The sequence below is a fragment of the Pecten maximus genome, chromosome 3 (genome assembly GCF_902652985.1).
Source record: "Pecten maximus chromosome 3, xPecMax1.1, whole genome shotgun sequence".
Taxonomy (NCBI): Eukaryota; Metazoa; Mollusca; class Bivalvia; order Pectinida; family Pectinidae; genus Pecten; species Pecten maximus.
Window position 1 is genome coordinate 43487444 of NC_047017.1, and position 135209 is coordinate 43622652.

The following is a 135209-nucleotide window of genomic DNA, read 5'->3' on the forward strand; positions in this document are numbered from 1 at the left end:
CAATTTCTATGGAATGACTCATGTCATACAGTACAGACGTGTGTTCTATGGAATGACCCATGTCATACAGTACAGACGTGTGTTCTATGGAATGACCCATGTCATACAGTACAGTCATGTGTTCTATGGAATGACCCATGTCATACAGTACAGACGTGTGTTCTATAGAATGACCCATGTCATACAGTAGAGACGTGTGTTCTATGGAATGACCCATGTCATACAGTACAGACGTGTGTTCAATGGAATGACCCATGTCATACAGTACAGACGTGTGTTATATGGAATGACCCATGTCATACAGTACAGACCTGTGTTCCATGGAATGACCCATGCCATATAATACAGACGTGTGTCCTATGGAATGACCCATGTCATACAGTACAGACGTGTGTCCTATGGAATGACCCATGTCATACAGTACAGACGTGTGTTCCATGGAATGACCCATGTCATACAGTACAGACGTGTGTTCCATGGAATGACCCATGTCATATAATACAGACGGGTATGGAATGACCCATGTCATATAATACAGACGTGTGTTCTATGGAATGACCCATGTCATATAGTACAGACGTGTGTTCTATAGAATGACCCATGTCATACAGTACAGACGTGTGTTCTATGGAAGGACCCATGTCATATAATACAGACGTGTGTTCTATAGAATGACCCATGTCATATAGTACAGACAAGTGTTCTATGGAAGGACCCATGTCATATAATACAGACGTGTGTTCTATGGAATGACCCATGTCATACAGTACAGACGTGTGTTCTATGGAATGACCAATGTCATACAGTACAGACGTGTGTTCTATGGAATGACCCATGTCAAATAGTTCAGACATGTGTCCTATGGAATGACCCATGTCATATAGTCGAGACGTGTGTTCTATGGAATGACCCATGTCATACAGTACAGACGTGTGTTCTATGGAATGACCCATGTCATACAGTGCAGAAATATCGATTTCTCCTTTGTGACAAATACACCCATTTACACGCATGTTTGTATTCGAATGCATTCTTAGGTTCGTAGTTATATTTTAGACTTTTGGTACGATATTAAGATATGCTTAGTAATCAACATCACAATGCAATGTATGTGATTACGTGTTAATGGTGATTTTGAACATATAAAAGGGAAATATGTCTATAACACAATGCTCTAGACACTCATTAAATATTGATATAAATTTAAATGATCACGGCCATACAGTGAACTAGCTAGGGGACATGATTCTACAGAACACCGGTCCGTTTTAATCACTTAAATACTTTTTAAAAGGGAAAATTTATCAAATTAAACAGACAAAAAAATGACAATAAAACAAACATCATTTTAATATAACTGTCATAGCATTCTCAACTTTTTGTGTTTCTGCCAATGTTGAGAGTAGTCCTTATAAATCACTCCCTTTATCATACCTGTTTATAAAATTAGGGCTTAGAACCTTTCAAAAGTGAACAACTTGTTACTTGTCAACGTGCATTAGTCAAGCGTCGTACGGCTCGGCCAGTTTGTATACAGAAGTCCCTTTTCTCTCCGTGTGTAACTTTCCTTTCACTCCTAGTCGTCATATCGCCTCAGTGATATACCGTTAAAGGTAGTGAATGTTATCTTATAAAACCTCGCTCACAAAACTAATATACAGTCTGATAAATTAACGGGAAATGACAACATACGGGCCAGGAGTTTGAATAATCTACTGTATACAATTGAATTTACATTCAGACTCTAATCAGCTATATACTAACCACGTGCGTTTGATACAGGTATGATACAGGTACCGTATATGGTACAGGTACAGTCTACGCTTGGTACCTGTCAATCTAGCAATCGTCAAACCGCTACCGTACACCATTTAACTTTGAGATCGTTTTATGTTAGTTGTAAGTGTTGTAAGCGTATCGATAGTTCCTTACCTGTGAGACCCTGATATCACGAGCACTATAGACTAAAGTATTACAATCGGGACACAGATAACATTATAACGACGGAATGGTCATTACGAGATGTCGCTCGCTTTGATGTATGCTAACATGCAGATTTATTGCTGCTCAGTATCAACAGAAAAAGACATGCGCGGTTTAAGGACCTAATAACAAGTTTCAATCAATGTACAATGGGACACATAAGATGTTTAATTCACATCTTCCCTAAAGGACAACCCAAAGTGAACAGAACATTTTATTTAAGGACACAATTTTGGAGATTATATTTAACCATGGTATGGGATGTACAAAAGAGCACTTAAAGCTGGTGCCAGGTACTGTGTTGCTGGTGATAGGGTTCGTACTAACTATTGTCGGACTGGCGTCTGTTCACTGGTGTCATTCGGAGGATAACACTGTTAATATTGGACTGTGGGAAATATGTTTCCTCGTGAAAGTAGCGGAAGTACAATGTTTCGAGTTCCGTGAGCGGGATTACACGCCAAGTAAGTACAACATCTAATAAAATAGATGCTTATGTAAGTATATTAGTTATATCGTAATGTATTTAGTCAGGTACGGATAGAGTGATATATTGTGATACATTGACATACTGTTATACATTGACATACTGTGATACATTGACATACTGTTATACATTGACATACTGTGATACACTGACATACAGTTATACACTAACATACTGTTATTTATAAATATACTCTGACACATTGACATACTGTGATACATTGACATATTGTGATCCATTGACATACTGTGGTACATTGACATACTGTTATACATTGACATACTGTTATACATTGACATACTGTGATACATTGACATACTGTTATACAATGACATACTATTATACATTGACATGCTGTGATACAATCACATACTGTTATACATTCACATACTGTGATAAATTGACATACTGTGATACATTCACATACTGTGATACATTGCCATACTGCTATACAATGACATACTGTGATACATTGACATACTGTGATACACTGACATACTGTTATACAATGACATACTGTGATACATTGACATACTGTGATACATTGACATACTGTTATACAATGACATACTGTGATACATTGACATACTGTGATATATTGACATACTGTTATACATTGACATACTGTGATACATTGACATACTGTGATACATTGACAAACTGTTATACATTGACATACTGAAATGCATTGACATACTGTGATATATTGACATACTGTTATACATTGACATACTGTGATACATTGACATACTGTGATACATTGACAAACTGTTATACATTGACATACTGTGATACATTGACATACTGTGATACATTGACATACTGTGATACATTGACATACTGTTATACATTGACATACTGTGGTACATTGACATACTGTTATACATTGACATACTGTGATACATTGACATACTGTGATACATTGACATACTGTGATACACTGACATACTGTGATACATTGACATACTGTGATACACTGACATACTGTGATACATTGACATACTGTGATACATTGACATACTGTTATACAATGACATACTGTTATACATTGACATACTGTTATACAATGACATACTGTGATACATTGACATACTGTGATACATTGACATACTGTGATCCATTGACATACTGTGATACATTGACATACTGTTATACATTGACATACTGTTATACATTGACATACTGTGATACATTGACATACTGTTATACATTGACATACATGGTGGTACAATTGACATACTTTACATGTGACATACTGTGATACATTGACATACTGTTATACAATGACATACTTTTATACATTGACATACTGTGATACATTCACATACTGTTATACATTGACATACTGTGATAAATTGACATACTGTGATACATTGACATACTGTGATACACTGACATACTGTGATACATTGACATACTGTGATACATTGACATACTGTTATACAATGACATACTGTTATACATTGACATACTGTTATACAATGACATACTGTGATACATTGACATACTGTGATACATTGACATACTGTGATACATTGACATACTGTTATACAATGACATACTGTGATACATTGACATACTGTGATATATTGACATACTGTTATACATTGACATACTGTGATACATTGACATACTGTGATACATTGACAAACTGTTATACATTGACATACTGTAATACATTGACATACTGTGATATATTGACATACTGTTATACATTGAATTACTCTTATACATTAACATAGCTGTTAACAAAAAATAAATAGTTTGTTAGAACTGTATTGAAAAATAAAATGTTCGTTACAACTGTAAACAAAAGTAAATAAATCGTTCGAACAATGAACACAAATAAATAGTTCGTAAGAAGAACAAAAAAACAGGTCGTTAGAACTGTAGACAAGCTACATTTATAAACAAAAATAAAAATTAGTAGTTCGTTGATACGATCAACACAGATGAAGTCCAATAGAACTTAAAATGAAAATATAAACAGTTTAAAATGTCTATCTGTTCCCTCTGTCCCGTTGGTACCCTACACACTTATTGATATTTCACTTTTTGTTTTATATTACTCATTACTGTCCATATGCTATACTTTACGGCTAGTGCACGTGTAACAACGGTGCAGTTACTAATTAAATTAGATACATGTCTACCAAGACTTAATTTCCTCTGTACGTTAGTGGGGTATAATAGTGAGATATGCCAGTACCTTTGAGTCCAGTGGTATACTTTGTTGTGATTTATATTTTGAGTCATTGATGCATTTTAGATGCCAGTTCTCGAACCATATATTTATATTATGCATATCTGTTTTGGGTGTAATATAAAGTTATTCGCTGATGACACTTCACTGTACATAATAATAGATGATAACCAACAACAAGCAGCTGCTAGACTGAACGATGATTTACATACATGTAAAATATCCAAATGGGCAAATGATTGGGGTATACTTTTTAACCCGGATAAAACTGAATCCTTAATAGTAACTAAGAGAGTTAATGCAAATAACTTGCATCCAAACCTGATATTTAATAATACTCGGGTAAACAACATAACAAATCATAAACATCTAGGTGTCTTTTTAAATGAACAAGGTAACTGGACACATCATATAAACTCTATCTATGAGAAGACTTGTACAAGAGTGAATATACTTAGAATGTTAAAATATAAACTATGTAGAAAGGCACTTAAACCCTGTATGTCACACTTATTAGACCTATACTTGAGTATGCTTGTGTTATATGGGACAGCTGTACAAAACAAGAAAAAGATCTCTTGGAATCAATCCAGCTGGATGTAATAAGAATAATTACTGGACTAAGAAAAGGTACTAGTCATGACATATTATACAAAGAAATAGGGTGGGAAAGCTTACAGACTAGAAGGGACAAACATAAACACATCTTCTTTAAAATAGTAAACAAAATGACCCCAAGTTACCGACATGAAATTATTCAACCTTATGTAATACACCCAGTAGAAAATATACACAATCTTAGACACTCCAGAATTTTCAATGTGCCCCGTCCCAGAACCATGCTATATGCTAATAGTTTCTTTCCCAGTATGATGAACATATGGAATAGTCCCAATAATAGTTTTAACAATATTAATAGCATAAGTAGCTTTAAAAGGGGAATTAAAAAGACAATAGTAGGAAACACAGCTCAAACAGTATGCACACCTGTATTTAAGTATTTAGGACCAAGAAAAGTCAATATAATAATATGTCAATTAAGAAATGGAGTGAGTCAGCTAAATTATGATCTGTTTAAAGATCATTTGAAAAATACCTCAAATTGTTCCTGTGGTTACAGAATTGAAAACTCCTACCATTTCTTCTTTGAATGTCCTAGCTTTACTGATGCTAGACAAACTCTATTTCAAGATTTTACATTAATTGATATAGACTTTATTGATACAATGTCTTTAGATATAATTCTAAATGGCAATCAAGAAATTAATCATGTACAGAACCAGGATTTGTTTGAGTGTGTGCATAGATACATTATTGCTACACAACGGTTCAAATAGCTGATATAGACATATAATTAGAAGTATATTTATTATAAATTGTTGATGGTGTTATAGTAATTCTATGATGCTGAAATAATAGTATTAACCGGTAATGGCTGGTAAAATTATGTCATTATGATAGTATTATATACAAAATAATTACCTGTGTTGATTGACTACTGGGCATCACTTGCCAGTGGACTTTATGTGGTCATGATTCATAAGGTATATACGTATACATTTAGTATGAAATAACTAATTTAAAAGTTATGACATAATATATTTAATTATTACATTTTTACCAGTGAAATATCAAAAATGATTCATTCTGTAAGTGATATTTTTCACTAGTGAAAAATATCACTTTTGCTGATTTGACCAATCAAATTAATGATTACAAAATACCAAAATTATTGACCAATCAGAAAGCCCGACATATATGTCAGCACCTGGACAGGGGGAACTACTGTTTTTGTTTACAAATTATTGCTGTAGGCCTAGTTAGCATACGGGGTAGGTTGTTTGTTGATAAAAAATGTAATAAACAGAATATCTTACAGTGTATTCAGTAATACCAAATATATTTCACTCGTGTAGCTAATATTTTGATATTTTTCACTCGTGCTGCGCACTCGTGAAAAATATCAAAATATTAGCCCCACTCGTGAAATATATTTGGTATTACTGAAAACACTGTTAGATATCCTCTATGCATTGTATTTATTGCGTAACACCAAAATAACACCAGTACTCTTATTATCTGTTGTTTTTGAACCACAGTGTAAGTATATGGTATATGTTAATGCCCACCAGCTCATAGTATCTTCTAAATATCTAAAATTAGTCTTCATAACAATTATATAATTACATGCATGCAATGTCTGTGAATGTATAATGTGTGTATGAGAAAGTATGTGTTCTAATAGTCTAGTTTCTTTTTTTTCTTTTTCATTTCCCCCCATTCATTTACAATATCTTTTAATTTTCATTTATTATATACTGAAAGCTAGAGAGAGAGCTTATATAGGCTATGCCTGTTGCTTAATCCCCATTGATTTATCAATAAAATATGTTTGAAATGAAAAAAAAAATATCTGTTTTAATTATTTCGGTTCCTTCCTCCACATTATTTTTGTGTCATCTGTAAATAGTTGAGATGTTAGTCGTATATCTAATATATCTGTATAGGGTCGGGACTTAAACACTGTATTGGGGAATTTCTATTTCGGAAATGGAAATTTACTTACTACTGAGCTTCAAAGAAGTCACAAATAAAATTCTGGATTTTTAAAGAGGTATTTTATCTATTTATTTAAAAAGAAGTGAAATGAAATTATGTGCGTAAGTGTTAAACCTATAAACCAAAATATATTATTATCTGCCGGATAGCAGTAAACTACCATTTGGAATATTATTTCCAATACAAGTAGTTGAGTTTTTCCAAACTTTGTTCTAAAATAGCGACATTCCTTCCTAACTCTTCAGATGTTCCTTAAAGTTTTCTCTTATAGTTCTCCATACGTTTATCAATCACGTTACATACAGTTGATACTTCGGACGATCTGTTTTACAGAGATTCCACAGCTTTTCCATATCTTTCTTTATACTTTTCTTCAAATGATAGCATAAAGATGATTTTTAGCCTTGTTATTTCTAAAATGTTATATCTATTTTGTGTAATTCTTTTTATCTAAACACAATATGTTGTTAACAATAATTCTTGCAGATTGCCCTAAAAAATAATACCATGTATACCGTATTTTGTTCACACTTAACTAAAATTGGTCAACAGTAAAGATGTATAGCACCTAACACAAAATCTACAGGCATCATCACGTATCGTAGTTATCATTTATATTAGATGGAATCGAACCTCGGCCGCCTAGATAGAAGGCAAGTGTGTTGTCACTGTGCCACCCGACCACCCATGGCATATGATACGGATGCAGTGTTATTCTATTACCATTTTGTTTTTAAATGGCCGACATTTTCCGCAGGCGCTGCCTAATTTATACTGCAAACATGTTATATTTATTCAATTACATATATTCAAAAGGAAAACCATTATAGAGAGGACAAGAATTTTTTTTTCGGTTATCGTAACACAAATGACTAGTTCATCCTCTTCTGTCTGGATATATAGAAAAAAAGTTACTACTTGTTTAAATATATAACCAAGTAATACATTCACATGCACCGTGTGTTTTGTTCTGGTAATAGTTCAGAATCACAATACAGGCGTGTAGTAGACCCACGATATTGGTTATCTATCTATCTTAAATCTAGAACCCTATATATAAGGAGGCTGATAGTTAATCAGCAGATTTAAATACAACAAAGGTATCCATATCACATTGTGTACAACAGGTACATTGATACGGGTAGTGATCAGTTACACTTGTTATGGTACTGTTCTTTACAGGTCTATCATAAACAAATACAATATTCTCATTCCATAAACAATAGGTGCTTTGTCCGATTATCACATTTAAAATATCTGTAATTGTGTTATTTCCTTTAGCAGGCTGTGTATAGATGTTCTGATGGGGTACCCGTAATTAATACAATTCCAACAAACTAATTGTTTACAAACTTCACATTTAAAGATATACGTTAGGTACATGTATTCTAAATCAATAAATAATATCATGTGAAAGAAAGAGAAGAGAAGAAATATGCTCTAGTTGTTACATTTCGTAATACCTAGCACATTTACCATTATGCGTATTTTATAAAAATATCAGAATATCATATTTGGCATGATTTGTAAAAATGTACTCATTACATTGTACCGGGTATTTCCTCTACATATTTTCACAGCCTTGTTCTTTTTTTTCCAGTTATTATATTCATCACCAGTGCACTGTGTGTCATCGCCGCCATATTTGAATTTGTTGCTGTATTATGGGGTGTAGCAGCTGTATTCCAGAAGAAAAGGCGTGCATTCAAATGGACACAGAAAGCGGGCATCATGGCTGCTCTAGCAGGTATAACGAGATGATGATAGCTGACTAACTGGTTCTCTAAAACGCTGAACCAGAGGTTCTGATTAGAAAGAAGACATTTCTGATTTTACAATCCAGAAAATAAAAAAAATCTGACTAATGTTTATAACACAAATCAAACAATACCATAAAACTACATCCATGTGATTTTACAAAAAGAAAAGTCTCGATCTGTCTGTCTCTGTCTTGAAGATAAAATGAAAATTAGTCGTGCAAATACTTATGGCATTTGATGTATGCACTAGTTTCATCAATATCGTCTACGAAGATGAGCAGCATTGCAATATTGATAATAGACTTTGTGACATAACCCAGAAAACATGCGTATTTATTATTATTTTTATTATTTAACAGATTTGTAACGAAACTAACATTGTTCTTTCAGATGTGTTGGTGGTTATTGCTGTGTGTCTGTATGCTGCTTCATACAAAACAATAAAGTACCAAAAGATCCCACGATGGACATCGGGAACCGAAGTTAACCTTACATGGTCATTTTATGTCACGTGTGGGGCAGCGGTGATCATTCTTCTGGGAGCAACATTGTCCATTGCAATGGCGCTGCAATCTTCATCTATTTCAACTGTCCACGTGACATCGATGCCAACACACAGCCCATCACCGTTGATGCATCCGCCACCAAGCACCCGAATCCCATCCCCGTTCAGACTTCGTCCGCGCGCACCATCACCACTGCCATTTTCACGGGCTGCCTTTCAGACCCCTCGGATGAATCACTCCCCCGTGTTGCCTTCTTGATGTGTTGGTATATTGTCAGTGCCCGATTGTCTTGCCAGATACTGTGATTTTCCATCGAGTGATGACCAGACCTAACCGAATATTCCATGATTAAAAATGACATGTTTGTGTTCCTAACTACGCCTAGCTGCGATAACGTAGCTCTGGACGACGGACGGACAATTTCTGACAGATGGTCGTCGTCGGAGAGCATTGTAGGCAGGGTATGAATATTCGTTCTAGACTACGTCCAAGCTATCTAATTATAAACGCTTTAGTAAAACTGTTATAATATGTATATTTTAGATGATACTGTGTCGATATGAGTGCCCGTGTGTATTGGCATTACCTACATTGCAAATACGAAACTGCTGAAACTATGAACTTGTCTATAAGCTTTTACATAGTATGACGTGTCCATGGTTATGTTTGTCAGTTACCGGGGGTGCAATGTTATCTGCCACACCTCATCAGATCATTTACATATTTTTACATATTTCAGGGGAAAACCGTGTTTATACTTTATATAAGTGATCTAGGTAATCGACATTTTGGCAAATATAACATCCATTAAAATGACTCAAGCATGTACGAATAATTATTGGAAATTGTTTTTATGAAGTAAAATTGTCAAATGTGACTAGAACAACAAGCTTTCTTCACAAGTAAACAAAGGGAAATACATAATTCTTACCGAAATAAATTCAGTGAAATATCTTCTCACACCAACAGCCCTTATATAAAAATGTGTACGAAGTTTTGTAAATGTCGGAGATGAGGAAGAATTTATCAGCAGAGATCAGGACATAATGTCTACCGGAACAGAAAATCACCAGCTCACAACTACATTTTTAACTAGTGTTATTCTGATTATAATAAAGTCCCACACAAAATGCATATATACAATTGTATGAACTATGATCGGTATATGTGGCACTGAGAATGTGTTTTAAAGGTGGAAAAAACAAAGAAATATATTTACAATGAAACCATATTAGGATATTAGAAATGGTTAATAGTTTAGAACAAAGTACACGTTTGACAGACAGAAGGACGATTGGATGAACACCTAGATATCTACATACATGTACATGTGTACCATTATGACTTTGTTACGTTAATCTCAATCGGACTTAAATCAATGAGAAAGTTGTTAGAACGACAAACAGAAAATGACGGAACAAACACTTCAACACGATAATTAAAAGGACGACTAAAATAAAGATTTCGAATTTTATTGTCTGATTATCATTCTATTGTGGTAAATTCAACAAGGTACATTCAACTCGATATACATTTAATATCTTATCACAGCAGTACATTGAAGTATTTTCCCTCCAGTTTCTCGGTCTCCGACCTGAGTTAGAGTATTTTGATTACAGGAAAATACTAAAAAAAACTTGACATAATGTTCAATATATTAAAGGAATTATTTACAAAATTTGATAAGATTTCAATTGTCTGGTAAATTATCTACATGTGTATTTGTATGTCATAACGATGTACGTATAATATCAGACAAACAAGCAGATGGTGGTATGAGTTCTATATACTGCACTGTACAACTATATACGCACAGTAAAATGGTTCATCCCAAAACTTTGGTTTCTGAAACTAATGTCGTTATTGATACCAATCAAATGGACTTATTATAAATGAAGCAGTTTGGTGAAGGAAGTGCCATTTTATGGAATTGTACTCTGTAACAAGTGTTGCCCCCATACACAGAACCATATTTTTGTCTACTCTGTAACAAGTGATGCCCCCATACACAGAACCATATGTTGTCTACTCTGTAACAAGTGATGCCCCCATACACAGAACCATATGTTGTCTTAAGTTTAACAAGTGATGCCCCCATACACAGAACCATATGTTGTCTACTCTGTAACAAGTGATGCCCCCATACACAGAACCATATGTTGTCTACTCTGTAACAAGTGATGCCCCCATACACAGAACCATATTTTTGTCTACTCTGTAACAAGTGATGCCCCCATACACAGAACCATATGTTGTCTACTCTGTAACAAGTGATGCCCCCATACACAGAACCATATGTTGTCTACTCTGTAACAAGTGATGCCCCCATACACAGAACCATATGTTGTCTACTCTGTAACAAGTGATGCCCCCATACACAGAACCATATTTTTGTCTACTCTGTAACAAGTGATGCCCCCATACACAGAACCATATGTTGTCTACTCTGTAACAAGTGATGCCCCCATACACAGAACCATATTTTTGTCTACTCTGTAACAAGTGATGCCCCCATACACAGAACCATATGTTGTCTACTCTGTAACAAGTGATGCCCCCATACACAGAACCATATTTTTGTCTACTCTGTAACAAGTGATGCCCCCATACACAGAACCATATGTTGTCTACTCTGTAACAAGTGATGCTCCCATACACAGAACCATATTTGTGTCTACTCTGTAACAAGTGATGCACCTATACACAGAAACATCTGTTGTCTACTCTGTAACAAGTGATGCCCCCATACACAGAACCATGCTGTCTCAAGTTTAACAAGTGATATCCCCATACACAAAACCACATGCTGTCTTACATTTGATAAAATATCACATAAAAAATTGAAATTTAAAAGTTAAAATTAAAATGTATATAGAAATTGCCAACAATCTATTGCATGTACTATATAATGTAAGACACTGGTACAATATTATAAACAATATCTATATAACCAAATTATTGATCAAAGATAACAATTACAACAAAATGACCACGATTATTAAAACTTTACATGTAACATGATCTTATAAATCTGCATTCAAATCAATAAATACAGCTCACAGTCACTGCTTAACAATTTACCGGTAGGTACAATTTTCTTGTAGAAAGCTAAACTTTCTATGTAATGAATTAGCATATATGCTTATAATCATTCACATAAAATTTAACAATCTGCAGATATTTTACAAAGTTTGCTTTATCACATGATGAATAATCAAATTCATAAAAACCAACCAATCTGCAACAATTCGTATTTAATACAAACTGTGTTATTATCATGTCTTTCTCTAAAACATGATTCCGCGCTACCTGATTTAGGTGATTACCAGCTACAGCATAGCGTAGTTATCACTGATCACCCTGTTAATGCTTGAATGACAAAAACTGTAGATTAAAGCTCTGGGACTGTTAAAAATGGAAGTGTTTTGATTGCACAAGATAGGACATGTTTAAACGCCCCCCAAAAAGGGATGCAAAATAACATCGGAATCGCCTTAACAAATCAGATACTGAGATCAAAATTGAACAGTTCATCATTATGGTATACACATACGTACATATATAATTATACAAACTACATTACAATTTTGTTATATGTATATATATATATATATATATATATCAATCAGCTGAGACAGGGACTTTATACTACAGCACCAGCATATGTATGTATATAGAATGTATCTGACGGTATACACATCTTAGTGCCGTGCATAACATAAAATCTAAGTTCAGTGCACGTGGTGACTAGACCTATATCATTGTACCCTGGGACTTCAACATATGCTGGGTATATGACACCAATGAACTGCTTATATACAGCTGTCCGTAATCATTCTGCAATGCTCTAAACTGTAAATATTGGTCGTTATCACGCTCCAAAGCGGCATACAATAAGACATTCATTTCCCAATACCACACGTCCTAATCCATGGCTGCATCAACTACAACACGCACCCTGCTTGTTGGTTCTTTTATTATAGCTCTCCTCTGTCTCAAATGAATCATCATAATGGGAGGTGTTGTTTTCTGGTGCCAAACTGATGTGTTCGGTAGGCTGCTGGCTCTCGCTTGGAAGCTCCAAGATATGCTGTATAAGGTACTTAATCGCCTCACCTAGGGTTAAATATACCTTATATAATATGATATCACCCACAGACAGATACACATAAAAATACCAGATATATACATTATACAATACCGCCTCACCTATAGGGAGATACACATTTTATATCATAACGCCTCATCTAGGGTTAAATATACCTTATAGAATACGATCTCACCGAGAGACAGATACACATAAAAATACCAGATATATACATTATACAATACCGCCTCACCTAGGGTTAAATATACCTTATATAATATGATCTCACCTAGAGAGATACGCATAAAAATACCACAGATATATACATTATACAATACTAGGTAACATACATATTGTATGTAATATTACCTAATCTAGGGGTATATACATTTGATTTAATACCACCTCACCTATAGAGACATACACATATTATATAAGACAACCTCACCTATAGAGACATACACATATTATATAAGACCACGTCACCTATAGAGATATACACATATTATATAACACCATTTCACCTATAGAGACATACACATATTATATAAGACCACCTCACCTATAGAGACATACACATATTATATAACACCATTTAACCTATAGAGACATACACATATTATATAAGACCACCTCACCTATAGAGATATACACATATTATATAACACCATTTCACCTATAGAGACATACACATATTATATAAGACCACCTCACCTATAGAGACATACACATATTATATAAGACCACCTCACCTATAGAGACATACACATATTATATAAGACCACCTCACCTATAGAGACATACACATTTTATATAAGACCACCTCACATATAAGACCACCTCACCTATAGAGACATACACATTTTATATAAGACCACCTCACCTATAGAGACATACACATATTATATAAGACCACCTCACCTATAGAGACATACACATATTATATAAGACCACCTCACCTATAGAGACATAAACATATTATATAAGACCACCTCACCTATAGAGACATACACATTTTATATAAGACCACCTCACCTATAGAGACATACACATTTTATATAAGACCACGTCACCTATAGAGACATACACATATTATATAAGACCACCTCACCTATAGAGACATACACATATTATATAACACCATTTCACCTATAGAGACATACACATTTTATATAAGACCACGTCACCTATAGAGACATACACATATTATATAAGACCACCTCACCTATAGAGACATAAACATATTATATAAGACCACCTCACCTATAGAGACATACACATTTTATATAAGACCACCTCACCTATAGAGACATACACATTTTATATAAGACCACGTCACCTATAGAGACATACACATATTATATAAGACCACCTCACCTATAGAGACATACACATATTATATAACACCATTTCACCTATAGAGACATACACATATTATATAAGACCACCTCACCTATAGAGACATACACATATTATATAAGACCACCTCACCTATAGAGACATACACATATTATATAAGACCACCTCACCTATAGAGACATACACATTTTATATCATAATGCATCATCTAGGGAACATTCTTACTGATGTTGGTATAAACTACTTACTGACGTTGGTATATCTATCTATTGACGTTGGTATATCTACTTACTGACGTTGGTATATACTACGTACTGATGTTGGTATATACTACTTACTGATGTTGGTATATCTACTTACTGATGTTGGTATATCTATCTACTGATGTTGGTATATCTACTTACTGACGTTGGTATATACTACGTACTGATGTTGGTATATACTACTTACTGATGTTGGTATATGTACGTACTGATGTTGGTATATACATGTACTACTTACTGATGTTGGTATATCTACTTACTGATGTTGGTATATACTACTTACTGATGTTGGTATATCTACTTACTGATGTTGGTATATCTACTTACTGATGTTGGTATATACTACTTACTGATGTTGGTATATCTACTTACTGATGTTGGTATATACTACTTACTGATGTTGGTATATCTACTTACTGATGTTGGTATATACTACTTACTGACGTTGGTATATCTACTTACTGATGTTGGTATATACTACGTACTGATGCTGGTATATCTACTTACTGATGTTGGTATATCTACTTACTGATGTTGGTATATCTACGTACTGATGTTGGTATATCTACTTACTGATGTTGGTATATCTACTTACTGATGTTGGTATATACCACGTACTGATGTTGGTATATACTACTTTCTGATGTTGGTATATCTATTTACTGATGTTGGTATATCTACTTACTGATGTTGGTATATCTACTTACTGAAGTTGGTATATACTTCTTACTGATTTTGGTAAATCTACTTACTGACGTTGGTATATCTATCTACTTACTGATGTTGGTATATACTACCTACTGATGTTGGTATATACTACTTACTGATGTTGGTATATCTACTTACTGATGTTGGTATATTTACTTACTGATGTTGGTATATCTATCTACTTACTGATGTTGGTATATCTACTTACTGATGTTGGTAAATCTACTTACTGATGTTAGTACAAATGTATATACTACTTACTGATGTTGGTATATACTACGTACTGATGTTGGTATATACTACTTACTGATGTTGGTATATACTACTTACTGATGTTGGTATATCTACTTACTGATGTTGGTATATCTACTTACAGATGTTGGTATATACTACTTACTGATGTTGGTATATACTACTTACTGATGTTGGTATATCTACTTACTGATGTTGGTATATACCACGTACTGATGTTGGTATATACTACTTACTGATGTTGGTATATCTACTTACTGATGTTGGTATATCCACTTACTGATGTTGGTATATACTACTTACTGATGTTGGTATATCTACTTACTGATGTTGGTATATACTACTTACTGATGTTGGTATATACTACTTACTGATGTTGGTATATCTACTTACTGATGTTGGTATATACCACGTACTGATGTTGGTATATACTACTTTCTGATGTTGGTATATACTACTTACTGATGTTGGTACAAATGTATATACTACTTACTGATGTTGGTATATACTACTTACTGATGTTGGTATATACTTACTGGCGTTGGTATATACTACTTACTGATGTTGGTATATCTACTTACTGATGTTGGTATATACTACTTACTGATGTTGGTATATCTACTTACTGATGTTGGTATATACTACTTACTGATGTTGGTATATACTACCTACTGATGTTGGTATATCTACTTACTGATGTTGGTATATCTACTTACTGATGTTGGTATATCTTCTTACTGATGTTGGTATCGGTACTTACTGATGTTGGTATATACTACTTACTGACGTTGGTATATACTACTTACTGATGTTGGTATATCTACTTACTGATGTTTGTATATACTACTTACTGACGTTGGTATCGCTACTTACTGACGTTGGTATATCTATCTACTGACGTTGGTATATCTGCTTACTGATGTTGGTATATACTACTTACTGATGTTGGTATATCTACTTACTGACGTTGGTATATACTACTTACTGATGTTGGTATATCTACTTACTGATGTTGGTATATCTATTTACTGATGTTGGTATATACTACTTACTGATGTTGGTATTGCTACTTACTGATGTTGGTATATACTATTTACTGATGTTGGTATATACTATTTACTGATGTTGGTATATACTACGTACTGACGTTGGTATATACTACTTACTGATGTTGGTATATACTATGTACTGATGTTGGTATATCTACTTACTGATGTTGGTATATCTTCTTACTGATGTTGGTATCGGTACTTACTGATGTTGGTATATACTGTACGTACTGATGTTGGTATACACTACTTACTGATGTTGGTATATACTACTTACTGATGTTGGTATATACTACGTACTGATGTTGGTATATCTACTTACTGATGTTGGTATATCTACTTACTGATGTTGGTATCGCTACTTACTGATGTTGGTATATACTACTTACTGATGTTAGTATATACTACTTACTGACGTTGGTATATACTACTTACTGATGTTGGTATATACTACTTACTGACGTTGGTATATACTACTTACTGACGTTGGTATATCTACTTACTGATGTTGGTATATACTACTTACTGATGTTGGAATATACTACCTACTGACGTTGGTATAACTACTTACTGATGTTGGTATATCTACTGACTGATGTTGGTATATACTACTTACTGATGTTGGTATATCTACTTACTGATGTTGGTATATACTACTTACTGATGTTGGTATATACTACTTACTGATGTTGGTATATACTACTTACTGATGTTGGTATATACTACTTACTGATGTTGGTAAATCTACTTACTGATGTTGGTATATACTACTTACTAATGTTGGTATATACTTCTTACTGACGTTGGTATATACTACTTACTGATGTTGGTAAATCTACTTACTGACGTTGGTATATACTACTTACTGATGTTGGTATATCTACTTACTGATGTTGGTATATACTACTTACTGATGTTGGTATATACTACTTACTGATGTTGGTATATACTACTTACTGATGTTGGTATATCTACTTACTGATGTTGGTATATACTACTTACTGATGTTGGTATATACTACTTACTGATGTTGGTATATACTACTTACTGATGTTGGTATATCTACTTACTGATGTTGGTATATACTACTTACTGATGTTGGTAAATCTACTTACTGATGTTGGTATATACTACTTACTGATGTTGGTATATACTACGTACTGACATTGGTAAATCTACTTACTGATGTTGGTATATACTACTTACTGATGTTGGTATATACTACTTACTGACGTTGGTATCGCTACTTACTGACGTTGGTGTCACTCTTGGCGGAGGTAGGAAACCAGCCTATGAACTGGTGTTCTTTACAGAACTTATCAATTTTGCTTGTGTCCGGATCCACACCTTCTAGGTCACACTGAAATACAAAACACGCATCTGTCGATCTACTGTCCCTCAAAAGATTTGACTTGTTATGATCAGTAATAAATACTTTAAGAACATGTATCAAACTGATTTGATTTACACGGAATACATAGGGCAGTTACATGTCTTTATGCTGTCCAGATAAGACAACATGCCAAACTAACATAACATCAAGGCAGCCAAATTCAACAAATTCGCCATGCCACATGTACATTTCAAATGAAAGACATGTTTAAGAATGAAAACCTATCTTCAATTTAAAAGGCACTCATATCATATTTGTGGGTCACCGAGTGTCACACAAAATTGTAGAAATAGCATCCATTGCGTGGTATGTTACGATCGAATGACAACACGAGTGACAAACGTTACAGAGGTTTTATCAACTTAATTATTTATAATGGTTAGCATGTCTGTCCTCTGACTATAAAGGCCCAATTACTGGTTAACAGTACATGCTCAATAGCGTTATTTGGTCCTGAGAGCAATTTTTCAATAAATTGTCCTGAAAAATAATAACACTTGCTTAGGTAGCACACCACAGTAAGACAGCCTGGCCATGGGCAATTTTTTTGTTAAGCAAATAACTCCTGTATTATGATATGTATAAAAAATGAAAAAATAAATGTACACTATAATTGGTATATCCAGTATGAAGTAGTACATACAGGCTTCACATTTATTAAAACAAAAATCAATAAATTGGTTCCGGATTTTAAATATCCGGATTTTCCGAACGTGTGTTTACACAGGAAATTTAGTTTGGCCTACAGCGCAAAATGGAAGCCCACAGAAAAGGTAAGATAGCGGAAAAACTTAATTTACAACATATGTCCAAACAAGATTAATTCTGTCTTTGGGATAGAGATATTTAATTTTAAATAGGTTTCAGAAAAAAAATTGTGTAGAGAATTGTGCCATTTTGGGTCAAATATCATAATATTTTGCAATTTTTGAGAATTTTTTAAGCTGTTACCATGGTATTCACAGCTCTAAAAATCACAGAAAATATCAGTTTACTTATCCTTCAGAGCTCTATTAAAATTGCAAATGTTGTACAGATTTCAAATATATATACTTTATTAGAGGTTATATGTAAGGTTAACTGGCAATGTTTACATATCTAAAGCATGTGCCATATTTTTCAGAATTTGGCATTTTTACTGTATACTGCTACCTTATAAGGGCTGAAAAATGTTATTTTTTGGAAATTGTGCTTAATTATGCTTGATTAAGCTTCATTTTAGTTCATTATTGCTCAAAAATGCATAAAAACAATTTAAAACTTGTTTATTATCAGGCTTGTCATATTAGAGGAATCAAGGGAGGTAACTCGCATATTTACCCATTTTAAGGGTGGGTTAATTAAGCATAATGTTAATGAGTCAGTGTAAATTGAAAAGATATTCTATGTTTTATAACAAACCCAAAATAACTTATTGGGTATCTAACAAACCATATAGACTGAATTCTGGTTTGTTTTACCTGATTTATTACCCCGTATCCATGGAAACTATTACAGTAAGTGTTATTTTTTGAAATATTTGGTGAAACCATTATTTTCAATTTATTTATACATTGGTAAGCATGTAATTTCAATTGATGGAGTGTACGGTTGATACAATATTGTCAATTATTGTCACTTCCTTCGGTAAAGCAGAAAAAATAGCATTTTCCGCATAAAATGGGATCAGCGGACACTTTCATATGATCATTGGTACATATCTGAATTACCGGGGTGGAAACAGATGACTGTGATGTCATAGGCATGACATTTTGAAATCTTGGATGTCATGTCATGATTTATCAGTTAGAATATTGCATGTGTTGCTAAGCTGAGGTTTGGAAAGGAATTTGGTTATTTATTATGACACCATTGAGTATTTATGACGTCATAGATACCATCTGATGACGTCATAGTTACTGATGACGTCATGGTAACTATGACGCCATATTACAAGGCTAAATTTGATAGTTGTATAGTATTTTTTGCTTGATTACATGCACAGAGACTCAAAGTACCACATTCAACTCAAAACACAACTTTATTCAAGAGATATACAGAATTATGGGAGTTTTCATCTTTAAAATTACCTCCCCTTATTACTGGATTGGGAGAAAAAGTTGTCAAAATACACCTCTCAGGGAAATCAGCAATACTCGGTGACTATTAAAGATACACAGTAACCCGATATGTCATTTTGTTCGTCGGAACATATTCTAGACATTCATGGGGTTTTTAGTAAAATTAGAATTAACAAAAGTGATGTATAAGGTAGCACACCACAGTAAGACAGCCTGGCCATGGGCAATTTTTTTGTTAAGCAAATAACTCCTGTATTATGATATGTATAAAAAATGAAAAAATAAATGTACACTATAATTGGTATATCCAGTATGAAGTAGTACATACAGGCTTCACATTTATTAAAACAAAAATCAATAAATTGGTTCCGGATTTTAAATATCCGGATTTTCCGAACGTGTGTTTACACAGGAAATTTAGTTTGGCCTACAGAGCAAAATGGAAGCCCACAGAAAAGGTAAGATAGCGGAAAAACTTAATTTACAACATATGTCCAAACAAGATTAATTCTGTCTTTGGGATAGAGATATTTAATTTTAAATAGGTTTCAGAAAAAAAATTGTGCAGAGAATTGTGCCATTTTGGGTCAAATATCAAAATATTTTGCAATTTTTGAGAATTTTTTAAGCTGTTACCATGGTATTCACAGCTCTAAAAATCACAGAAAATATCAGTTTACTTATCCTTCAGAGCTCTATTAAAATTGCAAATGTTGTACAGATTTCAAATATATATACTTTATTAGAGGTTATATGTAAGGTTAACTGGCAATGTTTACATATCTAAAGCATGTGCCATATTTTTCAGAATTTGGCATTTTTACTGTATACTGCTACCTTATGATAATCTCAGAATCTTTCCAGGTAGGAACCAAATCTCACTGAAGAAGATATTTGGTATGTGTGAATTTTTTATGAAAACCATTATACATCCATTGTTACACAGTGACCAATCGAAGTCAGCCATATTGGACTTCGGACATGGTAAAAAATATGGACCATTCAAAGGGTCATCTATACAGAGGAATGGTTAGACACTTTTTAAGCTTAATATTACTTCTCGGGCCATATTTCAAAGAAATCAGTTAATCAACTCTTTGTATGCACCATGTCTGATCGCAGGGCTTGTTTGTTTCATGTAATTTTCTAAAGTGCCCGGCAATTATGGTAAAATATGCGAAATATTTCATGAGAACCTACACAGCTCATGCAGATTATATGTTTTGCAAAAAACAACCAGTCGTTATGCATAATAGAGACACAACCACCATTAACATTCAAGGTCAAAACATAATCAATGTTTACATTTTTATATAATCATATCTCATCAAATCAATATCCCTATTGCATCTTATAGATACTAGCAAGTATAATCGAATGGTTGTTTTGTACAAAATATGTTATCCACATAAACTGCACAGATTTTTATTTTGCATGCTTCGCCAAAATTGAAAAACAGCTTAGCAAATAACATGCCAAGAAAGCTCCATGGTTAACCATGATGCACACTTACAATTGATTTTCACAAAAGTAGTGATTAATAGGCTACTAAAACGTCACTGGATATGCTATTTTATGCTAATTAATAGATCCTCCTAAAGTCCATGTCGAACATTAAATCGAACCGAAAGATACCAACACTTTGTAGACTCAAGTTTCCTGAACATTTCCGCCACGTTATGGCCCAATTAGGCTGGTAGAACTTGTGATTTAAAGGTGTGTTTTTTTCATGGCGACAACCTTGAATTTCAAACCAACAGAAGAAAGGGTTATCCAATTGTCTAACAATTAAACAATTACGTTTTGTTGTTGTACCTACCTTATTGGCCAACAGAAGTACGGGTACTGGTTGTTCGTTCGCTAACATCACTTTAGAATTAACGTCGTTTAACCACTGCAATACAAATATTTAATACTATTCTGAACACGATAAAACTAAACCTTTTTTTCATAAGGATATAAGGATGATACAATGTAAATGATTTGCATAAGATATCTAGATTATTTTTTGTGTCAAAAACGGAGTCAACTCGTGTGAAAAATAGTTTATCTAATGTGTGGTAGTTTTACATCGTATTAGAAAGATAAAAACAATCATAGAAGTCCAGCAACATCAACAGGGGCACACACAGGTCATGCTCTGACATCTAGGAGTGATAAACAGTTAGATAAATTAAAATATATTAATAAGTATGGAGCTATGATGTTTAATCTTGAGATTCTACCAATACCATATACTGAATTTGATATTGTGAGTAAACATTGGATCTAAATGATCTTATGACAGAATCAAGTGTTCTTGGTGCTGGATGGAATAATGCAACTTTTGTCTTAATTAACTTCTCCAGAGCCTTCTTATATATGCATTAGCTTGCGTGTGAAACTCTGGGAAAGAATGTCTTACCTTCAGCACCGAATCAAACGTGGCAGGCCTGTGAAATACAAAACCAGACAGGAAAATGTGTATCCGCAGCAAACATGGTAATATCACGTAATTAAAGTCCATAAAATGGGTCTCATTCAGAGTTAGAAGTCTTGACAGGAAATTATTGCATTATTGCTGTACGAAGTGCACGAAGAGCATGATCCTTTTCATCAACTTTACTATCCTTACAAAAGAGTTTATTTCAAAAGCATCTCTCCGCTTACTGACAGCCATATCTGATATCCCACAAAAACGAAAACTTAATTGTTTCGGACTTCATACGTGTCATCATCTAAAACGTTAAAAACTTAACTTTATATATTTCATCTTTCCTAATACACTGAGGAAGATAGAAAACAACCTACCTGGACAAATCAAAAACGATTATTGCACCAATTCTGTAACGATTAGAACAACTTCATGTATAATATGAATTCATAATTAACAAGCACAAACAGGTTAACTATAGATCATATGGATTGTTATCTTCATTAAACAAACACTAACAAGTTAACCATTCACGATATGGATTCATCTCTTTATAAATAAGCAAAAACAGATTCACTATTGAATTACTGAATGATAATGTGACTTGTAATTGAAGAGTGTGTGTATTCAAAGCTACAAGAAAATTCAACCTGATTAAAATCGTCTACTTTTTGCTTTATTTGTTACATGTTAAACCTGAAATGGCATTGTACATGTAATTAGTCCTACAACAACCATTATTATTGGAATATATTATACATACGCATATTTGTAATAAACTCTTGTCATGTGTCCAAATCGTTCATGTCCTGCAATATCCCTGAAAAACATAAGTAAAGCGATGCTATAATTCTAAAAACAAAAGGCCAAATGGGCCTGTATTGCTAATCTGTTACTTAGGCGACTTAAAAGATATGTCTCTTTTATGTGACTGTTAATTAGCTGAATACATCTTTGTTTTGATATGAGAGTAGGCCTATAGTGCATTAATTTTGATGAATATTGTAGTGCCACATCCCGGCATATTCCTGGCACACATTTGATAATTAAGACCTTGAACTTTGAACCTTTCATACCACACTGCTACTTGCCCAATACCATGATCATGGACCACTTGGTTATTGAGAAGAAAATGACACCTATCATTGACCTTGAAATTAGTTGAAAGTCATTCATTTTTACCAAGCTGGTACATTCTGTAGCTTTTCATCCCAGGATGCAAAAAGTCTCTTGACATTTTAGTTAATGAGAAGAAGTTGTTCAAAGCAAAAATTAAATGTTGGACACCAGAGTATGAATGCAGCATCATCATAAAAACATAAGCTTACTGGTTAGGAGACTTATAATGGTAATTTACACGCTTTCCTATTGTTTTAGCATAGGTTCGTGTTTTCTCATAAAATTAATAAACCTACCAATTCTACTCTCCCCTTAAATAACTATAATCGATGATCACTTGTTCAGATGAAGCAATTTTACCATTTCATTTTCTTGTTGTTAATGTTTTCTCTTAATTCTCAAATCATGTGTCAAACATAAGTAATCTTTTGTCTGAAATTCGTTCACAAAATAGAAACTGTTTTCCACAAAACAAATCTTCTTCACATTAGATTCTATAAAGCACGGAACAGTGTAAAAGGATAAAATGCCCATTATAAGTATGGGAAAAGACTCCAACATGTATCTTTACAAATCAATCTTATTTTGTATGTGTTTTGGTCTAGCTGAAGAAAATAATTAACTAAGGGCATTGACCCTAAATTGATCATGCAATATTGTATTATCATATTTGCTAATATCACACAAATTGTATACAACATGCCAGGCACAGAAGTTTTATATTCATGAAGTTTTACATACACATGAAAGTAGTTGTAATAGTTCAGACAACTAAATGGTATAAAGTTTGGAATTAATTTTTGAAAACCTCAATTAAAAGGATATAGGCATTATATGGCCAAAATGAAATTAATAAGAATAACTTTCCAAGTAAGAAGCTGTAAACCTGGAATTTAGAATACAACCATCTACCATCTACCATGCCAACATGTGAGATAGGAGAAGAAAAACACAATACATGTGACTAGACTAAACCCTGGTATTTATGGGGATGAAAATTGCAATATAGAACACTGTGACCTCCAGATCAGAGATGTGTATGACAAGTTATACAACTTCTAAAGATGTGGCAGAATGAATTCCATAGGCTAGGAACTTGAGACCATACGAAAACACTGTATCCATGTCAGTCAAGCATATAGATATTCAAAATGTAGCGAATAGTTTTCCTAAAAAAATGGTATCAATGCCATCATCAAACATTTTCAATAACAGACAAGATAACCACTGGACCAATCAAGAATTTTTGTTTTATTTATGAGCTATAGTGTTAACACTTAATGGATAATGTAATGTCACATTTCATTTTGTGTTTTACGTGTACTTGTTTAAAAATGGAAATAATGTTTTCAACTTTCGGATAACCAGTTCATATTTTACATGATAGGTTTAATTTGGGACCAACATTTTACTTCGGGATAACCGAGGTTTTTTTTTGAATTATCCGAGTTCGAATTATCAGAGATTTTATTACTAAGAAAGAGAAGGATTTTGGCCAGGACCAGAGTGATATTTCGAATTAAACAGGGTCTTCGAGTATCCGAGTTCGAGTTAACGAAGTTTGACTGTATGTTTATATACCTGGTACTGTTATACATTGTCTTAGAGTTCATTGAAGAAGATCATATTTAGATCCTATACTGGAACACTGAACTGAACTAAACTGATGTACACACCACCTAATGAAGGTACATTAAGAAGCCACCAGCAGTCAGCCTAGTAGTTCCACTTGACTCCTCTCTCCTGATCAACATCAATTCCTATAGACCTCAAAGACACATGAAAGACCCTATACTGCCATCCCTTAATTGTTATATCTATCAGGGCATCAAATGTACAAATAACATAATATGAACAAGAGGCTCAATGGACCTGTACTGCTCACCTGGTTCTACAGCAACTTTGAAGTTGATATAGGTCATTTCTGCAGATACACACCTATTATGCTGATTTCTATTTTATTCAAATATCAGAGTATGCTAGGATTATCCATGTCAATAAATTTTCTAGTCCTTCATTGCAGCATTATTTTGGCTTGATATCAGGTCTCAAGGGTCTCTATCGAGGAATAATTGTTTAAAGATTTTAGCCCATTCAAACCCTATGACCTTGAATGTAATTATAAATGACGGTAATTTATTTGAATAGACTTGGATGCATTTCACCCCAGCATGCTTCAGGCCCAATATCAAGTCCCTGGGTCTCTTGGTTATTTGAAAGAAGTTGTTTAAAGATTTAAGTCTATTTGACCTCATTGACCTTGAATAAAGGTTATGGTCATTCATTTGAACAAACTTGGTAATCCTTCACCCCAGCATGCTACAGGCCAAACATCAAGTCCCTGGGCTTCTTGGTTATTTAAAATTTAGAAGAAGTTGTTTAAAGGGAAAAGTTGACGCCGGATGGCTGAATGGCCGGAAGATGGACAATGGACGCAGCACCACTGCATATGCTCACTTGCCCTTTAGGCAGGTAAGCAAAAAAGGTCATTTATGCTAGCATAACGAATATTTATTCCTCTCTATCCTAGGTAGATTTACCTTCTGGACTTTGAGAAGAAGATTCTGAAAGTTTTAAAAATATTTGACCTCTGTGACCTTGAAAATAGGTCAAGTTCATTGATGTAAGAAAAGTTTCATAGTATTTTATAGCAGGAACCTACTTGTCGAAGATGACTGCCCTGGGTCTTTTAGAACTTGAGAAGAAGATTCACAAATGAGTTTTTAACTATTTTGCCCCTGTGATCTTGAAAATAGGTCAAGGTATTTCATATGAGGACCTCTTAATGTACTCTTCCCTTTGTACCTCCTGGCCAAATATCAGTTCTCAGTTGCTTATAGTTTTCTAGAAGAAATTAAAAGTTTACGGATGGATGACGGACAACAGATGACAGATGACAGACAACAGATGACATACAACAGATGACAGACAACAGATGACGTACAACATATTACAGACAATAGATGACAGACAACAGATGACGTACAACAGATTACAGACAATAGATGACAGACAACAGATGACGGATGATAGACACCCACTCATGCACCATACCATAAGATAATTGTCACTTTGTGTCATTTGTGCTAGAAATGAAATAACCAGACTTAAGTCTCAAACCAATGATATCAAAATTTCATTGTAACCAATAGTTTCCTGGCCACCAGCATTCAGCCCAGTTCACCTTTGCTTCGTATGTGTATAATAAATTGTTTGTATGTATATGAAAAATGGACAAAAAGTATACAAAAAGCGAAGCTTTTCAAAAAGGGGCTGCCAAAAAGCAACGAAAACTAGTAGTCAGTCACTGTAGTGTAATCTAGATAATTAAAATAAAATCAATTATTTTGTGAGTGAAGTTATAGTTGTCACAAAGCCACCATAATTCAAATATGTAATTGATATTATCATATAGTTTGATATATATAAATGGATAGTATATGATCTGCAGTACTCTCTGACAATGCAGATTTGTACAAGATGGGTGAAATATATACATTAAAATTTGCAAAATGGTGGAAGGCCACTCATTGGACAGTGTTAAATTGCATGGATACACCTGTATTATTGGCTGTAATTATTGAGGAAAATGGGTGCATTATCAGTATTGATTGTTAGGACAATTGATGGTGCATTATCATTATTGTTTATTAGGACAATTTATGGTGCATCTTTTAATCTGTAATTGAATTAGGGTGAGTGGATAATAACATTTAAAGAAATCATTTTTCTTTCCAGTTTTAAGTTATGAGGTAGAATAAGTTCACTTCTCTTAAAATGAAACAGCACAGTTCATTAATAGAAGTGGCAGGCATTCCACTGAATTTACTACAAACAGTGTATTTTGAATGAAGGGAGATAACTCTTACCCACCACAGTTGCATGTTGACTTTTGTGTTTTCATCCCAAACCATAGACTTCAATGCAAAATCTACACCAATTGTTAATTTGTAGTTTGGAGAAAATGTTCCTAAAATCAAAATGAGGATAATTTCAAAATAAAATCAAATAGTTGTTGAGTCCTGATAAAATCATCATTATTGCTGTGAACATTATATAAGACAAAAAAAGGAACTATGTCAACTTGTCTGCTAATATCAATCTAAATCTACCAGTATAAACAGTACTTATATTATTAGTTTAAGAACTATTATACAAAATATCAAAACACATTATTAAGGGATTTTAGCCCAAGACCATTGAACACTAACATTAGACATTTTTCAGCCACAGCATCTATACCAAAGAAATTTGAAGCTAGTATACGCTGGTATAATGGAATTAGAATTGGACATCAATGTTTGTTTATGCTCTGGTGTAAGTAAATATATGTATTTAAGATGTAAGAATATTAGCTACATTTTATCTGCTGCAATAAGAAATGGTTCTTTAATTATCATGTTACTACTAGTCTACTGTTTGTATACACATCATTGAAGATTAAATTTGACAGAACAACTACATTTGTAAAGCTTATATATCTCTTCACGGTTGGTTTAAAGCTACCCACAACTTAAAATGTTAAAAATCAACTGCCACAATGATATTTTGCAAAAAACAAATTATCACATATATCACTTAAATTGTGTTCACTGAGCGCCATGTGCAATAAATTGGTTGATATATCATATGCATACATTTTTTTATGTATATAAAGTGAACATGCATAAATCAATGTATATATATACTTGTACATTCATTAGAAAACAATTATCCTATATATGTTTAACATGGTGAAAGCATTATGTACATACCTTCTGTGTATCTTCGGATAATAGAAGTCTTTCCTTGTAAAAGAATAAAACATAATTTTGAGACTACTGCTTCAAATTAAATTATCCATGTGAACACTTATATATATACGTAATAAACTACAGATGCTTGCATCCATTTATTTACTATTCAGAAAATATTGGCCCACTGCACCATAGTACAGGCGCCTGTGACTAAACCATGGGTGAGTCATGCAAGTAAGGTGTTTGGTTCTGTCTCCTGATTTGTAAACCAATTTTAAATTCATAAAATTGGTAATTGTTTCTGGTTAAAATTAACTTTAAAATGAATTGGTAGGAAGAACTCGGGTTATAGCCCTTTCAGTAGCTTTGTGATGGGCCGAAGGATGAAGCCTGATGACACACTGAATGGTCATGATATTAGAGTGTAATATTCCTGAGCTAAGGTTCTATTATCTGTGGGCACTAGTACTGTCTTTATATGTGTAATGTGAGAGGGAAAATGTAATGACCAGACTAGGACTTGAGTCAGGGGACCTTGGAACTACAGAATGTACATGTACAGACAGATGATCTAACCTTTTGAGCAACATGCATGGCTGTGGTGTTTAGACCAATTATTCCAATTCTGTATTATATATATGAAATAAGTTAACAATGTAGAACTTTAAAAAAATATTAAGTTTACAACTTGTATTGTGTTTATTCAGAGTCATCTATTACTTGTCATAGCGTTTAGAATTAAGTCACACATTCACTGAATACACAATAATAATTACCTGTATTAATGTACAAATCACAGATTGGGCCCCAGTTTCACAATTTTGAGTAATAGATACATATTGTACAAGTAATTTATATGTTTTAATCTCTTCACTGAAAAACATTCAGTGAAATTAATCTCCTTCACATCAGTCACTTCAGCCGTCACAGCGGAAGCCGTCAAAGTAGCCTCCCAGTGTCAAATATGTCCGTCCACTACATTCTTCTCTCTATTCATATGTAACAATCTTGTCATAACAACAACCCCCAAAATACCATCCCATATTCATATCTCAGCTCATGACATGTATTTATAACCGTCAATCTATTGATGGTTCGTCATTATCTTGAAGAGGAAGAATTACAGTGTAGAATCACAAGCATCTACTTCTGGTAAGTATTAATAGAAAAGGAATACTAGCCTCTACTCATAATAGCAGGAGTAGGGCTTATACATGTACCTTTTTTAGCTATTAATACTGACCAGAAGCAAACGCTTGTGGTACTATGTAGCCTGGCTGTTACTGGCTTCCTTTGTGCATGTTTTTACGTATCAAAATTATCTGATTAATTAGAAATGGTGTACATTGAAAATTTGACAATTACATATACATACATGTAAATCAATAACGACGTACACAGTGCAGAACGTAGCGTTCAATTACATGTATATGTGTAATCTTGAGTAATGCAGCCGTGATGTACACAGTCTACAGACTACTAGATAGGTTGTGTCATGTTGAATTTTATCGTTAGTCTAAGATACAAAACACTAATCAACCGATATAATCGTTGTACCAACAACTTACCTACTCCAAATTCCCCAATCACCAATATTTTATACAAATGCTCCTGATTACTGCCAGGAGCTGAAGCCGCCATCTTGGATTATCATGTGATATGTAGGTCACATGATCATGAACATTGAAAACGAAAGTACGTTTATATACACTGCCTATCGCAAAAAATGCATAAAATTGTAACCACGTCATAACAATGATCTATTTAACATCAACAGACGAAAATAGGTTATGGCAATGTACTAATTACGTCCTGTGTCCTAATCATGTGTGAATTTTGTGGGTATTTGCAGAGACATATATAGAACGATAAGTAACATCGCTATTTCCCCGTACAAGTGGTGGCTCCCTTTATTCGTGACCACTCAAGCATACCCTTATCGAGAGCGCCATGTCCCCTATCAAACACACGCGAGCCAGGTAAATCGGGCGTTGCGCATGTATATGTATCGATGTACTGGAACTTATAATTATTCGACATGTTCTGGTTAATCCGCCATTACGTCAGACCAGAGACCTATATACTAGTATATAGGTATCTGGTCAGACCAAAACATCGTCATTTTAAACACACACAAAAAGCACATCATTTTATGTTGGCCACTACAAAAGTTACCACATTAACCAAAAACAATCATACTTATGGGATATAGTCTTATTGATCATGCACATTGACGTCATTTATCCGTATTCTCGAAAATCCATTGGGTCCTATTCGACATGTCCAAGTTTGTAATTAGCAGCCATTACGTCAGACCAAAACATCGTCAATTTTAAACGCACACAAAAAGCACATCGTTTTATTTAGACCACTACAAAAGTTACCACATTAACCAAAAACTATCAAACTTATGGAATATAGTCTTATTGATCATGCACATTGTTGTCATTAATCCGTATTTTCGAAAATCCATTGGGTCCTATTCGACAAGCCGCCATTACGTCAGACCAAAACATCGTCAATTTTAAACGCACACAAAAAGCACATCGTTTTATTTAGACCACTACAAAAGTTACCACATTAACCAAAAACTATCAAACTTATGGAATATAGTCTTATTGATCATGCACATTGTTGTCATTAATCCGTAATTTTGAAAATCCATTGGGTCCTATTCGACATGTCCAAGTTTTGTAATCAAGCAGCCATTACGTCAGACCAAAACAGCGTCAATGTTAAACGCAAACAAAAAGCACATGGTTTTATCTAGGCCACTACAAAAGTTACCACATTAACCAAAAACTATCATACTTATGGAATGTGGTCTTGTTTGTCATGCACATTGTTGTCATTTATCCGTATTCTCGAAAACCCCATAGGGACTTTTCGAAAATTGGAGATTCCCGCCGATCTTTCCTGCGGTGTGCTTGACTTTCATACTCAAAATACAAACACTTGGACAGCAAATTGTGATATATTTCATATTGATGACACTTCTGCACTTTGATATTAATAAAGTTAAAGCACATAATTGGATCTTGGTGATGATTTCAAATAGAAATTATCGATAAATATGTGTCTGGTTTTCAAATGGTTTTCAAAGTTTTCTCCAATATGGCGTCTAGTGAAGACTGAACCGAGCGACCGCAAAGGATTGTGGGAAGGTCAGGGGCCACCACGTTGATATAAGGGCAAATAGAGAGCTGCGAATCTCTCTCTATATGTCTCTATATATGTCTCTGGTATTTGTTAAAACTGTTTCTTCCTTATTTTAATTTTTCCTTTTCCCCAATTTTACATTTTATTATTTCCGTCATCTTGTAGAGAAAACTGGTGTGGGTTATCACCAGCCTTCTCTAGAAGACTAATGAATGCTCCCGTATCCCAAAACCCATACAATACAGTGACGAGTACTCACGTTTAGTGGCTGTATGTGTGCATTGCAGGGTTCAGGATCAAAGAGACCGCTCTCTGACACCCCGCGGGATTTTATACTAGCTCACGTGCGGAATGAGCTCCAACCAAGGGAGATAACTCCCCCGATTTTCACTACACTCCTCCCTGTTTTATGAAGGCCCCCTCCTGGACTCTGTACACTCCCTGGGAAGAATTGGTGGGTGTCCTAGCATTCATGGATCCAATGGCATGGAGGGCTCCAGATTCTAGGGTTGATGATCTTCCGAGGGACGACGAGGGTGTGGGCCTCCTTAAGCTAGATCTAATCCTATGTCTGTTGTCTAATTCCCATGACTGGAAACGGTGCACTTTGGAACCGTTACTCACATGGGAGATTCTTTCAGAATAGCCGAGATCCTAATTTCTGAAATTCTATTTTTGTTTTACTAATAGCAGCTATGTATATAACTGCTGTGTTAGACGACGGTCAGAGGGTTTTTATCCTCAGACTTCCTAACTAACATTTAACTCTGAGTATATATTTAAATATCCAAACTTAAGGGAGTTGGGGTTGTTCCGAAGGCCCCAGCCTGAGAAAACCCAGGGGTTCCTTGAACAACCATTTACTGTTTTATGTGGAGGGATTTTATTGAGGGTTAATGCAACTTACTTCATGAAATTATACCTGCTGAGATGAAGAATAACTATTTGTGCAACTGATATATGTACAATATTTACATTCCCCTATGTGAGGAAAGGCTTTAAGTTGCTTGTTAAGTCCCAGCCCCACTCGGATGAGGGTTCCACTACTAAGTGGTAGGCCCCAGTACCCGACGGTTCTATGGGCAACACTTAAGCCATAACTGATCCTATATACATTAGATGTATTTTGACCAATTAAACCAAAACTGATAGTTTCATAGGATAAAAATACTAGGAGTGTAGTCACTCCATTCCCTCCCCCCTTTTATTGGAGAGCACTCTTGATAAAAAAACTACTTATACTAGAAGTGTACTCCATTCCTTACCCCCTCTCTTAAGATGAGGTGTGCTCTCTGTGACCAATGGCTACCTGATGACCTGAGTGAATTTTAATTATATGTATTAGTTCTCAGGGGAGGGTCTCTCAGGTAAGCTATATACCTGTCTCCACAGATTCCTCCCTCTCCACCTGAATACTCAAGGGGGGAGCCTGCGGTGACCTTGAGAACTTGTGCTGGAGGTATAGAACCTCACACCTTATCAATCTGTTGGTGTTGTGGCAGCGTGCACACCCTCAGAGGCTCTCAGACCCACAAATTGAGGAGAGATCTCTGTGTGACTGCACGCCCCCCTTGAGGGACTTTAAGTTCCATCAGCACCAGAGTGCCTTGAACTCTAAACCCTCCTTCCGAGAATTAGAGAATTCCGATATTTCATCAAGTATATAAATATCAATTGGGATGCTGCCTGCTGAGGTTCCACTGGAACCCCGCGGTGCACATTACTGGTTACATAGACTTTTAAGACTTGCCCCCTTGAGGTTCTACAAATAATTTGGAACCCTAGGAGGCATTTCTCTATTTTGGATTTTTAGGGGCTCCACCGTCACCTCCAGCTCCTATAAAGCGGTGGCAAGGTGGATATCGGGTTTGGTGTTTTAGTGGGGCCCTGGATTGGTGAAGGGACATCCCCCCCGGACGTTTCAGGGGGAATGTTGTCGCCCTCAAGGTCCGTCTTCTCCGGCTCTGCCAGGGGAGCACTGACAGGCCCTGGGGGCGAGGAAGTCTCTGACTCCAATTGAGGAGTCGGATTTGCATACGTTTTGGACTCCTCCGTCCCTGTGGACGGTGGAATCCCTGAGGGAGGAGTCTGACCCACCGGCCCTTTGGGGGTCGATGGCCATGGGGCTTCGGGTTCTAATAACCCTTGGACCTCCCTAAGGAGGTCCTCGAGCCCATCTTCCTGGTGGTGCAATTCCAGGATGTCCATTTATAGTCCTGCAACGGAATTGACTGAGAGTTGCATTGTATGGATCGGAATAGTAGCATTTCCTATCTATATACTCCTATACACCACCTGCATTTGTGCCTACACACACCACCTGTATTCGCTTGCCTAACTTACCTTCCCCCCTCCCGTAGTATAACCTAGGGTAGGAAGTAGTTGTCAAATCTACGGGGTTGTCTGGTTTGTCTCCCCGTACGCGTTACTGGTTTATTCTGGTCCCCCCTCAAAGTGCTATCGGGAGAGCCAACGGTATTCGGGCGGTTCGAGACCCCGGGGCCTGTTGATGGTTTGTTCGGGGACACCACACTTGGCGGTGTGTTACTACCGCTTCCGGGGTGTGCCCCCCCCCCCCCCCCCCCCCCCCCCCCCCCACGACTCGCCGTCGGAGCGTCACTGTCCTCCCCTGAACTCGCGTTACACGGGTCTATGTCCTCCTCGTCCGAGGGTACTTCCGTCCGCGAGGGATCATCGTACGCGGCCCCCGGTAGGAGGTTGTGTCTTAGGCGACGTAGCCATATGGGAAATGTATCCCCCGCGTAGAGCTTTAAGCGATCGTGGTGACAATACTTGGCCCCTAGTCCTGTATCAGCCCCTTCCCAATGGACCTTAATGTCCAACTTATGGGGAGTTTTTGTCTCCCTGTATAGGAGAGTGATATAGGGTCCCCATTCTTCCCCTAGACTGCATGAGTAGGTACCCCCGGGGTCAATCTTCCATGGTTTGACAGACATACTCAGCGGACCCTGGTTCTGTTGGCGTGAAATCCCACGACACTGCAGATAGCGGCCCTTCAGCGCGTTCTCGCGTATGGGTACTACAGACATGTTTTTAAGAAGCTCTGATCCACTTCCTGGGTTCGGATCATTCTGGGTCTTCCATGACACGTCTCTGTTGGAATGGGCTTCTCCTGGCGGCTCAGTGTGTGGTTCCCTGACAGGAAGGGGCATATGGGGCTCCACTGTCTCTATTCTCATGACGTCCTTCCCCCTTGCAATTTTGAAGTCACTGACCACCTTCATAATGGCATGATCCACCCCAGAGGATACCGATGTGTTGCCAAATAATGGCCCCACCGCACTGGAGTTGGGCTGGACCATGACCGGCTGCCGGGTGGTCTCGTTCCAGCTGACATCACAAAACCCTATGGAGTTTGAGGGAATAGTGGTGGTCTGAGTCGCCGACACCTTAGTGGTATTCTGTTTGTTCTCCCTATACGGGGTGAGGGGAATGATCTGATCCGCCATCAGGACCCTCCCGGAGTTCATATCCAGAACGCAGTTATTTTTGGCTAAAAAGTCTACCCCCAGCAACATGTCGTCGGTAATCGGTGCTTCACATACCGTCCAGGGGGTTACTATGTCTCCCACGCTGATGAGTAGATCTTTTATTTCCCACACGTTCTCCACGTTGCCGGTGAACCCTCGGAGCTGTACTCGCTTTCCAAGTATTAACGGCCCGTTCAGGTGGTCCAATAATCCTCTCCGGACTAACGTCATGGTGGCGGCTGTATCTACGACTGCTCTTATGGACGTTCCATTCAAAGTTACTGGTATAGTGAGGCTGCTGCCTTCAGAGACCACCAACTTTATTTCCCTATGGGGGGCTGGATCCCGGAACCAATTGTTTGATGGCGACGGAGAGCAGGACCGACTAGGAAAGCTTTTCTGGCGGTCTGGGGACATGGAATTGTTTACCGGGACGCGGCTGTCTTCCGTGTTGCCCTGGCTCCTACCATTACTCCATCCTGGTGGTGTAGAGTTACGTCCTCGGTCCCACGTCTTCCGGTCAGCAGTAGGGGAACGATCCCGGTCCCTAGGCAGAAATTGACGGCCGTCATTATCCGTTGACCGTTGGAAGCGCCGCGGGGAACTGTCGTACCCGGGAGATCGAGGTCTTCGGTCGGGATTTCGATTCCCTTCACGATACGGAGGATACCAACGTGGATCCCCCGCCGGCGGGTAATACGGAGATGCCACCTCACCTCCACCCTGGTTATGGTATGGAGGTGGGGGCCGAGGCTGGTAGTACGGTGAGTTAGCTGTCCCACCACGCGTAAGCGACCGTTTGAGATCATTTACCTCATCGCGTAGCATTTTAATAATCTCCTGCTGTGTCTCACCGTCCCCGGGTTTGGTGCCTTCAGCGAACTCCACCTGTCTACTCGGAAAATGTGATGAGCGTGTGCCAAATAACGCGCGCTGGTTCGCTACCGAGGCCTTTATATATTTAAGGGCCTTATGAACCGTCTTGGGATTCTTTTCCATTGCTTTTTGAGCCGCCACCTTCTCCCGGCATCCTTTTAAGAAGGATTCTGTCGCGATTTGATCTTGGGTGGTCTCATCAGCATAAGCATACCCATCATTGGTAAGCGTTTGGATACGCTGAGCGTACTCAGCAAGGGTCTCCGTTTCTTCCTGCTTGGCATACTGGAGCTCGCGCCTAGCTACTACAGGTACATCCTTGTCACTGAATCTCTCCTTCATCTTCTTTTTTAGCCGATGAAAGGAGAGCGCGCCGGGTAGTTTATCTGCATATTCTAGCGCGTCCCCGCTTAGACAATCAAAGAACCGGTTAATTGTCTTACGCTCTGACCATGCGTTGTCGGCTACTATGCGGTCAAATTTTAGGATGAAGGGTTCCCATCTATCCTTACCAGTAAATGTTGGCATCTTGTGGCGCTGCGGGCTTTTACTGCGATGTCGGTGGTGGCGGTGTCCATCTCTCCGATGTCGGTTGAAGTTGTCACTGGATGACTCCACATTAGGCTCCTCCTGGTAACTTGATCCCTTATGTATCGACCATCCCTAGGTAGTACATTTATGATGCTGTCCAGATAAGGGTTACCTTGTGGAAGGGTCCCCGACATGACCAACCCCCCTGGTGCCTCCCGTTGTTGGGTGGGTTCCCCCCATACTGGCGGAAAGTCAGGAACTGTGGGTTCTAAGGGCTGGGGGTCTAGTGGTACCTGGTCATGGATGTACTGCGCCCCACTAGGGGTGGTTAGCTGAATTGTTCCCGGTTGTACCACCTTACCAGGAATTGACCTGGTAACAGCGGACTCCTCCTTCAAGAGTTCCGCTGTCCCCCTGTCTACCATAAATTTATCTAATTTTCCCCATAATTCTGTAAACTTGAGGTTGATGTCCCTCATTGCATCGTCCTGTTTATCCAGGCGACTTTTTAAGTTTTTACTAGGGGAGTGTGACCCTCTGGAGGGCGTGGGTGAATGGGGGGGGGGGGGGGGGGTGAAGTTGGCCTCAGGTTCATACCTGTAATCCTTCCCTGGCATACCCAATCTAGCCAAGTGTCTTTACTAATTCTTAATTCCTTTAGGGAAGACAATGTTAATTCTTCCCTCCCCCTGATTTCTATTATCTTCCCTGCATAGACTTCCCCTATACCTGGAAGGGAACAAAGTTCCTCCTCTGTTGCTTCCCTTAAATTAATACAAGGCATGGTTATCACAGGAAAAATAAAGAAGGCAACACAGGTGGTGTAAATAAAGAACACAACACAGTTTTTGTATGCAAAAGGGGTGGTGTAAATAAAGAACACAACACAGTTTTTACATGTGTTTGAAAGCTACTGTTGTGTGGTGCTATGTAAAATAACACCAATAATACATGTAATTATATCTAATCTATGCTATCCTAATACTAACCTAACACTAATTTCCTATAACTAAAAATAAGTTTCCTAACACTAACTACTCTAACCTAAAATACGTGCGATTATAACACACCTCCTCCGTACGCCGCCAAAATATAATGGGCGGCCCACAGCACAGATGCGTAGCCGTATAAAAATAACTACATAAACTAATTTCTAATTAAAAAAAAACCTATGTCACTGTATAATTGTACACTCGGCCTTTGTATGCCGCCGATATGGGCGGCCCACACGATCAAGTGTACCAGCAAAAACACGAAAAAAAAACAAAAATGTTTGTTGGAACGACAATTAAATCGTTCCAACCTACCCTAACCTACAAATAGTTAGCAAAAAAAACCCCTAATAGTCCGACAGAGTGTCGTTCTGCTCCGTAGGCAACATGTGCAGGTCAAAACAAAATGGCGCTGACACGTGCTGTCCGGAACAGGACGACACTAAGTTGAACAAACATGTAGAAAAAATAGAATTTGGCGTGAAATTCTCACACACTCTGACACCAGTGTAGAGAAAACTGGTGTGGGTTATCACCAGCCTTCTCTAGAAGACTAATGAATGCTCCCGTATCCCAAAACCCATACAATACAGTGACGAGTACTCACGTTTAGTGGCTGTATGTGTGCATTGCAGGGTTCAGGATCAAAGAGACCGCTCTCTGACACCCCGCGGGATTTTATACTAGCTCACGTGCGGAATGAGCTCCAACCAAGGGAGATAACTCCCCCGATTTTCACTACAATCTCAAGTTGCAGCTGCATGGTCACTTGAATATAACTGGAGTACATGTAAATTGGCACAGATAAAATGCAACGAGATACTCAAACGACGAAGATCATTCGATTTTTGAAATGTTAATACTCAAAATATGTCAATATGTTATATACATGTATAAGATACATTGTAATGTATCTTATATAAGATATCTTATATAAGAATTTGGTAAAATATTGGATCAATATTGCTCCAAGAATAAATGACAACTTAGCTTGCCATAATTATAGTATACCTGTCACTGTTCCATGTTGTCTTCCCAAATCGCTTGTACGCGATATCTCAGCAATGTACGCTATGTACTCGTTGTACCAAACCATACATGTACATTCGCACAAATGCGATAGCCTATACTTTGCGTATTCCACGAAAAAGTCGAAGTATCGACAGGTTTAATTGGTAGAGGCGGAACAAGATCGAATTTCTTCCGAATGTAATTAATTATTTTCCCACTTCAGATTGAAAATGTAGAATAAGAATCCGATTAAGAAATTCTGTATGGGGTGATAAATAAGAATTTAACTTTGGATATTGTATACAAATGCACAACAGACTATTTCATATCTTAATTATACTCTGTTGGTGCTGTATTACCTTTAAACAATAGCCTCTTGTAAATGCACATGTATCTTTTCTTATAAATGTGTTTTAAACGTACTAACACTAACGATACTAATTCTATATTTCAATAAAATATTTCTTGCTCATAAGTCAACAATATTTTAAAAGTATTGAATAGCTCGAGCTTTACTTTTTAAAAATTCTATTCCTCAGTGTCTTTTGTACGACCTCACCTGGAATGTGCAAGAACAGGATTCTGTCAAGGATCGACTGTATTCCTTCGTTAGAGTATTGTCGCTTTCGGGCAGACATTGTGGATGTATCGCGTTATGATTGACCTTCAGTTACATGTAACTTATATGTACTGTATAAAATACATTGTAGTAGTCATATTCTCAATTTGTCAAAGAGGCCCTCAACATTACTTACAATTGTACATTATAATTCAACTTAGATCCTTGGCATGCTGGCGTATATCGTTACTACATGAGGATGCTTGGGTTACTTGTGGTCAGCGTTATTACTGGAGATCTCGACATGTTGGGCCATTTACACTTCTGGTAATCCTGTAGGCATACAGGCGGCTAAGATCCTTGACATGCTCAAGGTATACTTATTTGTTTCTGAAATGTTTCATAGAGATATATATATGTCTCAAACCTCAAATTTCGCCATAACATACTTAGACTGTACAATATGCATATTGAAAAAAAAAGGAATTCTATCAGTTCGAAGGTAACTGGCGGTATGTTTACATTAGCTAACGGCAAAATATACAACAGTTTTGTTAAAGCACGGCTAGTGAAAAAAGTCAGACCAGTCAGTTGCATCTTCAAATGGAATCAGGACTCGAAGATTTTCAACTCAAGGTACGTTGAATACATTATACTTGTACATTACGTACGAAACAGAGGTAAGACATGTATAATGTGTGATATACCTTTGACCTGGGTATTATGAGTTATCCGGGTTAATATAATCTATATTTTGTTCATATTGCACCACAGTTTTGTAGATTTTTAATTAGAATCACAAAAGCAATAAATGATATCGCCCGTTTGATTACAGCTCTTTGATCTACATACATGTACATCTATGTCTGCTTGCACATACGTAAAGATGATCTCCGAAAGGATTGTAATAGTAAAAGTCTGGGTGATTGTGAACAATAGATACATAAACGGCAGCTGTCAATCAGATACATAAACGGCAGCTGTCAATCAGATACATAAACGGCAGCTGTCAATCGGTTACATAAACGGCAGCTGTCAATCAGATACATAAACGGCCGCTATCAATCAGATACATAAACGGCAGCTATCAATCAGATACATAAACGGCAGCTGTCAATCGGATACATAAACGGCAGCTGTCAATCAGATACATAAACGGCAGCTGTCAATCAGATACATAAACGGCAGCTGTCAATCAGATACATAAACGGCAGCTGTCAATCAGATACATAAACGGCAGCTGTCAATCAGATACATAAGCGGCAGCTGTCAATCAGATACATAAGCGGCAGCTGTCAATCAGATACATAAATGGCAGCTGTCAATCAGATACATAAACGGCAGCTGTCAATCAGATACATAAACGGCAGTTGTCAATCAGATACATAAACGGCAGCTATCAATCAGATACATAGACGGCAGCTGTCAATCAGATACATAAACGGCAGCTGTCAATCAGATACATAAACGGCAGCTATCAATCAGATACATAAACGGCAGCTGTCAATCAGATATAGAAACGGCAGCTGTCAATCAGATACATAAACGGCAGATATCAATCAGAAACAAAAACGGCAGCTATCAATCAGATACATAAACGGCAGCTATCAATCAGATACATAAACGGCAGCTATCAATCAGATACATAAACGGCAGCTGTCAATCAGATACATAAACGGCAGCTATCAATCAGAAACATAAACGGCAGCTATCAATCAGATACATAAACGGCAGCTATCAATCAGATACATAAACGATATCTATCAATCAGATACATAAACGGCAGCTAACGATCAGATACATAAACGGCAGTTATTAATTCATGTATTACAATACAAAACTAAAACAATGATTTCCCATTCAAAACAGGATGCGTCTCCAAAATATTTATTTTTACTTTCTTTTGCATAACGAGATAGAACCAGCTACTTACCACAACTTGGTAAATCATTTTGAAAAACAAAGAATTTTACATTGGAAGTCGGTCAGATACCAGACGGCCTGGGTATGGAACTGATGGTTAGTTCGGTCCTATAGGATGACAAGTACATTTCATATGGAAAATAACAAACAAACAAAAACATTCGCTACTGATAGAGCTGATGTAAACATTCAGATACATTGTATAATAACGCTACAGCTCCTGAATGTCTGTTTTGTGTTATCATTTCCAAGGGTCTCAAACTTATTCGTTGCTCACATTTTGCCCTCGTTTCATTGATTTTAATTACGTACGGTGTTGTGTTATATACAGAGAGTACACAACGTATATCAGTATTGTTTGTTGTTTTTTATTGTCAGCTATAACGCCCACTAGTAGAGTGATGTGTGAACTGATTGTCGCACCATACAGAAGAGTGTGGTTCAGGAAGTCAGTAGTTCAAGACCATGTGGTCATAATCTGCCGCAGTCTATACCGAGCCCTCCACGTCCACCTTCCGTCTTATCATCAGGAGCCCGTCTCTGATAGGAACCATCACCTGTCAATGTAAAATGGGAACCAATACCTGTCAATGTAAAAATGGGAACCAATACCTGTCAATGTAAAAATGGGAACCAATACCTGTCAATGTAAAATGGGAACCAATACATGTCAATGTAAAATGGAAACCAACAGCTGTCAATGTAAAAATGGGAATCAACACCTGTCAATGTAAAATGGGAACCAATACATGTCAATGTAAAATGGAAACCAACAGCTGTCAATGTAAAATGGGAACCGATACCTGTCAATGTAAAAATGGGAATCAACACCTGTCAATGTAAAATGGAAACCAACAGCTGTCAATGTAAAATGGGAACCAATACCTGTCAATGTAAAAATGGGAACCAATACCTGTCAATGTAAAATGGGAACCAATACCTGTCAATGTCAAAATGGGAACCAACACCTGTCAATGTAAAATGGGAACCAATACCTGTCAATTTAAAATGGGAACCAATATCTGTCAATGTAAAATGGGAACCAATATCTGTCAATTTAAAATGGGAACCAATACCTGTCAATGTAAAATGGGAACCAATACATGTCAATGTAAAATGGGAACCAATACCTGTCAATGTAAAATGGGAACCAATATCTGTCAATGTAAAATGGGAACCAATACCTGTCAATGTAAAATGGGAACCAATACCTGTCAATGTAAAATGAGAACCGATACTTTTCAATATAAAACTATCAGGAGTTATTGTGAACCGATACCTGTCAATGTTAAGTCACTTTTTGTCAATGGACAATACAAATCATATTTAGAACACTAATCATCAAGGATATTTATGTTATAAGACAAGCATGCAAGTGGACTACGACACGCCCAGCGTGTATCCCTATGAACCACTACGGTCGTTTTAGAGTTGTTATCAGGATCTGATAACTGATATTCAGTATCTAGTGATTTGAAGACTCAAATTGCTTTACTCTTAATGATATGAGTAGGCCTCACTACGTCTTGTGGAAACAGTATGGCAAGGTACCAACAGCATGTATGATTAATTTGGCTACACGCATTTGTTTGTCTGGTTGATATTCCCTTGGACATCACCATTCCTTTTAATAGCTAGTTGGTGTAACACTAAAACACTGGCCGACCCGTCAAAGTAATTGGTGTGGAACATTATGTCCAAATATGAACTTTATTTATTTTCCAAGATTGCGAAACAGATTGTATCAACTTATGTAATCACGTTTGTTGGTCCGGACGGAATCGCGCGAGGGGTCTTACTGTTGGAATAAACTGGAGTACAGGAGAAAACCCAAGTGGTCGAGTCGAACATGTGACCCCATACCTTTCCCATCCAATCGGGGAATTAAACCCCGGCCGCCTAGGTGAGAGGCGAGAGCTTACCACGTTCCACAGCGATCTGTGACAAATGAGCGGGTTGATCAACAAAGCAACCACGACATCACGGGATGGTCCGGAATTTCAGCTTCCTGAAACATCCAAACCGTCCCTTTTATGGATCGAACTCACACCTCAAATATTCCCATACTTGCCTGGTAGACGTCTTGGTTCTTTAAAATGAACTCGTTGAATTTATGTGTAGTTTGACCAAACTCCATTTCGTCCCGGAGGTATGCGGACCCGAGAAACAAAGCATTGTCCATCAGAATGGTCCCTCCAGGAGATAACATGTTGTTATCCATTATTGCCTGGAAAACAGAAAACCTGCTGAAACCCGTCTTCACTACAATACGTGCGTTATTACAGGTAAAACTTGGTTAAACTCACACATTTACTCCGTCTACATCCAGTACGTACAATTAGCTAGTTAATGATAAAACAGCATCTTTAAAAAAAACAAGTACTGAAAACAGTGTAGAATTCAAGAACGAAGTTTTGATCTGGCTCAGGAGAATCTATAATTTAGTTTTGCAGACGACTAAGGATACATTTTTGTAGATGTACCCTACAGTTAAATAAACAGGCCAACTTTCTCTATGGTGCATTCCGGTCTCCTCATAATGCTGGAGGGATCGCAACACTCAGGATGAGAATAAATAAGGGATATTAAATATGAAAGACTCATGATATCAAATATGAGGGACTCTGTGGTATCAAATATGATGGACTTTGTTATACAAATACATGAGGGACTTGTGTGATATTACAATGTAATTGAAAGAGACACAAATATGATGGACTTTGTTATCTAGAGTTTAGTATATGACCATTTTGATATCACACCCTTTATCAGTCCGAGAGTCGTGATATCATATTATATCATATCACATCATAAAGTTTTTATCATATGTTTTTTTTTCAAATATATACACGATCTTAAGTACTGATTCTAGAGATCGCCATTTATTTTGAGTTGTCAAATTATCTGTTAAAATCTTCATGTCCGATTGATTTTCTCCAAGTGTTTCAGTTTTCTATATTTTTTACAAACGCACCTGTGTCATCTTCATCATCAAATCGATCCCCCGAAACATGTCTTACAACAATCTTAAAATAAGCCGAAATGGCAAAATCCGGATTTTTTACAGGGTGTGTGATATCACTTTCGAGGGGGCGAGATATCACTTCGAGGGAGTGTGATATTACCCGGGCTGATATCAATTTGTGAGAATTGTAGACATATCGCATATACAAAAAGGGTGTTATCAGTAGTAAACATGATAGATAACAATATGAAGGTCCGGCCGTGTGATTCTAATATGAGGGACTTTTGTGCTAAGAAATGTATGTGTGTTATTGATATCCGTTGGTACATAACATATTCAACTCTACCTCAAAGTAGCTGAAGTAATCGTCCTTGTTAGCATCGAGAAATATGACGTCAAATTGTTCTCCATCTCTCGCTAGTTCTTTTATTGTCGCGAGCGCCGGTCCTGTAGGTGAAAAAAAATGAAACTTTTGATCAGCTTAAATGCACAGGCGCTTGCACACAACTTCCAACAGTGTACATACCACTGCCATATCATTTTTTTTCCAAATTCACATTTTCTATGCAAACGCCTGTGCTTAAATGCAAGCTTGATGTAATGGTAAAATGTATATGGCAATGTCATTATATCAAACTTAATTGTAATACGTATAAACTAGGTGGAAATTATCAAGTTTTCTTCATTAGATATCTGACAGTGTTAAAAATTTGGTTAATATTGAATTACATATTAAACATTACGATAACTTACCTCCTTTGATCGTTACTTTCTTTCCATGTGGTGATTTGTCTAAATAACTGCGCGCGAGATCTTGTATGTATGGAAGAATTTCACACGAAACTACAGTGCCATCTGCCGGAAGTGCTTCAGCAATGGTTAAAGCTCCACATCCGGTAAATAGTCCTACTTCCAGTACTTTCTTAGCGTTGCTCATACTCACAAGAATTTTGAGAAAATTACCTAAAAGAAGACGGTTGTTTTTTTATTTCCTGATCTCTATAGAATTACGCTGTATCGTACAATAACACAAGATATTGCTCTCATTATTGCTTTTACATAGTTACCATCCATCATGAATATAGCCCTTGTTTACAAAGCAATATATGTCATTCCAGGTCAACCACTTGCAATTATCTTAAGTTTTTTTTTTCAATTCCTCATTTTAAGTATGATTTTTTTTATTCTATAACCAATTCATATTTGTGGTTTTCACCTCATCCGTGCAAAAATCACCATATTGCTAAGATAAACTTTTGAAGTTGGAGGTCACAGCGACCTGAGGCTGACCTCTACTATTCAAAAACGTACACGTTTATCAATTCGTTGACAAAAGGTGATCACCTATTGTTTTTAGATACACATGAAAATAATAACTTTGGGGATTAAGGACTTAAGATAAGCAACATCTATGTCATTGGAAAAACCCAGTGAATAGACCATATGTTTGGAAGGGTAAGCGTCCTCTATTTCAACGACGATACACGCGATGTGTAATAACACAAGGTATATAGCATGGATAAACGTATTGGCGATATCAAATGAAATATTGGTATGATGTTCTCATTTAAAAAACATGATGTTACTCGGATTTGATCCAGATTTACCTGTCGAGTGTCGTCGATTTGACCTAGATTAACCTGTCGAGTGTCGTCGATTTGACCTAGATTTACCTGGCGCGTTTCGTCGACTTGACCTAGATTTACCTGGCGAGTGTCGTCGATTTGACCTAGATTTACCTAGCGAGTGTCGACTTGACCTAGATTTACCTGGCGAGTGTCGTCGATTGACCTAGATTTACCTGGCGAGTGTCGTCGATTGATCTAGATTTACCTGTCGAGTGTCGTCGATTTGACCTAGATTTACCTGTCGAGTGTCGTCGATTTGACCTAGATTTACCTGGCGAATTTAGTCTATGTAGCAACAGACGCTTACCTTCTGGGACAATTGGTCTAATTATCATTTTACGTTTGGTCACATTCGCTCTCGTTTGATCGATTTCAGTTAAAATAGGTTAACTTATGTTGACTGATTCCCATTGTGTCTTCCCATCCAACACTATCGGTTGCTATTTAAAAAGGTACAGAAAAGCACTCATATAATACTCTCTTACTATTCCATCTAAATCAGAATAATATCATAGCATTGTTTAAGTAGACTACCTTCTAGCTTTCCCGAAACCATTCTCGGAGACATGTAGGGAATTGTTCCGTCTTTGCTGAGCTTGTCCCATGGGTGTTGAGCGGTCTGTTCTATTATATAACTAACACCCTGGCTGGCAGGAGAGGACATCGCCTCACAATATTCATCTCGGGCCTATGAACAGTACAGAGTCATAGAACGTTAGATACACTAACTGATTGCTTGTATATTGCATAGGTTGTTATATACAGCTTTATATGTTTATGAAAGTATGCTATAATGTATATAAATGTACATGATTTGAAAATGTATGGTTTTGTTGCATGAAAACATACCAGCGCAAATACATTCACATTTAAAACACTTATCATCAACCAGGAAGTGGTTTCCAAATCTTGATAATTATGACGACGTCATAATGACGTCATACATTGTCAAAAAAAATGCAACTGATTTTAAATAACAATTTGGGATTTTATCTCTCATAATATATATGATTCGTTGACATGTATTTCTTGGGATTAATTAAATGAGATTCCAGAAATATAGATGTTCACCTTTGTGAAAAACCACGAATAAATTCTTTTGCAATTAGTTTGACTTTTAAGCTATTTTTGTCATAAAACGACCGGACTAATAGGTGATACTAAACATGACAATATAATGTGCTCGAGGTTACTCACCAGAATACTGTGAAGACAACGCTCGATTTGTTTTTGAACTTCCTCAGGAACTCGATTACGTTTCCCTATTTCCTCCAATTTCCGTAGATTTCTGACGGTAGGGTCCATGTGGTGTTTACTTGAATCCATTATCTCCCTCCGTGAATATGTATGTATTACTGAATAATTAGATCATCGTCATATTACCACAGAGCATGCAACATCAGTTAGGATTGTTGAATTGTTAGATTTCCATGGTAATCCTTAAGTATTCTAATTATATAAAGTACATATCATATAGATAATTATATACGAATCTGTCGTGTATTTACTTTATGCCTTATTAGGATGATACAAGTCCAAAGTGTAATCAATGTATAAATCTTACAAATATAAAGAACTATGTTCCGTCATATGAAATTATTATCTTTTCGTAGCGATGTACACCATTGTTGTATGTGATTTAAAGGTGTGCTCATGTTGTGATAAAAAAGGTGGATGTTTGTTTGTTTGCTGGATTTATAGCCCTGTGCACAGTCAGGAACATTTTGAGGTGGGGTATCCTTGTAGTAGTTGGTGACTACCACAATAAACAATATTGGAAGGGGAAAGTGTCTTGCCCAAGGACACAAGCACGACAGCACTGACTGGTCAGTTTGTCAGCTTCCCGAGAAACACAAACCGGCATGGGAGGACCACGCGAAGGTGTTCTAACCGACTAAGCTATCGTGCCGTGCCCCCCCCCCCCCCCCCCCCCCCCCCCCCCCCTCTAACCGACTAAGCTATCGTGCCTCCTACCTCACAAAGATTGAGGGTACCTATCTCTGTATTTTGTCCAATACTGAAAGATTTGTAAAATGAATGTATCGAGATCTTGATTAAGACGTTCGTTGAATAAAACATAGATTTATGTAGACTTTATTTCCTGAACTTCACTAGTAGATTGACACCCCAAGTAACACTGACGAGAGAAGGATTTATACTAGTATATGATTCAGTCATTTGTCGGTATACATTGTATTGATGACCAAGAGGAGGTAATCATCACTTGTATCTGTTGTTTAATCCTTGTAGAGTCTACAATGCATCTCATTATGTTTTCCCCATTGAGTACAAATATACTACAGTATACATTCTGACAGGGCGGTTTCATGCTTCCCTGCGTATTACTGTGTAATCACTTCGTGTGTCCGTATTAATGTTCTAAATTATGACCGGTAGTGTGTAGGCTGTATAAGCAGGCGTGGAGCACGTATATAGCGTTGTGTGTGATGTGTGAGATGCCGCTGATTGATCAGAAGAGAAGATATAACTGTTCGTGTTTACTTCTATCGATCTATCGGACAGGTGATAAATGTAAAGTAATTTACACTAATGAAGCTAATCAAATTATGTACAGATAATATATCACGCCCTGTGTTTATCCCATGAATACAAACATATTTCTAAAAGCATACAATTTAAGTCTCATTCATAAGTTTTTATTCTCACAAGACATACAACGAACATTTTTACTTTCTTATTAAAGAAGTAACCCGAACCCTTCCACATAGTTCTGTCTTAGTTACCTATATAGCTCTACAGGATACAAGGACCAAGGATTCCTAAGTCAGGACCCTAAGACAGCTAAGTCAGGACCCTACGTTACTAACTAAGGGTCCAAACATAATATGTGTCCTTATAATGGATCACCAGATATATTTCTGTGCCATAGAGTATCATGTTGAACCATAAGACAGCTAAGTTAGGGCACATCGTTACTAAGTTTGGGGTCCCCAACGTATTATATGTCCTTAATTAGCCACATAAGAGAACATAACATTATCAGCATTATACATCACAATGTTGATAAGAAAACTGATTATTTACATGTTAATATGTCAATACATATCGTAAAACACAGCATACTTACTCAATGGTTGATTCGGCTGCTGCTCTGTGATCAGTTCTCCGATGTTTTGTCCAATGTTCTAAATTATAACCTTTCTCCTTCTCGTGCTATGACGTCAGCCGTGTGTCCAAAAATAGATGTTGTTGATTCAGTGACGTTATAACGTGACTTATATTATTAGTTCATTATATAGTATTAAATATCTTCATTGTATATAAGTTAGTATTTATTATCTATATTATAGTACATCTAGTATTAAATATCTACATTGTATATAAGTTAGTATGTATTATCTACATTATAGTACATCTAGTATTAAATATCTACATTGTATATAAGTTAGTATGTATTATCTACATTATAGTACATCTAGTATTAAATATCTACATTGTATATAAGTTAGTTTGTTTTATCTATATTATAGTACATCTAGTATTAAATATCTACATTGTATATAAGTTAGTATGTTTTATCTATATTTGAAGTATAATATATAGTATTAATATCTACGTTTTATATAAGTTAGTATGTAGTATCTATATTTGTAGTACATTATCTTGTATTTAATATCTAAATTGTAGTAAGTATTTATTAGGCCTATCTATTAGTACAAATATTCATGATAATATCTATATGCTTATTTATTATTTCCATAAGCAGTGTGGGCCATCACGTGATACGAAAATGATGCACTACGCGGGAAAAAATGACGTCAAAAACCAGGTTAAATCTGCATTTGTTTCGGTCTTTTCGTTGCACTATATTGCTATAGTTCTATGGTGATTTGTATTCGTAACATAACTCACTAGCAATGGTTCTTTAATTTTACGTAGTTTACAACGACATTCGAACACTTTTCAGTCGGCTAAAAAATTGGAGCATGTACTATACGGACGATACATTATTTCACCTGAAATTGGATGACTTTGTCAATTATATACGCTACCGTCGATGCAGAAACGAATTAAGTGTACATTATCGTTGTTTTGAACATCTACACGTACAATCTGTACAAGCGATGGGTACTGCATTTAATATCAATCCACTGTCGTCGCCACGATGAGGGTGTAACGCGGACAATTTTGTGAAAAATATCACTTTTTTTCTGATTTGACCAATCAACACATAGCTCATAAACGACAATGTAGAAAATTGAGAGCTGACCCGGTAAATTTTGACATAAAAATGTAATAAACAGAAGATGTTACAGTATCTGTAGTAATACCAAATATATTTCACTAGATCTAGTGTGGCTAATATTTAAAAAAAAAAAAAAAAAATTCACTTGTGCTGCGCAATCGTGAAAAATACCAAAATATTAGCCCCCATATTACGGCTTTGTTGATGTCGCATTGGTTAAAAATTTTTTTTAACTACATGTATACTACACGGAAGATTAGAAATTTATTTCATTTTACTAATTCAAATTTACAAGTTGGTCAATAATATTCAGGATTTTGCTTTACACTTTTTATAATCTTACGTCAAAACACTCATTCCCAGGCCTTCCTATTGTATTCTAAAATATTGATTTAATTACAAAGTAAGCGTTATCGATGAAGCAAACTACACTTTCCTTACACGAATATATATATTTGTATTGTTATCCTTAAAATTACTTTCTGTTTGTGCTTAGGTATTTTTTGTGTATCTTTTGTTTTCAGCAGCGGCACATTTAAGACTGGATGATTTAGATTTGCCCATCTCTTCTAGATTTCCATACTGTCTGGCATCTGGTGCTGCTAAAAGGTCAAAGAGAGATTCAGTAGCTGTATGATACCATATTGTCTCTTTTTTTCGCCGGTTGAAAATGTACTTAATGTGTTATTCACACGCCGAGTGGAATATTACATACAGCTATCCATGCATAGGGTTTTTGGTCGGATAGACCATAGCTGGACCAAGACTAGAACGAATATTCATACCCTGCCTACACTGCTCTCCGGCAGGGTATGAAGTCCCTCCCATTGCCGATAGTGTAGCAAGCCCCGATGTGATTCACATCGGGCAGTATTAGCAGTGGTGAAATTTTTCTCGGATAAAAAAAACCATGTAAATTGATGATTCTAGTATCTATGATGAATATTCAAGCAACAAACCTGCATATTACTTCAAATGTTTGACAATAAATGGTAAAATCCAAAACGAGCAAGACACACGGAGATATCAGTTCAAACATACCGCCATCTTTGATACAAGTGTAAAGGTCAATTTCCTTATAAGGAAATCAAAATAAATTGATGCTAATGAGGTTTCCCGCGAGATTTCAACAGAAAAACAGATTCGGAGTAATATATCTCGGTAAGGAAGGTCAATTCATTCTGAAATTATTTAATTACGCAAAGTAAGATTCGCTTTCTTCACAAAAGTTACAAAAGAGTGGTTAAATATCTCTGATTATGTATTTATTTATCGTAGTAGCTTCATCCATATATGGATCACGGGTTCCATATTTGGGTTAGAATCCTCGCGAGAGTTCTTCGAGAAGTATCATGGCGGATCACGGAGACAACTCCGAGCAGTATGATATCAGAATATGCGAATTAAAGATTTCTAGATTAGACGGTAGGCTAATACATTGCAAAATTGAATTAGAAATGTTTAATTATACGAACTATTACTCCAAAGTTAAACGATATCCGCTATTTGTAGCATTTTCGAGGTTCACTGTTTTGCTACATTACGAGCAATGGGAGGGAATCGTAGCTCTGACGACGACCATCTGTCAAAAATTATCCGTCCGTCGTCCAGAGCTACGTTATCGCAGCTAGACCAAGACCACAATTAGCTTCGCTATATGTTTCATTGTAACATTAAAATTCATAATAAATTCCCAAAATCTCATATGCAACGTTCCATCTCACCTGGCCAAGACCAACATCTGAGAAGCAAAATATAAAAGTTTCAATACAGCATGTTGGGCATTTTCTGGAGATAGCTGTCAAAATGTGTCACCAACGTGGATTATATACATCCGGGTCAGGGGTAGAGGTCAAATCAGGACTTTTCACACAGGACCCTGGCGCACAAAATACATGATCAATATTAATATTTTACATCACAAAACATAGATTGACATCTCTACTATAAATTTACATTAAATTCATAGACAAAAATCAAGTTCAAACAGGCATTTGATTCATTTCCATGAAATACATACATTTCTGAGGGGGCCTGAACCCGGAAGTACTTAATTGTGGTCTCAGTCCATACATGTATGTCGTGCAGACATGGTCACGTGGTTTCAGTTTTTCCGTTGGAGGGGTCACTACTCATTGTCAAAAACTTCCGATCCTAGGAATAGTCCATGAAAAATGATATTCGAAATTTTGATACTTGCTTGTCACACGAATAATTGAAGTTTAAGTAAATTAGCAATTGTTTGTTTGTTGTACTTACAATGAAACAAATACGAATAAATACAAGCAAAAACAAAAACAAAAACAAAAACAAAAACAAATTAACGTATTAATACACCGTTCATGATTTCCGGTTGGTGTAGCTGTGTACCACTACATGTGTGTCGTCTGCTACAAATTGTCCAATTCTCTTTGTATATTATGCATGTACTTGTGCGTTTTGTCGGACGTTGATAATATTGGCCATACATGATCTGTGGTAAGGTTAGAGAATTCATTTTATGAAGGCATATTGAGTTAGTAATCATGTCATGGGTCTGAAGCGAGATTCTCATGTGCTTAACTGTGACATTGTATACACGTGTCACCGTATACGTATATGTACTAGGCTAGCTAGTGTAACACTGTGGGTTTGTTAGGGTGCGTGAACCTGACTTATCACCTCGAAAAGACATTAATTTCAATTAGGAACACTGTCCCGAATAACATTCCGGCTAGTTGGGTCAAGATACGTCAGAAATTAAATCAAGGCTACAACTGCACACTTTTCCTACATAAATAATATATATGATTATTGATAAACTATTTGTCAATTTAAGAAATCGGTGAATTGCTGATATTGTATTTATTAGATTATGTATTATTGATCGGTTAATAAGTAGATTATAATGTAACAATACAACTACATATGTCCATGTGTTTAGGTGAAGTTTGCTTGGTACATGAATTTGAACCACATGAAAAGCATGTCCTCCAATTCAAATAACAGCAACAATAATGAATTTATGAAATTGACATGTGCTTATAAAGATTAACACTAGGATATAAATACTGCATTCTTGATTGTCAATTAAATGCAAAAAGGCAATTGTGAAGCAAAGCATATTTGGAACTGATTGAATATTATATACATGTACACACATATAAATTGTCAAGACTGTATTGGATCTTTGAACTTTTAAGAATAATTAATATATGAATGTTTAATGCATCTCTCCTTTAATCAATATATCAATAAATACTGTTGATGAATCTAATGTCTTAATTATCTTTATAACTTTCGTTAAATAGAGCAGCTATTACCCATTCATTCCTTTACAAGTCTGTCATTTCGGATTTAAATTGTGAATTTCCGTTACCATAAATCTGAGTGTTGTTCGGAAGTTCTATGAAGTTATATTAACAGCTGAGGTCATTTAAGTCTATCCGACCAACAGGCCTTTGATTTACTAAGTAAAAGCAAAACTACAAGACCTGATATCCAGTGCAAGATTATTATAACGGTCCTTACACGTCAATTGAAGCCCGATAATACATTGTGTTTCGTCAACATTCGTCCATCATGGAAATCATGATATTGACATAAAACTCTTTGATACAATACCAAAGTGAAAAACAATAGTTCGTAAAACACGGATGTTGCTATCGAAAATTTGCAATTCACAATAACAAATGAAAATCACGTTAATCTTATAGTTTTGAAGTAGGCTGTCAATGTTATTGAAACATATTATGTAAGTCTCCGAACTTTAACATCACTTCAAAATGAACAAGCAGAACTTACAACATATAATATGCAGATACAGTAGTAAACAATAATTAATGGACATGCTGGCATTCCGGATCTGGAGGTTAATCATGTAAACGCGACAAGCTCTGGACGTAGTAACAGCCACACGTATAACGTTCACACAAACTCATACACGTGCATTGATCAACAGAACCGCAATTGACGTAGACGATGTTATAATTCAAGTGATAGACGGATATAACATCCTCAAATGACACAGCTGTTTGCTAGTTCTTGGAATATATCAATTATGTAACAAAAGCTCTGAAGCGTGAACACTGTATCTTTATTGTGCTGTATTTCAGGTGTGTATTTATAAAATCAGTGACCATCTCCTCGTCTGCCATATTAAGTGTTGAACCTCTGTTTGACCATGAATCTCCTACTAAAGGTAATGCCTTACATTTGGTTCCTCTGTATGTTAATTGATTCTGAACACCTATATTTTATTCTGATAATATATATGTTTAATTGTAGCTAAAAGACTGATACGTGTGTATGTGGTAATATAGTTTTCGCTAGGGAGACTTATATACCGGTATTGGCTAATGTTCGGAATGAGACTCCCCAGTTTGATATTAGTGTTTATGAAGTACACATCACCCGTCTCTCGGACTGCCTGCACTAATAGAGTGTTATTGGGACGAAAATGCGTCTTGACATCTGAGTTTAAGCGAATAGTGGATGGCAATCAGGACTCAGTCATTAACACTGCTTGACAAAGGAAACACATTTTCGAGTGCTCGTAACCATAGTTTTCAGTCGCTGTGTGTTTGGGAGATAAACATCTTTCCATTTTTTGTTGTATTTGTATTATAGATATTTAAAAGGGAAACATTGAAACTTCATTCTTTTGTGCAAATACGTTTTACTCCAAAACGTCCAGATTGCCCACCGCGAAAACGGTTACCTATACGATTGTTTATAAATCGGGCTAGATCTAGCTTACATCAACAAACCATCGGTGTCTGAGAAGTGGTAAGTATCAGGTTAAAAGGCCCAGAATTTCTCCTCTGATATAACATACGTATCTGATTAAAATTGATGTTGGGATCCTGCATGAGGCGAGGAAACAAAATCATAAAGAACTGATAATGGCTTAGACTTAACATAAACATTCGCTATTTAGGTTCTATTGTAACGACTAAGTACAGTCACGGATTTCACGACGATGAAGCATGCGATTATTAAAGCATTTCTTCGAAAACAATTTTTATCTATCGTGTATTTTTGATGTAACTGATAAATAACAAACATATTACTTTCAGAAACCCCTGAAATCAAAAATGACTACCAAGCCGTATGATGACCCCGTCATTCCACAGTATTGGGACCAGCCAATCCTTCGCCACCTTACTAAGCTACAGGACATGTCTAACGTCCAAGGAGTTTCGAACGATATCCAGACACAGATTCAGATCTGTATAGATTGTATCAAAGTAAGTATTGGTAGATAATTGTAATAGATAACAGTTTTACGCAGCATCTAGTATTCGTGAGGGATTTCCATTGTCACAGATTTTGAAAGAACTCTTGGTTTCCCTCAAATATCAAATTACTTTAGATACAGCAGACTTGCTGACAAGCTATATCATCACGATATAACATCAGTTATTGAAAATGGTTCCGGTTTTTGTCGAGGACAATCAATGGAAACACATTCCCATTGTGGTATGTTTCTCCAGTAACATAATAAATAAAATCTAACATTCATGTTCACATAATATTAAATCTATAATATTTGAATATATTAACTTCATATAGAATAGGACTCATTTCATTTTAATTTAAGAAAATCAATATCATACTCTTGTACATGCATATTGATAGATTTACTGAACTTAAGTTACCAGTGGCTAATTTGATATTTACAAAATATTCGTTTATTTTCAATGCTTGATGATTATAAGTAAAATTAGATGCATTCAAGTGGGTGTAGAGAACTTATAAATATAAAGAAAATATTCTGCTTTGTTTTCTCTGTCTGCGTCTAGGCAAGGGAGGACTACTGTGATGACATCACGTCCCTATCAAGCACTGCTATTGAGAATCTGGTATACCAGACAAACCAACAAAACTGGCAGCAGGTGTACGACCGTGGCGACATCCAGTGGAAGGTGGGACCAGGCATGCTTACAGGAGAATTGGAGGGTACGGTAATAAGACGATGCTTCATTGAAAAAGTTGATTAAAAATTCATATTAAGTAAACGTGCTTACCAATTAGGTGAACATTTACAAACAGCATAGTGACATTCATGTCTGTTTATGAACTATGCCAATATGTATACTTGCTCTACATTTGTTTGAAGTCAAATTATCTAAGCGTTACCCGCAGACAAGTGGAGCCCTTGAAGAGAAGTTCTTACTAATAAGTGTTTGGAAAGGCTCTCTCGGGGAACTACGGTTTACTCCAACAATAACACTTCTCGCCCGCTTCCATCCATGCCAACAATTGTTGTAATATAAAGTTTAAATTAACTACATTATTGTACATATCACAAGCTATCCAATAGTGTATTATACCAAATGAGTGAAGAAACAACTCTTTATGTGCAGATGAGTGTAAATTTATTTCAAATTCTATCAAGATTAGCGTGCAAGGGAACGTGTGGAATGGCAAGAACAGCCTGCAATGCTTTCGGAATTAGAAAGTTAGAATTGGTAGGAATGCTTTTGAATCCCTTATTGTAACCTAAATGTAAACATCGCAAACCCCATATTCTGCGCTACTTTGTATTCCCGTTTTCCAATACATTTTTTTATTGAAAATAAAATATTGATTTACAGGGAACTTCTTAAAAACGCTTGTCAGTATGTCAAATGCCAAGAGAGTTCTTGAAGTTGGCCTGTTCACTGGAAATAGTGCTCTTGCAATGGCAGAGGCACTTCCGGTTGACGGAAAGGTGGTTGCGTTGGAGATATCGGAATACATTGGGAAATTTGCGCGAAAGCTGATGGATGAATCACCTCATGGAAAGAAGATTGATATACAAATAGGTAACGGGAAAAAACAAAAAAACAAAAATAGAAAAAAATAAGGATAATAACGTGTTGGTTCTTTATTAAATTTATCTGACTATGATCTAACATAGGCCCGTCTACAATATCTGTTTAAGGCCCAGCTAAAGATAACATGGAGAAGCTCGCACAAGAAGGACACCAGTTTGACATAGTGTTTATTGACGCCAATAAGGAGGGATACATGGACTACTATAAAGTAATTGGCTATATCTAGATTTAAACATTTTCTCATGCGACATTTAAAATTCAATATTAACTGGGATTAACGACGGAGCAAGTGAGGTACACTGTATATAAATATAAGGATCACTGAAGGTATTGGATGCATATCAGATTGCATTTTCATTAATAATGAACGTTTTTTGTAATATCACACCAGTCCTAATTGTATACTCACTTCACAGCTCCAGCTTTCCTAATGTCTGAGATATTACAGCGACAATCAGTTATGAATAGCTAACATATTAAGCCAACAAAACTGTCTATGTTAACAGATCATCATGGATAACAACATGCTTAGCCCTCGTGGCACTATTCTGATTGACAACGCGCTACATGGGGGCATGGCGTACTTGTCCCCTGAAAACGCCCTTCTCCCAGGGATGGAAGCGGTCAACATGGTAATAACAAAATTCAACGAGTATGTCTACAACGACGACAGGGTCAGCCAGGTAATACATTAATAACTAGATGTTAAGGTAGATCTGAGTATCATCTACCTGAAAATTATTTCTACTAAGGGGCAGCTACTCTTACATTATATGCAAAAACATATTGGCATTAGTATTTCTTTTCAGTTTAAGTAATTAGCGAGGTAAGTTCATTATACACACTTGCAACAAATGTCAATTATCCCCTATCCCCATAGTATCTGCTTGTAATTAAGTGTAATTAGGTTAAGTGGACGCAAACGGGTGTCTGATAAATTCTCCAACGTTATTAGATAATTGGTATGAAAACAGGTATCTTATACAGTCATCTTATTAACAAGTTTCAACATATTATAAGGTTTTCATTAACGATATTTGAATAATCTACGTTGTTTGAGTATGACTTATTGAACTGTTCATTATTGTCGACTTTAGGTCATTTGACCCCTAGGGACAGAGGGGCGGGGCCCAAAAAGGGGAAGTTTGCTGAAATTTTGCTTTAAAATCCTACTCCTCCTTAACCCTTCGATGGATATTATCCAAATTTCGAGTGAAACATCATTTGTGGAGGGCGATCAAACTGTATATAAATGAGGCTGGTCCTACCACTAGGGACAGAAGGGCGGGGCCCAAAATTTGGAACCTGGCTGAAATGTTGCTTTAAGATGCTACTTCTCATTTATCCAAAGTAGATAAGAACCATATTTGATCTGAAACATAACTGGCTGCGTATAGACAATTTACGGTAATGATGCTTGATTGAGGGGTGTGTCCCTGCTGTAAGTGTTTGTCAGATGACCAGATGTCAGTGTATAACGATATAACGTATAGGCTATAGAAATATCGTTTTGTTCAGTGATCATCATTTCGTTTACTATTAGTAGACTAGGGTATGCAACTCTGATATGTTTATAATAAGTTGGCATCCACTATAACCTTTTGTAAAGGGGAGTTATACATAAACGATTCACTACGTAATGTTATGTAGACCTATAGATCAAACATCAATATGGAATTCCTTATCCCGTATAGATGAATGACGTCATTCATAAATGATACATATAACATTGCGAAAACTTTAATACATATTATAATAGTATGTCTCTGTTGTTTATTGGAATAATACATGTTTGAACAGGTGATGATTCCTATACGAGATGGCGTATTGGCGATCAGGAGGAAAGATGAATTTGAGGGGGAAATGTAAACTTTTCTCTGTCATGGCGATCAAGAGAATGATGTTGCATACGAAATGCTTCTGTATAATGTACACGTGTGATTAAAAAAATTATAGGCAGAAAGTGTTCCTATTGATAATGATGTAGTAATACACTAATTAATAGATGATAAGTTTTCATATTGGTACTGGTGTAGTAATAGGTAAAATAATAGACATATAAATGTTTCTTTTGGTACTGGGGTAGTAATACATAAAATTATAGATAGTAAGTGTTCCTATATGAACTGGGGTAGTAATTGGTAAAATAGTGAATGTATAAGTGTTCCTTTGGTACTGGTGTAACAATAGGAAAAATTATAGATGTATAAGTGTTCGTTTTGATTCTGGTGTAGTACTTGTTATTGGTAAAATAATATATGTGTAAGTGTTCCTATTAGTTCCGGTGTAGTAATAGGTAAAACAATAGATGTATAAGTGTTCCTATTGGTTCTGGTGTAGTAATAGGTAAAATAATAGATGTATAAGTGTTCCTATTGGTTCTGGTGTAGTAATAGGTAAAACAATAGATGTATAAGTGTTCCTATTGGTTCTGGTGTAGTAATAGGTAAAATAATAGATGTATAAGTGTTCCTATTGGTTCTGGTGTAGTAATAGGTAAAACAATAGATGTATAAGTGTTCCTATTGGTTCTGGTGTAGTAATAGGTAAAATAATAGATGTATAAGTGTTCCTATTGGTTCTGGTGTAGTAATAGGTAAAATAATAGATGTATAAGTGTTCCTATTGGTTCTGGTGTAGTAATAGGTAAAATAATAGATGTATAAGTGTTCCTATTGGTTCTGGTGTAGTAATAGGTAAAATAATAGATGTATAAGTGTTCGTTTTGATTCTAGTGTAGTAATAGGTAAAATGATAGATATATAAGTGTTCCTATTGGTTCTGGTGTAGTAATAGGTAAAATAATAGATGTATAAGTGTTCGTTTTAATTCTGGTGTAGTAATAGGTAAAATAATAGATGTATAAGTGTTCCTATTGGTTCTGGTGTAGTAATAGGTAAAATAATAGATGTATAAGTGTTCGTTTTGATTCTAGTGTAGTAATAGGTAAAATAATAGATATATAAGTGTTCCTATTAGTTCTGGTGTAGTAATAGGTAAAACAGTAGATGTATAAGTGTTCCTATTAGTTCTGGTGTAGTAACAGGTAAAATAATAGATGTATAAGTGTTCGTTTTAATTCTGGTGTAGTAACAGGTAAAATAATAGATGTATAAGTGTTCGTTTTAATTCTGGTGTAGTAACAGGTAAAATAATAGATGTATAAGTGTTCGTTTTAATTCTGGTGTAGTAATAGGTAAAAAAGTAGATGTATAAGTGTTCCTATTAGTTCTGGTGTAGTAATAGGTAAAACAATAGATGTATAAGTGTTCCTATTGGTTCTGGTGTAGTAATAGGTAAAACAATAGATGTATAAGTGTTCCTATTTGTTCTGGTGTAGTAATAGGTAAAACAATAGATGTATAAGTGTTCGTTTTAATTCTGGTGTAGTAACAGGTAAAATAATAGATGTATAAGTGTTCGTTTTAATTCTGGTGTAGTAACAGGTAAAATAATAGATGTATAAGTGTTCGTTTTAATTCTGGTGTAGTAACAGGTAAAATAATAGATGTATAAGTGTTCGTTTTAATTCTGGTGTAGTAACAGGTAAAATAATAGATGTATAAGTGTTCGTTTTAATTCTGGTGTAGTAACAGGTAAAATAATAGATGTATAAGTGTTCGTTTTAATTCTGGTGTAGTAATAGGTAAAACAATAGATGTATAAGTGTTCCTATTGGTTCTGGTGTAGTAATAGGTAAAAAAGTAGATGTATAAGTGTTCCTATTAGTTCTGGTGTAGTAATAGGTAAAACAATAGATGTATAAGTGTTCCTATTGGTTCTGGTGTAGTAATAGGTAAAACAATAGATGTATAAGTGTTCCTATTGGTTCTGGTGTAGTAATAGGTAAAACAATATATGTGTAAGTGTTCCTATTGGTTCTGGTGTAGTAATAGGTAAAATAATAGATGTATAAGTGTTCCTATTAGTTCTGGTGTAGTAATAGGTAAAACAATAGATGTATAAGTGTTCCTATTAGTTCTGGTGTAGTAATAGGTAAAACAATAGATGTATAAGTGTTCCTATTGGTTCTGGTGTAGTAATAGGTAAAATAATAGATGTATAAGTGTTCGTTTTGATTCTGGTGTAGTACATGTTATTGGTAAAATAATATATGTGTAAGTGTTCCTATTAGTTCTGGTGTAGTAATAGGTAAAATAATAGAATAATAGAAATATTCTTTCATTTATCTTCTACTACAATAAGGTGGGTGTTATTCAACCCTGAAAGCATGAAATATACATCAAAACAGTATGTACCACAATTAGAATGAACTCTGAACGTGTTTCGATTTGTTGATACGGTGACCTTTGACGGGAACTATTTTTAATCACGTACACTGTAATTTAATGAGTTGTGATTGGCTAACACCTGGAGGGCCACTTCACGGAGTCGCAGAAAGGATTATTTATTTTGATATAGATTTCTATCAAAGTGTTGCTTTGAAAAAATATACTTGCTAATTATTTGTTTTGATTAACAATAAATTGTAACATATGTACGAAACTGTTTGTGATGCATATTGATTAGCGACATTTCACTTCAGGTCATATCCTTATACCCCATCTGATATTCTGAAAAAGAACACACGTTGTCACAAAACCTGTCAATTCATCATTAGAATAGCTTTTCCATTGTAGTAAAACAGGTCGCACTTTATCGTGGAATTGTATATGATAAATCTTTTACACTCGCTAGCTAATTTTCCAAATTACAAAAAGGGTGAAAGAAATACCATAGACAACAATTCTGTGTAACCTTCTACGTTTTCTTGAAAACCTCTTGATACAACTTTATACCATGTGAAAAGCCGTAGCCACCATATTTTTATAAACTTTTATTTGCCTTAAACAGGTCCTAGTACATGGGGACTATATGTATCTAAACCTGTTTAATTTCTGATTCAGCAACAAAACAATACCATTTAATGCAGCACAATTGACAATTGGAAACAGCTAAACGACAGACAGTTTTGACCAGAACTATAGGATAGATTGTTTTAAAAGCAATATTCATTCTAAATATTTTTCAATTGACGTGTTTATGATAGCATGACACCTCCATGTATTGGACTATTTCATTGCTGGCCTGTGAGTGTTATTATCTATATGTAGCATGCTGTCCAATCATACACGTGCATCTACATAGTTTTAACGAAATATGGATGTAATCATACACAGCATCCAGGACAAACATGACCTGACTTGATTGACCTCCTACTATGACCTTAACATTTCGTATCCCCTGACATTACAAACGTATGAGAAAGACGTGTTTTAAGTAGCTTCGATATTATTAAATATGACGATAATCAGCGATCTGCCTAAATCCATCATGAGCTACATGACAATACTGTGATTGGGTCACATTTACATCAGAAAGAAGCCTGGACCTGAAAACATAGATTCTCGGTATACACTACAGTTCCCAGGGCCTTAATACAGGCTTAATAGTGTTGTGCGAGTTATCTGCATCCCTTAACCGGACAGTGGGATCGTCTTAAGTACCACAAGACGCCTGTCTCTTTTGCTTCCTGATAGTTTGCATATAAGCAGGAGCCCAACCGTTTCCTGAATTACTTAATAAGTTTTCATTGGCGTTCCCTGGTGTTAACGAGCCATATACGTGTACACTGCCTCTGTCTCTGTCATGTCTCTGTTCATTGTCGCTCAGCAATCGGCATATAATTTGTTTTCCCGGTATCCGTATATTGATAGACGGATGCTACAGCTGGTCTTGGCGAGCCTGTTTATATTTTAATATATTTACTGAGGTTAACGATTCCGAATGTTTTATGACCAATTAGTTAATTTTATCTTATCGACAACCAAATAACTACGCGAGAATTTTTTTATAGTTCTCATTAGAACGTATTTTTTATCGTATGCGATATGAAGCTACAGTATATACAGACTGTATATATTCAATGCTCGTTAAAACGTTGTCACCACTCTGTCTTCTATCATTTCAGCTCATATTTTTGTTTTATCGATGTATTTGAATTAGAATTAAGATATTAATAGCATTCTCTATGTTATTTTTCTATAATTTTTCTAACCGCTGATTTTATCAACTCTTCAAATTTTGGGCTTCAAACATTAGAAACAGGGCATGAAGTCCGTGTTAGAATTCTGAGACAATGCCACTATGAATTAGAATCCAGAGTTGACATGCCAATTTATGTACTTCATAAAACATTATTTACAGCCGTTATAATGGATATGCAGAAAAAAACAAAGTCGTATCTTTTTTAAAACATAAAACACTTATTATTATAGCTTCATTAATTTTTTATTTTTGCTGTTCCGCAACTGCATATATTACACGACAATAAACGAACACATGTTGTTCATTATGTACGCATACAACAGACGCACTGAAGTGAATCACATACTTAGGTTATGGTTATGTTAATTAAGTATACGAACTGTTACAGGTACTTACAGCTCAGAAATAGCAATCTTAACACTGTACGTTGTACAATGGCAAACCATATAGAGAGACGTCAAACATCAATTGGTTTAGTGTTTCAATGTATCGTGTAGAAGTGTGCGTAATTAAAAGTAAGTAGTTGACCCACTTCAGTTTTAAAACATTATCATGCCTTCGTCAGGATATAATTACAGATCCTTTTATTACATTTATTGAAAAGAGATTAAAGTCCCAGCTTAGATATATTCCGTCGGTTAATGACATACATGTGTAGTAGGTACATAATTTAGCGACCAATAGGCGCCGGTAAAATGTCATTGTCTTTTTGACGTGAACAGTATACAATGTACATATCATCATGCCTACTAGTATCATTAGAATCAAGGGATATGATTATCTGTAAAGAGTTTTGTTTGGTTTTTAGGCACAGGATCATCATTGCCCTCGATAATTTATGTATATAATCTTAAAAACAAAATAGAGCATGATAATGTTGTTTTCCTGATATGTTTGTGCGCTGGTACCCTCTACTGCTTGTATATATATAAAGGTGTAGACAGTAGGTGGTTTACAAAAATCAAATTATACGATAGATCTTTGAAAGCAGTGATTCTGTTATCTATCTTTGTTCTATGAGAAACGAATGAGCGTACCGCTACCACACGATATTAGCGAACATTGTTAGTCAATATATATTGGTAATTGAATGATGACTTTAAGCCGGTGTCTGTTTATTATCACAAATCACTGATTTTGTTTTAAAATAATAAGCTGAATCAATGATATCATAATTATCACGATATCACTGGATAATCTAAAGGTTGGAATGTTATATAGGAATAAATGTTATGTACATGTGTGGTGAACACGTTTAAAGAGGCTTGCCCGCAGAGAGATCAGAAAAATTGGCTAATAGAAAAAGATTTTTTACGCATGACAGATTGTTGGAATTGTTGAGTTTTTCATTTTATTTTCCTTATAAAACGCTGAAAAGTGATATTAAAACCTCATTTTTTAAATATTATTTATTTAATCGCAACCCGCAATAAGTCCCGGCTATATAGTGGAGTCTAATTTGATTGACACATCAAAGACACAAGCACGTGCACAGTGCCGCACAGTGATAACTTCAAAGGCAGCGGCGATTTACAAAGAAGATTTGCCGTTATATTCCATACATTTCCCTCTCAGGTTGAGTTTTAAAACGTCTTTTAAATACATACTTGTAATTGTTTTCAAGAAATAAAGTCGGAAAGCCTCTAATTTTGTCACATAGAAACGTGTACTGAAGTTTATTTAGTGATCGGAGATGTGCCGTTTACCGGTCCGTCTGCGGGTAAGCCTCTTTAATGTTTGTTTCTTACATGTCGGTAATGGTTTCCGTGTTTGTTTTATTATCAAACTGTATAATGTTATCAGTGTCTCGTTGTGTTCTTCCATTAAGGATTCTACCATAATCGGCGTCGTATCGACTACACACCTTGTCTTAAATACATCCTCATTCATGTGAACAGTAAAGCAAAGGACTTTGATATATGGATATTGGTGCAATATTTGTCTTCTTTGAAGTTTTATGGCAGTTGCCAACTGTCATTGCAGCTGCTCAACATTAGTTCAAAAGAACACGAGTGTGACCTTCGTGCGTGTGATGTATGTAGATGTATGATGACAACAGTACATTCATGCACAGGCGTCTGCTTCTGGTTAGTATTAATAGCAGAAAAAATATTAGCCATACTCTTACTATATCAACAAGGTGTAACACTCAAAAAACTGAGAGTAGGTGAGAACTTTTTGAAAAATTTACTTGCTATTCTTTTGTCGTATGATAATTATTTAAAGATGAGAAGATGGATCAAAGCGATCGTAATAGCCAACGATGCATCGACTGTGGAACGGAAGTTGTCTGTTTAATTTAGAGTGGTTTACAGGGGAACAATCTGATTGGTTGACAACAACTCTAAGTTGCAACAATGCTAGGTATAATAATCGCCCAATCAAGTCTACTTCTGTTCCACAGTCGATGCATCGTAGATCTTAAAGTGTTACGGCTTGTTGATATAGTATGAGGGTCAAGTATTTGTATCTATTATTACTACATTGTATAAGCAGACGCCTGTGGTCCATTTATCGTGAACAGTTCAGTCCCACTAATATACCAGGATGAAGGCAATTCCGTGTATGTTCGCCCTATTCATATTCACAAAACGACCGAAGGGTAAATGAAACCGTACTTCAAAAAAAAAAAAAAAAAAAAAAAGAATTATAAGGGACTAACATGTAAAATATGCGTGTATATACAGTAGAACAATGAATAACGTAATAAAGAGGTATTCCGAAAGATCAGCGAGTGTCTTCTTCTGCATCGACGACATCCGCCATGTAACTCGAACTGAGAACCAGAAAGCACAAAGATATGACTCCGCACACCGCTCGTTCACATCATTTGATGAGTTTAAGTGTTCTTCTAAGAATACAATGTATGTATTGTGTTGGACTTGATATTGTTGATTATCAGCACCAACCTATACATGTATGTACTATAGCTCTCTGATACACTCTTTGAACTTTTTCATCATAAAAAAGAAATCAAATATGAAAAATGATGAATAAATGAAAAACAATTTTCACTGGTTCATCCCGTTTATTTGAGACATTAAGTCTACTTAGAAACGTCATAAAATTCATTCACATCTAGTTGAAACAGAGGTCCACATATTTGAAACATTGAAAATATTATATTCATTAGCAAAAAGACCAGTTCATCTTCATTGATTTTTAATTATATAGTATATATACAAACACATTCTAGTGATCCAAAAACAAATTCATTATCTGTTTACTAAGACAGTACAAATTAAAAATGGGCAGGTGTTATCATAACGATAGTGAACGGACACCATTCATTTACCGAGACATTAAATGAAAGAAAGTTAACCGTTGAATGAAATCAGTTGCTTTTGGTCTTGCTTGAAACGCCATTATTGTTCCGCTGGCAACACAGATACCTCCATTTATTGAATAGTTTAGCTATTATGTAAATCGAAATGGTGAAGGACATTCCTATAGCTATTAGTATGTCCAAGAGATAATACTGATACCAGGGCATGTCAGTAGAGTACGAGTAGATGAACTTGTTACCGTACCGGACCACGTGATCTATCCAGTAGGACGCTCGCTGTAGCGGAGTTTCCGATCGACTGTGGAATATCTGTGACGCATTCCCTATGTTGTTTAAGTAGATTTCCTTTTTTGTTACTTCTGTTAAAGCTTTTTCGATTTCGCTGACGCCAAATGAGCAGAAATCTAGTACAACCCCGTACTCTTTTTGCCTCATACGTTCACAGTTGTAATATTGATCGGAAAATAACGGAAACCCTATCATAGGAACCCCGTGATACAAAGCCTCAAACTGACCATTGTTGCCACAGTGTGTCATGAACGCAACAGTCTTTGGATGACCTAAAAGATCGTTTTGTGGTATCCAGGGAGAAAACATTATATTACCATCAGTATATCCTGCCACGCCATGCTTAACGATAAAATTCAAGTCAGGGACGATTTTTAAATGCTTTAATAAAAGTATCAATTCTGTCAGGGGGAAAACCATTAAGTCCACTTCCAAATGATACTATTATTGTGCCATAATCGCTAGAATCCATGAATGCCTGAAACACATCTGATAAGGATTTAGATGGTTTGGTAGATATCCCTCCAACAAAAGCAACGTGGGGCAATGACGGTTTTGGATAGTCAATGAGAAAGTCAGTTTCCACTAAATGAAATGAAGCTTTCGACATAAGCTGAATGGCTGTTATTGGTTCCCTATCGTTTGTGTATTTGGCGATATTTGTAACCGACACTAAGTAACTTGGAGCTATCTCCATTACTACTGACGTTAGAACATTATATAGTCTTTCGCGGAAACTCATCTTGTCACTTAAAGCAAAGCGAAAATAAAAAGGAGTTGTTGCCGGTGAAAAGGGAATTCGCATTCTTACAGGATCATACAAAACTCCAAAATAAATATATGGAATAGAAAGTTTATAGGAAAAGGATGCAAAACATTCTGCCAGGGGCACATTGTCAACAATTGCCAATTTAAATTCCCTGTTTTTGAGTCGTTTGAAAAGACGCGTGTCGTTGTGAAACTTATCACACGTCATTACTATATTCCATTGTTCTGTTAGACTGGGTCTTTTACCTATTTTTCGTAAGTGACATATATCTTTAGCTAATCTAGTTTCCGCATCCTTAAAGTCAGCTTTGTCAAATACACTGGAAATAATGATATCGATAGCAGCGTTAGACTGGAGTTTCAAACTTGTAGCTATCATGGTTGATGTCACCACAGTTGCTTTGTAACCATAGGTCCGAGTCACGTGATTGACAACATCCAACAAGTTACGTGTATGGCTGAATGTTGGGAGCGCTAGAACCAGAATGTGTTCCGCGATAACTGGGTCCATAAGGACTACCAGCATGATACATGTCGTAAGAATATGAAGAAACAATGACCTGAAAAAGAAACACAAATATCTTATTGGATTTAATAGGATATTAGTGAACGCAGGCCTTTCTGCCTCTACATCCACATCAATATTTAAGTCAAAAGAAGCCAATAGATAAAACGCTGTACATCGTGCTTCAACTTAGTTTAAGATTATTGATACAAATATCAATCCGAGACATATGTTCAAAGTTCAAATGCATAATTGCATACCTAACCAAGAGAGCACGTGACGCTATTGTGTGTGTTTGATGGCATAAAGGGCATCTCCAAGTTCATATGTCGACTACCGGACATGTACAAGCAAGAGAACAAATGACAAACATTCTACTCACCCCCTCCCTCGTTATTTTTTCTGATGCTACTCAATTGACCAATTGTCATGTCAGGTTTTGATGAATCTCTACATGCTTAACTTGATGGCAGTTATACATAGTCCATTCTATTGATTTTTTTTACTATTTATGTTTTTCTCGTTTAGCGTTTTCAACTGTTCAATACGTAGAACAGGTCCCCGTAATCACCTCTGATTCCCACCATACGTACTGCTATTTCAGAAACTAGAAAAAGCAGTCCGATGGCATTTAACATGAAATAGAGATCAGTTTAACACCGCAACATATTTTAGAAGTTATTCGTATAATACACACGTTCTATTAGTATGATACTTTCACGAGAGTTTATTCCGCTTGTTCTGTTGCTAATTATTTGTACTTGATGCGTACATTTTGCGATATTACTTTCATAATAACACTCATGCGACAGTGTTGGTAAAGTTGTCAGTGCTGCTTTAGTCTCTATAAGGATGTGTCAGTGTTTATTTATCGATATTTTAATAATTAATTTATTCGATCTCCCAAAAATTGTTATCTATATTATTTTAGATACATCTATTTTAATGAAATATGTTTTTTTTTCTGCTTGACAGATATATGCGATGTTCAGGTCTGTCATATAAATTTTAATGGCATAAATATAATTGTCGCGAGGCATTTCCCTGTCTATCAAGAAGTTGTCTTGATAATACTAGAAATTCGATCAGTTTTAGATGAAACAGAGGTAAAATGAGCTCAGGCCCGGCAATATTATAGAGCATAAGTAATATACATTATACTTGAGTGAGGCACTACTATCGTGGTTATTACGAGTTTTCTTACAGGATAACAATGGTATATTTACAATCAAACAATCTTAATTATTGATGTAAAGCACAGAGTCAGCAACATGATGTCTACCAGCAAATCTTAATTATTGTAAACGAATGTTCTTATGTTATTTTGTGTCGTTGTTATGTTGTATAAAAAATAATCAATACGTTATTGATATACCAATAAGGTAAAGAAACCATAACAGTATATTCACTTACCTAGACATTTCTGTAAAGCTGTTTCCCGTTTCGATCTTTTTTACAGAAGAGGGACTAAGGATGAACGACCGGTCAGATATATACACAGCGAGTCATAGCGTACACGTGACACCGGCGACAAAACATGTATGTGTTTTCGTTTATATTAGTATAACTAAATTGTCCTTTACGCCTGGTTTATTTGATATGCTTTGTATCACAATAAAAAAAAATATTTTGTTTTGTAGTTTGATTGAGTTTTCATACTTTAGATAACTGATTTATAACATTTTCGGAATGCTTCGATTATTATGATGGTATAAGTATGTTGTTTTAGACACACTGTTATGATGGTATAAGTATGTTGTTTTAGACACACTGTTATGATGGTATAGTTATGTTGTTTTAGACACACTGTTATGATGGTATAAGTATGTTGTTTTAGACACACTGTTATGATGGTATAGTTATGTTGTTTTAGACACACTGTTATGATGGTATAATTATGTTGTTTTAGACACACTGTTATGATGGTATATGTATGTTGTTTTAGACACACTGTTTGCTTCTGAGTCTGTAATTGTGAAGCTACAAATTAAACTAAAACCCTGAATATATTCAAAAATTCGAGTTAAATTATTTCTATTTTTGTGATGAAAAATAGTCGTTGTCGACGTCAGGAGATTCGGGATTTTTGGTATAGCCCATTAACCGTTACTAAAAACCGTCAATAATCTTAAATCGGTAACTTCATGTAGTTGAGTTAATTATGATAAACATTAACCACTTCGGATTCAGAATTTTAAAGAATAATGCTGAACGCTATTCACCACAATGATAACGGCGAATAAAGATTCGCTGTCAAAATCGAATTCTGATAACTAAGCTAACATTCATATCTGACTGTAGAAAGTCTTGTACTACGTTAACTCGAATACTCGGGATGTCCCGAAGGTTTTATTACCCACACGGACTTCCAGAGAACGAGGTTCAACTGTGTTACAAATTTTGTCCCTTCTTATGTAAATTTATGTTCATCGTTTTGAACAAAAATGGGTATCAACATTTATGGTATGATCTCATTGCGAAATATTTTGGAATTAATTACCACAGTGAAATGACCTTTATGATAAATGGGAATTAGGGTTAAAAAAATATCTCTTGGTTTTCGCAATCAAATATTTATTCATGCCATTATAGCCAATTGTACAGAGAAGATAATGTACATTTTGTATTATTTTGAATAAAGTTATGCAGTTGTATAAATGTTGAACTTAAACATTCATTTGATAAAAATATCCTTTTTATGGTGACTTTTCTGGCAGGGTCCCCAGATAATCAACTCGTTCCAGAAACAAAGATTTCTGTTGTTCAAAATCGAATATAATGAGGTTTTCCCTATGAGATTTTACCAAAATTAGTATTTTAATTAGTAACCGATGCACAAATACATTTGCTTGCCATTTCTTCCCATCAGTAAACAATAAGGTTATAATGTGGTTTTCTCTTGATTTTTTTTTATCTCTTACGGGGCCTGAAAGTCGTTTTCTCAAAGGTCGATTTTGGTAAACGTTGTCCCTGTTATAATGTAGGTACCCATAATTCCAAAAAAAAAAAAATATATGCGTAAATTTGCTGGATATTTGATTCTACTCGAGGACTGGTAAATTACTCATTCGGGTGAATTAGGCTTGGAAGTAGTGATGTTTGAAATGAGGATTTTGTGCATATTGAATTGATTATCAACAAAACATGATTGACTAATGCAAATATGTGCTGAAGAAAACTACAAGGGTTTATTTTGATGTGATTAAGTTTCCCACTTAATCATTCTGTAAGTCTGTTCTTCAGGTAACACTATAGACCTGTACCTGACCTACCAGTATAAAACCTGACGAAGAAAAACTTCGTTTATATGTAATGATAGTTTCTATGCCAACGCACATTCAAATAAAACACGAATGCATATTGTATTTGTTTCGAAACATATGAATAATACTTATATGTTTAACTGTTGTCACATACATTGTATACAGGCCAGGTACTCAATAACAATTTTAACGAATGCATATTTTATATGTTTCGGAATATATGAATAATACTTATGTTTAGCTGTTGTCACATATATTGTATACAGGCCAGGTACTCAATACCAATTTAGCTCACTTTATAAATGCGTTTAAAAGGCACTGAGTTCATAAACTGTTTTTTATGAAAGCAATGTGCATTTTACTAACAGCAAATTCTGTCTTTTCTCCAACTCAACATTTATCAGGTAACTGTAATGTCTATTATATCCCATTTACAACTTGTTTTTAATATTGGAGATATGTAAGTTAAATACAATACCTGATATCAATATCACTCATACAAGACAAGACATTGATTGTGTTCGGTTAGAAAGTTGTTTGTCAAAGTAATGTGTTTAGATATTTATCTTGTGTTTGATATTAATGTGTCTTTCCACTATTACACCCGTAATGGAAGCATTTTCTGTTGAAGTTTTTGGAAGATTATCATATTAAGCCCAACAAATCTTAATGGTTTGAGCAATAAATGTAAACTACTCATATTAATTGATCAGTCCATTTATTATAATAAGCTAAATTGATAGTGTTTATAAACAGTTGTTAATTAACGCTTCGCGTTCCGTTGGTATATTACTTATTTTATGTAAAATGATTCCCTTTACTCATCCTTTTAAATATTGGAATGGGATTACCACCACATCCATGTCTTCACGCATTACCAAACACCAAATTCGATCTGAATCCAAACCATTTTTAAGTTGATCTCATGATCGTTTGCGTTTGACGTCATACAGTAATGTTTCTGTTTGTCACGATTACATTGTAAACTTTTGTGGTTTTGATGTAGTGTTACCCCTGGATAAAGAGTCCATTTTTGCCAGTTGATACATAAAATATATATTGAAGTAATGACAGCTTCATCAATTGTAACCTACGGCAAATAAGTCGCTAATCATTTACCTCTGGTACAGATGTTGACGTAATTAGCTATGATTCAACGGCAGTGGCAACATATGTATATACTATATCAAGTTATATGCAACCCTGTACACAAAATGAAAAAAAAAAAAGATTAATTGTATGATTTAAACCCTCAACGCATAATCCCATAATCGACTGATGTGTTAGAGTTATAAATATAGGGCGCAGTAGAAGTATAGCAATATGTTTCAATTTCAATTTCACACTAGGTTTAATTCACAAGTCTTCGTTATCGACTTTGCAGTCCCTTAAATATTATTAGGGATTCATCACGATTTAGTGTTATCTTTTCACGTAAACACGCGTCATCAACATTTATTAGAATGAGATACAGTATAACTGTGTTACAGCAGAACTATGAATACGACTGGTGGGAACAAAACAAAGCATTACACAATAGTCATTGTAGGTGTTTTTTACTGACATTTCTGTCAGACCAATTATGTATGATAAAAACAAGTAAATGATTCATAATACACCACTTAACGAAGAACACAATATTTCTGAATTACAACTATCTATTCTATTGTTAACTCTATAATATCGCTTCAACGTGCATGTATGAGCCCTTGATAAAAGGGCGAGGGTAATCCACACATTATATATCATTCACATGGCTTATCAATCTGGAAACATGTTTGTTGTTAGAGGTCTGTTCTTCTGTGTCCTTACATGGGCTATTGGTGAGTACATAAGAATGATAGATAAAACATTTCAATTGACTGAAATCATAAAAATTGTGGAATAATGCTCAGGCCATGACAATGTGAGAACACTGATGAATGATTTAATCGGTACCAGTTATAAAAGTATCAGAAAAGAGGAATCATTGGCGCTAATTATTTAATTATTCTATTTCTGGAGATTGATGTAAGATTTTCAAATTTTAACTTTATCAAGCTGATTAACAATACATATGATTTTGTTTGGCAGCCCCTGTTCAGAATACACCCCGGAACTACGTAACAATCCGTGCCAATAGTGATATTTACTATGGCAATTTGAGGCGCGCGTGCTACACCGACAGAGGTTTTCTTCCTGTCCTCAGTTCCCTTAGCCGTGACATTACCTTTGATACAATGCTACACGAACAGATCATAGTTGAACATCAAGGGACATATAAACACGTCGCTGATGAATATCTTGGATCTTACAATTGCAATAAAGAAGAAATACACAATGTCACAGGTAATCCATGAGTACAGAATAGTTCCGCCGCTACCTATTCAATGGAAAATCTACATAATATTCCTTGTCATAGTTCATCATAGCGTTGTAGACGCATGGCACATTTTTTTTCTGATTTGTAACATTTCATATGAAGTGCCTGTCGGGTATAGGTGGGGTGTTTGGGGACATTAAAGCTGTCGATTGTAGGTACATGTAAATACAGATACATGGATGAAGTGCTCATTAGCTTATATTTACTGTTGTATGAACCCGGATTAAGATATGAAAATGTACATATTGTTCTTTACAACGTTGCTGGTATACTTGGTCCAATCACAACTGAATAGCAACAGTTTTCACCTTTGCAGGTACTGGCGTTGAGTTCCAAACCTTTGACAGGCAAACTCGAAGATTCCATACTGTCCTGTTGTTTGTTTTCCTTAAAGAACAAGTAAGTTACTTTGATATTACAATGAGTTTCACGAGCAGCATCAAAATAAGATACGTAAACTAACGGCACGAACCTGTTCTTTATTAGATAAACAAAGATTTCATTTAATTTTCTTTCAAAAGTATCATCATGCCTTTACAATTCAAGTTTGACAATTTCCCTTACTTTCGAAGATATCTCCATGGATGAAAGGAATGATTGAACAAACAAATCGCCGAATAACGCCGCCTTCTTTAATTGATAATATATACAATATATGCTAACTCATTGATTTATGAAGAAGTGGCGATGGAAGCTCTACGAACAATTCGGATATTTAACAATATATTAAGACAAAAAATATAAAGTGTTTCTTTTTTCAGGACTTTTTAACGCACCTCCGCAGCAGCATCACGCCTGCGTCATAAATGATCGTGTCTGGGAAACAAACGCCTATCTGTCTGTATTTTATATAGTTTTAATAAATAGTTTGCATTTTGCTTTCTGTGTGTGTGGGTTTTTTTTTGTTTTTTGTTTTTTTGATATCTAAGAATAAGCCTCAGGTTTCCCCTTCCCATCTCTAATCTAATTTGTATAGGATTTATCCTAGGAGGACAAAACAGCCGTACAATATATTCGCGGGGAACTTTCTCTCTGGTTTCCAGACATCTAGAGTTTCTTGGTAAAAACTTCCGTGTGTACCCGGTAAGAACAAATAGCAAAGTATTTAATTCTTTCCGGTTCAACGTTTAAACACAATAAACTATTATGTTTAACAGTATCATGCATGTTTTATCTTTAACTGAATGTAAAACTGCCATTCACTTGTGCAAGTGTTGTATCCTATTAAAACATTTTTGTCATATTGATATTAAAAGCATGTGAATGCATATGGTCTACAAATAAAAAAACTTTTTATGATAAGGAAGTAATGATTTAAACGTGATCTGGAGCTAGTTACTAAAACCAAATGATACATTCGGTAACATGCCATGTAGATATAAAACAAGATTGTCAAATGCAGCAATTTGTACGTGATCAGAACAACATGACCACCACGAGAAACAAATTGGATTACAGATAAATGCACAGCTTTAATTTAATGGACAAATTAAATCAAATGTCAATGATATTTATCATCAAATTGCCCTCCAGTGTCAGCATACTTGTCGTATAATAACCAGGGTAATCTAAAGCTATTTATACTATATCATTTTACGACCATCTGTTCACTTTTGGTCTACGTTCGGTAACATGCACGCACATACAGGACTACTGCTGCTCTGTGTTCTGACAGGGGCCTTTGGTAAGTATAGTTTATATATAAAACATGTAAAAGAGTGTATGAATAGGTCTAATACACCATATGTAAACATCTGACAAGTGGTCCTTTTTATTCTCTCAGAGGTTCAATCACAGTTTATAATTTACCAATCTTTGTTACCACCATCTACCAGAGTCTAGTGACTCGCTAAGAATGAGTGTTTGTCCAGAACGTCCAAGTACCGTTATAGTCATGTTTGTAAATGAGCGAGTTTCCTCGCATCCCCAATCTCATTTTTTTTTTGCGAGATGTGTCCCTCTGTGATACCGTTAGCTGTGTTTAATGTTTAAGATCAGCTCTCGATGTGCGCGTCTAAGAACTCGGCAGCTGTCAATTTGCCAATCTTGTCATTGCGTTGTTGTTAAAGATGCTACCGCGTTGATATAAAGTAATAATGATTGATTTAAACCAAGAAAGGGCTGATGTATATTTTGGCCATGCCAAAAGTTAAATACTTTATGCTATTATCACACTCCAAAAGCTTTTCAACTAGGGGTGGAAAATAATGACAACAAACTCCTAGGTCCCTGTGTGTTTGATAATTAACATGTAAAAATGGAATGTACTTGGCCGTATCTCGGGTATCGAGTATCCCGATGGTGGACGTTGTATGTGTCTATACTCGAGAGTTTAAGTTGGCAAAAAGGATGACAAATACACAAACAGAACATATACGAATAAACAGCAACAACAAAAATAACTACATTGTACTTTTTATGTAGACAAACAAAAACAAAACAAAACAATGCTGCACGGCCAGAAGAACTCTTTTCACTTGTACTCACCAACGCAGCTATTTACCCCTCGTGACTGATTCGTCAACGCAAAAACTTTCTGGTATCATTTTAAACTGTTGCATTCATACACATACACATGTATGTGAAATACCCTTTTCCTTTCATGAATATCTACTCGTCTGCCAATCAACAACCAACAACAGAGGTTAATCTGGTTGGATTAGGTAAACAAACATTATTTTTTGTTCGTGAATTTTTATGGTGTAAATAAGATATATTTTATCTACCGTGTGTGCAATTTTATGCATTTTGTGATAGGCAGTGTATAGGCTGTTGGCGCTGTTGGAGGTTTAACACTGTAAGTGCACCGTTTAGTTGAAGGGAAATAACTCTGACAATTTATAAGTGAAATATATACAGGTATTATCATTTTGATCATCATATAACAAATTTAAAGGAAAAGGGGTATGTAAATCTAAGCGATGAGATCTGTCATTTTGTTTATAAATAACTGCATTCTAGTCGGGGTTACGGCATTTTTCTCTCGCACCGTGTACATTTACTTATATGTTACTGGCGTATATAGTCCACTATCACCCTCGAGCTAAGTGGCATTTGTTCGTGATCGAACTCCTCCCTGGCTTATAGGAGCACTAGAATGGACGATATGTGCCCTTCTGGGAAGTAACCCAAAATAGGAAGACTCGGGTTTAAATATCTAACAATAACAATATTACTTTATCACTTATATTATGAACACACTGTATGTCACCTCACTAGGTATGCATAAATTCTGACCTGTTTACGTCATGTTATTTGTTTTCAGCCCAGAGTTACGTCAGAGGACGCAACTACAAAACTATCCCCGCCAACAACGACATCTACTACGGTGATCTAGCACACATTCAATGGAGCAATGGAATCATGTTTCCAATCTGCAGGCGACTCGACCGCGACTTCACGATAGATTTGATGGTATATGACAGAATAACGGTAAAGCGTGGTGGAACATACGCAGCCACAACTGGTCGGGTGTCCGGTATGTTATACACATTGGAAAAATAAAAACTACAGCGATATTCTTGGATGCAAGGCAATAACGATATTTAAAGGGGGAAATCATGAATAAAGTAGTGCATTATTTCAGGAAAGCAAACGCTGGGAAATGATTAATTAGAAATCGATATCATTTGGTGTTTTCAGTGAAGTAGCCAGCAGCTGCTCTACAAGGAAACCCTTGACGCCGACTATTGCTATAAACTCAGCACAACAACGAGTCATTCTTATTTCATCGATCAATATTTGAAACAATCTTTCAGTAAAAATCTCCTTTTCTTTTTATTTTATCATATGTTTTTGAAAGCACACATTAATTTTAATACTAACATGCAAACGTTATACTACATATGTTCTTCTATAATCTAAATGTGATCAGATTCTGTTCTAGTGACGGTCAGTTTGTATTATTCCAGGTATTGGAGTGGAGTTCCAAGAACTTTCCAAGAACGAGCGAAGCTTCCGTACAATTCTCGTACTTGTATTCCCCGGTGAACAGGTAGGTTTGTTCCTGTATATACTTATATATATAAATGATAAAAGTTTAATTTATATATGATAATTTCAGATTTTGAATTCGAATTACGTATTCCCCAAAAGAAATACAAACGGTGTTAATATAACGTTTGTGTACGTTTTAAGTTCTCTAAAAAGATAACAATTTCATCGCTTTTAAGTGTAATTAAAACAGTTTGCCCATGTAAATCGGCTAATGTTTCTTTAAGAAATCCACTAAAACAGACATACATACATAGCATACAACGTATATCAAAAGTACATTGAATCTTCTTATCGACTCTTAACAACCCAACAACTAACCTACCTACTTAATATGTACTAATTAGCTTTAGTTGATTTCTTTACTTGTTATATAAATACCTTACTGATAGTTATCTTTCTACTTAAACAAATGATACCACTGTTATCATGTTTTGTATATGTCCGACTTGTAGCTTCACGGAATTCTCTCTTTTCAGGAACTTGTCCAGTATCTCCCGTTATGATCTGACGTACGTTTCCGTGGAAAGTTTCTAGAAATGACTGTCAGTACTGCCTGATACTTGTATCTGTGAAGAAATAAAACGGTATCAGCTTGTATTTGTTTCTTTTGATTTAAAGGAGCCTTAGTATGGTAAAGCATTACATGTTAAAGCTGTGATGAAAACCATGATCGATAGACTTTGTATTTGAACCTTTATCATCAACTTAACTCCATATGTCTATATAACCGAGGGTTTTCTCTGTCTACCAAGTCTTAATTCGTAAGAATAGTGACACCGATACCAAATATACGCGAACAAATTCCTTTGAAAAATATTTAATATTCAAAGAAAATTAAAAAAAAAATTGATCGAATCATCTTTAATCTTTTATTCTGAGCCGCTGTATGATGTCCCTAATAACACTGAAGAGTCATACAGAAGCTGTTTGGTGTCCTTAGTAACACTGAAGATTTATAGAAGGCCAAAGTAGCTGTGTGATGTCTCTAGTAACACTGACAAGTTATAGAAGGCCAATGTAGCTGTATGATGTCCCTAGTAACACTGAAGAGTTATAGAAGGTCAAGATAACTGTTTGATGTCCCTAGTAAGACTGAAGTGTTATAGAAGGTCAAGATAACTGTTTGATGTCCCTAGTAACACTGAAGTGTTATTGAAGGTCAAGATAACTGTTTGATGTCCCTAGTAACACTGAAGTGTTATTGAAGGTCAAGATAACTGTTTGATGTCCCTAGTAACACTGAAGTGTTATAGAAGGTCAAGATAACTGTTTGATGTCCCTAGTAACACTGAAGTGTTATAGAAGGTCAAGATAACTGTTTGAAGTCCCTAGTACATTGACGAGTTGGTGAAGGTCAAGATAACTGTTTGATGTCCCTAGCACATTGACGAGTTGGTGAAGGTCAAGGTAACTGCTTGATGCCCCTAGTGACACTGAAGAGTTATAGAAGGCCAACACAACTGTATGCATTTTTATTTTCGTTATTCGGCAAAATCTGTTTATCTATTACCAAATTCCTATTTTATAAACCGTTCACTAATGCGTGTTTGTACAATATTGTAAGGCGCTTTCTATTGTCGCATTCGTCATATTTTCACCTGCGTTACGTCGCAATATATCTGAAATTACACAAGCTTGACTTTGATTTGATATCCCCAAGATAAAAAAGACATCAAGTAAAACCACGGCAGAACCCTATCAATGCAAGTACATCGATTTGTTTATATATTGTTCAGCTTTGAGTTGAACGTAATAACAATCTATAAGTACATTTTACAATTAAAAGATATGTCTGAAATAAACGATATGTGTACGATAATATATAGAATACGTTCAAAACTAACACGTTTGTAAGGAATGAGACTAAATATGTCATTTAGTGTGTTATATCTGTGTTGGTTTACGTCACACGGAAAGATAGTGAGAACAGGTGTCTTGGGTCCACAGTTATCGACCATGACCAGCATGACGAAGGTTCTCTTGTCTCTGGCTCTCTTATCTCTACTAACAGGTAAAGGCACAACATAAATCTATATAATTGTATTTCAGTATTGTAATAATCTAAAGCACCGTATTTATATTTATAATAAATCCTATACAACTGTCACCAACAAAGTTCATCATTACGGTTAGTAATCATGGAATAACCTCCTCGGTATGTATAATATTAATTCCTCAGGTCAATCGTTATTTCATTATCCTACACGTTCAAATAAAAGCATATAAAAGAAGTCATTATTGAAAGTTACAGTTGCAAGCATACAATCGAGCTACATATAGATACTTTATAGACACTTTTAGGTCGATAAATAATGGTATTCACCTGAATATAGGTCGATAATTGTTGATAATACACAATTTATGAATGACACCTGATGTCCTATTTGGGTAGTTTGAATATATTAACTTTTAGCAGAATGGAACACACGATATATAAACAGCATTAACATCATCACCTTGGATATAGGCACCAGACTGAGTTTTGATCTATTTTCGGTATCTGCTATAAAAATCATCCTTCTCAACAATATGTTTAGAGATCTTGTTTAAACTTTACAATAAGGAGAAGAGCTCAACAATGTTACTTCACGGTGTTTATGATTAATGGGGTATTAATGGTTAACTTCATGACCTTATTATCTGTTCATATGTCCCACCTACCAGGTACTTCAGACTTTCTCATGAACACATCATTGTCGAGAGGATGTAGAAGTCGACGGTTGTGAGTTAACATTTAGTATAGGCCATGCACCAAAAGGGCATTGCGCCACTAGAGCTCATTGGAAGCATGAGTATGACATATACTAAATACACGTGCAGTACTTTCTGAAACAACATCAAACTACGACCCTCAGAACCAAGACAAACATCAAATTGTTATTCCAGAAGATTCCGAGAAGAGCTAATGAAGGCTATAACATTTTCCTCGAAACCTAGTGTTCATGGCCGCCTGGCAGCGACAGTAGTTGGTATTCATACTCACAAGCGAGTGTGATTCTACGATCCACGAAAAAAAACATAGGTTAGACAAGTACATAATGAGAAATACATAGTAGTAGAACTGATGATGTCAAAAAGACACCCAGGCGGGCGTATAAAAACTAGAAACTTTGTCGATTATGTTGTGAAAAGAAAAAAATATCAAAGAGTAGGAAATAAGGAGGTGGCAGATGGAAAGTATACATTGAATTTGTAAACAAACGTGAATTACACGATTAGCATCCATTGTGGTCAGTTTACGGGCTGACAGCGAAATATTGTTGACTCCGTGCAAACCACAACAATAGCTGCCGACATATGTTTCAAATTTCATGGTTTAATGAATATAGTAATCAATATCGATACCAAGACATAAGTAAAGTCGTTTTACCTTTATACGTTGTTGGTAATAAAGATTGCAATAACTAGTATCACTGACGAGTCCTGGAATAACAAAACAGCAACGAAACAGTTTAATTTATCTTGTTCTACTGTATCCAACCCTTGAAAGGTGATATTATCTTGTGTGTGCTCTTTCTGCATTTAATTTAACTACTGTTATTTCACCTTTGAATACAATATGTGCGTCTCATTGAATAGTTGACGTCATATCGTGACCGTCTACAGTTCTACTGGAACCTATAACTAGTCATTAATGTTAGGTTATCGCCTGCAATATGGCCGCCGACTTATAACTAATCGTAGTTGCCTCGAGATTATTTGTAATGTATTTGTCACAATTTTACCATAATGACTGTGCCATTTACTAAAAATAGTAATTTCCTGTATTTATAAAATCAGCTGAAATAAAATCATTTTCGTTTCCTCTTGATCTATGTTAGCCTATTAATGAAGTATGACAAAATGTGTATCAAAAACCTTAAAGATTTTATTTATTATTGCATATCGGTAGCATCTCGATGAGATAAACATGAACTCTGATAAGTTGCTATCAGTCGGAAGTATGTAGAATATCCAGATATACAGTTTGATATATTTTACCTATCCTTTCCAGATATACAGTTTGATATATTTTACCTATCCTATCCAGATATACAGTTTAATATATCTTACCTATCCTATCCAGATATACAGTTTAATATATTTTACCTATCCTATCCAGATATACAGTTTGATATATATTTTACCTATTCAGATATACAGTTTGATATATTTTACCTATCCTATCCAGATATACAGTTTGATATATTTTACCTATCCTATCCAGATATACAGTTTGATATATTTTACCTATCCTATCCAGATATACAGTTTGATATATTTTACCTATCCTATCCAGATATACAGTTTGATATATTTTACCTATCCTATCTAGATATACAGTTTCATATATTTTACCTATCCTATCCAGATATACAGTTTCATATATTTTACCTATCCTATCCAGATATACAGTTTGATATATTTTACCTATCCTATCTAGATATACAGTTTGATATATTTTACCTATCCTATCTAGATATACAGTTTGATATATTTTACCTATCCTATCTAGATATACAGTTTGATATATTTTACCTATTCAGATATACAGTTTGATATATTTTACCTATTCAGATATACAGTTTGATATATTTTACCTATCCTATCCAGATATACAGTTTGATATATTTTACCTATCCTATCCAGATATACAGTTTGATATATTTTACCTATTCAGATATACAGTTTGATATATTTTACCTATCCTATCCAGATATACAGTTTGATATATTTTACCTATCCAGATATACAGTTTGATATATTTTACCTATCCTTTACAGATATACAGTTTGATATATTTTACCTATCCTATCCAGATATACAGTTTGATATATCTTACCTATCCAGATATACAGTTTGATATATTTTACTTATCCTATCCATATATACAGTTTGATATATTTTACCTATCCTATCCATATATACAGTTTGATATATTTTACCTATCCTATCCAGATATACAGTTTGATATATTTTACCTACCCTATCCAGATATACAGTTTGATATATTTTACCTATCCTATCCAGATATAGTTTGATATATCTTACCTATCCAGATATACAGTTTGATATATTTTACTTATCCTATCCGGATATACAGTTTGATATATTTTACCTATCCTATCCAGATATACAGTTTGATATATTTTACCTATCCTATCCAGATATACAGTTTGATATATTTTACTTATCCTATCCAGATATACAGCTTGATATATTTTACCTATCCTATCCAGTTATACAGTTTGATATATTTTACCTATCCTATCCTATCCAGATATACAGTTTGATATATTTTACCTATCCTATCCAGATATACAGTTTGATATATTTTACCTATAGCATACAGATATACAGTTTGATATTTTACCCATTCTATCCAGATATACAGTTTGATATATTTTACCTATCCTATCCAGATATACAGTTTGATATATTTTACCTATCCTATCCAGATATACAGTTTGATATATTTTACCTATCCTATCCAGATATACAGTTTGATATATTTTACCTATCCAGATATACAGTTTGATATATTTTACCTATCCTATCCAGATATACAGTTTGATATATTTTACCTATCCTATCCAGATATACAGTTTGATATATTTTACCTATAGCATACAGATATACAGTTTGATATTTTACCCATTCTATCCAGATATACAGTTTGATATATTTTACCTACCCTATCCAGATATACGGTTTGATATATTTTACCTACCCTATCCAGATATACAGTTATATATATCTTACCTATCCTATCCAGATATACGGTTTGATATATTTTACCTATCCTATCCAGATATACAGTTTGATATATTTACTCATCCTATCCAGATATACAGTTTGATATATTTTACCTATCCTTTCCAGATATACAGTTTGATATAGTTTACCGATCCTTAAGATTTCTGTATATTGACATTAAGTGGCCTTACACTTGATATTGTATCTACGTCTTCTAGTGACGTCATATGGAGCCCCGGAACGTCGGGGCAGTTGTCTGAGTTACTGTGGGCCGTACGGCGTTACCTGCCCCGATGGTTACGAATGTAGAGGAAATGGGTGTGGCCATCAGTGTTACCGTCCAGCAAATTATGTACAGCCCGAAGGTTTGTTACATTTACTTTTATTTGTGGTTAGTAAATAGCTCGTATGTAAACTTATGGACCGTACAGTTTATGGTCGTTGAGCCTATTTTCTGATCAAATTAAAAACAAGCCAGATAAATTGTCCGCATTTTAATCTAGACTATTACTAATACATGAAGTAAGATATTGGTAATTGAATTTCTGATTGTTAGGTGTTAGGCTCTGTTGGCTGACACAATAGTTTGTCGTTACTAGTGAGGCAATTTTGGAATATGCACACGCACATTTTGTTCTTTCGTGTTAAACTACCCAACAGCTTGCTAAATTGTTCTCGAAATGATTCAACCATGAGGGTAGTGAAGCTAATTTTGATTAACTTCACTCCAGCATTATCTACGACGCCAAAATTTTAAATTGAGTAGTTGTGTGCTCTTTTCTGCGATTCATCTTTCATGAACATTAACTAATACTCTTTTTGAATCGGGTTGTATTGCACATTTAAGTTAAACACTAATAACCGCACGACAGTTGTCATTTCAGAATGAAGGACCTTGGATACTTATATTGTATTGTCTATATACTTACATTGTATTGTCTATGTAGCTACATTGTATTGTCTATATACTTACATGTACATTGTATTGTCTATATACTTACATTGTATTGTCTATGTACTTACATTGTATTGTCTATGTACTTACATTGTATTGTCTATGTACTTACATTGTATTGTCTATATACTTACATTGTATTGTCTATGTACTTACATTGTATTATCTATGTATAGGATGTGTACTGACAACATGTGCCGTACAGTGCCCCTTTGGATATAAAATGACCGCCAGTGGCTGCGACACGTGTCAGTGTGATTACTCCGCCATGACAAATTTAGGCTAAGCACAAGATGGAAAAGCCAAGGTAATAAGCCATGATATGCTTTAATAGAAACAGTAGCCACGTTTTCGTCTGATTTCCAATATTGCAAAATGATCTTTCCAAAATCGAAGTCTTTAGATAGAGTTATATGTTTTCATTTGTGCAATTTGCAATCTAAGACGTCTTACGGCCACTTATGTGTGGAACTGCTTTCATTTAAATGCTATATTTGTTGTTGAGTGTCTCGGCTTATTAAATATTCAGAAAGCATTCTCTGCATGATCTTCATGCATTTGGTTAGTATTTATGGAAAAAAATATTTGCCCGTACTCCTACTATAGCAACAAGGTATAACACTTGAAAATCCGACAAGGCATCACCTGTGGATTGGAAGAAGGCTATCTATCTAAGAGTTGTTTTAAAACGGTAGTCTAATTTGAACAATTTTAGTTTAGTATTGTTTACAGTTCTGTCGACCAATCAGATTGCCGGTTGGAAAACAGCTCTAAATTATAAAGACTTGTCTACTTCCGTTCCACAGTCAATGCATCTTCGGCTATCACGACCGCCTTTGGTCCATTTTCTCATCTTTAAATCATTTTCAAACGGCAAAAGAATAACATGTAGAACAAGGGTACGTAATTTCGCACAGTACGTAAATTCGCAGAATTGACGATTTTTGCGTTTTTCCTCCAAGTGGTCGAGGGCTGTGCTTTTTTGTTTATACATGTATGGTGACTAATGCCAACCTTTAGTGGAACATTTACCATTTTAAGTACATCGTTTCAGATTAAGTTTGTTTTGAAAACAAATTTTAACTGATACGACTCTCTTCCGATAACATTGATACCGGATGATTAAATATTTTATTTATGATAATCCCAGTTGTTGATTGGCATGCGAATTTGCAAATATTTAGGGAAAATATCATTTGATCAATTTATAAACAAAACTGAATACAAATCCACTTAAGTAAAACTAATAACAGCGCTGACCTGCAGACACCCCGTCATTTTCACCGCCTTGTTTATATAACCTCCGTAGGGAGCGGTCATTATTTAAAGCAAAAATGGCGGTAAATTGACACTTTCCAATTTTACATTATTTTGTTTTTAAAGATTTTTTTAATCATGACATTGGGCTTAATCTTAGTTTAGAATGTTGTTTGTCTATAAAATGGCTGAAAACTATTTTTACCAACAAAATTAAAGAAGTTAGATGGGTGTGCGAAATTACGTTCCCGATCGTCTTCAAACCCAGCAATAAACACAAGTTAACAACAGCTCCCATGCGCAGTGATACGTGTGCGCATATCAGGTTGCACACTTGTATGTTACGAAGCATTTGTACATCTAACAATGCGAGGTTTTCTTTCTTGATTTGAAATTGATTTGATGGAAATGTATTTAAATACATACCGAAAGTGTGCGAAATTACGTACCCCCACTATTGTAATTTAGGGAATATAAACCAAGGTACGTTACTGAAATCTATATTTGACATTTTAGTCGGACTAAACTTAAATTCAAAATGAGTCGAAACTCACCCCTTACTTCCGACTTTTAAAGAATTACAACTTGTTAATAGAGTAGAAGTAGAGCTATTTTTCTATAGTTACTATTCACATGCAGATGTCTGTAGTTAAACTATGCAATGTGTAAACCTGTGTGACGTATTTGTAATGTCAACGCTGATTGGCTCGTGAATTTCAAGTAACCAATTAGCGTTGAGATTGCAAATGTGTTACAGGAAGATGCGATGCTGAAACTATCAATGTGTATTGTTTCGTACTTCATTTCCAAATTTTCTAAATATTGTCATTATTTCCTTTCAGAACGCTGATGCTTCCAAATACGAAGGCGCACACATTTCACTTGTGGTCATTATAGTACTTCAATGAATAAAAGTATAATTATTCAACAATACGATTATAGATATGGGTTTATTATAATCTATTTCCAACATAGGTCTTCTTATCAGATTCCTCGTGTCAAGGAAATATTATGGAAATTACCTACAATATCATACAAATTAAGAAAGCTGTTCTAGAAGGATTCTTATATGATTTTAATATTTCAAATTAGACACGTTTAGAAAATACAGCGCATTTCTTAGGTCAATGATCCTACGACGGTCCTACTTATCTACATCCTGCATCCCCTAAATCCAACATTCCCTATATCCAACATTCCCTATGTCCGACGTCCAACATTCCCTATGTCCAACATTCCTTAACTCCAACATTCCTCTACGTTCGACGTTCTACATTCCTCTACATCGTACCTTCCCTACATTACCCTATTGGAATTTTTAAAAAAAAACTTTCCTTAAATCTTGCAATTAATTCCTTTGTGTGTAGAAAGGAAGTTCCTAAAACTAATTCATAAGGAATTGATGAAAATGAGGCCTGGCTTCTTATACTCTACAAAGTAACCAGCAAGACAGCAAAAAACTAAGAGAACGAGATCAAAACGTTCCTTAGAGGATAGCTTGGTGTACCACCTACCTTCTCCGGAGTGAGTTTGTAAACCATAACAGCGAAATGTCGGTGTTTAGCTCGTCTCTTCGAAGAAGAGTGAGAGCTTATGTTGTCACTCCGGCGTCGGCGTCGGCATTGAATTTTCAAATGTAAAGTTTTTGGTGCATGCAAGTGTTGAAATGCATAGTAATTTTTGGTAATATGGTCCCTATGGGGGTTAAACTATCCCCTGTCGGTGTAAACTAAACGATTTTTTGGAAAAAAAACCCAGATTTTTAAAATTTTTTGGACTTAAAATATTTCTGCGTTAAGTTTTTGGTGCAAGTGTTGAAAGGTATTAATACATCACTTTATAATTGTATTAGGGTGCTGATAATTGGCAGTAGAGTCCCTCTGGAGTAAAACTATCCCCTGCCGGAGTTAAACTAAAAGATTTTTTTGGGGAAAAAAACAGAATTTTGAAATTTTTGGACTTAGAATATTTCTGCGTTAAGTTTTTGGTGCGAGTGTTGAAAGGTATTAATACATCACTTTATAATTGTACTAGGGTGCTGATATTTGGCAATAGAGTCTCTGGAGTAAGACGATCCCTTCCTGGATTAAAACTTTAAAAAAAAGATTGGATGTTTTCTTTTTAAATCTGTGTTTTTTTGTTTTTGTTTTAAAATCTTTGGACTTTGTGTTAATTTTATGTTGTGAGTATTGAAAGGCATAGTAATACATGATATTAGGTCCCCTGTGGGGGTTAAACTTTCCCTTGCCAGAGTTAAACTGAAAGATTTTTTGAGGAAAAACATATTTAAAAAAAAAAATGTGGAAATGTTGAAAGCTATTAACTTATCACTTTATGATTGTACTAGGGTGCTGATATTTGGTAAAAGAGTCCTTATGGAGTTACACTATCCCTTGTTGGAGTGGAACTGAAAATAAAACAATGTGAAAATGCTCACATTAAACAATTTATACCGGTTCACATTTTTTAAGGGAGACAACTCTCATGAGGATAATATTTTATCAAAAAAAAATGAAGAAATATGTCCAAAAGCAATTACATTTGTATTTAATATATTCATTTAATCTACAACAGCATAGCTTCTCTCCCGAATGTTTGTCAATAAATAATTTATATATATATAAATTGGTATGGTTTTGAAAATTGCATGAATTCACAAAACACAATCTGATCAAGTAAACAATATAAATATTATTAATGCAATTTGCGAAACCATTCCAATTAATGTATTTTAATTATCTATTGACAAACATTTGCGAGACGAGCTATGCTGTTCTCCAACAGATCTTGTCTAATTTATTTTTACCGAGGGAATTCAAGGTTCCTTCGTCCTTATATTGATGAATCAAAGAATGAGGAGATCAGAACTAACAGACATAGATATAAGAACTTGGGGCATGTAGAAGGAGAGGGAAATAGCAGAGAGGAAGCAATCTGGGTATGATAATCGGTGAATGTAATCACGCCGGATATAGTTTCTCTGAGGTATGGCTGTAACCTACTACTGTCTCCAATCAACTTACAAAAATAATATTCAATGCAAGGACAAAGAATGCAATTAAGCAACCTGTAAAACCCGCAGAAATAAGCTGTTAACAGTCCCAAGATTGCAGAAACAAATTCATTTAGACAACATACACACTGTTCAAATGAATAAATGAGTGGTGTGCAGAATACATCAGATACCATCACCATCATACGAAAAAACACATAAGATATTAACACTGTTATACAAAAAAAAACACATAAGATATTAACGAACTTTAAAGAAAAGACACATAAAATATTAGCATCTTTATACAAAAGTCACGTAAGCCCCAGTCACACATAACGGCGAATCAAGGCGACTCATTTGCGATCAATTTTGACAGCGAACTCTTGCGAACTTTTAAATTAAAATATCGTTTGCAACCTGCTTGAGAATTATTAGCAACACTTTGACGACAAATAGACGAACTTCTTACGAAAAAACAATTTTACACCAGGAATATTTTGCGAACATGGCGATCTTTTGCGACAGATAGCGATTGTAAGCGACCCTATTAGCGACACGGGCGCGACATTTTTACGACACATTTACAACTAAACGCGACAGCGTGTAAGATCACTTACAATCGTTTGAGACAGATTGCGACATGTTAACAAGTAATTACAACAATTAGCGATTATGATGAGATTGATTGCGAATGATTACGAATGTCATGAGATTTTGGTATAAATACAGATGTATTTTTGCAATTAACATTCAGTCAGCTTTATTCTGAAGCAAAGGACAATATGTTACTGGCTCCAAGGAGACTCAGAGAGTTGCAACAGCTTCTCTTAGCAGACCAAGATATGCTACGGGATGACCTTGAAGTAGCAAACGAGATCATAGACTACAGGAGAGAAAGAAAAGAAAGAATGTCGTTTTTTGTCCTGGCCATATTTTGGGTCTGTCTTGTTCAAGAACAATAAAGAAACTGGATGCACCCTACACATAGGCTAACCGTATGTATACCCTCCTCGCAAAAGTCGTTGACAGTCGTAATTATAACGCAAAGGAGTCTCAAAGGGTCGCTAATGTAATCGTTGTTATTCGCCAAAAGGTCGTATGTGTTTGCAAATGTCCAAGTCTGTATCGACATATGTCTCAAACATGTCGTATATTGTCGCTAACAGTTTGCAAGTCGTTCGTACTTGGTTCGTTAATAATTCGTAAATCTGTTGTAAATGATCGCCAAAGAGAATACTTTGCGAATCGCTAAGACAAGTTACAACTCTTTTTCAATTACATACGACAGAGTGGAGAATCGTTAGAGAACACTTTACGACAAAAATTATTTAACGAATTTTTTTGGCAGTCAAAAAAATTCGCAAAGCATGGCGATCATTGAGCGAACCTTGGAGAACCTTGGAGAATGTTTTAAGACAAAAATACGACATTCCGAGACAACTTCGCGATCGACTGCGAATCGTAGTTCGTAAAACATTCGCCAAAGGTCGCGCCCATGTGTGACTGGGGCTTTAGATATCAGCACCTTTCGATTGAAATTTGGTTATATACACAGCAGAGCCAAAGTATAATAAAATACATACTAGTGTCACTTTCTGGCGAAGAAGGCAGTAGGCACATTCTTGCTATACTTCGGCAAGTAAATTGGGTCTCCCTACGTACGACTATACAGTTACAAATTTTAGTAACTATGGTTAATAGTTCAATCATCAACTTCTCGTTTTCAATGTATTTTCTATTTAAAGATGTCACTTGCCCCATTTACCTCATGGTATACCGTGAATGCCATTCCATACATATATATAACGTCATAAAATGGTCGCTTTTAAGACCGAAGGTACCAAATATAAAGGTGGTCTTCAATAGAATATTCGCTTTATAGTTAAAAGGCCTGAGAGAAACTCCAACTTTTGGGTAATATATACTTTGTAAAACTAAACAACAGCCTACTCTTGTTTTCTGTCCTCATTACTCTTTGTCGTAGAAGTAGCGTATATAAAGTTTGGTAAGAAGTGTTTTTCCTGAAGTGGAATACATCGATACCTTTCATGGTTTACGGGAAATATTAGAGATTTCCACCGGGTGTATGAATAATAAAATCCATATGGTTCGGTTTTTCATTGGTCACAACAATACAATCAATCTAAATAGGAAAAAAACCACAATGTATCTATAAAATAAACCTGCAGACGTTGGTATACCATCCCTATTTAATCCATTAAAGGAATTTAATTCCTTTGTGCAGCTTCAATAAATCCATACTGTATAATGCATGGAAAAAAAACTGATGGCACACCTGTATACAAGATGTGATCTGGCAAATCTTAGACAAATAACTATATCTCCCGTTTTTATCAAAATGTTAGAAAATAAAACATGCTTGGAAAAGGATGCTTAGTTGCAATGTATCTCTGTAAACATAATGTTGTTTTTTTTCGAAAAACCAGCTAGGACTTTTTTTTAAGGAATCGACAACCTTCAAAATGGACATGTATATAGGATATTAGTTTACAAACATTCTCTGTTACTTAGGTAAAATGCTTAACCCCAAATAACAACGTCAAATATCTTTCAGCTACAATACGACAAAATATGAGCTTGGTTGGAAAAGTTCTAGTCACGCGGATCAAAGTATGTTTTGCAAACATTTGTAACGGAAAATACAAAAAGATCCCTATATTCGTTTCTATTAGTATAAGATTTATGAAACTGTTAACATGAAAATCATTGGCTATTTCCACAAATGAATTATGCGAAACCCTCTGTATTACAAGGTATGTGGATACCATGCATGTTGTGATAGGCATTTATTAAAAAAAGAAGAAGAAGAAATCATGGGACATCATAAACTAATATAAAGTTAGACCTCCGACCTGTGTATCGAGTATAGTAGGGGAGCTAACTCTTGGTAAATGATATTGAAGTGTCAGACCAAATTCTTCAATGTCCCAAAACAACGTATACGAGCCATAGATCTATTTCAATGATACACGAAGTCTTGCCTGATCTTAATCCTTAGATGACATGATGTACAAGAATCTTAATCTCATTTTTTATTTATTTTTTTAAAGTTTTTGGATGTGATTATGACATTGGTATACGTGTAGTGATTAGGTAATCAAGAGTGGAGTGTTTGATGTTCAAATAAATAGCATAACCAAATAATAACTGCAATAAGTTTGTAATTACTGAGGTCATAGACCATGCCATTTATATACAAAATGCATTGGCAGATTTTCAAGGCAAAATGTCCCCCTAGTTGACCCAATAGTCGTCTATTCGTTGAGCAGGGTTGATCCATTACCTAATTGTAGGTATATACTATATAAGATACCTTATTTATTGTGTGAGGTAGCTTATGAAATGTATGATATACATTTGAAAATAATATAAAAAAATACCTTGCATGAATTGTACCAAGAAAACATGTCAACTTGAATTTGGTTTGTCATACCCACAATGTGGTTCCGAGGGTAAAGACTCCCCCCCCCCCCCCCCCCCCCCCCCCCCCCCCCAAAGTGATTAGTTCGTATCCCCTTCAATTTAGGATGCTCCAGGGCACATTAATTTGGTCACGTTCTGAACTTAGTGCAGCGTCGGTCCTCCAGAAAGGTCCGGAAAAGGGATCATTGGCAAGCAAAATGGTAATTTACAATTCTGCAAACAAATATTGGGAATGAATTTAGAGACGGTAGATCAGGTTATTCATATTTGACCCTTTATTTGTTTTATTTTGACCGTCAATGTCCTGATCTGTTAATATACAAAGGGGGAATGTTATTCTAATGCACTCCGACACACTTTTATAAGTGTTTGAAAAAAGGGGGGTGGGGTGGTCCAGTAATTTAGTGGTAATGCTCGAATTTTTTTTTGGCGAGGAGTCTGGGGGGCCAAAATTTCGGAAAATGGGGAGCAACTTTTGCAATCTTTCGGGGATAAGATTTTCGATAGGCGTTCTTTTTTAAGGCTATGAAAATATTTTTTCCTCATCCGAAGGGGGGGGGGGGGGGGGGGGGGGGGCACCATCCCCCTGGATCCGCTAGTGTGTAACAGAAAGTGTCATACAATAATTATGTATGTGTGTATGTAGGATAGGAATAATCTCGTAGACATTTCAACATTTCATACAATTAGTATTCATTTGTATATCAAATTCAGCGTGGAAATTTAAAAAAAACAGGCTTGGTTTGATCAGAGACTTGATTATTTACCTAAATAACAGTTTAAGTACTTATTATTGTTAAATGGACGAATCATTATATTTCTAACAAGAAGTTAACGTACGTACTTATGGGCTATTGTGATGTGGGACGTGTCTACAACAACCCTTATCCGCTCTAATTAATGGACATAAATTTCTATTGAATGAAGCTTATTAAGCTTGTTTTCCGATCCCAAATTATAAAAATGTCAGGCGATCAACATTTTGAAAAATATATATTAATTCACATTACAAAATAAATTGCAGGCGATCAGCGTTTTGAAAAAATCTGTTTAAATCAAAAGGTAAAAAAAAATCATGATAGTGTAGTTGGCACTATATATTCGAAACACTCTCCGTGCGTTGAAGTATCTTGAAGGTAGTCTTAATTATATCTGAATAAATAAGAAAAAACTATATACAACAGTTGTGTCTAGTACACACCTTTAACACTTACTCAGTCAGAAATACCTGTATGTTTACGTCAGTAGGTCATACGTGCTACAGGTGAGCGACGGTTATTTATAGACGCGGTGAATCACTAGATCGTAGAGGCATTACTAGCCTGTTCATATGCAAATACCTGTGACTGTCCTTAATTTGAATCGAGGCCATTGTGTGTATGGGCAGAAAAGTACGTACTGGATTTCCGGGTGTCAGGTGTTGGTCAAGCACTCGGGGTAACTCACCTTTCGGACAATATGCTCTTTCGTTTTATAATGGCGTATTAAGACATTTGTGTCTAGATTACCTGTGCACACTCAGGTAAAGAGATATGTAAGTCCCATCCGGAACCGAAATTGACAACAAACATGGCGGTTTCCGTCTTATTTTGGGTGTTATATTTGACTTTAATGTGTCTTGTTGACGTCGGATGGGGACAGCGGATTACTCCCCCACCCCCGGGGAACTTACCTGAGGTATCGAATGGTATTGTTTATAATCTTCATCACATACCAGCCATTTGTCGTGAGCCGCGAGTGTTGGATCCAGATGAAATCAAATTTGGGATTGTTATCAAGGGCTCCAAAAAAGCTTTGATGAAAGATCGAAGTCCGTACAAAGTGTATGGAAACATCGAACTGGATAGCAAGTCGTGTCTGTACATCGAACCAGGAACCACATTCCACTTCGGGTCAGGCTATGGAATGATTATCAACGGCACTTTGATAGCGAGAGTAAGTTAATTTGTGTACCCTCTAGATCTAGATCCCGTCGACTTTTCAAGATACAGACTATCAATTTAGGTGTAAACAGACTATCAATTTAGGTGTAAATAATGCAGGCAGACGAAATAACTCGCACATGGAAATTATCTATCGAACAGGTGTGCGAGTCACCGTATAGGTATCTACACATACATGTATATATCGTGTATACACCGATACAAAATCATTACAGTTGGTGTGCCAGTGCAATTAGCTGAGTTTTCTTTACATATATATTTCATGAAAATATATCACTTACTCTAAATTTTCAGACAAATTCACTGAAATATATGCATAATTTAAAGACTTTTTTTTTCTGGTATGAAAACGCAATCGCTTTTAATTATTTTGAATGAAAAACCCTTGTTTTATATAGAAAGGGGAGATAATTCACTCCTAATATATACTCCTTTGAATCAACTAAGACTAGATTTATCTTGACTATCTAATCTTGTGGAAACAATTAACTACAGATAATTGAAATATTGATGCAGTATGGCCAGCAAATACCTGTGAAAGAGAGTCATTTTTATTTAAAGCTATCTTGATGATTGTCAACCCTTATGAAATATTTAACAGAACTAATCTTTCCTTAAAATTTTAAATCTAAAGAGTACTGGAATGAAAAGATTACAGTAAAATACTCGTAATTCATATAAACAAGTTTCTCTATATCTCTGTACCTTAACAGGGCAGTGAAAGACCTGGCGGACGGATCACAATGACTAAAGATCCTGAGGGGATCAACACAATTGGGAGTAGTTCCCCTTTCCCAACTACGGCCCGATTGGTGGATGGTAACACTACAAGGGACGGCAAATTGGAACTCTATTACCAAGGAAAATGGAGAGGCGTTTGCACTAATTATCTCAAGTAGGCACCTATTGCACTGCATGATACTGATAACGTATTTGAATCAACGGAGGCACATCAGGCTAGGTCCATATGGTATATGGACTATAGGAGGCACATCAGGCTAGGTCCATATGGTATATGGACTATAGGAGGCACATCAGGCTAGGTCCCTATGGTATATGGACTATAGGAGGCACATCAGGCTAGGTCCCTATGGTATATGGACTATAGGAGGCACATCAGGCTAGGTCCATATGGTATATGGACTATAGGAGGCACATCAGGCTAGGTCCATATATGGACGTATAGACTGATTTGTACAGCACAGTTTGCCACCCAAAACAATTTTATAACTTATAACATAGAAGTCTGATGTATAGCTCATTGTAAATTTGTACAATGTATGCTGTTCTCAAAGTTCTCTAAAATATACATAAAAACTTATATACTGGTACATCTATATACACTTTATATATATATTGACAAGATCTAAAGCAATATTAATAAAAAAAACTGAATCTTTGATAATCCCACAATTGGTGTATCATTATAGAAACTTCACCTCTAGTTATAACCTTTAGGAGAATAGAGGCGACACAAAATGTTCACCAGATATCTGGAGCACTGTGCATGTTAATTAACACATTGTCCAAGGGTCTCAAATAGCACTCACTATAAACCAACTGAATTTGAAATTTGCCTTTTAAGATTTTCAAGAATTATTCATTTTGCTCTTAAAAATCACATAGGTTCATATATATAATTCTTCATGTTTTATGGCAAAGTGATAAACACTCATTTTCATAATTACTTTGTATCAGAATTGGATCAGGTATATGATCTTGTGTGATTATCTGATATAGCTTTGCCTTTTCCAATATGTCATCTGTATAATATTGTATCAATACTGTTTCCTTGACAGCTACTCCAAGATCGATGCCAATGTGACATGTAAACACCTTGGATTCGTGTGGGGTAACTTCACTTACCATTCCTTTTCCCGTAACAAGACAGAGTACATGTTTTACCCACGCCCTGAGTGTACTGGCACCGAAACAGACCTGTTTGACTGCCCAGGAAATAAACGTGTCAGTGTGGGCACGCACATTTGTGGTAAGTTAACTTTGGTGCAAACATTTGTACTTTAATGTTGCAGGGTGAGAAAAATATTTTTGAAAGGGGACGATCGCGAGTGCATCATGAGAATCACTCATCCCTTTGACTTCTAATTTTCAATTCTAAAAATAGCACACAAAACCTGTGTAAATATGTTTTCAATGTTTTGACCATTACTAGTTGTAATTTCACAATTTAAACTGCAGTTTTGTGAATATTTTATAAAAAAAACGAATCAGTATATCTTTCGCTTTGCCATGGCCTAACAGGAACTAACAAGTCAGTTCTAATCAGTAAAACCTTTTTCCGGACTTTGTTTTAAATAAAGTTTAATCATGTATTCGCATGTAATACTTTTTTATTTCAGGTATTAGAATAACAACACAAAAACGAGATAGAATACACAAAAATGAGATATAAATGTGTATAGAAGTGTGACTCACTAGTGTTCAAAAATTTTCATTCTGAGTGCCGTTAAAAATTGTCATAATTGATATGATACCAGGTCTGGATTTATTTCTGTCATGTACCTGTATTAGTCTCGCCCTTCTTGATCACATAAACGCATCAGTATCACGTAGACGCTTCTGCAGAGCAGCCACGGAGAGAGGGCTCACTGCTCGATTGAACTTACTTAAGTATGATTTAATCCTAATTTGTTTAGAAAATTCTATAGACTTTGAGGAATAAACGCCAAAGACAATATCTATAAACATGAATTTTCATTATTTTCTTTTGAAATTTACTCGTCACCAGGGATGAGTGCATGACAACATTCACTCGTTCGCAGCCAAATTTAACTCGTGCAGGACGAGTGGATGAGTGCTTTTTTTGCACCCTGTGTAGGTACAGTTATTTGAGGGGAGTTAATATTGTCACATGTGATAATTTAATCCTGTCTCCCAAATTTTTAATGAACATAAACTTTTTCACAGGTTTTAAAAGCATGTACATGTATATGTTGATGGTGTTTAGTTTAAGTACAATATTTGCCACATGCTCTTAGTTCAGTTTTATCATACATGTATATGTAAGTACACTGATGCTGTTTTGATAGATGAAAGTGTTTTCCCAATAATAATGTGATACATGTATTGTGTCACTTTGTGTAAAGCTAAAACATCTTGGTAATATTTTGATGGAAACATTTTCTGATGATTAAATTGTTGAGTTTACAACTTGCTTTCACTACAGATGGACAACAGCTGATCGGTTTTGAGTGTATAGGTATCCGATCCGATCTGGCTCAGGACTACTGGCGTGGGCTGGAGTTTTACAACACCACAGTAGAATCAGTCAAGGAAGGCCTTATCGTCCGTAATGAGCCGTTGTCTTGGTTGGAATACCTGGACATATCCTATGCAGGGCGAGACATCAACAGAAATGATGGCATGATACATGGTCGGGCCAGCATCAGTGCCAGTCCTAGTGTGCCCTTGATGAACAATGTGACCATCACCAATGGGGCATATGATGGCCTCAATATGACGGAAGTCACTGGACGTATACATATAGCCAACAGTACTGTGTCCAACAACAGAGGTAAAGACGTTTATGTACAAGAAAATGACAGATATAGCATGAGAGGGAGGCCCAGGGGCTGATGGGCGGGGCTAAAAAGGGTCAAATTGACTGAAATTTCAAAAATCTTTTTTTCTGAAAACCCAAATAAGGTAGAATCAAATACTCTTCATAGATGGAAGGGTCTTATGGTGCTTTACTAAAATTATGAATTTCATGACCCTGGGGTCACAAGTTTGCCCCTGGGGAGGGGGTAAATTTTACTATAGTTTATATAGGGAAATCACATTTTTTACTATAACTTGTTTGATTTCTATTGGAATTCATTCTAACTTTGTTAACATAATCAGCATGTGATGACAGCTTAATGGTATGCACATGTTGGTCCTGAATGACTCCTAGGGGCTGATGGGTGGGGCCAAAAAGGGTCATTTAAATTAACTGAAATATTTCAAATCTCAGGTGACCGTTAAGGCCCATGAGCCTCCTGTCTATTTAACAATTTTTCGTGATATAACTGGTATGTACAAGGATTAGTTGAACTAAAGAATACTCATATATTTGGCTATGACTGAAACTCTAAATCAAACTGTTTGTTTTTGTAGTTCTACATATGTATCACCATTTTTTTATCACACATACATATTGTTCTGTAATGACAAGATATGTTTACACATTATAGGTTATGGAGCGTTTATCCAGAGTAATGTTGGTCGTGTGTTGATCAACATGACTGATGTGGAAAACAACTGGGGTGATGGAGTGAAGATGTACATGACCAACTTTACAATCCATGATTGGGACCGTGACTTTCCTGCTGACAAGTCGTTTTGTCGGTCAGCTGACCTACTGTACCAGACCTATCCAGTTCTCATACATGAAAACATTATTGATGACTATGGGAATAAACCAGAATGGGATGGTCGAGACTGCAGCAGGGTAAGTAGATAAAACTATATCACACGGGACTTTTGTTTATAATTTCTGGTTATACTTGTATTGGACTAGAGGTTCTAAATTTGGATATGGCTAATTCTGTCTATATATATATATATAGCGATAATGTAATTGTTGGATCCTTTCTTTTTTGAGCTTTTGGGTTAAGTGCACACTACAGTATATATGCAGTATGAGCTAGGATGTTAACATTCTGCTAGTGTCAAAGCTGGGGTTATATTGTTTAAGGTAATATTCTACTAGTGTCAAAGCTGGGGTAATATTGTTTGAGGTAATATTCTGCTAGTGTCAATTTGGGGTTATATTGTTTGAGTTAATATTCTGCTAGTGTCAAAGCTGGGGTTATATTGTTTGAGTTAATATTCTGCTAGTGTCAAAGCTGGGGTTATATTGTTTGAGTTAATATTCTACTAGTGTCAAAGCTGGGGTTATATTGTTTGAGGTAATATTCTACTAGTGTCAAAGCTGGGGTAATATTGTTTGAGGTAATATTCTGCTAGTGTCAATTTGGGGTTATATTGTTTGAGTTAATATTCTGCTAGTGTCAAAGCTGGGGTTATATTGTTTGAGTTAATATTCTGCTAGTGTCAAAGCTGGGGTTATATTGTTTGAGGTAATATTCTACTAGTGTCAAAGCTGGGGTTATATTGTTTGAGTTAATATTCTACTAGTGTCAAAGCTGGGGTTATATTGTTTGAGTTAATATTCTACTAGTGTCAAAGCTGGGGTTATATTGTTTAAGGTAATATTCTACTAGTGTCAAAGCTGGGGTTATATTGTTTGAGGTAATATTCTGCTAGTGTCAATTTGGGGTTATATTGTTTGAGTTAATATTCTGCTAGTGTCAAAGCTGGGGTTATATTGTTTGAGTTAATATTCTACTAGTGTCAAAGCTGGGGTTATATTGTTTGAGTTAATATTCTACTAGTGTCAAAGCTGGGGTTATATTGTTTGAGTTAATATTCTGCTAGTGTCAAAGCTGGGGTTATATTGTTTGAGTTAATATTCTACTAGTGTCAAAGCTGGGGTTATATTGTTTGAGTTAATATTCTACTAGTGTCAAAGCTGGGGTTATATTGTTTGAGTTAATATTCTGCTAGTGTCAAAGCTGGGGTTATATTGTTTGAGTTAATATTCTACTAGTGTCAAAGCTGGGGTTATATTGTTTGAGTTAATATTCTACTAGTGTCAAAGCTGGGGTTATATTGTTTGAGTTAATATTCTACTAGTGTCAAAGCTGGGGTTATATTGTTTGAGTTAATATTCTACTAGTGTCAAAGCTGGGGTTATATTGTTTAAGGTAATATTCTACTAGTGTCAAAGCTGGGATTGTATTGTTTGAGGTAATATTCTGCTAGTGTCAATTTGGGGTTATATTGTTTGAGTTAATATTCTGCTAGTGTCAAAGCTGGGGTTATATTGTTTGAGGTAATATTCTGCTAGTGTCAAAGCTGGGATTATATTATTTGAGGTAATATTCTGCTAGTGTCAATTTGGGGTTATATTGTTTGAGTTAATATTCTGCTAGTGTCAAAGCTGGGGTTATATTGTTTGAGTTAATATTCTGCTAGTGTCAAAGCTGGGGTTATATTGTTTGAGTTAATATTCTACTAGTGTCAAAGCTGGGGTTATATTGTTTGAGGTAATATTCTACTAGTGTCAAAGCTGGGGTTATATTGTTTGAGGTAATATTCTACTAGTGTCAAAGCTGGGGTTATATTGTTTGAGGTAATATTCTACTAGTGTCAAGGCTGGAGTTATATTGTTTGAGTTAATATTCTGCTAGTGTCAAAGCTGGGGTTATATTGTTTGAGTTAATATTCTGCTAGTGTCAAAGCTGGGGTTATATTGTTTGAGTTAATATTCTACTAGTGTCAAAGCTGGGGTTATATTGTTTGAGTTAATATTCTACTAGTGTCAAAGCTGGGGTTATATTGTTTGAGGTAATATTCTACTAGTGTCAAAGCTGTGGTTATATTGTTTGAGGTAATATTCTACTAGTGTCAAAGCTGGGGTTATATTGTTTGAGGTAATATTCTGCTAGTGTCAAAGCTGGGATTATATTGTTTGAGGTAATATTCTGCTAGTGTCAATTTGGGGTTATATTGTTTGAGTTAATATTCTGCTAGTGTCAAAGCTGGGGTTATATTGTTTGAGTTAATATTCTGCTAGTGTCAAGGCTGGAGTTATATTGTTTGAGGTAATATTCTGCTAGTGTCAAGGCTGGAGTTATATTGTTTGAGGTAATATTCTGCTAGTGTCAAAGCTGGGGTTATATTGTTTGAGGTAATATTCTGCTAGTGTCAAGGCTGGAGTTATATTGTTTGAGGTAATATTCTGCTAGTGTCAAAGCTGGGGTTATATTGTTTGAGGTAATATTCTGCTAGTGTCAAAGCTGGAGTTATATTGTTTGAGGTAATATTCTGCTAGTGTCAAAGCTGGGGTTATATTGTTTGAGGTAATATTCTGCTAGTGTCAATTTGGGGTTATATTGTTTGAGGTAATATTCTGCTAGTGTCAAAGCTGGGGTTATATTGTTTGAGTTAATATTCTACTAGTGTCAAAGCTGGGGTTATATTGTTTGAGTTAATATTCTACTAGTGTCAAAGCTGGGGTTATATTGTTTAAGGTAATATTCTACTAGTGTCAAAGCTGGGGTTATATTGTTTGAGGTAATATTCTACTAGTGTCAAGGCTGGAGTTATATTGTTTGAGTTAATATTCTGCTAGTGTCAAAGCTGGGGTTATATTGTTTGAGTTAATATTCTGCTAGTGTCAAAGCTGGGGTTATATTGTTTGAGTTAATATTCTACTAGTGTCAAAGCTGGGGTTATATTGTTTGAGGTAATATTCTACTAGTGTCAAAGCTGGGGTAATATTGTTTGAGGTAATATTCTGCTAGTGTCAATTTGGGGTTATATTGTTTGAGTTAATATTCTGCTAGTGTCAAAGCTGGGGTTATATTGTTTGAGTTAATATTCTGCTAGTGTCAAAGCTGGGGTTATATTGTTTGAGTTAATATTCTACTAGTGTCAAAGCTGGGGTTATATTGTTTGAGTTAATATTCTACTAGTGTCAAAGCTGGGGTTATATTGTTTGAGTTAATATTCTACTAGTGTCAAAGCTGGGGTTATATTGTTTAAGGTAATATTCTACTAGTGTCAAAGCTGGGGTTATATTGTTTGAGGTAATATTCTGCTAGTGTCAATTTGGGGTTATATTGTTTGAGTTAATATTCTGCTAGTGTCAAAGCTGGGGTTATATTGTTTGAGTTAATATTCTGCTAGTGTCAAAGCTGGGGTTATATTGTTTGAGTTAATATTCTACTAGTGTCAAAGCTGGGGTTATATTGTTTGAGGTAATATTCTACTAGTGTCAAAGCTGGGGTAATATTGTTTGAGGTAATATTCTGCTAGTGTCAATTTGGGGTTATATTGTTTGAGTTAATATTCTGCTAGTGTCAAAGCTGGGGTTATATTGTTTGAGTTAATATTCTGCTAGTGTCAAAGCTGGGGTTATATTGTTTGAGTTAATATTCTACTAGTGTCAAAGCTGGGGTTATATTGTTTGAGTTAATATTCTACTAGTGTCAAAGCTGGGGTTATATTGTTTGAGTTAATATTCTACTAGTGTCAAAGCTGGGGTTATATTGTTTAAGGTAATATTCTACTAGTGTCAAAGCTGGGGTTATATTGTTTGAGGTAATATTCTGCTAGTGTCAATTTGGGGTTATATTGTTTGAGTTAATATTCTGCTAGTGTCAAAGCTGGGGTTATATTGTTTGAGTTAATATTCTGCTAGTGTCAAAGCTGGGGTTATATTGTTTGAGTTAATATTCTACTAGTGTCAAAGCTGGGGTTATATTGTTTGAGTTAATATTCTGCTAGTGTCAAAGCTGGGGTTATATTGTTTGAGTTAATATTCTGCTAGTGTCAAAGCTGGGGTTATATTGTTTGAGTTAATATTCTACTAGTGTCAAAGCTGGGGTTATATTGTTTGAGTTAATATTCTACTAGTGTCAAAGCTGGGGTTATATTGTTTGAGTTAATATTCTAGTAGTGTCAAAGCTGGGGTTATATTGTTTGAGTTAATATTCTACTAGTGTCAAAGCTGGGGTTATATTGTTTAAGGTAATATTCTACTAGTGTCAAAGCTGGGATTGTATTGTTTGAGGTAATATTCTGCTAGTGTCAATTTGGGGTTATATTGTTTGAGTTAATATTCTGCTAGTGTCAAAGCTGGGGTTATATTGTTTGAGGTAATATTCTGCTAGTGTCAAAGCTGGGATTATATTATTTGAGGTAATATTCTGCTAGTGTCAATTTGGGGTTATATTGTTTGAGTTAATATTCTGCTAGTGTCAAAGCTGGGGTTATATTGTTTGAGTTAATATTCTGCTAGTGTCAAAGCTGGGGTTATATTGTTTGAGTTAATATTCTACTAGTGTCAAAGCTGGGGTTATATTGTTTGAGGTAATATTCTACTAGTGTCAAAGCTGGGGTAATATTGTTTGAGGTAATATTCTACTAGTGTCAAAGCTGGGGTTATATTGTTTGAGGTAATATTCTACTAGTGTCAAGGCTGGAGTTATATTGTTTGAGTTAATATTCTGCTAGTGTCAAAGCTGGGGTTATATTGTTTGAGTTAATATTCTGCTAGTGTCAAAGCTGGGGTTATATTGTTTGAGTTAATATTCTACTAGTGTCAAAGCTGGGGTTATATTGTTTGAGTTAATATTCTACTAGTGTCAAAGCTGGGGTTATATTGTTTGAGGTAATATTCTACTAGTGTCAAAGCTGGGGTTATATTGTTTGAGGTAATATTCTACTAGTGTCAAAGCTGGGGTTATATTGTTTGAGGTAATATTCTGCTAGTGTCAAAGCTGGGATTATATTGTTTGAGGTAATATTCTGCTAGTGTCAATTTGGGGTTATATTGTTTGAGTTAATATTCTGCTAGTGTCAAAGCTGGGGTTATATTGTTTGAGTTAATATTCTGCTAGTGTCAAGGCTGGAGTTATATTGTTTGAGGTAATATTCTGCTAGTGTCAAGGCTGGAGTTATATTGTTTGAGGTAATATTCTGCTAGTGTCAAAGCTGGGGTTATATTGTTTGAGGTAATATTCTGCTAGTGTCAAGGCTGGAGTTATATTGTTTGAGGTAATATTCTGCTAGTGTCAAAGCTGGGGTTATATTGTTTGAGGTAATATTCTGCTAGTGTCAAAGCTGGAGTTATATTGTTTGAGGTAATATTCTGCTAGTGTCAAAGCTGGGGTTATATTGTTTGAGGTAATATTCTGCTAGTGTCAATTTGGGGTTATATTGTTTGAGGTAATATTCTGCTAGTGTCAAAGCTGGAGTTATATTGTTTGAGGTAATATTCTGCTAGTGTCAATTTGGGGTTATATTGTTTGAGGTAATATTCTGCTAGTGTCAAAGCTGGAGTTATATTGTTTGAGGTAATATTCTGCTAGTGTCAAAGCTGGGGTTATATTGTTTGAGGTAATATTCTGCTAGTGTCAATTTGGGGTTATATTGTTTGAGGTAATATTCTGCTAGTGTCAAAGCTGGAGTTATATTGTTTGAGGTAATATTCTGCTAGTGTCAATTTGGGGTTATATTGTTTGAGGTAATATTCTGCTAGTGTCAAAGCTGGAGTTATATTGTTTGAGTTAATATTCTGCTAGTGTCAAAGCTGGGGTTATATTGTTTGAGGTAATATTCTGCTAGTGTCAAAGCTAGGGTTATATTGTTTTGAGGTAATATTCTACTAGTGTCAAAGCTGGGGTAATATTGTTTGAGTTAATATTCTACTAGTGTCAAAGCTGGGGTTATATTGTTTGAGGTAATATTCTGCTAGTGTCAAAGCTGGGATTATATTATTTGAGGTAATATTCTGCTAGTGTCAATTTGGGGTTATATTGTTTGAGTTAATATTCTGCTAGTGTCAAAGCTGGGGTTATATTGTTTGAGTTAATATTCTGCTAGTGTCAAAGCTGGGGTTATATTGTTTGAGTTAATATTCTACTAGTGTCAAAGCTGGGGTTATATTGTTTGAGGTAATATTCTACTAGTGTCAAAGCTGGGGTTATATTGTTTGAGGTAATATTCTACTAGTGTCAAAGCTGGGGTTATATTGTTTGAGGTAATATTCTACTAGTGTCAAGGCTGGAGTTATATTGTTTGAGTTAATATTCTGCTAGTGTCAAAGCTGGGGTTATATTGTTTGAGTTAATATTCTGCTAGTGTCAAAGCTGGGGTTATATTGTTTGAGTTAATATTCTACTAGTGTCAAAGCTGGGGTTATATTGTTTGAGTTAATATTCTACTAGTGTCAAAGCTGGGGTTATATTGTTTGAGGTAATATTCTACTAGTGTCAAAGCTGGGGTTATATTGTTTGAGGTAATATTCTACTAGTGTCAAAGCTGGGGTTATATTGTTTGAGGTAATATTCTGCTAGTGTCAAAGCTGGGATTATATTATTTGAGGTAATATTCTGCTAGTGTCAATTTGGGGTTATATTGTTTGAGTTAATATTCTGCTAGTGTCAAAGCTGGGGTTATATTGTTTGAGGTAATATTCTGCTAGTGTCAAGGCTGGGGTTATATTGTTTGAGGTAATATTCTGCTAGTGTCAAGGCTGGAGTTATATTGTTTGAGGTAATATTCTGCTAGTGTCAAAGCTGGGGTTATATTGTTTGAGGTAATATTCTGCTAGTGTCAAGGCTGGAGTTATATTGTTTGAGGTAATATTCTGCTAGTGTCAAAGCTGGGGTTATATTGTTTGAGGTAATATTCTGCTAGTGTCAAAGCTGGGGTTATATTGTTTGAGGTAATATTCTGCTAGTGTCAAAGCTGGGGTTATATTGTTTGAGGTAATATTCTGCTAGTGTCAATTTGGGGTTATATTGTTTGAGGTAATATTCTGCTAGTGTCAAAGCTGGAGTTATATTGTTTGAGGTAATATTCTGCTAGTGTCAATTTGGGGTTATATTGTTTGAGGTAATATTCTGCTAGTGTCAAAGCTGGAGTTATATTGTTTGAGTTAATATTCTGCTAGTGTCAAAGCTGGGGTTATATTGTTTGAGGTAATATTCTGCTAGTGTCAAAGCTGGGGTTATATTGTTTTGAGGTAATATTCTACTAGTGTCAAAGCTGGGGTAATATTGTTTGAGTTAATATTCTACTAGTGTCAAGGCTGGAGTTATATTGTTTGAGTTAATATTCTGCTAGTGTCAAAGCTGGAGTTATATTGTTTGAGTTAATATTCTACTAGTGTCAAAGCTGGGGTTATATTGTTTGAGTTTATATTCTACTAGTGTCAAAGCTGGGGTAATATTGTTTGAGTTAATATTCTACTAGTGTCAAGGCTGGAGTTATATTGTTTGAGTTAATATTCTGCTAGTGTCAAAGCTGGGGTTATATTGTTTGAGGTAATATTCTGCTAGTGTCAAAGCTGGGATTATATTATTTGAGGTAATATTCTGCTAGTGTCAATTTGGGGTTATATTGTTTGAGTTAATATTCTGCTAGTGTCAAAGCTGGGGTTATATTGTTTGAGTTAATATTCTGCTAGTGTCAAAGCTGGGGTTATATTGTTTGAGTTAATATTCTACTAGTGTCAAAGCTGGGGTTATATTGTTTGAGGTAATATTCTGCTAGTGTCAAGGCTGGAGTTATATTGTTTGAGGTAATATTCTGCTAGTGTCAAAGCTGGGGTTATATTGTTTGAGGTAATATTCTGCTAGTGTCAAAGCTGGAGTTATATTGTTTGAGGTAATATTCTGCTAGTGTCAAAGCTGGGGTTATATTGTTTGAGGTAATATTCTGCTAGTGTCAATTTGGGGTTATATTGTTTGAGGTAATATTCTGCTAGTGTCAAAGCTGGAGTTATATTGTTTGAGGTAATATTCTGCTAGTGTCAATTTGGGGTTATATTGTTTGAGGTAATATTCTGCTAGTGTCAAAGCTGGAGTTATATTGTTTGAGGTAATATTCTGCTAGTGTCAAAGCTGGGGTTATATTGTTTGAGGTAATATTCTGCTAGTGTCAATTTGGGGTTATATTGTTTGAGGTAATATTCTGCTAGTGTCAAAGCTGGAGTTATATTGTTTGAGGTAATATTCTGCTAGTGTCAATTTGGGGTTATATTGTTTGAGGTAATATTCTGCTAGTGTCAAAGCTGGAGTTATATTGTTTGAGTTAATATTCTGCTAGTGTCAAAGCTGGGGTTATATTGTTTGAGGTAATATTCTGCTAGTGTCAAAGCTAGGGTTATATTGTTTTGAGGTAATATTCTACTAGTGTCAAAGCTGGGGTAATATTGTTTGAGTTAATATTCTACTAGTGTCAAAGCTGGGGTTATATTGTTTGAGGTAATATTCTGCTAGTGTCAAAGCTGGGATTATATTATTTGAGGTAATATTCTGCTAGTGTCAATTTGGGGTTATATTGTTTGAGTTAATATTCTGCTAGTGTCAAAGCTGGGGTTATATTGTTTGAGTTAATATTCTGCTAGTGTCAAAGCTGGGGTTATATTGTTTGAGTTAATATTCTACTAGTGTCAAAGCTGGGGTTATATTGTTTGAGGTAATATTCTACTAGTGTCAAAGCTGGGGTAATATTGTTTGAGGTAATATTCTACTAGTGTCAAAGCTGGGGTTATATTGTTTGAGGTAATATTCTACTAGTGTCAAGGCTGGAGTTATATTGTTTGAGTTAATATTCTGCTAGTTTCAAAGCTGGGGTTATATTGTTTGAGTTAATATTCTGCTAGTGTCAAAGCTGGGGTTATATTGTTTGAGTTAATATTCTACTAGTGTCAAAGCTGGGGTTATATTGTTTGAGTTAATATTCTACTAGTGTCAAAGCTGGGGTTATATTGTTTGAGGTAATATTCTACTAGTGTCAAAGCTGTGGTTATATTGTTTGAGGTAATATTCTACTAGTGTCAAAGCTGGGGTTATATTGTTTGAGGTAATATTCTGCTAGTGTCAAAGCTGGGATTATATTGTTTGAGGTAATATTCTGCTAGTGTCAATTTGGGGTTATATTGTTTGAGTTAATATTCTGCTAGTGTCAAAGCTGGGGTTATATTGTTTGAGTTAATATTCTGCTAGTGTCAAGGCTGGAGTTATATTGTTTGAGGTAATATTCTGCTAGTGTCAAGGCTGGAGTTATATTGTTTGAGGTAATATTCTGCTAGTGTCAAAGCTGGGGTTATATTGTTTGAGGTAATATTCTGCTAGTGTCAAAGCTGGGGTTATATTGTTTGAGGTAATATTCTGCTAGTGTCAAAGCTGGGGTTATATTGTTTGAGGTAATATTCTGCTAGTGTCAAAGCTGGGGTTATATTGTTTGAGGTAATATTCTGCTAGTGTCAAAGCTGGGGTTATATTGTTTGAGGTAATATTCTGCTAGTGTCAATTTGGGGTTATATTGTTTGAGGTAATATTCTGCTAGTGTCAAAGCTGGAGTTATATTGTTTGAGGTAATATTCTGCTAGTGTCAATTTGGGGTTATATTGTTTGAGGTAATATTCTGCTAGTGTCAAAGCTGGAGTTATATTGTTTGAGTTAATATTCTGCTAGTGTCAAAGCTGGGGTTATATTGTTTGAGGTAATATTCTGCTAGTGTCAAAGCTGGGGTTATATTGTTTTGAGGTAATATTCTACTAGTGTCAAAGCTGGGGTAATATTGTTTGAGTTAATATTCTACTAGTGTCAAGGCTGGAGTTATATTGTTTGAGTTAATATTCTGCTAGTGTCAAAGCTGGAGTTATATTGTTTGAGTTAATATTCTACTAGTGTCAAAGCTGGGGTTATATTGTTTGAGTTTATATTCTACTAGTGTCAAAGCTGGGGTAATATTGTTTGAGTTAATATTCTACTAGTGTCAAGGCTGGAGTTATATTGTTTGAGTTAATATTCTGCTAGTGTCAAAGCTGGGGTTATATTGTTTGAGGTAATATTCTGCTAGTGTCAAAGCTGGGATTATATTATTTGAGGTAATATTCTGCTAGTGTCAATTTGGGGTTATATTGTTTGAGTTAATATTCTGCTAGTGTCAAAGCTGGGGTTATATTGTTTGAGTTAATATTCTGCTAGTGTCAAAGCTGGGGTTATATTGTTTGAGTTAATATTCTACTAGTGTCAAAGCTGGGGTTATATTGTTTGAGGTAATATTCTACTAGTGTCAAAGCTGGGGTAATATTGTTTGAGGTAATATTCTACTAGTGTCAAAGCTGGGGTTATATTGTTTGAGGTAATATTCTACTAGTGTCAAGGTTGGAGTTATATTGTTTGAGTTAATATTCTGCTAGTGTCAAAGCTGGGGTTATATTGTTTGAGTTAATATTCTGCTAGTGTCAAAGCTGGGGTTATATTGTTTGAGTTAATATTCTACTAGTGTCAAAGCTGGGGTTATATTGTTTGAGTTAATATTCTACTAGTGTCAAAGCTGGGGTTATATTGTTTGAGGTAATATTCTACTAGTGTCAAAGCTGTGGTTATATTGTTTGAGGTAATATTCTACTAGTGTCAAAGCTGGGGTTATATTGTTTGAGGTAATATTCTGCTAGTGTCAAAGCTGGGATTATATTGTTTGAGGTAATATTCTGCTAGTGTCAATTTGGGGTTATATTGTTTGAGTTAATATTCTGCTAGTGTCAAAGCTGGGGTTATATTGTTTGAGTTAATATTCTGCTAGTGTCAAGGCTGGAGTTATATTGTTTGAGGTAATATTCTGCTAGTGTCAAAGCTGGAGTTATATTGTTTGAGGTAATATTCTGCTAGTGTCAAAGCTGGGGTTATATTGTTTGAGGTAATATTCTGCTAGTGTCAAGGCTGGAGTTATATTGTTTGAGGTAATATTCTGCTAGTGTCAAAGCTGGGGTTATATTGTTTGAGGTAATATTCTGCTAGTGTCAAAGCTGGAGTTATATTGTTTGAGGTAATATTCTGCTAGTGTCAAAGCTGGGGTTATATTGTTTGAGGTAATATTCTGCTAGTGTCAATTTGGGGTTATATTGTTTGAGGTAATATTCTGCTAGTGTCAAAGCTGGAGTTATATTGTTTGAGGTAATATTCTGCTAGTGTCAATTTGGGGTTATATTGTTTGAGGTAATATTCTGCTAGTGTCAAAGCTGGAGTTATATTGTTTGAGTTAATATTCTGCTAGTGTCAAAGCTGGGGTTATATTGTTTGAGGTAATATTCTGCTAGTGTCAAAGCTGGGGTTATATTGTTTTGAGGTAATATTCTACTAGTGTCAAAGCTGGGGTAATATTGTTTGAGTTAATATTCTACTAGTGTCAAGGCTGGAGTTATATTGTTTGAGTTAATATTCTGCTAGTGTCAAAGCTGGAGTTATATTGTTTGAGTTAATATTCTACTAGTGTCAAAGCTGGGGTTATATTGTTTGAGTTTATATTCTACTAGTGTCAAAGCTGGGGTAATATTGTTTGAGTTAATATTCTACTAGTGTCAAGGCTGGAGTTATATTGTTTGAGTTAATATTCTGCTAGTGTCAAAGCTGGAGTTATATTGTTTGAGTTAATATTCTACTAGTGTCAAAGCTGGGGTTATATTGTTTGAGTTTATATTCTGCTAGTGTCAAAGCTGGAGTTATATTGTTTGAGGTAATATTCTACTAGTGTCAAGGCTGGAGTTATATTGTTTGAGGTAATATTCTACTAGTGTCAAAGCTGGGGTAATATTGTTTGAGGTAATATTCTACTAGTGTCAAAGCTGGGGTTATATTGTTTGAGGTAATATTCTACTAGTGTCATGGCTGGAGTTATATTGTTTGAGTTAATATTCTGCTAGTGTCAAAGCTGGGGTTATATTGTTTGAGTTAATATTCTGCTAGTGTCAAAGCTGGGGTTATATTGTTTGAGTTAATATTCTACTAGTGTCAAAGCTGGGGTTATATTGTTTGAGTTAATATTCTACTAGTGTCAAAGCTGGGGTTATATTGTTTGAGGTAATATTCTACTAGTGTCAAAGCTGTGGTTATATTGTTTGAGGTAATATTCTACTAGTGTCAAAGCTGGGGTTATATTGTTTGAGGTAATATTCTGCTAGTGTCAAAGCTGGGATTATATTGTTTGAGGTAATATTCTGCTAGTGTCAATTTGGGGTTATATTGTTTGAGTTAATATTCTGCTAGTGTCAAAGCTGGGGTTATATTGTTTGAGTTAATATTCTGCTAGTGTCAAGGCTGGAGTTATATTGTTTGAGGTAATATTCTGCTAGTGTCAAGGCTGGAGTTATATTGTTTGAGGTAATATTCTGCTAGTGTCAAAGCTGGGGTTATATTGTTTGAGGTAATATTCTGCTAGTGTCAAGGCTGGAGTTATATTGTTTGAGGTAATATTCTGCTAGTGTCAAAGCTGGGGTTATATTGTTTGAGGTAATATTCTGCTAGTGTCAAAGCTGGAGTTATATTGTTTGAGGTAATATTCTGCTAGTGTCAAAGCTGGGGTTATATTGTTTGAGGTAATATTCTGCTAGTGTCAATTTGGGGTTATATTGTTTGAGGTAATATTCTGCTAGTGTCAAAGCTGGAGTTATATTGTTTGAGGTAATATTCTGCTAGTGTCAATTTGGGGTTATATTGTTTGAGGTAATATTCTGCTAGTGTCAAAGCTGGAGTTATATTGTTTGAGTTAATATTCTGCTAGTGTCAAAGCTGGGGTTATATTGTTTGAGGTAATATTCTGCTAGTGTCAAAGCTAGGGTTATATTGTTTTGAGGTAATATTCTACTAGTGTCAAAGCTGGGGTAATATTGTTTGAGTTAATATTCTACTAGTGTCAAGGCTGGAGTTATATTGTTTGAGTTAATATTCTGCTAGTGTCAAAGCTGGAGTTATATTGTTTGAGTTAATATTCTACTAGTGTCAAAGCTGGGGTTATATTGTTTGAGTTTATATTCTACTAGTGTCAAAGCTGGGGTAATATTGTTTGAGTTAATATTCTACTAGTGTCAAGGCTGGAGTTATATTGTTTGAGTTAATATTCTGCTAGTGTCAAAGCTGGAGTTATATTGTTTGAGTTAATATTCTACTAGTGTCAAAGCTGGGGTTATATTGTTTGAGTTTATATTCTGCTAGTGTCAAAGCTGGAGTTATATTGTTTGAGGTAATATTCTACTAGTGTCAAGGCTGGAGTTATATTGTTTGAGGTAATATTCTACTAGTGTCAAAGCTGGGGTTATATTGTTTGAGGTTATATTCTGCTAGTGTCAAAGCTGGGGTTATATTGTTTGAGGTAATATTCTGCTAGTGTCAAAGCTGGAGTTATATTGTTTGAGTTAATATTCTGCTAGTGTCAAAGCTGGGGTTATATTGTTTGAGGTTATATTCTGCTAGTGTCAAAGCTGGGGTTATATTGTTTGAGTTAATATTCTACTAGTGTCAAAGCTTGGGTTATATTGTTTGAGGTTATATTCTACTAGTGTCAAAGCTAGGGTTATATTGTTTTGAGGTAATATTCTACTAGTGTCAAAGCTGGGGTAATATTGTTTGAGTTAATATTCTACTAGTGTCAAGGCTGGAGTTATATTGTTTGAGTTAATATTCTGCTAGTGTCAAAGCTGGAGTTATATTGTTTGAGTTAATATTCTACTAGTGTCAAAGCTGGGGTTATATTGTTTGAGTTTATATTCTACTAGTGTCAAAGCTGGGGTAATATTGTTTGAGTTAATATTCTACTAGTGTCAAAGCTGGGGTTATATTGTTTGAGTTATATTCTACTAGTGTCAAAGCTGGGGTAATATTGTTTGAGTTAATATTCTACTAGTGTCAAGGCTGGAGTTATATTGTTTGAGTTAATATTCTGCTAGTGTCAAAGCTGGAGTTATATTGTTTGAGTTAATATTCTACTAGTGTCAAAGCTGGGGTTATATTGTTTGAGTTTATATTCTGCTAGTGTCAAAGCTGGAGTTATATTGTTTGAGGTAATATTCTACTAGTGTCAAGGCTGGAGTTATATTGTTTGAGGTAATATTCTACTAGTGTCAAAGCTGGGGTTATATTGTTTGAGGTTATATTCTGCTAGTGTCAAAGCTGGGGTTATATTGTTTGAGGTAATATTCTGCTAGTGTCAAAGCTGGAGTTATATTGTTTGAGTTAATATTCTGCTAGTGTCAAAGCTGGGGTTATATTGTTTGAGGTTATATTCTGCTAGTGTCAAAGCTGGGGTTATATTGTTTGAGTTAATATTCTACTAGTGTCAAAGCTTGGGTTATATTGTTTGAGGTTATATTCTACTAGTGTCAAAGCTGGGGTTATATTGTTTGAGGTTATATTCTGCTAGTGTCAAAGCTGGGGTTATATTGTTTGAGGTAATATTCTACTAGTGTCAAAGCTGGAGTTATATTGTTTGAGACAACAACTGTCTGCAGCACTTGTACAACATGTATCATATATCATTATCATATTGTATCATTTCTATTGACCAGTATTTGTCTTCTAAATAAAGCTGGTGTCACTTTTTTATGCAATAATGGATATTCTTATATATTCAAATTTTATAAAATAATCTCTAAGCTCAGTGATCAGCAGTGAAAATATCAGATTCTGCAGTGAAAACGTAATGTTTTTCAGAAACTACTTTCCTGTTGTTACCAGATCGACAGCGTATTATTATCATCTTTATCAACTACATTGCTTACATAAAAAGTGGATAAAATATTCTGTTTTAGGAATTAAAAAACTTGAACTGGAATTAATAAGTGTCATTATTGTTTTCAATATATTTTTTGAATGTGGAACTTGAAATGCACACTTATCTCGATCAGCTGACTCGATCAATTGTCATTTTGACAGATAGGAATAGTTCCTTTCTAATAGGCAGGTAAAGAAAAAAATAATAAAAGCATTTCATATGTAACGCCTCATTCCAAATGTAATAAAAAGAAAGTTCAATGACTAAATTACCGGTACCGCTTAATATGAAATATATTTCACTCGTATGGCATATTTTTTTTCGTATTTTCACTCCTGCTGTGCACTCGTGAAAATATAAAAAGAAATCTGCAATACTTGTGAAATATTATTTGATGATAAACAGCAAACCATTGAATATCCTCTATTTATATATCAGAATATGTTGGTGTACATGTGTCAGATATCATACTTAATTAAGTAAGTTCTTTATCTGTTTACAGACATTCCGTGGGTATGGGATGCGGATAACTGTCCATTTCCTGTTGATGGAAAGAGCACCCTCGGTGTCCGGGTTTATGACTGTCTATGATGGGGAAGATGTCGGTGGGAAAATTTTGGCCACATTTCCCTTTAACAATGGAACATTTCCCCAATCCATCACCAGCGACACTGATGCTGTTACTGTCCGCTTGAACTACACTTTACCAGCGAAGCCCACAGACCCAAAGAAACAATGGTGTGATATCTTCCGTCCTTGTGTACGTTTTCTCCTGGAAGTAACAGCTGCATCTGGTAAGAAATGAAAGACGGCACAACTGTTAGAGGAAATAATTCATTTATATTTCTTTCCATTCAACGTTTCCTGTTAGATAACTACGCATCAAGAAAAAAATAGATGTGAATAGACATTTAAGTAAAATTCTGACGGAGTATGTCATTTTAACAACAGGGCATATACCTGGTAAATTACATTTGTTTCTGTTTCATCAATTTTTTGAAAGTTTTATTTGATATGCTATGAATATCATTTGACTTTTTATATAATGATATATATGTGATTTGATATGCTTTGTCCCAGGTCCAGCAGAAGAGTTCCGATTCATAAACTCAAGTGCATCTAACAACAATGGCTATGGGGTCAACATCCAGGACATGAGAAGCAAAGTCTTCTTTAATTCATCTGTTGTTTCGGATAACAAGTACGGTGCTGGTATACGGATCTACCAAGGTGCCGGTGAGGTCGCTATAAACAACACTGTTGTGGAGCGTAACTCACGGTCAGGTGTCAATATCACATACTCTGGAGGCTATCAGCTAGTCAACAACTCAAAGGTCATCGACAATAACGGATACGGAATCATTTCTGAATATGAACGCCTAAACAAGACAAGATTTGAACTTCTCCAAAAAATTGAAATCGTCCATAGCCAGTTTGAATTCAACCAATGGATTGCCCTACGTATAGGAAATTATTGTCGTGGTGGACAAATTCTTGTGAATGAAAGCCATTTTAATTTCAACTTTGATGAGGCCATAGAGTATCTATCATGTAACGTGTCAACAAATGTTCCTACTAACTTTAGTGTGGCATTTAACATGTTTAATGGAAACGTACGTCATGGGGTTCTCATGTTTCCCTATGGTCAACACAATCGGACGAATGACAAATAACACCTTTAAAAACCACAGTCTTGGTGCAGTGAGAATAGACAATGGCTACGACCTGCTCATCAGTAAATGGTATTCAGATTTTGAAGTAAAATATGAAATATTTGAAAACATCTTCAAAGAAAATTATGGACGCTATGCTATTAGTATGCGGTTAACACAAAGTAGTCCATTTCAGAAAATTGTCTTCAGCTTTAATGCTGTAATAGACAATTATATCAATGACACTTCTGTGTACCTTAATCCCAGAAACCGTGCAAATGCTCCAATAATTGTATCATCAGGCAACATTTTAGTGCAGAGAAATAGAATCTCCAACCCTCATTCAGTGCGTGATGTGGCCACTCACCTCGTTGATCCATCAGTCATAATTAAGGGGGATTTGAACTGGTGGGAAACTATCAACCATGAGTACATATATGGCCGGATTTTTGACAATGATGATCGCTACAACTTGGCAGAAATAGAATATTATCCAGCATTACGAGATAACTGGCTATATGGACCATTGTCTACAGCAGAGTATCCAAAATACCGCTGGGTTTTCTTGCGACCTGGTAGACGTATCGGTGGTGTCTTAGACACACCAGGTTTTACAACAGATCCCAGTGTACAGACGTATCATGTTGATAAGGACATTTTTATCCTACCTGGTGTTACTTTGACCAGTCCTGCCTGGCACTACCCTAGAGTTTGAGAATTCTATTGGGATGGTTATTCATGGAAGACTTAAGGCTGATGGTGGATCAGCAAATACTCCTATTGTCTTCCAGTTGAAGGATACCTTGGATGCCCTCGCAGTAGAAAACAGGACGGCATCTGTGCGCCTAGTGGACGGTACAGACGCGTATGAGGGACGGCTCGAGGTGTTCCTGGATGATGAGTGGGGCACTGTCTGCAAAGACGTAAGAGTTATAATTATGATACATAGTGGTATATATATCCATAGTTGATCTTACATTAGCACAGTGTAATAGGAAAATTATTGACAAGTTCAATAAGATTTGTTGCAATTTCAGTCTTTCGGGCAGTTACATACAGGATTTATTGAGATTGATCAATTTGATGTTAAGTTGACACTTATAACATAGACTCTATTTGTCATATAATCTATATTCATGAGAAAGTACAGATTATGGAAGTGTCAGATCTCCCTATGAGAAGGGCTAATTTTGACTCTGTTTGTTTATCTCTACCTAGACAATCACTTATTGCAATCTATTTGTGTGTCACAATATTGTTATTACACATCTTATGATGTTGATGAGATGATGTATTATCATTACATGGTAAGATGGTTATACGATAAAAAATCTTATCAGCACTTTAGATAAAGTATAAACGTGCCTCAGAGTTGAATGGATTATAGCTATTATAACTACTGTATAGTTGGGAATAATTGTGGTAGATTTTATTTCATTATGTTTACATTCATTAGAATATAGCGTGAAAATTAGTTATAGTTACATGTATAAGTACATTATAACAAATGTACAATTTGTATTTACTACAGAATGTGTACAAGGCATGGTAAAATGTGCGAAATTTGATAAGTGTACCTGCAAACTTGGTCTGGATCTTGAAATATTAGTCCCTATAAAATATAGTAAAATAGGTGATTTATCAGAGTTCGTTAGAATAGAGTTTTCCAGAATTATATAGTATGTGCTTCCCGCACTTTAACAGAATATCATTTTGTCCTGAGTAAAAATTTGAACATATTTTTCTCCTATGAATTATCTTAAAATATTTCTTATAATGATCTCATAAGGAAAATTGACTAAATTGGACATACACTGTATTCCAATACATTGTTTCCTAAAACCTTTATGTTGATGTTACAAAATGAATAATTTGTACTAACTTTTTTTACACTCAGGGCTGGACACCACTAGATTCCAGTGTAGTCTGCCAGCAGCTAGGTCTAACCTTTAACCCTGAATTTGGAGAGTCTCAAATCAAGGATCCTGGATTGATTTCATCACAGAAAATGCATATGAGTGATGTTGATTGTGACCAACTGGACACTGACCTCATTAAGTGTCGGTCACTCAGAGGTGACCAGTTCTCCTGTAATCCAAGCAATGTTGTCTTTTTACGCTGTCAAGTTCCTACCTGGTCAGGTTAGTAATATGGACATACAAAGTGTATATAAAAATATTGATTAATAGGTAATTATAAATAATGACACAATGACTTATGTTAAATCTGCCTATCTGTATCAATGTTAAATCTGCCTATCTGTATCAATGAAATTACAGACATTCAAGTTGTTTGCATTACATCTTAAAACTGGTATATAAAATAAATTCCTGAGCTTTGAAGTAAAATAATAGATCAATCAGTGATATAATTTACCTACTATTAGCAGACATAAACTCTGGTTATCACTGGAGATAGTGTCAGATCCATTATATCAAAAAACTGATTAAACCTTAGGCAATATTTTGTGATTCAGTGCAGCCATTAAAACTATAGTCATTCTGCCAGGCAGATAAATAAAGAATTTTCCTTACAGGTGTGACAATCCCAGCTGTGCCAACGGGAGGGAGCCAAGAAGACACCCAGATTCGCCACGTGATCATCCGTAATGCTGGACTGTTGGATTATGAAGAGATGAAATATACGCCAGCACTCAGAATTGATTACATGTTCTATAAGATGACAGGTCTCCATGTTCTCAACTCAGCTTCGGATGGCGTTGTAGTCAGATACAGTAACCCACACACAGAAAACTTGTTTGAATTCTGTAGATTTGACAACAACCTCGGAAATGGATTTCTGACTCGGAGTCCCTACCTGCGAATATTTTACACAACAATGAATGGAAACTTCAAATCAGGATTTGCATATGACCCTTTCTTCACTGAATATGAGGCTCTCAGTGTTAGAAATTTCATTTACAGGAACAGAATAATATCTTTGACACAAACACCTTATTATAGCCTTGGTGACAATTCTATGGTTTTTATCACTACCTCATCAGGGTCAGGAGAGGAAAGACAGACATATGACATGGAGATCAGTGTCACATATCGCTATCGTATCACTCTTCAGCTCCTTGACTACAACCCTCTCACTAACATTGAGTCTGTTACAATATACGATTCCAGCAAATCGGGTATCAACGACAGAACTAAGAAATGGGAGATTGAGAAGGATTTGGTTGACTTTCCTATTGTTTCTACCTCTACCCGAATCACCATCCGTCTTGTTGTTAGTGGAGTGAGAACCGATAGACTTACTTTTGCTGCACATTCACGTAAGTTACCTGTAATCTAGCTGTCAAGGTGACATTCAAGGTGACATTCACTTTCACAATACTTATACTCATAGCTCTTGTCTGTAAGTCAAGAATGACTGACACATAATGATTTTGAATAGTTATGCTAATTTTCTTATAAAGGATTAAAATCCTCCCATAATTTCTCCCGCAATTTTGCACAATCTAAATAAGATAAGATGTGTCCGACTTAAATCAAATTATATCTACATTTTGAAATGATCATTGTATACAGTATTGATAAGATATTATTATTATGTATATTGCCATTGATAAGGTCAAATTTGTCTTTACAGGTGTGTATTCTGCTTCGTTCCCATTGTCAAGCATTTATGTGTACAACTCTACCATGGCTAACAACTATCAGGGCATTCTAACGAAACATTACAACAACCCATCAAATGAGAAAAGTGAGATCTTCCATCGTGTTAAAGAAGAAGAAATCAAATTCGTCTTGGTTCAGGTACTTCGGAACAAAATGGAAGCAATGTATATTCCAAGTCTTACAAAATACCATGAAAATTTCTTACCATCTCTGGAAGAAATGACTCGTCCAGAACGTATTGGTGTCATCATGTATAAGATAGAGCGGACCAAGTTTCTGGACAATGGAAAAGGTGTGGTGGGAGACCATAATCATGTAGACTTTGCGAATAATGTCTGGAGATGGAATATCACCGATTGTGAATTCAGAAATATTGCTGACGGTGGGTTTGATATTGAGCTACCACGTGTCAATGACATGCTGGAAAGGAAATTTCATTCCGTATTTGTACAGGAATCAAAATATTTGAACAATCCACAATTTAGATTTTCCATAAATGGTTACTATGCCAATGTCACCATACTCAATAATATTCTGTCTGGTAATGTATGTCCTCGGGGCCTGGTAACTATTGGAGGGATGGAAAAAGAAATCACATTTCATCACAACAGCCTTGTCCAGAACACGGCCAAGTATATGTTTGAGTTAAACACACACAGTCACTCAGAGTATTCGGGTACCGTGAGTGGGTTGTTCTCCTTCAACCAGTTACAGAATAACAACCCTGCTGCAAATCGTTTTTCTACTGATAGTACAAACACTCCACAAACTTACTCTGTTGCGTTACGAGGTGTGCAGCAGATCAAAGTCAATAGGAATCTTATAGATAATCCCAACATGCAATATGAGCTGGTAGCCGCCATTTCTTCTCTCTCCCTCGACACGGTGCTGGATGTCACGGAAAACTGGTGGGGCACCCAGTACCAGAGTGCCATCCAGAAGAGAATTTTTGATTTTGATGACTGGAATAACTATGCTATAGCAAACTATTTCCCACAATTGACAGCTGGAGATGTAAATAGTCTTCCAGCGACAGGCACTGAATTTGAACCTCCTCTTGACCTTGAAAGACTTGGAGGTAGAGTGCATTCTGACCTATCTCTTCCATACAAGGGTACTCCATACACAGTAGTCTCTGATCTAACTGTAATGCCAGGAGCAAAACTGGTCATTGAACCAGGAACTATCATTGAGTTTCATCCAAATGTTGGTATACTTGTTCTAGGTCAAATTGTTGCGAGGGGACTTCCTTTTGCTAGAATAACATTGCGACCTATAGCCACTAACAAACGTGTGAAACGGGCCGTACCAAACACTCGTAGCACTACAGTCAGGTTACTCAGAGATGCAGCAGGCAAAATACCTGAAAATGAGGGATTTCTGGAACTTTTCAATGTCTCATCATCTTCATGGAACCTCATGTGTGACAGTCATTTCAATGAGAAGATGGCTGAGGTAGTGTGCCGTAGTCAGGGTATGGAGACTGTGAATGTGGATGTTCGTTTCACACACCTCTATGATCACTTTATCTATGGCAAACCCATGTATTTCCTGAAGGAGTTTTGGAGGTATTCGTACTACTGTATAGGTGATGAAGCTGGTCTTGATAACTGTATGAAACGGGTTAACTACGACATTCAGAAATGCATTCAGGCATCAAACTATACTTATATAAGATGTGGTAACAGGAACCTGGACTTGGGTTATCAATACTGGGGTAACATCAGAATTTCACCGCCATCATACGAAGAAGATATTAAACCTATGATAAAATTTGAGGACCGTTCAGTTCTGGAATATATTGATATATATGGTGCAGGAATGCTTCATGGTGAAAAAGTAGGGGCGGTTCAAGCTACTTACGACACCCCAGTCATCAGTTACATCAATATCACAGGCTGTCTGCTGAACGGACTGGATATGGTAGCTCCAAGACATGAAGTGAAGGTACAGACACTCAACGTCTCGGGTAATTTGGGGTATGCTGTCAACATGTTGATTCTAAATGGTGAGTCGAGGGATATTGACGTATCATCATTTACTCCGCTCAAACTCAACACAGTCCCCTACAACATACATGGACTGGTGGACATCTGTAAGATGGAAAAGGAGATAACCATTGATAACCGTCTGATCGTGTTCTACAAAGTACTCCCAGACTGCTCTGGACTGTGTTAAGATTGTTCGGTCAAAGAACTCTCTTCGACGAGTCTCTCTCAGGTTCCTGCAGTTCAACATGTACCATGATGATTTTTATCGTAACACAATTGAAATATTTGATGGAAAGACTGTATCAGTAGCAACAGAGATGGGAGAACTGACATACAACAGCAGCAAGTATGACATCTCGAGACGTTATCTGAGTTCTGATGATTCCATCTCCATCCACATACATGCCTCACCATCCTTTGGGGAGTATGGATTCATCGCTGAGGTGGTTGCCTTCCCACTATCAGGATTAACCTACCCAGGTATGTGTGGTTTGAATGCATATATTTATATTGTAAGTATACTTAATTCATACATTTACCTAGCAATTATACATACAGTAAGTGTTGTACATGTGCTGCATATCCCAACTCCATAAGATCAGTGAAATCATTTCACTTATCACATATTCCATATGAAGCATCAGTGGCACAAAAGAATAGATATGTTTCAAATGTGATCATTGTACTATAAATATAGTTAGAAATTGAATCCATTGATGTTAGGTTTTTAGGTCACCTGAGACGAAGTCTCAGTTGACCTATTGCAATCGCCTTTTGTCCGGCGTCGTGCGTCGTGCGTCGTAAACAATTTACATTTTCAACTTCTTCTTAAAAACTGCTGAACTAAATTCAATGAAATTTTACAGGAAGCTTCCATGGCTGAGGGTGAACCAAAATTGTGAATTATATGGTCCCCACCCCCCAGGGGCCTGAGGGGCGGGGCCAAAAAGGGTCAAATTGACTAAAAATTCAAAAATCTTCTTCTCTACTCTCAGATAAGGTGGAATCAAACACTCTTCATAGATGAAAGGGTCTTAAGGTGCTTTACCAAAATTGTGAATTTCATGACCCTGGGGTCTCATGTTTGCCCCTGGGGAGGGAGTAAACTTTACTATAGTTTATATAGGGAAATCACATTTTTGACTATTATTTGTGGGATTTGTATTGGAATTCATTCTAACTTGTATCAAATTATCAGCATGAGATGACACTTTGAAGGTATGTACATGTTGGCCCTAGTTGACCCCCAGGGGCTGGTGGGCGGGGCCAAAAAGGGTAAAATTTACAAAAAATTCAAAAATCTTCTTCTCTACTCTTAGATATGGTAGAATCAAATACTCTTCATAGATGGAAGGATCTTAAGGTGCTTTACCAAAATTGTGAATTTCATGACCCTGGGGTCTCGCGTTTGCCCGTGGGGAGGGGGTAAACTTTAATTTACTATAGTTTATATAGGGAAATCACATTTTTGACTATTATTTGTTGGATTTGTATTGGAATTCATTCTAACTTGTATCAAATTATCAGCATGGGATGACACTTTGATGGTATGTACATGTTGGCCCTAGTTGACCCCCAGGGGCTGATGGGCGGGGCCAAAAAGGGTCAAATTGACTAAAATTTCAAAAATCTTCTTCTCTACTCTCAGATATGGTAGAATCAAATACTCTAAATAGATGGAAGGATCTTAAGGTGCTTTACCAAAATTGTGAATTTCATGACCCTAGGGTCTCATGTTTGCCCCTGGGGAGTGGGTAAACTTTACTATAGTTTATATAGGGAAATCACATTTTTGACTATTATTTGTTGAATTTTTAGCTCACCTGGCCCGAAGGGCCGGTGAGCTTATGGCATGGCGCAGCGTCCGTCGTCCGTCGTCCGTCGTCCGTCCGTCAACTTTTCCTTTAAATCACTACTAGTCCTAAACTACTCAGTGGATTTTGACCAAATTTGGTCTGAAGCATCCTTGGGTGAAGGGGAACCAATTTTGTATAAACGGTGGGTCTGGCCCCCCAGGGGCCTTAGGGGCGGGGCCCAATAGGGGAAATATAGCAAATTCTTTAAAATCCTTCTTCTTCTGTAGAAATGAAGGGATTTGATTCATATTTGGTCTGAAGCATCCTTGGGTGAAGGGGAACCAATTTTGTATAAACGGTGGGTCTGGCCCCCCAGGGGTCTTAGGGGCGGGGCCCAATAGGGGAAATATAGCAAATTCTTTAAAATCCTTCTTCTTCTGTAGAAATGAAGGGATTTGATTCATATTTGGTCTGAAGCATCCTTGGGTGAAGGGGAACCAATTTTGTATAAACGGTGGGTCTGGCCCCCCAGGGGCCTTAGGGGCGGGGCCCAATAGGGGAAATATAGCAAATTCTTTAAAATCCTTCTTCTTCTGTAGAAATGAAGGGATTTGATTCATATTTGGTCTGAAGCATCCTTGGGTGAAGGGGAACCAATTTTGTATAAACGGTGGGTCTGGCCCCCCAGGGGTCTTAGGGGCGGGGCCCAATAGGGGAAATATAGCAAATTCTTTGAAATCCTTCTTCTTCTGTAGGAATAAAGGGATTTGATCCATATTTGGTCAGAAACATCCTTGGGTGAAGGGGAACCAATTTTATATAAACGGTGGGTCTGGCCCCCCAGGGGTCTTAGGAGCGGGGCCCAATAGGGGAAATATAGCAAATTCTTTAAAATCCTTCTTCTTCTGTAGAAATGAAGGGATTTGATTCATATTTGGTCTGAAGCATCCTTGGGTGAAGGGGAACCAACTTTGTATAAACAGTGGGTCTGGCCCCCCAGGGGCCTTAGGGGCGGGGCCCGATAGGAGAAATATAGCAAATTCTTTAAAATCCATCATCTTCTGTAGAAATGAAGGGATTTGATTCATATTTGGTTTGAAGCATCCTTGGTTGAAGGGGAACCAATTTTGTATAAACGGATGGTCTGGCCCTCCAGGGGCCTGGGGGGTGGGGCCTAATAGGGGAATATTGTATATTCTTTAAAATCCTTCTTCTTCTGCAGGAATAAAGGGATTTGATCCATGTTTGGTCTGAAGCATCCTTGGGTGAAGGGGAACCAATTTTGTATAAACGGTGGGTCTGGCCCCCCAGGGGCCGTAGGGGTGGGGCCCAATAGGGGAAATATAGCAAATTCTTTAAAATCCTTCTTCTTCTGTAGAAATGAAGGGATTTGATTCATATTTGGTCTGAAGCATCCTTGGGTGAAGGGGAACCAATTTTGTATAAACGGTGGGTCTGGCCCCCCAGGGGTCTTAGGGGCGGGGCCCAATAGGGGAAATATAGCAAATTCTTTAAAATCCTTCTTCTTCTGTAGAAATGAAGGGATTTGATTCATATTTGGTCTGAAGCATCCTTGGGTGAAGGGGAACCAATTTTGTATAAACGGTGGGTCTGGCCCCCCAGGGGCCTTAGGGGCGGGGCCCAATAGGGGAAATATAGCAAATTCTTTAAAATCCTTCTTCTTCTGTAGAAATGAAGGGATTTGATTCATATTTGGTCTGAAGCATCCTTGGGTGAAGGGGAACCAATTTTGTATAAACGGTGGGTCTGGCCCCCCAGGGGTCTTAGGGGCGGGGCCCAATAGGGGAAATATAGCAAATTCTTTGAAATCCTTCTTCTTCTGTAGGAATAAAGGGATTTGATCCATATTTGGTCAGAAACATCCTTGGGTGAAGGGGAACCAATTTTATATAAACGGTGGGTCTGGCCCCCCAGGGGTCTTAGGAGCGGGGCCCAATAGGGGAAATATAGCAAATTCTTTAAAATCCTTCTTCTTCTGTAGAAATGAAGGGATTTGATTCATATTTGGTCTGAAGCATCCTTGGGTGAAGGGGAACCAACTTTGTATAAACAGTGGGTCTGGCCCCCCAGGGGCCTTAGGGGCGGGGCCCGATAGGAGAAATATAGCAAATTCTTTAAAATCCATCATCTTCTGTAGAAATGAAGGGATTTGATTCATATTTGGTTTGAAGCATCCTTGGTTGAAGGGGAACCAATTTTGTATAAACGGATGGTCTGGCCCTCCAGGGGCCTGGGGGGTGGGGCCTAATAGGGGAATATTGTATATTCTTTAAAATCCTTCTTCTTCTGCAGGAATAAAGGGATTTGATCCATGTTTGGTCTGAAGCATCCTTGGGTGAAGGGGAACCAATTTTGTATAAACGGTGGGTCTGGCCCCCCAGGGGCCGTAGGGGTGGGGCCCAATAGGGGAAATATAGCAAATTCTTTGAAATCCTTCTTCTTCTGTAGGAATAAAGGGATTTGATCCATGTTTGGTCTGAAACATCCTTGGGTGAAGGGGAACCAATTTTGTATAAACGGTGGGTCTGGCCCCCCAGGGGCCGTAGGGGTGGGGCCCAATAGGGGAAATATAGCAAATTCTTTAAAATCCTTTTCTTCTGCAGGAATAAAGGGATTTGATCCATGTTTGGTCTGAAGCATCCTTGGGTGAAGGGGAACCAATTTTGTATAAACGGTGGGTCTGGCCTCCCAGGGGCCTGAGGGGCGGGACCCAATAGGGGAAATATAGCAAATTCTTTAAAATCCTTCTACTTCTGTAGGAATAAAGGGATTTGATCCATATTTGGTCTGAAACATCCTTGGGTGAAGGGGAACCAATTTTGTATAAACGGTGGGTCTGGCCCCTCCAGGGGCCTGGGGGGTGGGGCCCAATACGGGAATATTGCATATTCTTTAAAATCCTTCTTCTTCTGCAGGAATAAAAGGATTTGATCCATGTTTGGTCTGAAGCATCCTTGGGTGAAGGGGAACCAATTTTGTATAAACGGTGGGTCTAGCCTCCCAGGGACCTGGGGGGTGGGGCCCAATAGAGGAATATAGCATATTTTTTAAAATCCTTCTTCTTCTGCAGGAATACAGGGATTTGATCCATGTTTGGTCTGAAGCATCCTTGGGTGAAGGGGAACCAATTTTGTATCAACGGTGGGTCTGGCCTCCCAGGGGCCTTGGGGGGGGGGGGGGGGGGGGGGGCCCAATAGGGGAATATAGCATATTTTTTAAAATCCTTCTTCTTCTGCAGGAATAAAGGGATTTGATCCATGTTTGGTCTGAAGCATCCTTGGGTGAAGGGGAACCAATTTTGTATAAACGGTGGGTCTAGCCTCCCAGGGACCTGGGGGGTGGGGCCCAATAGGGGAATATAGCATATTTTTTAAAATCCTTCTTCTTCTGCAGGAATAAAGGGATTTGATCCATGTTTGGTCTGAAGCATCCTTGGGTGAAGGGGAACCAATTTTGTATAAACGGTGGGTCTAGCCTCCCAGGGACCTGGGGGGTGGGGCCCAATAGGGGAATATAGCATATTTTTTAAAATCCTTTTCTTCTGCAGGAATAAAGGGATTTGATCCATGTTTGGTCTGAAGCATCCTTGGGTGAAGGGGAACCAATTTTGTATCAACGGTGGGTCTAGCCTCCCAGGGACCTGGGGGGTGGGGCCCAATAGGGGAAATATAGCAAATTCTTTGAAATCCTTCTTCTTCCGTAGGAATAAAGGGATTTGATCCATATTTGGTCTGAAACATCCTTGGGTGAAGGGAAACCAATTTTGTATAAACGGTTGGTCTGGCCCCCAGGGGCCTTAGGGGTGGGGCCCAATAGGGGAAATAGGGTTAATCCTTTAAATCGCTACTAGTCATAAAGTTATAAATGAATTTGAACCAAATTTGGTCAGTAACATTCTTGGGAGAAGGGGAACAGAGTTTGTATACATTTTTACTCTGAACCCCCAGGGGCCTAAGGGGCGGAGCCAAATAGGGGAAATAGATATTAGTCTTTAAATCGCTACTAGTCATAAAATTTTTAATGGATTTTAACTAGATTTGGTCAGGAACATCCTTGGGGGAAGGTGAACAGAGTTTGTATGAAATCACTGCTAGTCATAAAGTTATGAATGAATTTGAACCAAATTTGATCAGGAACATTATTGGGAGAAGGGTAACAGAGTTTGTATAAATTTTTACTCTGAATCCCCAGGGGCCTGAGGGGTGGGGCCAAATAGAGGAAATAGGGTTAATCATTTAAATCGCTACTAGTCATAAAGTTATGGATGAATTTGAACAGGAACATCCTTGGGAGAAGGGGGAACAGAGTTTGTATAAATTTTTACTCTGAACCCCCAGGGGCCTGAGGGGTGGGTCCAAATAGGGGAATAGAGATTAGTCTTTAAATTGCTACAAGTCATAAAGTTATGAATGAATTAGAACCATATTTGGTCAGGAACATCCTTGTGGGGAGGGGAACAGAGTTTGTATAAATTTTACTCTGAACACCCAGGGGCCTGAGGGGCGGAGTCTAAGAGGCCCAAGGGTCTTTCCCCACCCTAAGGAACTTAGTTTCTTCAAACACAATTAGGTTGTAAAAATAATCCATAGGGTCTTTCAGTCCCTTAGAGAGTATGTGTATGAATAAATTGAACATGAACATTATTTTGACATTTGGTCAAATCCAACCAGGTGAGCGATACAGGCCCCATGGGCCTCTTGTTATTGGAATTCATTCTAACTTCGTTAACATTATCAGCTTGGGATGACAGTTTGATGGTATGTACATGTTGGCCCTGACTGACCCCCAGGGGCTGATGGGCGGGGCCAAAAAGGGTCAAATTAACAGAAATTTTAAAAATCTTCTTCTTACAGCCCAAATAAGGTAGAATTAAATACTCTTCACAGATCGAAGGGCCTTAAGGTGCTTTACCATAATTGTGAATTTCCTAGCCCTGGGGTCTTGCGTTTGCCCCATAAACTTTAAAATTTACTATAGTTATAAGGAAATCACATTTTTGACTATCATTTGTTTTATTTGTTTTGAAATTCATTCTTTCATTCAAATTTACTGAAATATTTCAAAAATCAGGTGACCGTTAAGGCCCATGGGCCTCTTGTTTTATTGAGCTCTTAGTGTAAACATGTTGAATTCTTAAAATAAGTAATAGTTCCCCACAAATTGATGTTGGGTACAAATGAAATCTCTTGTTTGTTCTATACACTTTCTGAAGTATATCTCACAAAGTTTTACAAACAAATTCACAGAACTTCATATAGACATCAATATTGTGGCCTGGTTACCTTGGAAACATATTGCCAGTCCATCACCAATGGCATATCTCAAAACCATTCAAGATATCTTTACCAAAGTGAACTTTATACACATCCAGTCCACTATGTGATCTAGTAGTGCCTTTTGCTGTGACAGCATTTTCATCTTTGAAAACCATGATTTTATTCTTTCTGTTACAGACAGCAGTTACAACCACATCCTTAAGCATATCGAAATGAAAGGGAATGAAGATGGAGCCATCTTGTACAAGAATGTTGGTGAAGTGAATCCTTCTTTATATGTTGATCAATGTTGGATTGAAGGAAATGGGGTGGCCATCTTGAATTTGACCTCTCCTCCTGTCATAGACATCAGTCTACAGGACACGAAGATCTTCATTTTTGAACATAATTTTGTGAATCGTAATTTAGGAGGAATGTATGTAGATTCTATAACACAATCCGTGGCAACACACATCCGGGGAAATATATCCAACAACGTGTTTTCATTTGGTACACACGGCGAAACTCTGAGGATTACAGGCCATCACTATCAGCGTTTCCGTCTCCACGAAAACTACATCTTCAACAACACCGCAGGCGACTTCATAGACACAGTCTATATAGATAACGTTGGTGTGAACGCCACATTTAATGTCCTGGGCAACAACACCGCCTATCACATTGTGGAGGTGTTTGGTGAGGAAAACACCGAAGCCACACAGATGTTTCTGGGAAATGTTTGGTTTGAGAACAACACCACTGCTAAGTATCGATCTGTGTTCAAAGTCGGCAGAGGTAAACCGCTTATCAATAACAACTACTTTGTCAATCTGGAGAGCGACTTTGAAATGGAGGCCAATCCTAAACAGTAAGTGACATTCTGTAACAGTTCTGGTTGTTATTGACATGTTTGATTATGGTCTGTCTAAATACAGAAGGAATAATCAATACAGGCATTATATAGAAAGTGTATCACCTGGTAAAACATACAATATAATGAAATGATAATAAATCTCCTCCCATGTCACAGCCATTCACTGGCAGTACTTACCAGCCTTTTCACTGTATTTTTCTAGTCTATTATAATAATCAGTGTTCTGACTTACACCGTCAAAGCAAAAAATAAAATCTGTATGTTACATGTTACATAGGTATGTATATATATATGTCATTGAATATGTATAGACCGTAGACGAACTTTGTACCGGGTATATGTACTATAATCCAAGGAGTTGGCTGATGATGAATACATAATTAAACATACAATATACTGTAATTTATTACATTTTTACCAGTGAAATATCAAAGATTATTCATTCTATAAAAGTGATATTTTTCACTAGTGAAGAATATCATATTTTTCACTAGTGAAAAATATCACTTTTGCTGATTTGACCAATCAAATTAAAGATTAGAAAATACCAAAATAATTGACCAATCAGAAAGCCCGACATATATGTCAGCACCTGGACAGGGGAAACTACTTTTTTGTTTACAAATTATCGCTGTAGTCCTAGTTGGCATACGGGGTAGCGTTTTCGTTGATAAAAAATGTAATAAACAGAATATCTAACAGTGTCTTCAGTAATACCAAATATATTTCACTCGTGCGGCTAATATTTTGATATTTTTCACTCGTGCGACGAGTGAAAAATATCAAAATATTAGCCGCACGAGTGAAATATATTTGGTATTACTGAAGACACTGTTAGATATCCTCTATGTAATGACTTACCTTTATAGCAATATCTAGGGAGTTAGAGGGTAGTCAATACATATATATATTACTTTTGTAGTATGATCAATACATACATATATATTACTTTTGTAGTATGATCAAGGGTGTAGCAGACAATGCTATAGAGGCCACACAGAACTGGTGGGGATCCAATAGGCCTGCCTACATCAACGGAAAGATTTGGGACCAATCTGACAATGACTCCCTTGTTTCCATCACCTTTGACCCCTATAGAGTGACCAACCAATCTATTATAGACGGTAAGTAATTTCTCTGGATCAGAGATCGGGGAGGAACTGTATTACAATGTTAACCATACAGTTAGTCAGGTACAACAAAATCATATAAAGTACTGATAATAACTGGAGTAAAGTTCATTCATAACACATCTGTTCCCTTTATTATATACATTGATACATTTCTGTACTTGCTTCTTACAGGAAAATGTGCACCTGGTTGGAGGATCCACGATAACCGTTGTTACCGATACATGGGAGCTGCTTTACCATATTATGAGGCCATCAATTTCTGTCGAGTAAGTTTGGATAGGTTAATTTCAAAAATAAATGTAAAAGAAATTTATTATTATGATTTGTCTAATTCGATGGCAAATGAAAATACAGATGCCTTCTTTCTTTATTTTTCCCCAAACCTTTAATATTCAAAAAGTGTCCTACTGAAGTCATTTTTATGAATATTTTAAAATGAATAAAAAGGATTGTGCATTCTTAAAGAAATGATTTCTGTCTTGCAGAGGGTGAATGGATTTCTGGCAGAGGTGAAGGACCGTGAAAACTTTATCCGTTACCTAATTCGTACCACTGAGAGTGTATACAAAGAAACACTGCGTGTGTGGATATATGCCGAAGTCGCTGTTGGGTTCTGTAGCTCCTTTGAGAATAACTTCATAGTGTCAGAACAGGAATGTCATCGCAAATTCCTACCATTTGTTTGTGAGAAAGGTAGGTAAAAATGTTGGACTTGGATATTAATGAAGCTCAAAGGAGCCAAAACCTATTGAGATCTAGTAAGAACAATTCTAAATTTTCATTAAACCATTGTTTCACATCATTCTATCTCTGATATTGTTATTCTATTCCTGAGATTTACAAATATTTCATTAGAGATTGTTTCACTCATGTAGTTGTAAAGAGTGCCTGTATTTTCGAGTATTATACCCCTTGGTGGAATCACATTGCAGTGATTTACCCACAGGAATTACATTGTAGTGATAATTATGTTTCAGACCCGCGTACATTTTCCCCCTCGGAATTACATTGTAGTGATATTTGTTTTTCAGATCCGTACATTTTACCGCCGGGATCTGAAGTCCTCACCTTGGTCATCATTATTTGTGCCAGTGTGTTTGGTGTAGCAATCATCATCATTGCTGTCCTCCTCATCTTGTGGCGTGTCAAGTCTAAGCAGCGAAAGGATGAGCAGTTTGAACGCACACAGTCGATCAGAATGTCAAAAACATCACTGAACAAATCTAGATCAACCATTGCCATGTTGGACGATAAATATTCAGTGTCTGGTGTGTCATCCCGAAGTAGATACTCGGATGAAAAGTCAATGATGGCATCTGCAATGAGTCTTACTAGTGAGAAACGAGGGTACCGTGACAGCAGATATGATTCTAATGGATATATTGGATCACGTGACAGGTTGCATGAAAATGGGCGGGCAGCATCACGTGACCGCTTGGACAGTGACCGTCGTCTTGGAAACAGGGATGACAGATTAAACAGTAGTAATAGGAGACTTGGATCAAGAGATAGACTCAATAACACTGGTAGGCATGGGTCACAAGATGGAGTTAAGGATGATCGAATGTATGGATCTCGTGACAGGCTCAATGAGCAACAACGGTCAAAATCTCGGGACAGACTGGATGAAAAGCAGCGGTCTGGTTCAAGGGAACGCTTGAATCGCTCAGAGGAAAGACTTGATAGAGTTTTACTTGATCGACAAACCCGTTCAAATCTTCATCGGCGTGATAACAAGAAAAATGGCACAATTCAGAAAAATGGTACAGTTCCTAAAGAAAAACAATCTGGCTCACCCCAAGAAAGGAAGCATCTTGTTGCACATGATCTTGACAATCAAGACACTGATGTTGGCTACACAGATGATGGGTTTTCAGAAAATGAGTTTGATGATTTCACAACTACTGCTGATGAAGGTGGAAAGGACCCTAATGATACAGATGCTGCAAGCACAGTGATCAACTTTCGAACAACTCAGAAACCACCCCATGTTGAGAATGAAATAGACTCCCTCCACATGAAGCCTTCGATGAATGATTTATATCAAAATCACACATTTGCCAGCACGCCTAGTGTTGATCTGAGCGGTGCTAAGGCACTTACCAGTTTCCATCAACCGGAGAGTCCCGGTGACCGTCCACCTACTCCACCTCCTCCACTTCCAGTTGATCACTATCCATTAAAATCACGAAACCAGTCTACAGATGAGCCTGTCCCACATCCAAGGCAACGACCAACGCCAGTTCCAAGGTCATTGCAAAATAGTAGGGAAAAGATGGATCATGGTAGTGCTTCAGAGAGAAGTGGACCAATCAACCCTGCCCTCAGATTGCAACAGGCACCAGGCAGACCTCCGCTGCATCTGAGTAGGGAGAGTCTGAATTATCTTGATAATCGACGGGAATGGATGACTGATCAGATGCCAGAGAAACAAGAGGATAGTGAAGAGGAAACGGAAACTGAAACAGAATCAGAGACAGAAAGCAGTGAGGAAAGCTATGAAGCAGAGGAAAAATTCACAGATAAAAAAAATCTTCCGCATCCAGTAACCTATCAGTCCGACCCGCATGCCAGGGACAAACAGTCGAGAAAACTTGTATGATCCAAAAACCTACATTCCTCCTCCCTACGAACCTCCCCCATATGAAGCCCCTTCATATGGCAATTTACCTGATAATAATTACAGCCAAAGGAGTCGCAGTCGGGAGAACATTCCTCAGTCATTCAGTACAATTGATGGTGGACAGGACTACCATCCCCGGGACTACACTTCATCGCCTGTTGTTAACCCTGGAAGTATAAATTTAGGTTTTAATAGAAGTCGTGAGAATATACCTGAAGCTATGAACAACATGGACTATCTAAAGGATGTTCCTTATGGTGGTGCTAGTAGCGAGAACATTTATCAGCCAGGCTTTGACAATAGTGCCTTCATTGCTAGTCCCAAGCACAGCCCAACAGAGCCAATGGGAAGTGCTAATGATGTTCGAGGGAGTAACAGTTATCTCAACCAACTGTCCAGGAGTCGGGAAAATCTCCACGGCTACCCTGGCCGTGGTAACCAAGGCCACATGGGTAGTCGAAATGATGTTAGCAGAAGTCGACAGAGTTTAGATCATCTGTCACGAAGTCGGGAAAACATTCACGGGAGTATGTCAAGTGTTCAGAGTCACCATCGGAGTAGAGACAATCTGGGAGTGGTGTACTTAGACAGTGATAGGTCACAGCCAGGTACACGAGCACAGCCGATAGAAACGGAAATCTGACGGCCAATCATACCTGTCAAGTAACAATGTCATGTTTTAAGCTCAAACAGTGAAGAATTCAGTGATGTATGTTGAATGTGGTTATCCAGTTGTCAGATTGTTTGATTGAATCTTACATTGGATGTAAAATATTTAAATATATACCAATGGTTTACATGTTACAAAAAATGCAATTGAGTGTGTAAATATGATGTGATTAAGATTTAATTGGTACTTTTTTTTTTTATATTTTTACATATTAATTTTAATTGATGTACATGTATTTATATTGTCTGAAGTTAAGGTGCATGTATACAACCATAACATTGGGCAATATTTTATGATTTTTAAATAGAGGGATACACAAAAATACTAAAATATACAAAGGAGGTATGTCAGCAATATTTATAACAGCTTTAGATATATTTTTATCAGATTGAACCTTTCCCTAAAAATGTTATTTTATCTAGAGTCATCAATTGACATGACTTCTCATGGAACAAACTCAATATCAGTCATATTCATTGTAAGTAGATTTTACACATATTCTGTTAATGAGTTTTGTATTGCATTATGTATCATATTTCAATTTAATAATTTAAATATGTGGAAAAAACAAATTCAAACTAAAAACTACTTTGTCTTGTAAGAGGTATTCACCTTACACAAATAAATAAATTGGAAGTAAATATCTGCAGATCGTAACCGATGACCGTAATATATCTAAAAAATTATTACTTTTAATTTCTTAATTGTAATAAACATATTCATCATAGAGTTACAGGATTTTAACTGCCACAACTCCTTTACAATAAATGTATTGTATTTTTTTTTTTTTTTTTTTGACTAATGCGTTGATGATCAGTGAAATCAAAGGTAAGCGTTCCTGACATCACATTCATGTACTTTATTTATAATTAATTACTCTACACTGGGATGTTCTCCTGACGCAAATCATAATCCTAGCTGAGTATTCGCTACATTGTAGAGAATTAGTTATTAAAGAAATAGGGAAAATTCAATCAGGTGTTACCAGTATAGGTTAAACCTTTATTGGTGAAAAGTGTTCTAATAAAAACTGGTCGGATCAGTTGTATGTTATTTGTGTATAGTTGATAATCATTATACAATGTTAACAAAGATACTAATGTTTTAAGTAATAATAGTTTTTATATAATTGTACATAACTAATCGTAATCATTATTGACCATCAAGTCAATGTAAAAGATCTGTGATACATCATTAATTTTCACACGAGTGTTTCTCTTTTGTACTTTATGTTATGTAAGCGGAATAGTTGCGAGACAGTTGCCATACATTTACTAGCAGTATATCTGATATGCTTTGTAAAAGAGTAGAGGTTGTTTAGTATGATATACTGAATAGATTGTAAAACATGATCTGTGTTGGTGGGATTCATAGTTCCCCTATGTTTCGTCCCTCCTACCCCCATATGATAAACTAGATTTTTTTAGGCTGGTGTAGTTCCTCACTACACCCTGTTTGAATACTTCTAATAATTAAGAAAGTGCTTGTTTCTTTTATTTAGAAATTTAAAATTTAGTGATATTGTCAATTTTGTACCGAGACTGTCAAATTGTTTTAAGTAAAAATGTTTTGCAAATAAAGTTTCGTTCATTCCAGCAGATACAGTTAAAGTGGTAATATTTTTTTCCGGTGAATGCAATACTTGATTATGCAATATGCATTTTAAAACTGTTGAACATAACACAGGACAATCTTGGTATAATCTGATTAAATCTAGATCTTTCATTCCTTTTCAATACGTTCCATGGAGTGGAATTAAAGAGATCTGGTTTTGATCAGATTGATCTAGGTAGTTTGTGTGTTAGTTTATACTGGGTGTTTTAGTTTATACTGGGTGTTTTAGTTTATACTGGGTGTTTTAGTTTATACTGGGTGCCTTGTATTGTTCTTAGTGCTTGATAACATTTCCTATAACTATCCCCAGTGTTACGTTCTAAACTCTCATGTATCTGTTTCATCACAATGTGCATTTCTATTTTTATAACAATTACCTATATTGTCATTTCTGTCGTCGTGATTAAAATGTATTTGTGTGAAATTGTTTTATATACCGATTATTTCCTTTAAATAGCAGGCTAATAAAACATATCAAATTATTGCGAATGTTTTTGTCAATTTCGTTTCATCCATTGTTATTATTTCAACGGAGAGGAAAGATTCTGTGAAATGCCATTACGAATGTGAGTGTTGGCATTTACATTGGTGGAGAAATAGAGGATATCTAACAGTGTCTTCAGTAATACCAAATATATTTCACGAGTGGGGCTAATATTTTGATAGATATTCTGTTTATTACATTTTTTATCAACGAAAAACCTACCCCGTATGCTAACTAGGCCTAATATAAACAAAAAAAGTAGTCCCCCCCCCCCGTCCAGGTGCTGACATATGTCGGGCTTTCTGAATAATAAAGGATATCAGTACGAGAAGGGGGTGGATATTTAGTGCTGTGCCAAGCACATGCAGCCGCCTCCAGCTATCCTTGTTGACAAGGACAAAAATTCAA

At 36.0% G+C, this 135209-nt stretch overlaps 7 protein-coding genes and 1 long non-coding RNA gene across 11 annotated transcripts; 5 read left to right on the plus strand and 3 right to left on the minus strand.

Moving 5' to 3' along the window:
• Positions 1 to 1806: 1806 nt before the first annotated feature.
• Positions 1807 to 11993, plus strand: LOC117324286. The gene is made up of 3 exons (XM_033880067.1): positions 1807 to 2447; positions 8833 to 8979; positions 9383 to 11993. Exons 1-3 carry the CDS (start codon positions 2240 to 2242, stop codon positions 9754 to 9756), a joined length of 729 nt encoding a protein of 242 aa, XP_033735958.1. The 5' UTR covers positions 1807 to 2239; the 3' UTR covers positions 9757 to 11993.
• LOC117324288 (ras-related protein Rab-32B-like) lies at positions 10957 to 30798 on the minus strand. Its single transcript, XM_033880068.1, has 9 exons — positions 30506 to 30798; positions 28956 to 28988; positions 28075 to 28171; positions 23846 to 23902; positions 23460 to 23492; positions 23074 to 23101; positions 22489 to 22563; positions 18468 to 18576; positions 10957 to 13614 (listed from the first exon to the last, which is right to left on the minus strand). Exons 1-9 carry the CDS (start codon positions 30576 to 30578, stop codon positions 13439 to 13441), a joined length of 681 nt encoding a protein of 226 aa, XP_033735959.1. The 5' UTR covers positions 30579 to 30798; the 3' UTR covers positions 10957 to 13438.
• Positions 30799 to 41408: 10610 nt separating this feature from the next.
• Positions 41409 to 49261, minus strand: LOC117324290 (caffeoyl-CoA O-methyltransferase-like). Its single transcript, XM_033880074.1, has 7 exons — positions 49161 to 49261; positions 47270 to 47427; positions 46607 to 46760; positions 45198 to 45407; positions 44791 to 44891; positions 43551 to 43706; positions 41409 to 42036 (listed from the first exon to the last, which is right to left on the minus strand). Exons 2-7 carry the CDS (start codon positions 47396 to 47398, stop codon positions 41968 to 41970), a joined length of 819 nt encoding a protein of 272 aa, XP_033735965.1. The 5' UTR covers positions 47399 to 47427; positions 49161 to 49261; the 3' UTR covers positions 41409 to 41967.
• A 3420-nt stretch (positions 49262 to 52681) lies between these two features.
• On the plus strand, positions 52682 to 61580 carry LOC117324289 (probable caffeoyl-CoA O-methyltransferase 1). 4 transcript variants are annotated; one of them, XM_033880069.1, is made up of 8 exons: positions 52682 to 52757; positions 54374 to 54459; positions 55337 to 55507; positions 56063 to 56219; positions 56858 to 57067; positions 57187 to 57287; positions 57586 to 57762; positions 58880 to 61580. In XM_033880069.1, the coding sequence occupies exons 2-8, from the start codon at positions 54442 to 54444 to the stop codon at positions 58946 to 58948; spliced, it is 903 nt and encodes a 300-aa protein (XP_033735960.1). In that variant the 5' UTR covers positions 52682 to 52757; positions 54374 to 54441; the 3' UTR covers positions 58949 to 61580. The 4 variants fall into 4 exon arrangements, 3 of the variants coding, with proteins under 3 accessions (XP_033735960.1, XP_033735961.1, XP_033735964.1); XR_004531954.1 differs by lacking the exon at positions 52682 to 52757 and having other exon boundaries at positions 53828 to 54459; positions 58880 to 61125; positions 61232 to 61580; XM_033880070.1 differs by lacking the exons at positions 52682 to 52757; positions 54374 to 54459 and adding an exon at positions 53826 to 54373.
• A 4587-nt stretch (positions 61581 to 66167) lies between these two features.
• On the minus strand, positions 66168 to 68018 carry LOC117324291 (UDP-glucuronosyltransferase 2B19-like). The gene is given in 2 exon segments (XM_033880075.1): positions 66168 to 67065; positions 67067 to 68018. Coding segments are annotated over 2 exon segments (1533 nt in total). The 5' UTR covers positions 67996 to 68018; the 3' UTR covers positions 66168 to 66461.
• A 7135-nt stretch (positions 68019 to 75153) lies between these two features.
• LOC117324292 lies at positions 75154 to 78192 on the plus strand. The gene is made up of 4 exons (XM_033880076.1): positions 75154 to 75283; positions 76865 to 77077; positions 77511 to 77593; positions 78072 to 78192. The coding sequence occupies exons 1-4, from the start codon at positions 75232 to 75234 to the stop codon at positions 78096 to 78098; spliced, it is 375 nt and encodes a 124-aa protein (XP_033735967.1). The 5' UTR covers positions 75154 to 75231; the 3' UTR covers positions 78099 to 78192.
• A 1313-nt stretch (positions 78193 to 79505) lies between these two features.
• On the plus strand, positions 79506 to 86484 carry LOC117324293. The gene is made up of 4 exons (XR_004531955.1): positions 79506 to 79606; positions 83550 to 83696; positions 84463 to 84593; positions 86386 to 86484. It is a non-coding gene; the product is annotated as an uncharacterized LOC117324293 (long non-coding RNA).
• Positions 86485 to 93353: 6869 nt separating this feature from the next.
• LOC117324294 (protein bark beetle-like) lies at positions 93354 to 134800 on the plus strand. The gene is given in 18 exon segments (XM_033880077.1): positions 93354 to 93917; positions 94639 to 94820; positions 95725 to 95915; positions 97113 to 97460; positions 98122 to 98378; positions 113565 to 113856; positions 114143 to 114696; positions 114698 to 115405; positions 115407 to 115637; positions 116612 to 116855; positions 117251 to 117994; positions 118312 to 120485; positions 120487 to 120811; positions 127602 to 128271; positions 129235 to 129401; positions 129582 to 129676; positions 129896 to 130103; positions 130442 to 134800. Coding segments are annotated over 18 exon segments (9327 nt in total). The 5' UTR covers positions 93354 to 93551; the 3' UTR covers positions 132013 to 134800.
• Positions 134801 to 135209: the final 409 nt, after the last annotated feature.

Bases quoted from the DNA above. Each gene is read 5' to 3' on its own strand.
- LOC117324286 (XM_033880067.1), top strand. From the start codon at position 2,240: ATGGGATGTACAAAAGAGCACTTAAAGCTGGTGCCAGGTACTGTGTTG. The intron at 2,448-8,832 runs GTAAGTACAACA...TTTTTTTTCCAG, and splicing joins TGAGCGGGATTACACGCCAA to TTATTATATTCATCACCAGT. The intron at 8,980-9,382 runs GTATAACGAGAT...TTGTTCTTTCAG, and splicing joins CATCATGGCTGCTCTAGCAG to ATGTGTTGGTGGTTATTGCT.
- LOC117324288 (XM_033880068.1), bottom strand. From the start codon at position 30,578: ATGGCGGCTTCAGCTCCTGGCAGTAATCAGGAGCATTTGTATAAAATA. The intron at 28,989-30,505 runs GTAAGTTGTTGG...TTCTTTTACAAG, and splicing joins GATTGGGGAATTTGGAGTAG to GAAAGACTTCTATTATCCGA. The intron at 23,102-23,459 runs GTAGGTTGTTTT...TGTATTTCACAG, and splicing joins ATCGTTTTTGATTTGTCCAG to GCCTGCCACGTTTGATTCGG.
- LOC117324290 (XM_033880074.1), bottom strand. From the start codon at position 47,398: ATGGATTCAAGTAAACACCACATGGACCCTACCGTCAGAAATCTACGG. The intron at 46,761-47,269 runs GTGAGTAACCTC...TACTGTTCATAG, and splicing joins GTTGTCTTCACAGTATTCTG to GCCCGAGATGAATATTGTGA. The intron at 44,892-45,197 runs GTAAGTTATCGT...TTTCACCTACAG, and splicing joins GAAAGTAACGATCAAAGGAG to GACCGGCGCTCGCGACAATA.
- LOC117324289 (XM_033880069.1), top strand. The intron at 56,220-56,857 runs GTACGGTAATAA...ATTGATTTACAG, and splicing joins GCTTACAGGAGAATTGGAGG to GGAACTTCTTAAAAACGCTT. The intron at 57,288-57,585 runs GTAATTGGCTAT...CTATGTTAACAG, and splicing joins GATACATGGACTACTATAAA to ATCATCATGGATAACAACAT.
- LOC117324292 (XM_033880076.1), top strand. From the start codon at position 75,232: ATGCACGCACATACAGGACTACTGCTGCTCTGTGTTCTGACAGGGGCC. The intron at 77,078-77,510 runs GTATGTTATACA...GTATTATTCCAG, and splicing joins CACAACTGGTCGGGTGTCCG to GTATTGGAGTGGAGTTCCAA. The intron at 77,594-78,071 runs GTAGGTTTGTTC...CTCTCTTTTCAG, and splicing joins TTGTATTCCCCGGTGAACAG to GAACTTGTCCAGTATCTCCC.